Genomic DNA, 144,179 nt, shown 5'->3' with positions numbered 1-144,179 from the left:
AAGAGCGAATACAGAGAAAACATACCTGATGTAAAACAAATAAAAGCAGCCTCTGAGTACAATCACCCTTATTTTGCTCTATAAAACAAATGTGACGTAGATTTAATTACCATGTGCTTTTCATCTCCACATATAGGCCAAAGACACAAATATAACTTAAATTGGGCAAAATGACAAAAATAACCACACAGGTAAGTAAAATAACATAATACACATAATTTGCAATGAAGATATAGACATAAAAGCAATGATTAAAATAAAGATTAATGAGGATTAGCAGGAGCCAAAAATAACCCACCTCTTCCATACATTAACAATGTCAAGAGGAAGAGGCGGCGGCAAAACAGGAAATTATGTAGGCTCATGATGACATCACAGCAATTAAAGGGGAAACGTACTCAACTCACTTAGGCAACCACATCAGGTGCATGTAAACGAACAATTTTGTGAGAATTATAACAATCAATACATATGTTTTAAAACACTTTCTGTACCTGTTACACTCACCCCCCAGAATTCACACAAAATTCTTAGAGTATAACAAATAAAACACTGGTCACTTGAATTACATGGTCCACACTTTAAAAACAGTGAAGACACCACATAGAAAGTTACCCAACCAAAAGGGATACAAATATGGAGAAAGTTGGCCAAACTTCTACACATTTTGTAGGCATACACAAAGTGCCCATTACACTTTGAAAAACTCAGACCAGGTACATAAACATTAATATACACAAAATAGGAAAGATTACACTTTGGTTGAGGTATTACCAGAGACCGTGTAATACAATACACAAACCTATACATGAATAACAGGAGATACAGACTCCACACCAAGTAAGGTTTCGAGTTGAACCATTGACTCAATCAGCCTACGAACAGGTCTAAGTACTCTACCAAACCTGGTAGTGTAACGATCATCAGAGTTATGGTCAACCAAAGGATCACGTGAACTGTCAGGAACAGGAACAGTAGAAAAGGCACTAGCTACAGTGTCAAGGTCAACAGAAAACTCATTTTGTGCTTCAGAAACAGTTTGAGAAGAATGGGATGAGACCCAAGAAGCAGTACGATCATCATCACAAACAGCAATGTGAGAAATGACAGACATGGACTCAGCATGTGACAAATCATCAGTGACAGGTAAGGTTGACTCAACCACATCACATACAGATTGAGAAGGTGTGGAACAAGGACCACCACTAGCACTTTCACCAACAGAAAAATCAGTTGAAGGCAAAGGAAGAAAGTTAACTGGCAACAATAGATTCCGATGTACCACTTTCTCATGACCAGATTTGTCACGGATCTTGTAAATGTGCAGTGAAGGTTTGGAGGCAACAACAGAATACATGGTGGGTTCCCATTTATCGGCAAGCTTCCGTTTACCTCTGCAGCCTTTGTTGGCAATGAGAACATGATCACCAACTGACAGAGGCAATCCTTTGACTCTCTTATTGTACTGATCAGACTGATGTTTTTGTTCTGCAGTAGAGTTCTTTTGGGCCAGCGCCATAGCAGACTTTAGATCACTGACAAGAGATTGAACATAGTCATTGTAATCACAGATTGACTCATCACGAAGCACGCTTTGAAACATAAGGTCAACAGGTAATCTCGGCACCCTCCCGAACATCAGGTAAAAAGGGGCAAACCCAGTTGTTTCATGGGCAGTGCAGTTATACATGAATGTCATTGTTTGTACCAACTGTGGCCACTTTTGCTTGGATCTGGGTGGAAGCGATCTCAGCATGTTACCTAACGTTCTGTTAAACCTTTCAGTTCCACCATTCCCCATTGGGTGGTACGGGGAAGTCCGTGACTTGTCAACACCGGCAATATCAAGAAGCTCTGCTATCAGCTCACTCTCAAAATTTGCTCCCTGGTCCGAATGGATACGCTGGGGAAATCCATAGATACAAAAGAAGCCATCCCACAGTTTCTTAGCAACACTTTTAGCACATTGATTTCGGCAAGGAAAAGCGTGAGCTAACTTGGTGAAATGATCCGTAATTACCAAGACATCCACAGATTTATTGTTCCTATCTTCAGCAGACCAGAAATCAATACAGATGAGCTCCAATGGGGCAGTGGTCTTGATGCTCTCCAAGGGCGCTCTTGCTGCTGGCTCTGGAGTTTTACTCAGGACACAACGGACACAAGTCTTGACGTAATCACGCACATCACGTTCCATCCCAGGCCAATAGAACCTCTGGCGGGCTAAAGACAGGGTACGTGGCTGACCTTGGTGACCGGCCAGATCATGAACACCAGAGAGTGCTTGCTGTTTCATAGAGGCAGGCAGGACGAATTGAAACTTTTTATGCTTAGAGAGTGGATCTTTGACAGCTCTATACAGGATGCCATGAAGCAAACAGAGTTTTTCCCACTGCCTCAAAATCCTCAAAACTAGCAAATCCTCATTCGCACGCTCACGCCTGGTAGGTCTGCGCTTCCTGCTGACATAGAAAGCCACCCTCGAAATAACTGCGTCTTTGTGCTGCTGACACTGCAGTTCAGACAATGGATAGGCATGGGGTACATCTTGACAGTCGGGAATCAAAGAAGTCAAATGATCACCCACGGATGTTGCTCTGGATGCAGCTCCTGAATCCCAATCATCACAGACAGACAAGATAGACGACACATCCTCAGAAGTCATGGAAGAGTTTATCTCAGAGCTTAGATTGAGGCCATTTTCAAGTGTCTGTGGCTGGCACGTGAGATGGAATGTTTTCTGAACAGAATCATCTTCCACACTCTGAACATACTTCAAAAGTTCAGAGTAAGGCTCGGATAGAAGTCGCTGACTCACTGGATAGACGAACGGGTCACGACTGAGTGCATCCGCCACGACATTCAACCTTCCAGGAACGTACTTGATCTTAAAGTTGTACGGGGCAAGTTTTGAAACCCAGCGCTGCTCACATGCATCCAGTTTAGGTTTCGTCAAGATGTAGGTAAGGGGATTATTATCCGTCCACACGGTAAACTCATGACCTTTAAGCCAGTGACTGAACTTATCGCACACTGCCCACTTGAGGGCCAAGAATTCTAGTCTGTGTGCAGGGTAATTGGCTTGGCTGCGGCTCAAAGACTTGCTGGCGAAGGCTATGGGACGTGCTTTGTCCTCACCACTGGGAACTTGAGAAAGTACTGCACCTAGGCCGTCCAGCGACGCATCAGTGCAGAGAACAAAGGGGCGCTCAAAGTCAGGGTGTGCCAGGACCACGCTCTCGACAAGGGCTCTCTTTAACTCCTCGAAGGCGACATCACAATCAGGAGTCCAGTCCTGGGGAGACAACTCCCGATAAGTGCCAGATCGATTACGGCTACTTGTGCCTTTCGCCAAACGTTTTTGACCAGCCGTCAAATTGAACAATGGTTTTGCGACACGTGTACAGCCAGGGATGAAGCTCTGGTAATATAAAACCATGCCCAGAAATGATCTTAGTTTCTTTGGCGAAGGTGTGACATTATCTTCCTTCATCAGGTCATTCTTTTGAAAGGCTGAAATGACTGCTACCTTTTCTTCATCCACGGAAACTCCAGATCTGCTGATCACATGGCCCAGAAATTTGATGGAGCGCCTCAGAAAGTGACACTTTTTCGGAGCCAACTTCAAATTACTAGCTCTCAACCGTGAAAACACTACTTCCAAGCGTTTCAAAGCCTCCTCTTCAGAGCGGGCGAAAACCAGCAAATCATCTAGATAGCAAAGGAGGCTGGAAAAATTTAGATCTCCAAACACACTGAGCATCATGCGCATAAAGGATGCTGGGCTGTTACACAGGCCTTGGGGAAGACGGTTGTATTCGTACAAGCCCATTGGTGTTGTAAATGCTGTGTAATGACGATCGGAAACATGGAGCGGGACGTTGTAAAATCCTGACGTCAAATCAACAGAGCTGAAGAGAAGATTGCCTCCTAGAGCAGCCAGGCAGTCTGCCTGATGAGGCAAAGGATGAGCATCCTTCATGGTCTTTGCATTAAGCCAGCGAAAGTCCGTACAGACTCTGAGAGATCCATCCTTCTTCCATACCATTACCAAAGGAGATGCATACTCGCTGACGGATTTGCTAATGATGCCTTTCTCTTCCATTTCAGAAAGTACCTCTCTCAACTTCTGGTAGTGGGCAGGAGGGGTTCGGCGATATGGCAGGCGAAACGGACGCTCATCGCTCAGATGAATTCGGTGGACAAAGTCTTTCACCTCTCCACAATCGAGTCTGTCTCTGGAGAAAACATCTTGATAGGACACGATAAGACTCGTCAACTGCTCCTTCCATGACTTTGAGACCTCACACTTTTCGATATCAATGTCCTCCAAACCATACTCATGCAGTGACCGCACAGGGTCAACAGGTGGAATAGACTTGGGGAAAGCTGCATCAGAAACTTGAGGTTTGCACACATCTTGTGACACTGTAACATCCTCCACTGCTAAACAAGGAGACACATCAGCCAGCTTAGCGTTACGTCGAAGAGTGATTGGAGACTGGGTGGGATTTAAGATCTTCATCGGCACCCATCGATCACCCCACATAGGAGTCACTACACGTCCAACAAGAACATGACGTGGCGCTGAACGTGACGTAGTGGGCTCAACGATGACGGAGCTTCCTGGGGAGACATTAGTGTTAGCTGGTAGTTTTCCCCAGACAAGGTGCTCACACCTGGGAAGCAAGGTAACGGCCTGACGAAGCCTAACTGTGCCGAGCTTAGCGGGCTGTTGGGGACCAGACCAACGAGAAACACCGCTCAAGAGCTCAAGAAATTCTTCACACTCAGGGTTGCTGTTTTGGCAGGAAATTAGTTCCCAGTATCTCTTTTCGGCTTTCATCTTCTGAAGCACACATTTGATTACATTACTGCCGATAATGAACTCATCCTTCTGTCCAGGCACTACTAAGGTTGGTACGATAAACTTGAACCCGTAGACTTCGATTTCCAGGTCATATGTGCACTTAGGCTGAGTAGTCAGACCACCGCAGCCCACCAGGACCACATTACCAGGAATCACTGAGGGTTGAGGGAGAACTCCATCGGCACGCAACTTGGATTCACTTTCCATACTCAGTGTGCAAGCCATACTGCCAGAATCTAACATACCGTTCAGCACGGACTGGCCACCGACAGTCACAGGAGCATAAAAGAGTTCACTAGCTCCATCAATTTTCTGAGATCCCACATATAGCACTGTTTTGTCGGGTGGCAACAATTTGCAACTATTTACAAAAATCTCATGTGGGTCTGACTCATCTTTTAGGGGAAATACGCCACTGCCCATGTTATCCCCCTCCGCACATGGGCTATTTAGTTTAACTGAATGGCTGAAGGCGGCAGCTCAAGGCCTGTCGTCCTAGGACAATTGCTCTTAAAGTGTCCAGGTTTGAAGCAGTTACGACAAAGCCTCTGGCGCATACAATGAGTATGTGTAGTGTGCTCTTTAGATTGACATACTCTACATGCTGAGCTCAGACTGGGCTTGGGGTCTGAAGTTCTGACAGGACAGTTTGGGGTGGACGAGGACAGTGAAGCAGTGCAGAGAGATAAAACTTTGTCCATCATGCCAACCAACTGCTGCATACTAGCATCAGGAGTAAAAGGAGCAGCGTTGGGGTTCAACTGACCAGCTAAACTTGGTATCTGACTTGAGAGTTCAGGCTGTTTGGGAGAACTCGACACAGAATCGTCACAGACAGTTACAGTGTTCTGATGGCAAGCAGACATAGGCAATGAGCGTGAAGTTCTAGCAAAAGCTCTCTTCAGAGTCCTGCGATGACTATCCAGTCGCTCTTGAACTTCAGCAGCACTCCACTGTTCAGCAGGCTTGAACTGAAAAGACAAAGCAAGGCCAGGATCTGGACAGTGTGAGATAAACATCATAACAGCTTCAGTAGCAGGGTCCTCAACACACTTGTTCCGTCTACGCAAACACTCATCAGCCACATCAATTGCCTTATTGAGCCGTATCCAGTAGTCCATTGGGCTCTCGTCCGCCCTAGGCAGGGTGTTATAAAAGTCAGACATAGGCATATTTGAATACATCAACTCACTGAAATTGCGCTTCAGTATATCGAACACGGTGGTGGGGAGCACTGCAGCAGTCGGCCCAGGGAAGCTGCGCAAGGACACTTTGACTACATCTCTCGCTTTTCCAGCTAACCTGCTCAAAATGAGATCAGAGGCAGTTTCATCAGTGCATTTCTTTCTGTTCAAATAACTGTACATCAAATCTTCCCATTCATGTACAGTAAATGAATCACTTTGATCACCTCTAAAGAACGGTGGAGGCGCAACATCATGTTGGACAATGACTTTCAAATTAGAAGCATCAAAACATTCGCCTGAATGCTGTACATTTGACTTTGATTGCACTGGGCTGGGCTGTTGCGTTAAGTTGAGACTGGCTGAAATGCTTTCACCAATTTTCTGTGCCAAATCAGAAATAATACTCCCCAAAGACTCAGGGGTAACTGCACGATCAGTGTTAGGGCGTGCAAAAGGGGTAGAACAAGCAGCGGGGCTCACAGAGGCACCAATTGCTGAATCAGATGCAAGTACATGGTCAATTTCTGCATTAAAGAATGTCCTCCCTCTTCCAAAACATCGAGGTGAAACTCCAGACATATTGTCAGGACGATTAAGAACAGCCCCACTACCCCTGCCTACTGGGAACATGGCACTAGGCCGTTGCACAGGGCTATAATTATCCTGACTAACAGTGTCCTCAAACATGACTTAGTTTGAATAGAAAACTTAAAGAGAATTGTAAAAAAACAGTTTCAGAAAATGGAAACAAAAACACTGAAATCACTTAATATGCAGATAAGTGTAGTTTTCAGAAATACTCATTTAGACTCTCAAAACAGTTCAGTGTGACGTTTCACGGAGGAAAACAAAGTGATCACGATCACAAAAACTCAGTCGAGTGTGCAGCTGCGCAAAAAAAAAAAACAGTTCAATACAGCTTTGCACGGAGAAGAGGAGAAAGAGAAAAAAAAAATCCAGTTTTGATCACAAAAACACTGTCATTGAGGAGCGTGCAGCAGCAATGCAAAAAAAGTTTTTTTTTTCTCTAACACATCAAAGCTCATACGGCGATCGTCATTAATAAAAATCAAACCAGTTTTTCATCACACCTCGTAAAAGGCACCCGTTCAACCTTTACCGTCTGTGATATGAGCAACAGAAGATAGAACACTGATGACGAGATCGGACGAGATGAAATGAGCTGCGGCCTCCGCGATCAGCGAAACACTCTCACATCCAGCGATCTTTCACGGCACACCGTCGTCTGTTGAAGCAGCAGCTCCAGCGATCGGTAATCAGCCGATCATGCGAAATCCAAAGGGTTATGGCACCACGTGTAACCGGTGGCTCGCGACACCAGTTATAAAATCACTTTTCTGCGTTGTGAAGACAGACACGGGACAACAGGCGGCGGTTTCACTGGGTTTTACTCTCTGAGATCTGATGTAAAACAAATAAAAGCAGCCTCTGAGTACAATCACCCTTATTTTGCTCTCTTCCATACATTAACAATGTCAAGAGCGAATACAGAGAAAACATACCTGATGTAAAACAAATAAAAGCAGCCTCTGAGTACAATCACCCTTATTTTGCTCTATAAAACAAATGTGACGTAGATTTAATTACCATGTGCTTTTCATCTCCACATATAGGCCAAAGACACAAATATAACTTAAATTGGGCAAAATGACAAAAATAACCACACAGGTAAGTAAAATAACATAATACACATAATTTGCAATGAAGATATAGACATAAAAGCAATGATTAAAATAAAGATTAATGAGGATTAGCAGGAGCCAAAAATAACCCACCTCTTCCATACATTAACAATGTCAAGAGGAAGAGGCGGCGGCAAAACAGGAAATTATGTAGGCTCATGATGACATCACAGCAATTAAAGGGGAAACGTACTCAACTCACTTAGGCAACCACATCAGGTGCATGTAAACGAACAATTTTGTGAGAATTATAACAATCAATACATATGTTTTAAAAGACTTTCTGTACCTGTTACATATACTCTCTCAACATTACCTGATGTAAACTGACAATCATTGAAAATGCACACAACAGGACTTTATCTATATGGATTATATCAATTTTAACTTCACAAATTGAAACATTGAGTGGAATAAGTACTTAAACACAAGAGATCTTATTTTTTTGTGTACACACACACACACACACAAAGCTGGTGCTATGAACAAATAATTTTTTTAATCAGTATGACAAGTACAGACTGAAAAAGGATTAAACCAACACAAATGGATAAAAAATAACATGGCCACAACAGATCCGAGAACTTGGATATAAGTGGAATATGATTTCTTTTGATGAATAAATCACTCTTTTATGTAAAACATTAAACAAGTTCCAGTAGTTAAAACTCTTTTTGCAACACAGACAGGCAATATCAAACAAATAATGTCAACTACATTACCGCAACAAAAACTCCAGTGTTCATTGAACTCTCCTGGGAGTTTATATGGCTCCAGACTCAAGAGTGTTAAAGTGTTAAAATATGAGTGTTAAATTAACACTCAAGAGTGTTAAAGTTAATGAGATAATTAACCTGTTAAGCTGCAACCCCACTTTTGAAAAATCCCCAGAAATGACATACCCAAACTGAAACAGATACAGTTCATGAACCCTTTGCACTAAAAGCACATGTATGATCTCATTTGAAAGCTGACACCTGGCAGTTTATTGTAAATGTAGAATTAATTATTGTCATAATGACAAAAATTGTTATAAATAGCTTCAAAGTTTTGTAAAGTTATTAGAAATTAATTTTTATGAAACATCCTCATGAAAATAAAATTGAAGTTGGCACTGTAGCAATCTAGAAATGCACTACATACACTAAATACAGCTAAAGCCATATGTCTAAACATTCTATGTTTAAAATCTGAAGATAATAAGTCCAAAACTCTGTATTTAGTTAAATGTTTTTCAAGACCATGTCAAATGACTTTATTTTGATTTGACGCTAAAATGCTACTGATGTTTATTGTCATCTTCTAACCATCTATCCAGTATATTGTCTCTATTGTTTTGTGGTGCAAACGATCCCCATTCAGTCTGTCTCTCCTGCACACATTCACACCTCTCCAGCCTGGCTCGAAATATGCATTTCTTTTGTCTGCATTATAACTAACGACTGGCTATTCACAGGCTATTCATAGGGTTTCAGTCCCTAATTTCTTTTCTCAAAGTTCACCTCACATTTTAAACTGTATCAGATGCATTTCTTGAATAAAGACACATTTCAGGTAGCATTCAAAAAATAATAAAAGTATAACTTCTAGGTAGCAGGTGCACCTAGGGCTAGCTAGCATGTTAGCTTAGCACACCATCAATACACGACAATTTATGAGATTAAAACCATGTTTGTGCTCTAAACTTACTTTTTAACGCACGTTGAGTATTTTAAATAATCTTCTGTGATCTAATTTGGCTTCAGATAAAAAAATCAGACAGAAAATATACTATTGGATAGTGTTCTGCACAATGATAGTCTATATAGATTAGCATTACATTATAAATATAATCTATTATTATGAAAATACCTGGCATGGCTTGAAAAACACAGGTAACTCAAATATCAGTGCAATCATCTTTATTGTCTTCAAACCATCTGTATCTGCATGTTACAGCACAATCTCTTGTTAGCTTTGTGTGTATCAGTGACGTCCTGGAATGTCACATGATCATGGCTCTTCTTCATGTTCCATATATGGACTATTATTGTGCATGTAGCGCCCTCAGGCTATTGGTATGAATTAAAAAACACAGTATCAGAGTACCAAATGCTCATAAAGATTACATCGACGCATTTGGGTATAAATTCAATAAATATTATTCCTGTCTATAGAAATATGATGTAAATCTATGAGAATCTATCAATATTTCTCAAAATCTGCACATTTTTGAGCTAAAGCCCTGAAGGACGTTGTTTTGTGTATCGCTGTCATGACGACAGCACAGAGTTTTTTATGAATGAAAGCGGCTGACGCGCATAATTCATATTAAAGGTATCGACTAATTTTTTCATTTCATAACTCCTGACACAAATTAAGACATAACTGTCACTATGAGTTTCTCAGAATACAATAGTGGTCAAATACTGAAACTTGAGTATTATATCTTTTTAATTATGTATAGTTTGTCAAGGTATAACATTAAATCTGATAGTAATTTTGAATTAAATAAATAAATAACGCTTCAGTGCGCGGGCGCACTGGCAACGGTTAACAGGTTAAGTGATTAATTGAGTGATGATTGAGCATTATTGAAGACACCTGATGTTAACAAGCAGAATCACTGAAGGAGAAAAAGCACAATTTTAAGTCACCATTATGGGGATCGGCGTTTGCTTAACCCTCTGGGGACCAAAAATGCGCCCGCGCGTTTTGCTCGTTTTTTTTTTTTTTAGCAATGAAAATAAACACTAAATGCTCTGTTAATTTTGATCTTTCATTTTCGTGTAATACATCAATCGATCCTGTTCAGTTTCTATTTTTTTTCTGTATACTCACAATAAAAATAAAGTATTTTGCTTTTTGACAAATAAAGAAAAATTAACATGATGCGATTTCTGCCTTCTCTCTGTCAGTAAACTCCCATTTGAAAAGCGTTCGAAAATGATCTATAACTCCGCGAAAATTCAGTCAAACAGGCAAACAGACCCACGGGCATAAAGCTTGAGATCGCAGCTTTTAAATGAAGTAATTTATATAAAAAACAAATATTATCAACTTCTGTAGTCTGTATAAAAAGAGAGCGACTCCAGTCGAGCTCATTACGAGCCATTCAAAAGTAATTTGACCACTCCCCGGAGAGCGCGTGCTATTCAAACGCAAATTCTGAGAACCATTTCAGTCTGTGAAACGCCCACATCAGCTGTAAACAAAGCGCGTCGCAAATTCGCAATCGAGTGAGGCATAATATAGCCTACCTTATGGAGAAAAGTTTCCTCAGAACAGTGCTGATATGAGGAGCAATATCTCCTGATATGAGGAGCAGATCCCGCTGAGGAGTGAGGTAGGCTGTTTTCTTTTCTCAAGTGTTGATGTGGAATAACGTTATGGAATAACGTTAGTGTAGGCCTATGCAAACCACAAAAAGATGAATCGCATTTATATAATATGACTCGCCTTTCTGTGAGATGAATGAAGGGTACATATTTGTAAAGACTGTTTAGCCTAAAAATGAATCGCGCGTCTGTGTGTGAAAGAATAAACTGCTTTGCTATAGCCTACTGAGATGAGTAAAAATCGACTGGAATATGTTGAAATAAAATGTATTTGTATAAGCAACGTATTAAACTGCAAATTAGCATTTATATGCCCTAATATTTCATAAAAACAACGTTACAGTCAGTCACTTGTTGACTAGATTTGGGTACAGTTTTTAGGCTACTGTAGAATATACTGCCACATCAAATAAGCTTTTGTTTAGCAATTTCTGCTCATAGGCTATCTAACGTTATATATATATATATATATATATATATATATATATAAAACTATATTATTTATATATATTATATATATATATATATATATATATATATATATATATATATATATATATATATTTGCTATATTCAAACTAATGAATACATATGATAAAATGTAGGCCTATAATCTTTTTTCTTTTTCTTTTTTACAAAGAAAGAGTACACTTGAAATATTGTTGAAATTGTAATTATTGTTGTAATTGTAACATTTTTAATAAAATAGCAAAACATATTTACAAGATAGATGTAAGCGAAATCTTAAATGGTCAATATAAGTCTTCTTCTAAATACATCTTTTGTCCTTGCATTGTGGCTCAGTCAGTGTCGCACCTGAATGAATGGCTAATTATGCAGAGTCATTATGCAGAGTGGGTGGGACATTGTAATCTAAGGTGTAAACTACTCCTCCCCCTCGCATATTGGCTTTCCAAGCAAAACCTGTTTTACACCATTTAAATCAATGTTTTTTTTTTGTGTACGATAAAGCAAGACTATTTTCACATAATTTTGAAGCTAGAACTCAAAGGGACAACATCAATTAGTCAAAAGTCTTGTGGACACATATTTAATATGTGTTTTGTGGTCTTAATTCAGCAACTTTCATAAAAAAATTTTCCAATAACCACGCATAAACATTATTCTCTTAAAAATACAAACATCTACATACACGTTGCTCGCATATTATGGTAGCCCTGTTTGTGCTATATAGAGTGAATTTACACCTTTGCCATTAACATGTTTATAAATAACTGAAAAAAGCACAAATGTCAGAGCATGTCAGAACATCTCAAGGGCCCCAAAAACAGCTTGGTCCCCAGAGGGTTAAAGCCTGGTTCACATGGCAGGATAATTAGGACGATTTTAGCCCCGATTCACCCCTTCCGACAATCTTAAGGATGCTCCAATTATCGTAAAATAATCTGATCAGATATTCCTGCCGTGTGTGGTGTGTTAAGACTGCTCTCGTCTGCTCGGAAGGACGTTGGGACCGCTCCGATCTCAAATCGGGGATATCCAACATGTTGGATTTTTTTGGCCCGATTTCTCCTCGTGTGTGGTGTCCCCCAGGGACAAATGAGCACGCAGCCTGTGGACTGTGGCGTGTAGCCAATCAGAAAGCGAGGTGACGAGGCGGCAAGGAAGCACCGGGAAACAAAATCAAAACAGCCGGCAGCAGTCCATGCTCGCGTTGTCTCCACTTCTTTGACCATCGCCTTTTCTTTTGATAACATTTTTTTTTCCGGTTAAAAACAAACTACAAACTATCGCCACTGCATCCTCTTTGTCCGCCATGATTGTTTACTCTGAAGTCACGTTTGATCTCGAGGGATTTTGCGAGATTTCCCATCTGACCTGGGAATGCTCGGGAGTCAAATCGGTTCATTTGTGATGTGTTGATTTTGCCGTGTGGCTGCGCACCACACACTGCACGACCAAAACTGTTAGACCCGTGATTTTTTTTATCGCCGTGTGTGGGGTCTCTCAGGTTTGGAAAATCGGCCGACAATTTTAAAATCATCCCGTGTGAACCAGCCTTTAGTTGGGCAGTTGATCCTTACAGTTTTAACTTTAGATTTTGTTTAACTGTTGTAGTTGATTTATAACAGACAGATGAACAAAAAGAAAAGGTGATCAGATATTTTTTGTTATGTTTTAACTTAATCAACATTTGACCTGAATTGACTGACTTCAGCCACAGTCTAAGATAAAATCAACTGAAGAGAAAAGGAGACATTAAATCTGTGAAGATCTCAGCAGATGAGGATTAAACAACTCCACAAACAGCATCTTAGACTGTGGCTGAAGTCAGTTGTAGTTCTTGTGTTTCTGCTCGTCTCTTTTTCTGTTCTCTTCTTTCCTTCAGTGATTCTGCTTGTTAACAGGCTTATTAAGGCTGAAATGACTCCATATTTAATATACACAGACTTTGTGGCTCAGATAAGGTCCAGTTCTGGTTTATTTCTTTGATCTTGGCTGACATGTGGCATTGCTTTGGCCTGCTTGTGGCCCAGATCTGGCAAACAGGAGTGAGCCGCCCAAGTGCCATCATTCCACGCCGCATGTGGGCCAGATCCGCATTCCACAAGTGCCAGATGTGGGCCGGATCTGGGCTGAAACAATGTTGCTATCTGGGTGAAGTCATATCTGAGACACAAATAACATCCAGGAAAACACAAGACGAAGAGTCCTTCCATGAGTGCACAGAGAGTAAGTATTTACAACATTCAAGCCAGACAAAGACTGATTGTCACTGCAGTATTTTTTAAAGTACACCAAATGCTTTACTAACAAGCATCAGGAGTGGTTATTTAACCCTCTGGGGACCAAGCTGTTTTTGGGGCCCTTGAGATGTTCTGACATGCTCTGACATTTGTGCTTTTTTCAGTTATTTATAAACATGTTAATGGCAAAGGTGTAAATTCACTCTATATAGCACAAACAGGCCTACCATAATATGCGAGCAACATGTATGTAGATGTTTGTATTTTTAAGAGAATAATGTTTATGCGTGGTTATTTAAAAAAATAAAAATGAAAGTTGCTGAAATAAGACCACAAAACTCATACAAAATATGTGCCCACAAGACTTTTGACTAATGGATGTTTTCTCTTCGAGTTCTAGCTTCAAAATTATGTGAAAATAGTATTGCTTTATCGTTCACAAAAAAAATACATTGATTTAAATGGTGTAAAACAGGTTTTGCTTGGAAAGCCAATATGCGAGGGGGAGGAGTAGTTTACACCTTAGATTACAATGTCCCACCCACTCTGCATAATGACTCTGCATAATTAGCCATTCATTCAGGTGTGACACTGACTGAGCCACAATGCAAGGACAAAATATATATTTTGAAGAAGACTTATATTGACCATTTAAGATTTCGCTTACATCTATCTTGTAAATATGTTTTGCTATTTTATTAAAAAGGTTACAATTACAACAATAATTACAATTTCAGCAATATTTCTGCAAAAAAGTACTCTTTCTTTGTAAAAAAAAAAAAAAAAAGATTATAGGCCTACATTTTATCATATGTATTCATTAGTTTGAATATAGCCAACATTGGAACATCTTAGTCTATGACTTTATTTTTGACAAAATTGTATTTTATATATATATGAGCAGAAAAGCTTATTTGATGTGACAGTATATTCTACAGTAAAAACTGTACCCAAATCTAGTCAACAAAATGTTGTCTTTCATACTTCGCCTGACTGTAACGTTGTTTTTATGAAATATTAGGGCATAGCCTATAAATGTTACTTTGCAGTTTAATACGTTGCTTATACAAATACATTTTATTTCAACATATTTCAGTCGATTTTTACTCATCTCAGTAGGCTCTAGCAAAGCAGTTTATTCTTTCACACACAGACGCGCGATTCATATTTAGGCTAAACAGTCTTTACAAATATGTACCCTTCATTCATCTCACAGAAACGCGATTCATATTTAGGCTAAACAGTCTTTACAAATATGTACCCTTCATTCATCTCACAGAAACGCGATTCATATTTAGGCTAAACAGTCTTTACAAATATGTAACCTACCCTTCATTCATCTCACAGAAACGCGATTCATATTTAGGCTAAACAGTCTTTACAAATATGTACCCTTCATTCATCTCACAGAAACGCGATTCATATTATAGAAACGCGATTCATCTTTTTGTTTACATAGGCCTACACTAACGTTATTCCATAACGTTATTCCACATTAACACTTGAGAAAGGATAACTTAGCCTACCTCACTCCTCAGCGGGATCTGCTCCTCATATCAGCACGGAAAATTTTCTCCATAAGGTAGGCTATATTATGCCTCTTTGTTTACAGCTGATGTGGGCGTTTCACAGACTGAAATGGTTCTCAGAATTTGCGTTTGAATAGCACGCGCTCTCCGGGGCGTGGTCAAATTACTGTGAATCATCTTGTAATGAGCTCGACTGGAGTCGCTCTCTTTTTATACAGATTACAGAAGCTGATAATATTTGTTTTTTATATAAATTACTTCATTTAAAAGCTGCGATCTCAAGCTTTATGCCCGTGGGTCTGTTTCCGTTTGACTGAATTTTCGCGGAGTTATAGATCATTTTCGAACGCGTTTCAAATGGGAGTTTACTGACAGAGAGAAGGCAGAAATAGCATCATGTTAGTTTTTCTCTATTTGTCAAAAAGCAAAACACTTTATTTTTATTGTGAGTATACAGAAAAAAAATAGAAACTGAACAGGATTGATTGATGTATTACACGAAAATGAAAGATCAAAATTAACAGAGCATTTTGTGTTTATTTTTCATTGCTAAAAAAAAAAAACGAGCAAAACGCGCAGGCGCGTTTTTGGTCCCCAGAGGGTTAATGCTCTGGGAAGCGCAATCAAGCAAACAAGGTAGATGACAGAGCAAAGTCCTGAGTTCACATGTGACAGGCAATGTCAGTGAAAGAATAAATGTTACCACAGTGGTCTGTCTGGTTTTGTCTGTGCTTGCCTTCCTGTCTTGGTTGCAGTTGACAGCCGATGGCCGTCTTTCAACCAAGAGAGTGTAGCACCGGTATCACACCACTTACTGCGCCACTGGACCAGTTCTAGGTTCTAAGGAGTGGGGAGCAAAAGTAATTGCACCAAAGACCGTTGCTTTAAGTACAAAAGGCCGGCAATTTACTGAATGCAAGACACACAAAATAAACAGAATACAAAACAAACAAAAAAAAATACCCTGCAGGTTCTTAACTGAGGTAAGTATAATAAATGAATAGGTATTTCACTCTATTTTGGTTCTTTAGTTCACTTAAGTTACTTTAGTCAGACTAATCTATGTTAGACCGGTCTCTTTCTATTTTAGAAATCCTATTTTTCTTCCTGAGTTAACTCTTTTTCCTTTCTTTTACAGGTAAGAAAATACCTTCAATTGACACAATCAATCAAAGTGGACCACAAGTATTTCAAGTAACATTCAACATATGAACTCAATATGAAAATAAAAGTGTGAAACCTTAAACTCAAGTTCAAGTCCAAATGTGAGTTCAATTGTTCAGTTCAATGAAAAATCTCAGTTCGATTCAGTTCAGTTCAAAAATAATAGTTCAATCAGTTTCCAATTCAATGAAAGGTCTCAGTTCGATTCAGTCCAAAAATAATAGTTCAATCGGTTTCCAGTTCAGTTCAAAAACAATTTCTGATACTCCTACCACTCTGGCAGCGAGTCACCATACGCAGAAGATTTCCTCACTGATGCGATGGAGAAGATGAGTTGAAAGTCTGGGTCTGGCTCGCCATCTTGAATCCCGTCTGTGCATGCCATGTGCACACCCGCACACTGCAGGCCAATCCTCGCTCCGACCGAGCTTCAAACCAAGCAAAAAAACCTTGACCTGTGTAACAGGTCATAAGCACAATAAATCAGTTTTTAAATCCTCAAATCACACAAATAAATGTTTCACAGTCTCTGAGTTGTAACGTTACTGCTACAGTGCTTTTTCACCTCTAAAATGGCGGCGGAGCGGTCTCTTTTAACCAGGGGGGAAGTAAGTCGACCGGAAGTTGAAGTCGGCCGCGTTCCGCCATCTTGTAGCAGAACTTCACCTGCTGTTAGCATCCCATTGACTCCCATTCATTTTGGCGTCACTTTGACAGCGAATAACTTTACATCTGAGGCGTTTAAAGACTCCATTTGTCCATTATTTATTTCTAAAGAAACACGACAATGTATAAAATGCTCCATTACCTTGTAGCTTATGTTAAGGCCCCGTAGAAGCAATTTTTGTAAAAGTAGGCTAACGATTGCGTCATAACCACGCGACTCTCTGTCGCACAGTAGAGAGATTACCGTATGGACAGGAGGAGAAGCTCACGAGCAATCGGAGGGACGTGGAGGAAAAATGACAATATAATTAATCAGAATACCTAACAAAAGTTGCTCCTGCTCCAAGCTTATGGACAGCTCCTACTCACACTCTCCGTCTCTGCAAGATTCGGAAGGGAATGATTCAGATTTCTCTTGGCACAGCTACTAGAAGACAGACGGGTTGCTCACGTGGTCCGTGTAAAGCTTTGCTCGGTTTGAGTCTGCGCGTCAGGAAAGGAAGTGCTAAGAAATCGCTAAAAATGGGCTTCACTTGTCTCAATTGAGTTCCAATGGGGTCGGTGTGTCCATTTCTTTTACTGTCTATGCTTTTAACTCACGGCTCTGTTTCCACACAACTACCGCACACATCTTTCATTTACAAAGCATACATTCACTTTTATAACATTCACAGTTTTCATAAACCCAAAATATTAACTGGTAAACAGTTTATGGCGAAGCATTTCCTTGTAAACAGCTATGTTTTTAATGTTAGCTCTCCGCCAGAAAAAGAAAAAAATACAACATGGAAAAATGCAAGAAAACAACTCAAAACTCACCAAAACCGGGGTGGCTTAGTTCTCATAAAATCCCCGTCAGTTCCCAACCAGGTAAGTTATGTTTTTCAACTGCAAAATCAACTTTATCACTCTTTTCTCTGCTAATTAAACACAGTTCGTTCTCTCTGATCTATCCTCTGCTCTCTCCTTCAGGCCTCCGCGCTGCAGCGTCACTGAAGTACTGCGTCTAACGTCACTAGTCCCTTAAAGGGGCAGTGACATGAATTTTCTGTCAGCATACTTTTAATCTTAAACATTAAATTGTTGTATTAACATTTTTAACATTTTTAACTCTGATGAATAAACTTACATTAAATGAATCACTTAACTTTCAAACTTATTTATGCAGCTTTTAAACTATTTATTCTTATTTATTTCATATTTTAACATGGGTTACATCAGCACAAACGATTTTGGGTCAAACTGCTCCACTGGTGGGCCATTGACACCTAGAAACAGGACAGGAGAAAGGCTTTTGGCCCTCAGGCAATTTCTCCTCTTGTTAGCGGTATCACTCATGGCTGAAAATCCACGTTCACATTCAGCTGAGGTGGCCAGGTAGGTTTGTCTAGCTGTAATCAGCCTCTTGATCGTCTTCCCAGGACTGTCACCTTCATGTTTCCAAAACCTATACTCTTCAACAGCAGCTCTGGTGGTTACTCCTAGATGCTTAGTGAGGTCATGAATTTCCTTTTCACCATACAGGACAAGGGAATTACGGTCTTTGGGCCAATAGGATGGTTCGAGTGGAGTCAGAAGCTCAGTAAGCTCTGAGTCAGGGAGACGTACAGAGAGATTATCAATGACAGCTTGTAGGAACTGCCCCTTGTTGATTTTCTCTTTGGAGGCTTCTAGTGTGATGCCTTTGAACATGCATGCTGTTATCCTCCCTTCTGCCTTTGTGAGTGACTTTCCTGGTGTTGTTTTCATGGCCTCCAGGACCTCCATAGTCAAAAGAGTCCACCGACTGGCATCAGTGAGAGATGTGTTTCGATTCTGCAGTTTCAGAGAGAGGCTTTGTAACTCACGCAGCACATCTTTCATCAGTGCAAGGTCTTTAACAAAACCTGTGCTGCTGAGTTTCCTCAATAGTCCACTGCATTTTCGTCGATCCAAATTAGTGCGGGAAACATCCACAGAAGCTTTCCGCATTTGTGTGGCAAGTGCTGGAAAGTCCCGCCAAACAGCTCTAACAGTGCTGAAACTGCTGGCAACCCAGCGAATGGAGAAAATCTGCTCAATCCTCAGCAGTGAGATGTTAACATGAGTGGCAGCATCATAGAGCAGTCTGGCATTTTTTGGAGATTGGTGGTAAAATGTATACAACTTTGAAATAAAGATTTCAAAGTGGTTACATCCAGTTACAGCCTTGCCTGTATCATGCACTGCCAACTCTAGCTTGTGTGCAAGACAATGAATGCTCTTCAATGAAGGGAAGTCTTTTCTCAACTTTGCAATCAGTCCACTCTCTCTTCCTGTCATGACTGATGCTCCATCTGTGGCAATGCTGATCAGGTGTGATTTTAAATATTCATCATCCAAACCTGCTGTCAAAAGGGTCTTCTTAAGAGCTTGATACAATGCTTCTGCTGTTGTTCCCTTATCTAGCTCTACAAGATCAAGGAAAATGTTTTCGATGTCATCTCTGCCTGTCACATCTGCTATCAAGTAAATTATTAAATAGCTTTTGCCAAAGTTACTGCTTTCATCAACTGTCAAACTCACAAAAGAATCATTGGACTTCAATGCGGATATCATTGACTTTTTCATTTTAGTGGCAATGTGTTCAATCATAGCGATACACGTATGATCCGATTGGTGTGAAGGGCCCATTTTTCCACCACTGACCTCTTGTAGCATTATCAGTCTGCTCATTTTACTGAATGCTAATCTCTCTTTTGCCACAAAGTAGGCTGTTCTTATACTGTTGGCTGTTTCTCTGACAAGCTCATTGTTAACCTTTTCTGTTAGTGTGGGGAGGATCGCTTTTTCTTTCTGGGCTTCAATTTCTAAAGCCCTCTGATGAGCCTGACTGTCCCGGTGTTTGTATATTTTTTTCCTCATGGCACGTACATTCATTGCTTGGACCCTCCCTAAAGCCCACTCTTCTGCCACTTGAACACCTTTTTTGTTTGAACACATTCGTTTAACCCTCTGCGGTCTGAGGTGTTTTCTGGGCCTGGAGGTGTTCCGACATGCTCTGACATTTGTGCTTATTTCTGTTACTTGTGACATTTTCATGGCTAAAGTCTGATTACACTGTATTCAGCACAAACTGTGCTACAATAATATGTCAGCAGCATGTGTGTAAAAGTTTGTAGTTTTGAGATAATGACGTTTATGCGTGGTTTGTGAAAATACAAAAAACAATTGTCTCTGAAATAAGGTCATGAAACCCCTACTGATTATTTCTTCACAAGACTTTTGAAAATTGTATCACGTAGCCTAGAATATTTGCTCCAAAACTATGTGAAAATCACCCTGACTGCTCATTCAGATAAGACAATATATTGATTTAAAAACTATAAGACGTGTTTTGTGTAAGAGAGCTTTATGCGGGAGGCGTGATCACATCATTAATATGTATGGTTTTCACACCTGAGAAAGACAAAGACCCTCCCCTAATGGCTCTATTAGGAGCTATCAGGCCCTATCATTCTGAGCAACCTTGCACAAAGAATGAGGAGATTTAAAAAAGAATGGCTTTTTGATTGTTTGGATTTATTTACAGCACAACATAATCCAAAGATACACAACAAATGACAAAAAGCACACTATTGAAAACAATGATCCAAAGACAGAGACCTTTGTGCCATTCCTAAAAACATTGTACATACCTTTCATTTCCAAGTTGTTTGATTTTCACTTTACCATGTTCATGTACAGAGACTCGTGTGAATGCTGAAGTCAGCAGGACTCAGTGGCATCTGGGCCCTGTAAAAAAAAAAAAAAAAAAAAAACTGTGAACATACTGATATCAAGAGAATAGATTTTAGATTTTTAAAATTCACAGAATACACACACACACACAAATGTTTCCAACAATAATGAACACCAGGTTTGTTGTGCCTTGTAGGCATGGGCGTAGATTATGTGGGGGACGCGGGGGACGTGTCCCCCCCATTTTTTATAAAATGTAAATTCGTCCCCCGCACTTTTTCATAGGGCACGTGTGTTATCAAAGCCCTTCAAATTAGAATAAACATGGTGATTGTTAATGCTGAATTTGTATTTTCATGCATTAACAGCCTGCTTGAATCAGGCAGCATTGTAACGTGTACATGATGACAAACTGTAAGTTCTCTTGAAAAAGCCTAACCAGAAATTTTGACGTAGTTTTAAAAGCTTGAAGTTTGAAGGTTTTCAATTGGAAAGTTTTAGTTCAGGCAGGCAGGCAGGCAGGTATTACCAAAAACTGGTATTACACTTGATATTCTGTCCCCCTCACTTTTGAAATGATGGCTACGCCCCTGCTTGTAGGCATAGGCTACGTGCAGTGCTGCATAAAATAATAATAATCAATCAATAAATCAAGTCTTCCAAAAGATTTCAGTAACAACTACGCTAGAGAAAAATATATTGATTACAATATAAAAACATGAAGCCTATTGTTTGGTGCGTTTTGCTTTTCAAACGCAGAGCGCGCTCCAAAATATGAAACATTCAAACGCACGGCGCGCTCCAAAATATGATGCATTCAAAAGCAGAGCTCGCTCCAAAATATGATACATTATGGTTACCATATTATACATATCTACGTTTGAGCAGATATCCACAAACACAGTAACGGTTCAACTGCAATGTAAAGTTTATGCAACAATAACATGAACTAAAAATTAAGAATTTCTTACCTTACATCTTTCTTGTCTTCAAATCGCGTTCTTCTTTTTCTGAGGTAAATCCAATGTAAGCTCACGGCGTGTCTTCCAAACTCGACGAAAAGCAGAGACTTTGGTGAAGTTTGGTGCTTTGTTTTTGAGGTAACGAGCGCATTCGTGTGAGGCGTGGGCGATTTGCATGTCAATCTTTTTTTGCACATGTGGGCGCGGTCAAATAAAAAATAATGAGCAAGCGCGTGAGAAGCTGGACATCTTGTTGGTTTTTTTATACACATTACAGTTACATTACATTACATTATAGTGTGAATCCGATCATTTAAAAGTACACACTTAAATGTTTATAAAGGTATATGGCTCATAAATGTGTGACAAGTATTCGCTGAGTTTTGTTTCAGTTTATCGACGTGCTCAAAAAAAAAAAAGTTCACCGCGACGGAGAGGCAGAAAGCACACCCTGTTTATTTTCTTTATTTTACAAAAGCACAATTTCTTTATTTTACAAAGTTTATTGTGCTACAATGTGAAGAAAATCCAGCAAAAAGCGCGGCGCGTTTGTCGACCCCAGGGGGTTAAATGATGTGAAGTTTTTTAATTACAGTGCCCGATGTGAAGGTGGGTGGGGGCGCGATGCCGAAGGCGCCTGTGACACACCATATAACCAGACACACAGTCATATATCTCCAACCTGACACCGGCTTCAAACACCCGTCAAAATCACATGATCGAGGGCTAAAAAGGTTAAAAAGGGCAAAACTACCCGTCAAAACTAAGCCGGAAGGACACCGGAAGGTCAACCTGTCAAAACCACATGATCAATGGGTAGGAAGGGTCAATAGGTCAATCCATAACAATACAGGCCGGAAGGACAACCGGAAGGTCAAGGTCAACCGGAAGCCATCAATCAAATTTTGACACATGGTATAGGATATTAACTACTTATTTATATATACAGTGAGGAAAATAAGTATTTGAACACCCTGCTATTTTGCAAGTTCTCCCAGTTGGAAATCATGGAGGGGTCTGAAATTGTCATCGTAGGTGCATGTCCACTGTGAGAGACATAATCTAAAAAAGAAAAATCCAGAAATCACAATATATGATTTTTTAATTATTTATTTGTATGATACAGCTGCAAATAAGTATTTGAACACCTGTCTATCAGCTAGAATTCTGACCCTCAAACACCTGTTAGTCTGCCTTTAAAATGTCCACCTCCACTCCATTTATTATCCTAAACTAGATGCACCTGTTTGAGGTCGTTAGCTGCATAAAGACACCTGTCCACCCCATACAATCAGTAAGAATCCAACTACTAACATGGCCAAGACCAAAGAGCTGTCCAAAGACACTAGAGACAAAATTGTACACCTCCACAAGACTGGAAAGGGCTACGGGGAAATTGCCAAGCAGCTTGGTGAAAAAAGGTCCACTGTTGGAGCAATCATTAGAAAATGGAAGAAGCTAAACATGACTGTCAATCTCCCTTGGACTGGGGCTCCATGCAAGATCTCACCTCGTGGGGTCTCAATGATCCTAAGAAAGGTGAGAAATCAGCCTAGAACTACACGGGAGGAGCTGGTCAATGACCTGAAAAGAGCTGGGACCACCGTTTCCAAGGTTACTGTTGGTAATACACTAAGACGTCATGGTTTGAAATCATGCATGGCACGGAAGGTTCCCCTGCTTAAACCAGCACATGTCAAGGCCCGTCTTAAGTTTGCCAATGACCATTTGAATGACCCAGAGGAGTCATGGGAGAAAGTCATGTGGTCAGATGAGACCAAAATAGAACTTTTTGGTCATAATTCCACTAAATGTGTTTGGAGGAAGAAGAATGATGAGTACCATCCCAAGAACACCATCCCTACTGTGAAGCATGGGGGTTGTAGCATCATGCTTTGGGGGTGTTTTTCTGCACATGGGACAGGGCGACTGCACTGTATTAAGGAGAGGATGAACGGGGCCATGTATTGTGAGATTTTGGGGAACAACCTCCTTCCCTCAGTTAGAGCATTGAAGATGGGTCGAGGCTGGGTCTTCCAACATGACAATGACCCGAAGCACACAGGCAGGATAACCAAGGAGTAACTCTGTAAGAAGCATATCAAGGTTCTGGCGTGGCCTAGCCAGTCTCCAGACCTAAACCCAATAGAGAATCTTTGGAGGGAGCTCAAACTCCGTGTTTCTCAGCGACAGCCCAGAAACCTGACTGATCTAGAGGAGATCTGTGTGGAGGAGTGGGCCAAAATCCCTCCTGCAGTGTGTGCAAACCTGGTGAAAAACTACAGGAAACGTTTGACCTCTGTAATTGCAAACAAAGGCTACTGTACCAAATATTAACATTGATTTTCTCAGGTGCTCAAATACTTATTTTCAGCTGTATCATACAAATAAATAGTTAAAAAATCATACATTGTGATTTCTGGATTTTTTTTTTTAGATTATGTCTCTCACAGTGGACATGCACCTACGATGACAATTTCAGACCACTCCATGATTTCTAAGTGGGAGAACTTGCAAAATAGCAGGGTGTTCAAATACTTAATTTCCTCACTGTATATGTGTGTGTGTGTGTGTATTCTGTACATTTTAAAAAGCAATTTTAACCAGAAAAATCTAAAATGTATTCCCAAAATCGTGCAGCCCTATAGTTTCATTTGATATCAGCATGGTCACTTTTTTTTTTTTTTACAGGGACCAGAAGCCCCACTAATGATTCCTGCTGACTTCAACATTCACACGAGTCTCTGTACTGTAATAAGAGGTCCACTGGAGGCAAGTTGAAAGATGAAAACCCAAATGCAGTTTATTATAACTAAAACAAAACATGAAACAAAAACATGGCGTGGCATGAAAACAAAAACCAAAGCATGAACATGAACTATGCACAACAGCAGACTTACAGGAAACAATACTTGACAAAGACACATGGCAAACATGAGGGCTTAAATACACAGACTAATGACAAGACAAGGGACACCTGTGAACAATGATCAGACAATTAACCAATGACAAGACATGGCCGGATCACATGACAAACCGGGAATCACATGACAGACATGGAAACAAGGCATGAACAAACCCAAAACGTGACAGAATCCCCCCCTCTAAGGTCGTCTCCCGACGCCCAACAAAACCAAAACACAACATAATACCAGGAGGGTGGTGGAGTGGAGGAGGTCATGGGGGAGGGATGGTGGGCCAGGCCCGTGCAGGGGGACAGGACATGGGACGTGGCATGGCGTGGATGGGCCTGGGTCGTGGCATGGCGTGGGCAGACCTGGGCCGTGGCAAGGCGTGGGAGGACCTGGGCCGTGGCAAGGCGTGGGCGGACCTGGGCCGTGGCAAGGCGTGGGCGGATCTGGCAGCGCAGGAAGCCAGGGCGGATCCGGCAGCGCAGGAAGCCAGGGTGGATCCGGCAGTGCAGGAAGCCAGGGCGGATCCGGCAGTGCAGGAAGCCAGGGCGGATCCGGCAGTGCAGGAAGCCAGGGCGGATCCGGCAGTGCAGGAAGCCAGGGCGGACCAGACAGTTCAGGTGGCCAGGGTGGACCAGACAGTTCAGGTGGCCAGGGTGGACCAGACAGTTCAGGAGACCATGGCGGCGCGGCCTCCATGGTCCTATCAAGGACCCTACTGCCCCCCCCCCAAAATTTTCTTGGGGACAGCTATGGGGTTATGGGCTGGAACAGACAATGGCTCAAGAACAGAAATGACGTGGAAAGTCTCAGCAGTCGTGACGTGAACAGGCTCTAGCTCGGCAGACGTGACGTGAACAGGCTCTGGCTCGGCAGACGTGACGTGAACAGGCTCTGGCTCGGCAGACGTGACGTGAACAGGCTCTGGCTCGGCAGACGTGACGTGAACAGGCTCTGGCTCGGCAGACGTGACGTGAACTTCAAATGTGTGCACCGACCACACTTACCATATGGCTGTGGCCATAACTGTTAGTGTAGCCATAACTGAGGATTCAAGATTAGTGGCAGCCATCCTTGCTGAGGGCTCAGGTTCAGGTGTGGCGTCGGCCATCTTGTCAGGAGACACAGGCTCGGCGGCGGCCATCTTGTCAGGAGACACAGGCTCGGCGGCGGCCATCTTGTCAGGAGACACTGGCTCGGCGGCGGCCATCTTGTCAGGAGACACCGGCTCGGCGGCGGCCATCTTGTCAGGAGACACAGGCTCGGCGGCGGCCATCTTGTCAGGAGACACAGGCTCGGCGGCGGCCATCTTGTCAGGAGACACTGGCTCGGCGGCAGCCATCTTGTCAGGAGACACCGGCTCGGCGGCCGACGTGGCGTGAATAGACTCAGACTTGGCAGGCATGACGTGAAGAAGCCCAGACATTGCAGACATGACATGAAGAGACACAGGCTTGGCAGACATGACATGAAGAGATTCAGGCTTGGCAGGCATGACATGAAGAGACCCAGACATGGTAGATATGACGTGAAGAGATTCAGGCTTGGCAGACATGACATAAAGAGACTCAGGCTTGGCAGACATGACATGAAGAGATTCAGGCTTGGCAGGCATGACATGAAGAGACCCAGACATGGTAGATATGACGTGAAGAGATTCAGGCTTGGCAGACATGACATGAAGAGACTCAGGCTTGGCAGACATGACATGAAGAGACTCAGGCTTGGCAGACATGACATGAAGAGATTCAGGCTTGGCAGGCATGACATGAAGAGACCCAGACATGGTAGACATGACGTGAAGAGATTCAGGCTTGGCAGGCATGACATGAAGAGATTCAGGCTTGGCAGACATGACGTGAAGTGACTCAGGCTTGGTAGACATGACGTGAAGTGGCTCAGGCTTGGCAGGCATGACGTGAAATGGCTCAGGCTTGGCAGATACTGTGGGTTTGTGGGGCTTCTCCTCAAAACCCACAGTCAATGAGGAACCGCTCAATAATAGGGCATAGTCCATGTATTGTGCCAGAGACCAATTAATTTTTCCCCCAGGTAGCTGGTAGCAAACAGGTGTAGCGTTTTATACGCCCACGTATAAATATTATTAATTATTGTTCATAACGGAATATGACCAATAATTAATATTTTAATTATTTTTAATTATTTTCAGAATTTACTGTAGCAGAATCAATAGTATGATCATTTTATCAGTTCATCCAATGAACAGAAAGCATAAACAAGTATTAACTCTAGGAAATATAATATCTTCCTGGCCAAGAAAGAATTAATCCCCAGCTAACAATAAATTACGAAGTAAATTAAGGGTAAAGCATAGGTAACTTAAATCGAAGTTCAAGACAATAAATCTGATAAGCACATACACAAGCAATCTCTTTTCAAATACAAACAATACTTTATTGATTATATACTAACACATGAAGCTAATATCTAACACAAACACACGCACACACACATACACATTCATACGCGTTGCAGAAAGGGATAGAGTGAGGAAAGAGTGGGTTTAAGAGTGAAAGGATGAAATCTCACGATTCCATATGCACTTAGAATGACCTGAACGAACCATCAATCATTAATTTAACCCTTCTATCGTTTCTTAAGACTGGTTATTACCCTTATCAAAACACCAGTTTCAGCTTAAAAGTCTGGAGGGGGTCTACTTGCGTATTTGCTTTTGGGGATTCCCTTTTTGTTGCGTGAAAGGGGTTTTCCCGGTCCGTTCGGTCTCCTCGTGCCTGATGTCTGGGTCACGTGGTCAGTCACGTGGTGTGCTGGCGGAATGAAAGTCTTTGTTTGAAGCTGGCTTTGCAGAAGAAACGTGGCTCGAAATCTTGTCGCAAAACTTAACTTAGAACCGACACTCACAACGGAAAAGAAATGAAACTAAGAAAAGAAAGGAAATTGAGAATAGATGATGATGGCTTGAATGAAGCTGTTTAACCCATGTTCTTCAGATCTTGATTTGGGTTATTTCGTTTGCGCGTTTACATGGTTCCTATAGAGAGAGCGAGAGCAGCGAGAGAGCAGAGAGAGCTGAGAGCGGTTCGAGAGAGAGAGAGCCGAGAGAGCTTTGTTTTTGGGTCTAAGGTTTTTAAACTAAAAAGTTTGTCCCCCCTCCTGAAGAGAGTGGACCAATTAGACACTGGCTTTGTTTGTCTCATCGTAAATCATGCATTATCTGGGGGGGTGTCTGTTCTCTAGCTCTTAAGCAGAGAGAACAGAGGCCACAGTTTAGACATGATTTCTAATTAAAAGAAGATCAAAACATATTATACAGATATCATTCAAGCCATCTTGCTAGTTGTGTTCGTAAGATAGCATTGATATTAAACAGTACACACTTTCATTCACACACCTAATAGTTATACAATTACATGAATTATATGGGATTAAAGCATATTAAATGGACACATATATCGTAGAAACACATAGAATGATGTCTGATGTCTATAAGTCCATTGAAAATTGTTCTTGAATGAGTTTTATGGATTTTGATAGGTAAAGTCTTTTTGGTGTGTAAAGTTTATGGGCTTAAGACAGCCCTGGGGTCACGGGTATTTCCTGCTGAAATCTGTTTGTCTCTCGTGGGACCTTGGGTCTCACGTCATCTCTTGACCAGTCAGTGTTTCGGCACAAATCTAGCATTGTCCATTCATTATTTAGTTAGTGCTGGGGGCTCCTTTAATTAGTCAGACCGGTGATGCCGGACCCGATGGCAAGATTGATGACGATCATGAGGTGTTCTGAACAAATCTTCCTCTTTGTTCGGCAGGAAGTGGGAAGTTTGAACTAATTTTCTGGAAGAAGATTAGTTGGTGGTTGGTTTCTACTCATAGTCGCTACACAGGCTTATTCAAACCTACCCTAAAAATGTCTTTGAGCACCACATCATTAAAGTCCACAAGGTGAGAGAGTTCACAAAATTCTGCCACATAGGATTCTATGGGAAGATTCCCCTGGCGTAGGTTCAGGAGGGCAACCGCTGGGTTCATCGTAGTAGGTCAAGTATTCTGTAATAAGAGGTCCACTGGAGGCAAGTTGAAAGATGAAAACCCAAATGCAGTTTATTATAACTAAAACAAAACATGAAACAAAAACATGGCGTGGCATGAAAACAAAAACCAAAGCATGAACATGAACTATGCACAACAGCAGACTTACAGGAAACAATACTTGACAAAGACACATGGCAAACATGAGGGCTTAAATACACAGACTAATGACAAGACAAGGGACACCTGTGAACAATGATCAGACAATTAACCAATGACAAGACATGGCAGGATCACATGACAAACCGGGAATCACATGACAGACATGGAAACAAGGCATGAACAAACCCAAAACGTGACATGTACATGAACATGGTAAAGTGAAAATCAAACACATTGGAAATGAAAGGTATGTACAATGTTTTTAGGAATGGCACAAAGGTCTCTGTCTTTGGATCATTGTTTTCAATAATGTGCTTTTTTGTCATTTGTTGTGTATCTTTGGATTATGTTGTGTTGTAAATAAATCCAAACAATCAAAAAGCCATTATTTTTTAAATCTCCTCATTCTTTGTGCAAGGTTGCTCAGAATGACAGGGCCTGATAGCTCCTTATAGGACCATTAGGGGAGGGTCTTTGTCTTTCTCAGGTGTGAAACCCATTAAATATTCAGGATGTGATTTTACGCCTCTTCACATAAAGCTTTCTTACACAAAACACTTCTTGCAAATTTTAAATCAATATATTGTCTTATCTGAATGAGTTGTCAGGATGATTTTGACATAGTTTTGGAGCAAATATTCTAGGCTATGTGATACAATTTTCAAAAGTCTTGTGAAGAAATAATCAGTATGGGTTTCATAACCTTATTTCAGTGACATTTTTTTTTTCACAAACCACGCATAAATGTCATTATCTCAAAACTACAAACTTTTACATACATGCTGCTGATATATTATTGTAGCAGAGTTTGTGCTGAATACAGTGTAATCAGACTTTAGCCATGAAAATGTCAAAAGTAACAGAAATAAGCACAAATGTCAGAGCATGTCGGAACACCTCCAGGACCCAGAAAACACCTCAGACCCCAGAGGGTTAACAACAGATATGTAAAACACGTAAGGCTTTTTTAACAATGTTTTTAAACTAGAATGTGTTTTATGTCAAATGAAACAGTTTTTAATCTGTATTTGACTCCAGAGAAAATTCACAAGTTTAAGCCTGATCTACCTGATGCATGTTTCCGATGTGCTGCAGATGTGGGGTCTTTCCTACACTGTACTTGGTTGTGTGTGAAGGCGAGATATTTCTGGATTGACTTTTGTGATGTCTTGGCTAAGATTACTCAAATTTCATTACCTGTTGACCCAGAATTTTGCTTGCTGGGGAACTTTATGAAAATTGATAAACCACTTCACAAATTTCAAATAAAATTTTTGGAAATAGCCCTGGCAGTGGTCAGAAAGTGTATTGCTGTCACATGGAAGTCTGATTCCCTTCTATTTATAACTAAATGATCTTTAGAAATGAATAACTGTGTCCCTTTAGAAAAAATAACATATAACATTAGAAAGGGATACAACAACTTTATTAAAATTTGGCAGCCCTATCTAGATTATGTGGATAATGTGATATTGGAATGTGACTGACCTCGAAACATTGTACACCTACTTTAAAATAATGGAGCATCCTTTTGGGGAGGGGGGTATGTTTGTTTGTGTTTGTTCTCGTTCTTGTAAAATGAAAACTGAAAATAAAGTATAAAAAAAAAAAAAAAGAAACTAAGCCAATCCTGATTGGTGTTGCGTCATGACGTAACGTGTGACGGCATATGCGGAAGCTACAAAAGGACGCCGGCACACAACAGAGATAGCTTCTGTGATGAAGCAAGTGTTCCCAGGCAGGGGGAGGCGTGGCGAAGGGACGCAGTTCTCGTTCCCGTTCTCAGGGAACAAGGGTTACAGTCGTAACCCGAGATATTCCCTTTCGAGGGAACTCGAACTGCGTCGAATGACACTTTGGGGGAACGAGTACCCACTATGCCACAACGAGCCCCGCCTGTTCTAGTGTGAAGCTGTGCACAGGCACACTTAGGACAAGAGCACAAGGGTGCCAGGTGTCGATGGAATGTCCAGGCTGTAGAATCTAATAAAAGTGTGAGGGGTGGCCCATCCTGCTGAACCGCAGACTTCCTGGATCAGGGCCCTGAAAGGAGGGCTCTGGAGGAGGCCATGTCTCTGGTAGAGTGAGCCCTCACGGCCAAAGGAGAAGGCAAACTGCACACTTGGTAGGCCATAGATATAGCTTGGACAATCCAGTTGCTAATGGTCTGTTTGGAAGCAGGAAGCCCCTTCTTAAATAGATGCATCAATTTCCGGTTTCCGGGTCGAGTACGCTGTGTGCGTTTGTGCTGCCGCTTCGTATCCTGGATTGTTTGTACTGTTTGTCTGGTTCAGATATTTTTTCTTTTTCATCGGAACTCTGTGTTGATTACTCCGTTTCTCACTATTGTTCCCTGACCTGGACTGTTGTCACTGCACTGACCACCTCTGCTGTCTGCAAGACGTTGAGAATACTGTGCGTGTCTGTGCAGCTGTTTCGCGCCTGGTTGGATTACTCCATTTTTTCACTGTTTAAACTCTGAACTGAACTGTTGATAAGTCTGCCATCGGGCTGCTGCCAGCTTTCTTCCCTGTTACATCTCTATCACACTCGGCTCCTCAGATGGGTGAGTTACCGCTCTCTCTGTCGGTTGCGTCGCTTGGCTAACGTGGTTTTGCTTGTGATTGGGCTTTCACTTTCTCTGTATCAACATGCCTTGTGCAAAAACATTTTTTTCTTTTTTCCTCTGCCTTATTTTTTGTCTTACATCTCTGATGGATTTAGAATATTCTCCATCACAACTGAGGGCCTTTAACTGCCGCCCGCGTCTTGATTCGGTGACGTATGAATACTGTCAGAGACTAGGGATTCTCCGTCACCCAAGATACATACACGTTCGCGGTGCACACTCTTGAGTTTGTAATGGATTATTTCACAATTAATATCGTTCCAAGCTATTTTATATCCTATCCAGGACGTAAAATAGCCCCGCGATAACTATAGAGCCTATCCTATAGTTGTGCCATTTAAGAGTTAGATGATCAGTCTTTACAACTTCGTATTCTATTATAAAGATAATAAACTACAATCATAATAGTTGACTTTAAGAATAGTTCATTATAGTGACAATAGATGTCCCTGTTGTAATATAAGTCTATCTTTTTAGGTACTCTTGGACCGTGTTCGCTATACACTAACAACCCTATCGTAAGCTGCCTCTTTGGCTAGGCCATCAAATCAATCAAATATCACAGTGCATATATTTTCTTTTTAGAAAAGAGATGCTCACCTATCCTGTGATGTCTTTCTTCAGTTGTGGGTCTTCCTGATCCCGTGTGAAGAAAGAGACACGTACTCAAAAATCCAAGTTCCAGTCCAATGATTATAATAAATGTTTAACAATATTTATTAAAAGAATCAAAGTAAAAAGAATACTTGTTACAGATTATAATATAAGTACTAGTCTAACAGAGGAATATTTAGCTAAAGCATGTGGCTTCTTGCGCTCGGAAAAGCTGGAGTCCCGAGTTGGAGAGGCAAGGAAGAGCTTCGAATCTTTTTGGTCCCCTTCCTTTATAGTCCGATTTTAAGGTGTCTTCATCATATTTACTGTAAGGCACACATGATCTCAACATTACATGAACAACTGCTGTCTTCAGCTTGCCTTTAACAATTTTCTCGATCTCCGCCTGACTGTCCAGCCAGCGGTACTTTCCCAGAAGATACAATAGCCTCTCTGTATATATAGACAAAGAAACCTTCTCATCGCTCTCTCATGTGTTTTTGAAAGTAGCAGCAATGGGCAAAAACTCTTAATTCAATACAGTAATGTTAAACAGTCATGTGTTTTAGTAACCCAGAAAGCGCATCTGCAGCATTATTAGTTACAGGCTTTTTATTATGACCCTTCCTGCGCTGCCTTCTATTTTGGGGGTTGGGTGAAGTGAATGAAATGCCACTCTCAGATGGAACCTCGTGATTTATCATTACAAGTTCCTTTTGTTCAAAGCCTGACGCTCCTCCTTGCATCTGGACCAACAATAGACTATCTTCCATGCCTAGACAACTGCCTGCCGGTCCCACCATTCAGCGTTCTCTGATCTATCTCACTGATAGCGATCAGCAACATACACCTAATTTGAATCCCTCGCATCATCACTTTGCACTTTTGAACTGTCGATCAATTTCGGACAAAGCCCCTTATCTCAATGAAATGATCACTGACAATAACCTTGACATTTTTCTTCTCACTGAAACTTGGCAAGTTCCTGAAGATTTTCTACAGTTAAATCTACTTACGCCAGATGGATATAATTATCTGTCCAGACCGCGACCCCATGGTAAAGGGGGTTAGTCTCGCTATCATCCATTGTGATAACTTCCGTATCAAGCAACTTGACTTTCATGACACCAATACATTTGAGTACATGGTTCTGAAGGCTGACTCTCTCATAATTATTTTGCTCTATCGACCTCCTAAGGTCCTGTCTAACTTCTTTTCTGAACTCAGTGAACTGTTGACCCTTGCCTGCTCATTGTCATTTCCCATTCTACTGCTTGGTGACTTTAATATTCATGTTGATGCTGTTTGCTCTAACACGAACCAGTTACTTTCTATCTTTGAATGTTTTAATCTAATTCAGCATGTTAATTTTCCTACTCATACGCGTGGTCATACCCTTGATTTGATTTGTACATCAAGGGCCAATATCTCTTCCATCACTTCTACTGACACTGGTATTTCTGATCATAAGTTTCTTGATTTTAGCTTCAGCCTGCCTATGCTTAAGAATTGTTCTACAACTGTCATATCTTACCACAATCTCAAAGCTGTTGATACTGCATTATTTTGTACCTCCGTTTCCTCTTCTAATCTCTTTGATGTCTTTGATATCTCTTCACCCTCACTGATACTATCTAACTATTACTCCATAATCTCGGATATCTTAGATAAGCATGCTCCTGTCAAGACCAGATTGTCCCTTCCACACATTCGTCTCCTTGGTACACTCCTGAGCTCCGTATCTTAAAGGCCACTGGTAGACGGCTTGAGCGTTACTACAGGAAAACTGGCCTGAGTGTTCACCATTTGGCATTTATTGAACATATCAAAAAGTACAAATCGGCCCTGAACCTGGCTCGTTCCAGTTTTGTATCTGCTACAATTAATAAATCAAGTAACAGGCCAAAAGCATTATTTAACACAATAAATAAACTTACCAAACCCCCATCTCATGTTGCTCTAGCTTCTGATGAACTTTGCACTTCATTCTTGACTTACTTGCTAGAAAAGACAGATGCCGTAAACCAGTACCTCTTTAATGATGCTACTAACATTAGTTATCTGCCGAATCAACCTGGTCAATCCCTGCCTCTCTTTTCTCTGTCTACTCCTTCTTCTGTCTCTGAGTTAATCTTGAAATCCAACCCTTCATCTTGTCATCTTGACCCTGCTCCTACTACTCTTCTGAAACTTTGCAATTCAGTTATTTCTGCACCTATCTCTCACTTCATCAATGCATCTCTTACCTCTGCTTCATTTCCTCTGTCACTCAAAACTGCTGCTGTTACCCCTGTTCTCAAGAAACCCAACCTTGATCCCTCAGTTTTATCTAATTATCGTCCCATTTCAAATCTCCCCTTCATAGCTAAATTACTGGAAAGTACTGTTGCCTCCCAGCTTCAGTCTTTTCTAGTTGAAAATAATCTTTTTGATCCTTTTCAATCTGGTTTTCGCCCTTTGCAAGTACTGAAACTGCACTAGTTAAGGTACTGAACAATCTGCTTCTCTCTGGTGATTCTGGTTCTCTGTCTATGCTCCTGCTGCTCGACCTCAGCTCTGCCTTCGATACCGTCTCCCATCAACTACTCATTTCGCGCCTTTCGGATGTGGGTATTTCTGGTGCTGCTCTATCCTGGTTTTCCTCCTATCTCTCTGACAGACTGTTCTACATTTCACTTCAGAATTTTCGCTCACCTACTGTCCCCCTGAAGCAAGGTGTCCCTCAGGGATCCGTTCTTGGGCAAATAGCCTGGCCTGGGATGTAGGATGGCCTTGATGTTGCCTGGAGCAAACTCCAGGCACCTGTTGGATATAGAGAGCACCTGGAGATCTCTTACCCTCCTCAGAGAAGTAATGGCCAACAGAATAGCCACCTTTAGAGAAAGGTTCTTAGCCTCAGCCGACTCCAGCGGTTCGAAGGGGGCCTCAACCAACCCTTTGAGGACCACCGCCAGGTCCCAAGTGGGAACCCTGGTGCGAGCCGCAGGTCTCATCCTCCAAGCACCACGGAGGAAACGTACAACCAACTGCTGTCTCCCCAGAGGCCCATCAGTCAGAGGAGCATGGAAAGCCGAAATGGCAGCCACGTACACCTTGAGAGTGGACGGGGTAAGACCAGCCGAGAAGCGATCATGGAGGAACTCCAGCACTGAAGCCACCGGGCAGTTAACTGGGTCCACCTCACGCTCTCTGCACCATACGGTGAAAACATTCCATTTTAGGCCATACAATTTCCTCGTAGAGGGAGTTCTAGAGCTGAGTATGGTCTCTACTACTCCTGCTGACAGGCCAGCCTCTGATGACCTTTGAGGTCCGGCAGGAAGCTCCTCAGAGCTCGGGACACCGGCAACATTTCCAGGCAGTTTATATGCCAGGAGGAATGATGCTCCTGCCATAGGGCTCTCATAAAGCGGCCGTCCATGACAGCGCCCCAGCCCATGAGGGTGGCATCTGTCAAGACGGCTTTCCGGCGACATGACGCTTGGGACAGAACACCTTGATGCTTGGGACACCTTGGGACAGAAACCAAGATTTCTTCCACATACAGTAGATAGGGAACAAAGGCATCTGCGCGTAACCCTGATCATGCGGAATGGGTTTCCCCTCGGGGAGAACCCCTTGGTTTTCAACCACCACTGCCATAGGCCATCTCATAACCGTTCTCTCACGCCCCCAAGATATTACTGTAGTTTAACACAGGGGGGTTGGACACGCGAGACGAGTGTGGCTTGTTTCATGATTTACACAACTCATTGTGTAAATCGGGAAAGAACGGTAAACCCCAATGATGAGGTTGCTCTCTGTGCTGCAGGAAGCGCTTGTCCAACTTGCTTTTTGTGAGCGCTTTCTGCCTCTCATGTGGCCAACTGATGTTAAGACGGGCCACTGCACGAGAGACAACCTCCATCAGCTCCTCATATGCGGGGACATGGGGTGGCGAGTCATCCCCAAAATCCCCGCCTTCGATGCTGAGCACATCTACTTCCTCGGAAGCAGACAGCTCAAGCATCGGGCTCTCCACTCGTGCGGCAGAGCGGGCTTCCTCGCGAGGAGGGAAAACATCGGAACTGGCGGGTGAATCACTAGAACGTGCCTCAGCAGTCTCGAGATCCTCCGTCAGATCCATCTGTGAGCCCCATGAAGAGCGTTGCCCGCACCACGGGGCTCGCAAGCCTGGCCATCCTCACTGAAAATGGCCAGGCGGGAGTGCAGCACACAGATTGTTAATCTCTCGCAATCCTCGCAAGCAGCCCCCTCGAGAGCTGCCCGCACGTGCTGCCCTCCCAAACAGTGCACGCACATTTGGTATGTGTCCGTGGGCAGGGATGCACACACCTCCTGTAGCTGCTGGAACTCGCCATAATATATATATATATATATAATGCTTGTGACAATACAACACCAAATAATACAGACAAGAGACAGAGAGCGCTTGCTGAAGAACAGAAAGCTATCTCTGTTGTGTTCTGGCGTTCTTTTGTAGCTTCCGCATATGCCGTCACACGTTATGTCATGACACAACACCAATCAGGTTTGGCTTAGTTTCATTCATACTTCAGAGGCGCTACGCTGTTGGCGTTCCCCAAAGTGTCATTCGACGCAGTTCGAGTTCCCCCGAAAGGGAACTTAAATAGTGAGCGGATAACGAGATGATTGATTAGTGCACAGCTGAAACTAATGAGTGTCCATGACAACAAACTAACTAAGGAAGAACGTACTGAATGAAAACAAGAGTCCATGTGGTGTGAGAGTGTGACAGTGTGAAACTGTGTGTGGAAGAAGTAACAGATTTATAAAATAAAACTCGTTTAATTCAATTCAATTAAATTCACGTATATTTGTACAGCGTTTTTCACAATAAACATCATTTCAAAGCAGCTTTACAGAAAATGCATGAGTCCACATTACAATTTAGAGTGATCTGATATCAGAGGAAACTGTCTAAGTTATGTATTTCAGAAATGTACATACAAAATCACACAGTTTGCTAAATATTTATTAATTTAAACAATATAATAATTAAAGGCAGAATACAATGATATCATTAAAGTATTAAATACTTTTTTGTTAACAAATGATTATGAGATTTAGAAAATTGTAGCATTGGTGTGTGTTGATTCACTTTTACAGTGTTTTTTGACCCACATTAATGAAGGACTGTGTGTGTGTGTGTGTGTGTGTGTGTGTGTGTGTGTGTGTGTGTGTGTGTGTGTGTGTGTGTGTGTGTGTGTGTGTGTGTGTGTAATGAACTGAACTGAACTGAGAACAGAACTGAACAGAAGCAGGAGTGTAAATAAACACAGAACAATAATCAGAAACAGAGGAATAAATGAAACTCAAATATGAACAAAAACAGCACAACTAAACACAACCCTGACAACAACTATAATAATAACATGATAAATGCTGTAAATCACATGATAACTGCATACATGACTGAAATAAACACACAGACACACACACACACACACACACACACACACACACACAGGTTTCTATAGAGAATCATGAGATCCTTCATTCACACACTCATTGATCAACAAACTGATATTGATTCATTCTCTTGAATATGTGTCTTAATTCCCTTGACTTTAAAGGGTTAGTCCACTTTGAAATTAAATTTTGGTATGTTTTAGCTTACCTCAAGGGCATCCAAGATGCAGGTGTCTTTTTTTCCGCAGTAGTTTCAATTTTGATATTTTTAGGTCAAACCGTTTTTTTGTCTGTCAGTCAGATAATGCAGGTCTGTGGTCACTATCTCAAAGAGCATGCACAGAGAAGTCCAAATTAATCAATTCCCCATCGTACACATTGATGGCCTAAGACACGAAACGAGCGGTTTGTGTGAGAAAACTAACAGTATTTATATCGTTTTTACCTCTTGTACACAGCCACGTCCAAGTGATCTGAGGGCGCGGGCGCTTCCTGCTGTGTGACGTGTGCGCAGACTGGTGCATAGATATATACACTAGATGTTGCCTTGGCTACGGCAGTTTATTGGAACGAATGCCGTAGCCAAGGCGATATCTAGTGTATATATCTATGCACCCCCCCCCCCCCCCCCCCTCAGTTCAGATAAAACTTCTCTGAATGTGTTAAACTGAGTTTTGAGTTGAAAGTCTAGTTTTGCTCGTATCATCCAGACATGTTTCAGTGAGTCTCATTGTGTCTCATATTTCCTCTCTCTTCTCTGTGTATCGTTGTCTGTTTCTCTTTATTTCACTGACAGAAGTTCAGCTGTGTTATTAATGTAATGAAGAGACAATAAGAGACTCTAGAACATCTCACTAGCCGCATTTCCATTACCATTCAAATTGCGCAAATTGAAATTGAAACAAGTCAATTTCGCAAAAACTCTCATTTATCGCAAAAAAGTTTTTACGCTCGCATGAGGTGGTTTTTCAGGCAATTCGAAAAAGGAATATTTCGCAAAACGGCAATGGAAACAGTTTTTGCGCATTTACAGGTCACCTAACTAGAAGGCGCGGAGTGTTTGGACAGAATACGATAGTAGAGTTTTTCATTAAATTCATAAAAGACAAAAGAATGACAGAAATACTGGATTCTAAACCTCAAAGAAATGCCACAATCAAGAGCTGGGAGCAGAAATGAGTGAGATGAACCCCAGAAACTCCTCATATGTGCCGCTCATAAGGGTCTTTCCTTGCCATTAATGTTTGGATAACACGCCTACATTTCCTTCCATTAATAATAATGTCTAGTGCGGTACGTGGCTGTGATATATATAAACTTACCAACGTCCGATGCCATGATTTTTGGCATGACTTATCGCGAGAGGAAAAAATGACATTTTAGTTGCATAACATCGGTTAATGGAAACGCCGTCATTTCGCAATAGTTTATCAATATTTAGAAAAAAATGCACAAGTTTTGCGCAAATCTTTAATGGAATGTGGAATGCCTACTGTCACTGATTTATCATGCAGCTCAAAGCATTATGGGTAGAGTCTCTCATCAGGCTATTCTCATTCATCAACACAGTTTCACTGATGATCCAGGATAAACCCTAAACCCAGGATAGAGTGTGTGTGTGAATGTGGTCTGGACTGTGTGTATGAGGCTCGGTGTGTCAGAGACGCTGTAGAAGGACAGAGTTCCTGCACTGTGATCCACATACACTCCTATTCTCCTGTAATCCTCATACACTCCTGTTCTCCTGTGATCCACACACACTCCTGTTCTCCTGCTGATGGACTCTACAGGGAGATCAGTCTCTATGTTATTGTGTCTGAATGAGTAAATGGAGGAAGAGCAGAACAAACTCCAGGACTGATCATTATATCCAAACCGACACTCATCACCCTCTCCCTTCCTGCTGATGCTCTTATATGACACTGATATAAACACATACCCACTCCACTCAATCTCCCAGTAACAGCGTCCACACACACTCTCTCTACACAACACCTGAGGATAATGATCAAATCTGTCTGGATGATCAGGATACGACTGGACTGTGCGAGTGTCAGTAATCACTCTGTTCTCCTCAGACAGACGGAGGCCTTTATTCACTGTGTTCAGATCCAGAGTGAGCTGATGAGAATCTGATGGAGAGAAAACACACATCAGTGAATTACAGAAACTTTCTATCTTGAGTCTTCATTTCAGATCTGACTCGTTCATTTAGGATTGTAAGCAACCAATGATAATAAAGCACTATAGAAATATCATTCTGTAACAGCTTTTGTCCTGAATGAGGTTCTGACTGAAATCGCCATGGTTACCAAACAGAAAACATAGGATTCTTATGTTCAAATAATTCTGTAATCAGGAATTATGAAACTGTCTGATCTTTTACTGTTTTTTTTTTATTATTATTGCAAGAATTACATTTTCAAAACTCTTCGTACTAATATCACAACAGATTATCAGAAGTGCACTTTGCCCAAAATATTCCAGCATATGTCTGTGTGTGTGTGTGAGAGAGAGAGAGAGAGAGAGAGAATGTGTTCAACACACACAATCACACAGTAATCCTGTTCACTGTTTTTATATATATACCGTATATATATAGAGAGAGAGAGTGTGTGAGAGAGAGAGGGAGAGAGAGTGTGTGCGTGTGTGTGTGTGTGAGAGAGAGAGTGTGTGTGTTTGTGTTTGTGTGTGTGAGAGAGAGTGTGTTTGTTTGTGTGTGTGTGTGTGTGTTTGTGTGTGTGAGAGAGAGAGAGAGAGCGAGCATGTGTTCAACACACATACAATCACACAGTAATCCTGTTCACTATTTGAGAGAGAGAGAGTGTGTGTGTGTAGACGTACATTTTCGTGGTCCTGCTGTAATCCTGATCTCTCCTCCATGATTCACACTACAAAACACACACAGTGACAGTTAATCAGTAACACACACACACACCTGTTGTCTCTTAGGCTGATGAGAAATGTATTAATATGGTCTGAATAATTTATGATAATCCATCAGCAATTATAGCAACAAACTGTCACGATCACCAGTGAGAGTGGCCCGAGATTACCACCAGAGGGCACTCCACCCGGACAATCACAACACTAATCACAGACTCCATTCCCCATAATCCTTTGCTCAGACTAATCGTCCATTATTACATTCACCTGTATGTCATTACCTTGTTTAGCTCACCCCATATAAGCCTGGTTGTCTCATTCATTCTCTGTGAAGTCTTCTCTAGTGTAACACTGCAATTCTGAGTATTCTCCTGGATTTCTGTGTATCTTGTTTTTTTTTTTTTTGGGATCTTCTGTCTGGTTTTCCTCTGTTTTTGCTTGGACTGATTACCTGGTGTTTATGACCTTAGCCTGTTTTAGACTAAGATTGTAGATTACCCTTTTAATAAAACTGCATTTGGATTCTCATCCTTTATGTCCCGGAGCAGTTTCGTTACAGAAGACTTTGCCATTATGGATCCAGCAGTGCTTCTCATCCGTCTTCATCAGGGAACCTGCTCGCTCGAGAACTACATTCAGGACTTCCTAGGTATTGCCAATTTCACTAACCTCCCAGACTATGCTCTCATTGACTTATTTTGTTATGGACTCAACAACCCATTACAATCCACACTAATCCGTGATGGTCTTCAAGGATCACTGAGTAAGTTCCTAGATTATGTCCTTCATTTGGCTAGTTCCTCCTCCACTGTTGGGGAGGTTGAGGAGGACGAGGAGGACATGTCCCATAAATGTGTTTTTTGGGGAGGGGCACCACACGCCAAGATCAAGTGGCCACAGAGCTTGGCCCACCACAGTCGCTAGGTCTGATGATTGCCTGTCCTTTGTTTTATGTGGTTTATTTGCTTTGGTTCCGACACCAGGGGCCTGTACCATGAAGGTAGCTGAACAAACTTGGAGTTATCGGATTAGTTTTGAGTCGACAAAACCAAACCGATGCAATCAGGCTTTATTGGTACCATGACGCAGCTCATCAACTTTCTCTGTCAACTCAGGCTTTGATCCTTAAGCTATGATCACTCCATGAGCGCGTGCACATACCAAAGAGACGTGGCACCGAACAACCAATCGCGTTCGATATGGATAGAGCGAGAGCGATTATATTTTTCCGCGGAGGAGTTTAAATATTAGTATTCGAGTTTAAATTACGATGAATTTAAATATGCATTTCAAGCATGAAACAATACGGTCTCTGCTGCCAAAGCAAGAGAAGACTGTTGGAGAAAGATTGCTGATTGCGTTAATGTGTAAGTTAATTTAATACATTCTATATTCATTTAAAATTATGTATATATGTATGTGTAGCCTATACGTGTAATCTAGCCTATTTTTATAATATATAAAACATTTGCATGTATATCCTAAGAAAGATTAAAATTCATTGATTTTTAGATGCAACCCCAACTCCAAACGTTCTTGGCAGCAGATAAAGACAAAATATAAAAATATAATTCAAACTGATGAGTATTTACCACAACCTTTTATTATTTTTGTGTATTTTTATTTGATCACAAACACTTGTTTGCAGCAAACAGAAATTCAGAAAACCGGTGGAGGGCCACTCCTCCAGAATACACTGGCGGAGGAGTTGGCTCTGAGTAGGCAATAAGGGACGGACGATTATGGATGGGATTACAGGTGCTATACAATTTGACCCTGCTGCTGGCTCTAAGCAAGTGACACTTGGTACGTGTGTAATACATTACTACTTGTTTAAGTTTTAAATATGGCTGTATGTTCTGCAGTAGAGGGAGATGCAGTGTCCCAGTTATGCTTTTATATTGACCTACTTTTATTTATTAGGGTGGAGAAAATGATGAAGACACTCTGTGTTCTCAGACAGTTGCTGATGTGAATGCACTGGGCTTTTTATTATGGCAAACATTTGAATGTGTGGCATAAAAAAGTGACTTGCCCTTACACATCTCTTTTATTGTAGGATTGTTCACAACCTGCCCCAGAAACTGAAGCCTCTACCTCAATGGGCTTCAGAAGAAATATGAACAAAGTAAGGGTTTAAAACCCTTGACATAAATTACAGTCAGTCCTGTGATTTGATGAGCCTCCAGAAAACTTGTAATGATTGTTTGTGGTGGAATTATGTTTCAGGTGGAAACAGACTCAGTCAGGGCCCTTTACAAAAGGAGTCTCAAACTAGACTGCACACTAAAGGAGTCTCGAACTAGACTGCACGCTGCACGCTACGCTAAAGGAGTCTCGAACTAGACTGCACACTAAAGGAGTCTCAAACTAGACTGCACACTAAAGGAGTCTCGAACTAGACTGCACGCTGCACGCTACGCTAAAGGAGTCTCGAACTAGACTGCACACTAAAGGAGTCTCAAACTAGACTGCACACTAAAGGAGTCTCGAACTAGACTGCACGCTGCACGCTACGCTAAAGGAGTCTCGAACTAGACTGCACACTAAAGGAGTCTCAAACTAGACTGCACACTAAAGGAGTCTCGAACTAGACTGCACGCTGCACGCTACGCTAAAGGAGTCTCGAACTAGACTGCACACTAAAGGAGTCTCAAACTAGACTGCACACTAAAGGAGTCTCGAACTAGACTGCACGCTGCACGCTACGCTAAAGGAGTCTCGAACTAGACTGCACACTAAAGGAGTCTCAAACTAGACTGCACATTAAAGGAGTCTCGAACTAGACTGCACGCTGCACGCTACGCTAAAGGAGTCTCGAACTAGACTGCACACTAAAGGAGTCTCAAACTAGACTGCACACTAAAGGAGTCTCGAACTAGACTGCACGCTGCACGCTACGCTAAAGGAGTCTCGAACTAGACTGCACACTAAAGGAGTCTCAAACTAGACTGCACACTAAAGGAGTCTCGAACTAGACTGCACGCTGCACGCTACGCTAAAGGAGTCTCGAACTAGACTGCACACTAAAGGAGTCTCAAACTAGACTGCACACTAAAGGAGTCTCGAACTAGACTGCACGCTGCACGCTACGCTAAAGGAGTCTCAAACTAGACTGCACACTAAAGGAGTCTCAAACTAGACTGCACACTAAAGGAGTCTCGAACTAGACTGCACACTAAAGGAGTCTCAAACTAGACTGCACACTAAAGGAGTCTCAAACTAGACTGCACACTAAAGGAGTCTCGAACTAGACTGCACGCTGCACGCTACGCTAAAGGAGTCTCAAACTAGACTGCACGCTGCACGCTACGCTAAAGGAGTCTCAAACTAGACTGCACACTAAAGGAGTCTCGAACTAGACTGCACACTAAAGGAGTCTCGAACTAGACTGCACACTAAAGGAGTCTCAAACTAGACTGCACACTAAAGGAGTCTCAAACTAGACTGCACACTAAAGGAGTCTCGAACTAGACTGCACGCTGCACGCTACGCTAAAGGAGTCTCAAACTAGACTGCACACTAAAGGAGTCTCAAACTAGACTGCACACTAAAGGAGTCTCAAACTAGACTGCACACTAAAGGAGTCTCAAACTAGACTGCACGCTGCACGCTACGCTAAAGGAGTCTCGAACTAGACTGCACACTAAAGGAGTCTCAAACTAGACTGCACACTAAAGGAGTCTCGAACTAGACTGCACGCTGCACGCTACGCTAAAGGAGTCTCGAACTAGACTGCACACTAAAGGAGTCTCAAACTAGACTGCACACTAAAGGAGTCTCGAACTAGACTGCACGCTGCACGCTACGCTAAAGGAGTCTCGAACTAGACTGCACACTAAAGGAGTCTCAAACTAGACTGCACACTAAAGGAGTCTCGAACTAGACTGCACGCTGCACGCTACGCTAAAGGAGTCTCGAACTAGACTGCACACTAAAGGAGTCTCAAACTAGACTGCACACTAAAGGAGTCTCGAACTAGACTGCACGCTGCACGCTACGCTAAAGGAGTCTCGAACTAGACTGCACACTAAAGGAGTCTCAAACTAGACTGCACACTAAAGGAGTCTCGAACTAGACTGCACGCTGCACGCTACGCTAAAGGAGTCTCAAACTAGACTGCACACTAAAGGAGTCTCAAACTAGACTGCACACTAAAGGAGTCTCGAACTAGACTGCACGCTGCACGCTACGCTAAAGGAGTCTCGAACTAGACTGCACACTAAAGGTGCTGGACTGTGAGCTGAGGAGGCTCCAAATAAAAATAAATAAATAAAAGGTCAAACAGCTGGATAAAACTGATCTCAGTATGTGAAACTTTCTCTTGCTCTCTTTCTCCCTCCCATCCCACAAAACCAATAAAACAGTTTGAGACCTATCTGCAGTTTCAATGTGCTTTTACCGGTAAGTGTAATATTGTATGGTGATTGCATCTACATCAGACTCACTGAAGTGTGATCTGGTCAGTTTCATCGGGGAGTAGCTGGTTCTCGCTCCTTTCTAATGGTGGCTATATTGTGCAGAATGGTACATGCAGTCACTATCTCTGATGCCCGCTCTGGTGACCCTTTAGGATGCTAAAGGTCATCTCTATCTTCACTCTGGTTTTACTGAGGACCACACTGAAGCGGTTCTGTGGCCCTGTCTGAGGGTCATTATAGGGGGTTATTGTGTAGGTTTTGCTGTCCCAATTCAAATTAACAGTGTTTTGTTCTGTACCAAATTTAACTTGCTTTCCTCAAGCGCTGACACAATACAGGCTTATGGAAAATTGATGGAGTCATGCACTGGAGTACTGGAGTCATGCACTTATATCTGTTAATGTTACTATTAATTTAAAGAATCTTCTCACAGAAAATAATTATCTCACATGTTCACATCATCTCTACCTGAACATTAAGGCTGTGAAAGGACTTCCTATTAACATAATCTGCCTCATGATTGCAACATGTATGCAGTCTATTGCTCCAATGACTCTAGGGAATCCTATCATAAGATTAACAGAATAATAATAAAAATAATAATTCTTAACATGTACTGTATTGTATAGTACATTTGTGAAATTTTCTTTTTGAAAGAAAAAAAATGTTCATGTGATGTCACCCTATCAATATATCTTACTGACAATTTTATAAAAGCCCTCTTTTATGGACATGGTCGATAAATGTCTGGGGAACACTATTAATGAAAATATTCATGTACTCCTGCAGAGCGAGGACCACCTTGCGAATGGTTCGACAAACTGTGTTTTCCCCTAGGCTCTGTGCATCACCGACTGTGCAAGTATGTACCACTTGCAAAAAAACGCAACACAATACCATTTGCGGTACAGTAAGTGCATGAATTCGACGTGTTAAATTCTTTGTGCGGCTTAGACGTGCTGGTATTCGATAATGCCATATATCGTGGTAATGAATATGCAATATTGTTATCGCGGCACTTCAAAATACAGTGAAAAATAATAGATCAGAATTTAGATTTTTAGAACGCACATTCGCTTATTTTCCATCAACTGCTTAAAAAAAACACTGTATATCTGCTGTGCGAAACACGTGCGCACTCTGATGTAAACAATCCCCACATGTAGAAGCACTGTGTGCATGCGGCGTAGTGTGCACTCTAGTCTAATGTAAACAATCGTCACATGGCATGGCGGAAGGAGGAACACTGCCGACTATTTATCCCCCTTCTTAAAGCAGGGCTGCCAACTCTACACATTCAGCGTGAGACTCACGCAACTGCCACTTTTTCACACGCTTTCACACCACACATCCATTTTCTCACGCACAGAAAAATCGCGAAGCAAAGAGGACACTGACACCAAAAGACTAGACAGAGCAGGCTACTTTTGATGTGAAAAAATTCTCACCTCAAGTTCTGTCCATTTTATTACGAAATTCAGACAATAAATACTGTTTTGGTGCTTGTAAAATGTGACGTGACAGATCGCTGTAGTGCCTCAGTTCAAGTAAACCGACCATCTGTTACTTTTTATTTAAAGATACAGTGCAACTTACCGAAAGGTATATATGCCTCATACATAATATCGATCAATCAGTTTTTTTCAACCACAGAAAGAGGTCAATAAAACTGCAGGTGAACAATTATGTCACAGAACGTTACATTTACCTCAGGAAAGCCATTTAATGACCAGCACATTAGTTAACTAGAAAAAATATAGGGAGGAGTATTTTGCTAAATATGTGCACTATATTACATATTTATTATATTTTTACTTGTGTCATTACATGATTGTTGTTATTATAATGAAAACCGCATTATATTTCATTTAATTTAACTTTTAAATTTAACTTAATTTAAGTTAACCTTTAATAATACCAACTGATAGGGCTCTCTGTATGTTTACAGCATATTTTTTCTTGAACAATTAACATCTATTGTAGCCTACCTAATTATCCAAATGAGTCAATACTAAATCAAGATTGAAATCAAATCCCAATAAATTAATTGAAATTGTGCAAGAATAATACAAACAGTAGCCAACCAGTCATTGTACTGTGTAAACATTGTAACATGTTGTCACTAAAATAAATATATAATTCTGTTGTTACCAAATGTTTTGATAATCACAATTACACCTATTGTGATGCAAGTTGTTTTTTTAGTTTTTTTACAGCAGGTTAGCCGTGCAGCGTAAGATACCATGGCGACGAACACCGATTAAAGCCGAGCTACTTTCATAGTACCTAAAACCCAGGGTTGATGGAAACTAAACTGAAACATAGCTGGCTAGCCACCTAAGACCCCGATCACACCTGACACGTTTTTTGCAGTGAGATGCGCCCCAGGTTCCTCGCGTTTTACCGCCTACTGCGCTGTTGTACGAATGTTCAACGGATGTTCCGTTGTCCTGATGAAAGCTACAGTTGCTTTGAACGCCCGGAGAGTGCGATGATGGAGGATAAACTTGTGGTGCTCTCGCGGGTTACCAGGAGCTTAATGACTTTACGAACCAACCATCACAATGTTAACAGAAAGTAAATAAAGTTAATAAAAGGCTGATTTGACGTTTACTTGACTGACAGGACAACTGTTTGGGTGGTTGCCTAACAACATAAAAAAACGCAGCGCATGCGTTTTCGAACCTGAAAAGCGCGTTCGGTGTGATCGGGGCCTTAGAATGAATGAATAAGAGTGGCCCTAAAATGGAGCCTTGGGGGACCCCGAAGATTATGGGCTTACAAGTAGAGTTATGATAATCGACATGGACATACTGTTCCCTCTCATATAGATAACTTCTGAACCATTCAAGTGCTAGACCTCTGATACCATAGTGATGCAATATGTGCAATAAAATATCAGTCAATGGTATCAAAGGTTGGAAAATACCAACACCACATTTTCCCTCTTCAATGCAGTCATTCATTTGTTCTATTAGGTCGAGTATTGACATACAGGTTGTGATCTTTTTTTTTTTTCTAAAACCGTATTGAGAGGGAACAAGAATATCTAGTTTATCAAGTTAGCCACTGAGTCTATTGTATACTACTTTCTCCATTACTTTAGAGAAAGTGGGTAGAATTGACATAATATAAACAGTACAGATTGATCATGGAGTTTTCTGGGATTACATTGAGACATTGACACGGTAGCCACAAACACACTCGGAGCAACCAAACACACGCACATACACACAACACACACACACACAAAGGAGTATTCTAGTACCATTGTGTAAGCAATTTGTACCACGCCGCAGTCATCAGTACCGACTCGCAAAAAATAAAATAAAATGTAGCCTCTTGAAAATGAAAAGCAAAATGTCTCACCTCTCCGTCTTCCTGCCTGGAAACAAGGTTTGAGCCTCCCGTAAAGAGAGAGAGACTGTCGCCCGTAATCAGCAAAAGTAGAGGCAAACAGATCACCGCTGGCAATGGAAAATGGAATAAAATAGGAACTCTACTTCAAACGACAGTAAGCCATAGCCTACTGGCCTGCCATCCTCGTCACATGGATTTGGGCAAACTATGATCTTAGGTGTTCTGCGAGGGCTAGGAGACAATGAAGGCTTCAGCCTCCACTACCGTGGGAAAGTGTTTCCTTCCTCCCGACTCCAGCTTGATGTAAAGCCTGGCCGGGTACAGCAGGACCCGCTTGAACCCTCGCTCGTACAACTCCGACATGACCGCCTTGAACTCATTCTGCTGTTCCACAACCTCTGGAGGATAATCCTCAAACACAAGGATGGGATGGTCCCGGAATTTCAGCCTACCCCTCATGGTCCGGGCATGGCGGATGATCTTGTCCTTTACCTGGAACCTGAGGAGACGAATGATGACCGGTCTTGGCCGCTGGTTGGGTGGAGGTTTAATTGCCAGGGCTCTGTGAGCCCGTTCACATTCCACAGGCGAATCGAGGACCCCTCCAAAGACCTCCTCGAGCATCTTGGTGAAGAAAGCTGTCGGTTGTGGCCCCTCCATGGATTCAGGTACACTGATTACCCTGGTGTTATTGCGCCGGCTCCGTGATTCGAGGTCGACAACTTTAGTTGCTAGTTTAGCATGGTCTCTCTGGAGCTTGGTTATAGCCTGGAGTTTCCTTGGCAGCCTTCAGGCATAGCTCTCGCGCGTCAGCTTCACTCTCAAGAATTTCGAGTTTCTCAGCGTGTTCTGTCACGGTAGTTATGACACCATTCAACTGATACCACATTAGGAGAGCAACTTATGTACGCAATGTCCTCTCGTCCCTCGAGAAACTTCAGTTTCATGATATAGTAATGTTGGAACTGGGGCTGCACGATTTGGGGGAAATGTCATATTGCGATTATTGAGGTCAATATTGCGATATATTAAACAAATGGTTTCATGAGTCAACTTGCTTGGTTCTCAAGTAAAATGCACACACAGATTAGTGATAATGCTGAAATGTGTATTTCTCAACTCAAACTAGCAACAACAACTAAATGCACAATGTTTTCAGATTAAAATAATATTTTTTACAGTATTAAATGTAGCGTATGGATCAAATCACGATGACTCACTCATTCTAAGATTCAGAGAGCTTTTAACCTATTGACTCATTGCATGTAAATCACAGCTTAGCGCCAATGAGTCTGAATCGAATTGCTCCCTTTGACACGTTTCTGGCTTGGTGGAAATTTAACAGGAACACCTCCAAGCTCCGTCGTGAGCTTCAAACAGATCGTAATCATTTCAACTCCCCTTTCTCAGCAAGCAAGAAGTCCAGGTGGCAGGAAGAGCCCACTCCGAGATGCCCAACACACATACACAAACATTCTTTGCATCTAACTCAGAATATAAGTAATTCCAAAATGTATATGATATATTCCTGTATGCATGTATACAGGAACATGCATACAGGAACATCGTATGCATGTTCCCCCCTACTATTAGCTAAGTTATGATTTTCTAGTTGTGTTAGTTGAACTCTAAGTGCTTATTTTAAAGAATAAGAATAAGAATGCATCTCTATGTTTGTATCTTCCGAACATATTGATTTTGGTACTGAATAAAACCTCTCGGTTTGCCTAAGCTAAATATATATACAGTGAGGAAAATAAGTATTTGAACACCCTGCTATTTTGCAAGTTCTCCCACTTGGAAATCATGGAGGGGTCTGAAATTGTCATCGTAGGTGCATGTCCACTGTGAGAGACATAATCTATAAAAAAAAATCCAGAAATCACAATGTATGATTTTTTAACTATTTATTTGTATGATACAGCTGCAAATAAGTATTTGAACACCTGAGAAAATCAATGTTAATATTTGGTACAGTAGCCTTTGTTTGCAATTACAGAGGTCAAACGTTTCCTGTAGTTTTTCACCAGGTTTGCACACACTGCAGGAGGGATTTTGGCCCACTCCTCCACACAGATCTTCTCTAGATCAGTCAGGTTTCTGGGCTGTCGCTGAGAAACACGGAGTTTGAGCTCCCTCCAAAGATTCTCTATTGGGTTTAGGTCTGGAGAGTGGCTAGGCCACGCCAGAACCTTGATATGCTTCTTACAGAGCCACTCCTTGGTTATCCTGGCTGTGTGCTTCGGGTCATTGTCATGTTGGAAGACCCAACCTCGACCCATCTTCAATGCTCTAACTGAGGGAAGGAGGTTGTTCCCCAAAATCTCGCAATACATGGCCCCGGTCATCCTCTCCTTAATACAGTGCAGTCGCCCTCTCCCATGTGCAGAAAAACACCCCCAAAGCATGATGCTACCACCCCCATGCTTCACAGTAGGGATGGTGTTCTTGGGATGGTACTCATCCTTCTTCTTCCTCCAAACACGTTTAGTGGAATTATGACCAAAAAGTTCTATTTTGGTCTCATCTGACCACATGACTTTCTCCCATGACTCCTCTGGATCATCCAAATGGTCATTGGCAAACTTAAGATGGGCCTTGACATGTGCTGGTTTAAGCAGGGGAACCTTCCGTGCCATGCATGATTTCAGTTTACATTAGTGTATTACCAACAGTAACCTTGGAAACGGTGGTCCCAGCTCTTTTCAGGTCATTGACCAGCTCCTCCCGTGTAGTTCTGGGCTGATTTCTCACCTTTCTTAGGATCATTGAGACCCCACGAGGTGAGATCTTGCATGGAGCCCCAGTCCGAGGGAGATTGACAGTCATGTTTAGCTTCTTCCATTTTCTAATGATTGCTCTAACAGTGGACCTTTTTTCACCAAGCTGCTTGGCAATTTCCCCGTAGCCCTTTCCAGCCTTGTGGAGGTGTACAATTTTGTCTCTAGTGTCTTTGGACAGCTCTTTGGTCTTGGCCATGTTAGTAGTTGGATTCTTACTGATTGTCAAGTCAAGTCAAGTCATTTTCATTTATATAGCGCTTTTAACAATGTAGATTGTCTCAAAGCAGCTTTACAGAGATAAATGTATAATTTAACGTAAGATTGTTTTGGCTTTATAGCGGTTCTTTAATAAAGTTATTTTCCAGCTAAAGTTAGTTTTGATTGATTCGCTTCCGTCGCAACGATCATTTGTTTTTAAATTAGGGGCCGCCAAGACGACACCATTCTCTCTACACAGACTTTAAACGCGAACCTGTGAGAAATGCTGATGGCGTTCAGATGTGCATTAAGAACGGGTTCTATAGTTATGTGCGTTTGAATATATGTGTGCAGGTTTGGAATTCCCTACAAACCAAACCTAAACAAATTACTGGTGTTTCCTTATAGTTTTGATTCAGAATTTTATTTTATTTTATCAATTCGGGGTAGATACGCAAATTGAGTTTTCCCGACGACGCTTTATCTGTAGAGTGGGAAAGGGATCCTCCATAGGGAGAGACTAGTTGGCACTTCAGCACTGCGTTGACACCGGGTCCAGGCGAAGGTCCTTCATCAGATCTGGAAACGGCCTGGATCCAGCAGGCTGCGGGAAAACCTTGGGATAAACAAAGACACTAAAATTAGCGTAGATGCCATTCTTCTCATGATGTAACAAGTACATCAGGATTTATGGGAAGTGTTCCCGGTTCCAGCTGACCTAATCTATGTAGCCTAACATTGAATTATAGAAGTCTATAATGTATTATGTGAACGCTATGTCAAAGAGATGTGTCTTTAATCTAGATTTGAACTGACAGAGTGTGTCTGCTTCCCGGACAATGGTAGGAAGGCTGTTCCAAAGTTTTGGTGCTAAATAGGAAAAGGATCTACCGCCAGCAGTTGATTTTGATATTCTAGGTATTATCAACTGGCCGGAATTTTGAGATCGCAATAGAAGTGAAGGAGTATAATGCGTTAAGAGCTCGCTCAAGTACTGCGGAGCTAAACCATTTAGTGCTTTGTAAGTAATCAGCAATATTTAAAAATTGATGCGATGTTTAATAGGGAGCCAGTGCAGTTTTGACAGAACCCGGCTAATATGCTCATACTTCCTGGTTCTGGTAAGAACTCGAGCTGCTGCGTTTTGAACTAGCTGTAGTTTGTTTATTAAGCGTGCAGGGCAACCACCCAGTAGAGCTTTACAATAATCTAGCCTTGAGGTCATGAACGCATGGACTAATTGTTCCGCATTTGTCAATGAGAGCATATGACGTAATTTAGATATATTTTTAAGATGGAAAAATGCGGTTTTACAGATACTAGACACGTGACTTTCAAATGAAAGATTGGTATCAAAGAGCACACCCAGGTTCCTAACCGACGACGAAGACTTAACAGAGCAGCCATCAAGTGTTAGACAGTATTCTAGGTTATTACGTGAGGAAGTTTTTTGTCCAATAATTAGAATCTCTGTTTTTTCAGAATTTAGAAGTAGGAAATTACGAGTCATCCAATTTTTTATATCAGCTATGCATTCTGTTAATTTAGTGAATTGGTAAGTTTCGTTAGGTTTTGAAGAAATATAGAGCTGAGTATCGTCGGCATAACAGTGGAAGCTATTGTATGATTGCTATTGCAATCATACATTGCAATCTTGCTATTGCAAGATTGTATGGGGTGGACAGGTGTCTTTATGCAGCTAACGACCTCAAACAGGTGCATCTAATTTAGGATAATAAATGGAGTGGAGTTGGACATTTTAAAGGCAGACTAAAGGCCAATTTATACTTCTGCGTCGGGTTCGCGTAGAAGGTACGGCGTAGCATACGCATTGACGTGTACCATACGTCGTACCCTTCGCCGTACCCTGACGCGCACCTCCTCAAAAATGTAACTACGCGTCGCGGCGACGCGGACCGCAAGATCTGTGATTGGTCGGCTGGATAGCATCGCGTTTCCTCCTACGCATTTCCGGAATGATCTTCTGCACTCTGCACCGCCCGCCCGCCATTTTTAAATTCCGAAGATCAGTGAAGAGCCATGGAAACAGACCAAGTGACCGAGAGATTGCTTGAAGAAGTGCGGAAATACAGCCATCTGTATGACTCCTTCAGTCGCCATTGCTCGTAGAAACCTAAACTCAAAACAGCCGCGAGGAATGTAAACACAGTGGAACTGGAACATTAAAACCCACCCGCGCCAACTAGCGTTTCGGCGGTGTAACTGCAGAGCAACACAGACATTCGCAGAAGTATAAATGCTCACGACGGCGTCGCCTACGTGCGTACCCTACGACGTACACTACGGCGTACACTCGACGCAGAAGTATAAATTGGCCTTAACAGGTCTTTGAGGGTCAGAATTCTAGTTGATAGACAGGTGTTCAAATACTTATTTGCAGCTGTATCATACAAATAAATAGTTAAAAAAATCATATATTGTGATTTCTGGATTTTTTATTTTAGATTATGTCTCTCACAGTGGACATGCACCTACGAAGACAATTTCAGACCCCTCCATGATTTCCAAGTGGGAGAACTTGCAAAATAGAAAGGTGTTCAAATACTTATTTTCCTCACTGTATATTAGGTTACCATAAAATGTATTATACTATGTTTACCATCTTTTGGAGTAAGAAATGACGAATTCTAACACCGCCATATACCATGCAAATTAGGAACCGAAGAAACTCACTCCCGCTCAAAGTTTCTGAATTCTATTGGTCGGTTCACCCAGTCATGTGTGGACTAAGTTTTCCTTAAAGGATGATGACTCTCTCTTCAAGTTCTCTCTGCAAGCTTTTCGTTTTCTTCAAGTTTGTCCTCTCTAAGTTCGTTTTGTGTTTTTGTTTTCTTAGCTTTTTGTATTAGTCGTATCTCTGGCTTCTCGTCTTGTCTTAGTCTTGTGCTCATTCATTTCTACCTACGAGTGAAATGGAATTAGCCTGAATCTCCGGCAACTCTGCTTACAAGTAAACTGTTTGAACTTCCCGCGAACGACACGCGCTTGGAAGAACCGAAAGAATGCTTTAAACTAACGGACACACCAAGGATGGACACTCACACACACACATTCTGGGTGGTCTATCGGCTCACTTTCGGGTTAAACTTTACGCGACTCCGCAACTGGGTTATACACTCACCTAAACGATTATTAGGAACACCATACTAATACTGTGTTTGACCCCTTTCGCCTTCAGAACTGCCTTAATTCTACGTGGCATTGATTCAACAAGGTGCTGATTCTTTAGAAATGTTGGCCCATATTGATAGGATAGCATCTTGTAGTTGATGGAGATGTGGGATGCACATCCAGGACATGAAGCTCCCGTTCCACCACATCCCAAATATGCTCTATTGGGTTGAGATCTGGTGACTGGGGGCCATTTTAGTACAGTGAACTCATTGTCATATTCAAGAAACCAATTTGAAATGATTCGAGCTTTGTGACATGGTGCATTATCCTGCTGGAAGTAGCCATCAGAGGATGGGTACATGGTGGTCATAAAGGGATGGACATGGTCAAATTGGGCACCAGGTCAGGAAGCAGACAGACTGGCTAAACCGACCGTCTGCTAGCGGCCTCGCGTCACCCAGGTCAGAAAAAATCCCATCACATAGAGCCTCTTTCACCTAGCTATCATCAGGGACGTCACTAGGATTGGAAGACAGGGGGGGCTTAGCCCCCAGGGTATTTGTAACTTGCGTTTATAGAAAATCTTACAGTAAATTTGAGTAAAAAACAACTATGTACTGTATATGTTTAGCTGTATTTGTCTCTTCAACCCCTTTACCATCTTCAACCCTGTTACCCTAGTCTCAACCCTGTCACACCTATATTTTTATTAATTATTTTTTTAAGTTTATGAATAAGTAGCCTAATTTAATGTTTGTTGAACTTAGTCAGAAATGTTCAGAGCAATCATAAGAATACTGATTTTAGTTCAAATTCTGAAGTTAAGCCACATCTTTGATAAAAAATGATAGGGTTGCTGTCACAAAAAGTGCCCATTTCAGGCTTTAGTATAGCATAAGTGTAAAATTATATACATTTTATGGTGCATGGTACAATTTCTGGTAAGCTACGCTTTTTTATTATTTCAGTTCAATTCAATTATTGTATTTTGATTTAATATTGACTTATTTGGATAAATATTAGGTACTCAAGATAGGCATTAATTTTTCTCAAGAAAAAAACAACTCACCTAATGCTGTAAACATCAGCTGGTAGTATTATTTAAGGTTAAAATAACTCAAATTAAATATAATGCGTTTTTTGTTATTATAATAACAACTTTATTTAATGATATAAGTAAAAAGATAGGCTAATAAATATGTAATATAGAACACATATTTAGCAAAATACTCTCTATAGCTCTTTTTTTTTCTTGCCAACTATGTGCTGTAGCCTATATTATGTTCATTAAATGGCTTTCCTGAGGTAAATGTGACAATTGTTCTCCAGCTATGTTATTGACCTCTTCATGCTGATAAAAAAAAAACACTGATTGATCGATATTAGCCTATGTATGAGGAATATACATTTCGGTAAGTTGTAGCCTAATACTGTATCTTTCAACAGTGTTTGCGTTTTTTTACTATTAGCTGGTAGAGATGATCGGTTCACGTGCGCTAGGGATCTGTCACGTAACATTTACAAACGCCAAAACGGTATTTATTGACAATCTGAGGGTTGAGATTCTTTTATATCATAAAGTAATCCGCTCTGTCTTGTCTGTCGGTCTCTGTGTCCTCTTTGCTTCGCGATTTTTCTGTGCGTGAGAGCATGTGAATTGCGTGTGTCTCACGGTGAATGCGTGAGAGTTGGCGACTCTTTGTACTGTCCAACTTCCGACTTTTCGGCTATTTTTTGTAGCTGGATATATACACTCACCTAAAGGATTATTAGGAACACCTGTTCAATTTCTCATTAATGCAATTATCTAATCAACCAATCACATGGCAGTTGCTTCAATGCATTTAGGGGTGTGGTCCTGGTCAAGACAATCTCCTGAACTCCAAACTGAATGTCAGAATGGGAAAGAAAGGTGATTTAAGCAATTTTGAGCGTGGCATGGTTGTTGGTGCCAGACGGGCCGGTCTGAGTATTTCACAATCTGCTCAGTTACTGGGATTTTCACGCACAACCATTTCTAGGGTTTACAAAGAATGGTGTGAAAAGGGAAAAACATCCAGTATGCGGCAGTCCTGTGGGCGAAAATGCCTTGTTGATGCTAGAGGTCAGAGGAGAATGGGCCGACTGATTCAAGCTGATAGAAGAGCAACTTTGACTGAAATAACCACTCGTTACAACCGAGGTATGCAGCAAAGCATTTGTGAAGCCACAACACGCACAACCTTGAGGCGGATGGGCTACAACAGCAGAAGACCCCACCGGGTACCACTCATCTCCACTACAAATAGGAAAAAGAGGCTACAATTTGCACGAGCTCACCAAAATTGGACAGTTGAAGACTGGAAAAATGTTGCCTGGTCTGATGAGTCTCGATTTCTGTTGAGACATTCAGATGGTAGAGTCAGAATTTGGTGTAAACAGAATGAGAACATGGATCCATCATCCCTTGTTACCACTGTGCAGGCTGGTGGTGGTGGTGTAATGGTGTGGGGGATGTTTTCTTGGCACACTTTAGGCCCCTTAGTGCCAATTGGGCATCGTTTAAATGCCACGGCCTACCTGAGCATTGTTACTGACCATGTCCATCCCTTTATGACCACCATGTACCCATCCTCTGATGGCTACTTCCAGCAGGATAATGCACCATGTCACAAAGCTTGAATCATTTCAAATTGGTTTCTTGAACATGACAATGAGTTCACTGTACTAAAATGGCCCCCACAGTCAGCAGATCTCAACCCAATAGAGCATCTTTGGGATGTGGTGGAAAGGGAGCGTGCCCTGGATGTGCATCCCACAAATCTCCATCAACTGCAAGATGCTATCCTATCAATATGGGCCAACATTTCTAAAGAATGCTTTCAGCACCTTGTTGAATCAATGCCACGTAGAATTAAGGAAGTTCTGAAGGCGAAAGGGGGTCAAACACAGTATTAGTATGGTGTTCCTAATAATCCTTTAGGTGAGTGTATATATATGTAACAGGTACAGAAAGTGTACTGTTAAATGTATGTATAGTTTATTAGAATTCTCACAAAATTGTTCGTTTACATGTACCTGATATGTCTGCCTAAGTGAAATGAGTACCTTTCCCTTTAATTAATTGTGATGATGTCATGAGTCAGTATATCTTCCTGTTCTGTCCCCTCCTCTTCCTCTTTGCATTGGTGACGCACTGAAGAGGTGAGGTTATTTTGGGCTCCTGTTAATCTAAATTAATCTTTATTTTAATCATTGCTTTTATGTCTATATTTTCACTCTAATTTATGTATATAATATTATTTTACCTATCTGAGTGGTTATTTTTGTCATTTCACTCCGATTGAGCTATATTTTTGCATCTGTGCCTAAATGTGAAACGAGAGCACATGTGACAACTGTACATCACATTTGTTTTATAGAGCTAAAGAGAGCGAATTTCACTAAGAGGCTGATTACATGTGTTTGTATATCAGGTATGTTTATTGTTCTGTGATTTATTCCTCTTTGCATTGGTGACGCACTGAAGAGAGCTAAAGAGAGCGAATTTCACTAAGAGGCTGATTACATGTGTTTGTATATCAGGAATAAAAGATCGGTGAAACTGCGAATGCTGTCTTGTCCTTCTCATATCAACCAAAACACAACGCAGACAACAGACCAGTTACATATATATATAATTTGTTGCGTCTAAATATGAATGAGGATACGGTTATTGATCAGGCATGAAAACAGGTCAGGGGTAAAAAAGGTGAGAAGGATGCGGCATATATATCCCCCCCCCCCACCCCCCTTAGAAATAAGTACAAAATTCTCACTTATTAATAGAATTGAACCATACTCCACAGTGATGAATCCCCCCCAAAAACCTGTAAGCTGCATTGGCATAGTATTAGGAAACTTTCATAATTAGTTTTGTACTAATTTCTATACTTGGAAGAGTATATTTCTATACTTCACAAGTTCACATTAAAGATGTGATTGGGCTAGCCCAATGTCAATCAAGAAAAGATCCAGTGGGCCGCTGATCTATGTGTTTCATCGGGTGTCAGAGAAAAAAAAAACTATTTACTACTACTATTTATCACGCATTAAAAATTCCCCAAACCAGTCGTCTGTATGATAATCTGAAACAAGGACTGGTGAGCCGTTGTCCTGCCTCACTTCACAGATGCTGAGTGAAAGGAGAATTATAGAATGAAAGGATACTCATTCATTTATATGACACTTTATTCATCAGGAGAACAGCTCGTTCAGCGCGTCATACGTCGTCCTTTCAGTTTCGGTTTTCAATCGATCAAGTTTTTTCACGTTCTCTCGATAAACCACCCCTTTCAATCCGATCGAAAATATTTGTAATAGAGCTGACACTTTGAGTTTTTAATGGGTTATGTTAAAGCTCTATTTGTTATAAATGTTTTTATGAAATATCTCTAGTGAATGCATTATCATATCACCGTATTATTTACCGCCATGCGAGCCACAAATTAAAGCTTGGCGAGCCACATGAGGCTCGCGAGCCGCGCAATGAATAACACTGCTACTTGTTCCTGCTCACTCAGCGCTCACGGCGCCCGCGCCCGCTTGCGATATTATCTCGCCCACTTCTATATCAAAATATAAAAATAATAACATTGGCAACATCGCTGTCTGTATCTGACAGGACAGTTAACATTGTTAGCTAACTTACCTCAGGCTTGCTTTCCGACGTGCGGTTTGTTCGGCAGTGTGTGTCCAGTTGTCAGACTCGCGGTGTAAAAGACTTTGAAAACATTTCTGCCCTAACGTTACTCTGACTCGTATTGGCTGTCATGTTTCGGCATTAGGAATGATGATTGTTTTTTAAAGCTGCGAAGTTTATGGTAACTTTATAGGGGATAAATGCTGGCCTCGACCACGACCCCCCCCCCCCCAATAAATATTTTCTCATCGGATCTGCACAAATCACGTAGGTGACCTTTTTAGGTTTTAAAACGGCGAATTTCGCCGAAAGGTGAGGAGTTTTCATGCCTGATTGATAAATCGAATTGTTATTGTTGTTCTTATTATCATTTGGGGGGCTTAGAAACATTTTGGGGTAGCTTCAGCCCCCCTAAAATAGGCCTAACGACGTCCCTGGCTATCATCATATAGAGACTGTGTCTTAGAGACCTGCACGGGTTCGGGTACCCGCAAATTTTGCTCAAACGGGTGAGAAATATCCAACTGTGTCGGATACGGGTGCGGGTCGGGTCGGGTCGGACACAGAGGAAACACGGGTTTAAACCATAGACTGTAAAAAATAGGTTTAAACACGGGTTTAAAACAATCACGTGCAAACGTAAAAATATATGCATATTTTTAGGAACACACTTACAAAAATATGCCTGTATTTCAAGTTGATAAAATAATTTAAAATCCACATCAGTTTACGATCTGCTTGCAGTCGGCGAGATGGATGCTGAAGAGTCGGAGAAAAGAATAGCTAGGACTAGGAGATTGTAAAGTTGTCGACAATACGTTATCAAAAATCAAGTCCATTGTGTGGGAGAAATTTGGAGATATCTGAAGAAAACAATATTGTGAAAGGATTTGCTGCATGCATTTTCGTGTTGGATTGCCGCAAATGTGGATTCATCGCCGAGGAAGCACGCAGTAAGCAGTTCTATCGAACAGTATTTTTCACATTTACTGTTAAATATGTGTTGTGTGCAGGCAGGGCGTGTTTGAACCCAAAATTGTCAGATGTAAGCTAGAGAAAATTGCGTGGCAGAAAATAGTGTTGTAGCCGCGTCTGTTATTAGGCTACTCGAGTTTTGTGGTAACGTTGGCTTACTTGGCTATGTTCTTCATGTACCGGCCGTTTGACAGATTCGGCTGAAGTTGTCCTTGTGTTAATGGTTGTGTAATAACTTCTGTATGACCGGGCAATAAACATTTTTGTAAGTGTGTCTATAATGTGATAGTCTAAACTGATTTTATTTCGGGTGCGGGTCGGGTGTCGGTTCTATTTTAAGCGGGTCGGGTCGGGTGCGGATTTGAATTAGTGCTGCTGTCGGAAAACGGGTCGGATTCGGTTTTAAGCACTGCGGGTACGGGCGGGTGCGGATTTAAAAAATTGGACCCGTGCAGGACTCTGCTGTGTCTGTTCCCCGAATTTGGAAATCCAAAAAACGTTTAAACCCATCTAAGGTTAAAATTTTTATTGATGTTCAACAAATAAAAAACAGCTATAATACAGATGAGCAAATGCTAAAGCTTGGGTTGCTGAATATTCAATCGCTTACTTCAAAAGCACTCATTGTTAATGATATGATTTCAGATAATAACCTGGATGTGCTGTGTTTGACAGAAACCTGGCTAAAACCAAGCGATTACATTACTTTAAATGAATCAACCCCGCAAGATTACTGTTATAAACATGAGCCTCGTCTGAAACGCAAAGGGGGTGGTGTTGCTGTAATTTATAGTAATAGTTTCAAAACCACTAAGAAATCAAGTTTTAAATATAATTCTTTTGAAGTGTTAGTGCTTAATGTAAAAATATATAGTATAAATGATAAATCACGTTTGAGATTTGTGCTGGCTACTGTATACAGGCCACCAGGGCACCATACAGACTTTATCAAAGAATTTGCAGACTTTCTATCAGAATTAATATTGACTGCAGATAAAGTACTAATTGTTGGTGATTTTAATATACACATCGATAATGAAAAAGATGCATTGGGTTTGGCATCTAAAGACATTGTAAACTCAATTGGAGTTAGACAACACGTGTCAGGACCTACTCATTGTCGTAATCATACTCTAGATCTAATGTTATCACACGGAATAGATGTTGATGCCGTTGAAATTCTGCAGCAGAGCGATGACATCTCAGATCATTATCTAGTCTCGTGTAAACTTAATTTAGCCAAGGCTGCAAAACAGACTCTGTGTTATAAATATGTTAGACCTATCACTTCTGCCACTAAAGATTGCTTTATTAATAATCTTCCTGATCGGTTTCATCATCTCAGCATCCCGGATGGCTTAGAAGAACTTGATATTGCAACAGAAACTTTTAACTCTCTCTTTTCCAGAACTTTAGACACAGTTGCTCCATTGCACTTAAAGAAAATAGTCCAATGCCGTGGTACAACGAGCACACTCAGCCCCTTAAGAGAGCAGCCAGAAAAATGGAGCGCAACTGGAAGATAACAAAACTAGAGGTATTTCGGATTTCATGGAAGGAGAGCTCGATTACTTACAGAGAGGCTTTAAAAGCTGCTAGATCTGCTTATTTTTCAACCCTATTAGAAGAAAATAAACATAATCCTAGGTATTTATTTGAAACGGTGGCTAAACTAACGAAAAAGAAAGCTTCAAGCCCAGAAGTTTCCAAGCAGCACAGCAGTAATGACTTTATGAACTTCTTCACTTATAAGATTGATAATATCAGGGACAAAATTATAACTATGCAATCATCTACTACAGTATCACATCAGGCAGCGCATTGTAGTCTCCCTGAGGAAAATTTTGATTAATTTATTGCTATAGGAGAGGAAGAATTTTGCAAACTCGTTAATTCATCTAAATCGACAACATGTATGTTAGACCCTATACCGACTAAGCTACTGAAAGAGATGCTTCCAGAGGTCATAGATCCTCTTCTTAATATCATTAATTCATCTTTGTCTCTAGGATACGTACCAAAAAACTTTAAGCTGGCTATGATTAAACCGCTTGTTAAAAAAACGCAACTTGATCCTACAGAATTAGTCAATTACAGGCCAATCTCGAATCTACCTTTTCTGTCAAAGATATTAGAAAAAGCAGTATCCTCACAACTGTGTTCCTTTTTAGAAAGAAATGATATCTGCGAGGATTTTCAGTCCGGATTTAGACCGTACCATAGTACAGAGACAGCTCTCATTAGAGTAACAAATGATTTGCTCTAATAAAGAGATACAACCACGATTGGATGATAAGTGTTACTTGATCTTAGTGCTGCATTTGACACCATTGACCACAACATTCTTTTAAATAGACTAGAAAACTATGTTGGCATTAGTGGAATTGCACTAGCATGGTTTAAATCATACTTATCTAACCGTTATCAGTTTGTAGCAGTAAATGAAGAAATGTCTCATCGATCACAAGTTCAGTATGGCGTACCACAAGGCTCAGTACTAGGACCGTTGCCGTTCACTCTGCTACCATTAGGAGATATCATTAGGAAACAAGGAATTAGCTTTCACTGTTATGCCGACGATACTCAGCTGTATATTTCTTCAAAACCTAACGAAACTTACCAATTCGACGGCTTCGTCGTCGGTTAGGAACCTGGGTGTGCTCTTTGAGACCAATCTTTCATTTGAAAGTCACGTGTCTAGTATCTGTAAAACCGCATTTTTCCATCTTAAAAATATATCTAAATTACGCCATATGCTCTCATTGACAAATGCAGAACAATTAGTTAATTCGTTCATGACATCAAGGCTAGATTATTGTAATGCTCTACTGGGTGGTTGCCCTGCACGCTTAATAATCTGATCTGTCTCAGCTGCTGCCTGAACCTAAACAAACAGATGAACTAGAAGAACTAACTAGCACTATGAGCACCATTCTCTCTAGAACATTGGATGTTGTTGCACCTATTAAATTAAAAAAGGTCAGAAAGAAAATTAAAGCACCATGGTACAACAATACTACACATGTTCTAAAGAGAGAAACCCGTATTTTAGAGCGTAAATGGAAACAAACTAATTTAGAGGTCTTTAGAATCGCGTGGAAAGACAGTATGTCACGTTATAAAAAGGCCCTAAAAGCGGCCAGGGCTGAGCACCTGCGCAAACTAATAGAAAAAAAACAAAATAATCCAAGGTTTTTATTTAACTCCGTGGCTAGACTAACAAATAAACAGACGTCACCCGAACAAAATATCCCGTTACAGTTCAGTAGTAATGATTTTATGAAGTTCTTCACTGAGAAAATAGAAAGCATCAGAACCACAATTGTAAACGTTCAATCTTCAATTGCGCCTTATAATTCAGCCTCAATTATCACCCCGCAAGAACAATTACAGTGCTTTACAACTATAGAACAAAGAGAGTTAAATAAACTTATCACTTCATCTAAAACTACAACATGTTTATTAGATCCTATACCAACTAAGCTACTGAAAGAAGTGTTACCTGTAGTGGAAGAGCCTCTCCTCAATATTATTAACTCGTCTTTATCTTTAGGTCATGTTCCAAGAACATTTAATTGGCAGTTATAAAACCTCTCATTAAGAAACCACAATTAGATCATAATAACCTAGCAAATTATAGACCCATTTCAAATCTTCCATTTATGTCTAAAATATTAGAAAAAGTGGTCTCCGCTCAATTGTGTTCTTTCTTGCAAGAAAATGACATCTATGAAAAGTTTCAGTCTGGTTTCCGGCCGCACCATAGCACTGAAACTGCGCTCGTTAAAATCACAAATGATTTACTTTTAGCTTCTGACCAAGGCTGTATCTCAATACTAGTTTTACTTGATCTTAGTGCTGCGTTCGATACTATAGATCACACAATACTCTTAGATCGACTACAAAATTATACTGGTGTTCAAGGACAAGCATTAAGCTGGTTCAGATCATACTTATCTGACCGCTACCATTTTGTCTATTTAAATGGAGAAAAATCGATCATAACTCCAGTAAACTGTGGAGTGCCGCAGGGATCTGTGTTAGGCCCTCTGTTATTCTCAGTATATATGATGCCACTTGGAAATATTATAAGGAAACATGGAATTAGTTTCCATTGTTATACTGATGACACTCAAATATATATTTCATCACGGCCAGATGAAAATGCTAAATTATCCAAATTGACAGAGTGTGTTAAAGATATAAAAGATTGGATGACGTGTAATTTTCTTTTATTAAATCCAGACAAAACAGAGGTACTACTTATCGGTTCAAAAAACCGCCCACAAAACCTCTCACAATACAACTTTAATATAGTAGGACGTACTGTTACTTTATCCTCTACAGTAAAAGACCTGGGTGTTATACTCGATTGCAACCTGTCTTTCGAAAATCATATTTCATATGTTACAAAAACCGCCTTTTTCCACCTTAGAAACATTGCTAAGCTACGTAATATGCTATCAGTTTCTGATGCAGAAAAGTTAGTTCATGCATTCATGACCTCGAGACTAGATTACTGTAATGCTTTATTAGCCGGTTCTCCTGCATCCTCAATTAACAAGCTACAGTTAGTCCAGAATGCCGCCGCTAGAGTTCTTACTAGATCAAGAAAATATGACCATATAACACCGATTTTATCATCACTGCATTGGTTACCTATAAAGTTCCGTATTAATTACAAGGTATTGCTACTGACTTATAAAGCCCTAAACGGCTTAGATCCAGTCTAATTAACGGATCTTCTATCGCCCTATAATCCATTGCGCTCTTTAAGATCACTAAATTCAAGGCTTTTGGTCATACCTAGGATATCCAGAACCACCAAAGGAGGGAGAGCATTTTCACATTTAGCTCCAAAACTCTGGAATAGCCTTCCTGATAGTGTTCGTTGCTCAGACTCGCTCTCCCAGTTTAAAACTAGATTAAAGTCGCATCTCTTCAGCCAGGCATTCATATAATATTTTTAATCTTACAGTTCAAATTACAATCCGGCCTCTAGTTAATAAACGCCAGAGGAGAACTGGCCCCCGACTGAGCCTGGGTTCTCCCAAGGTTTTTTTTTTCTCCATTGGGTCACCTGATGGAGTTTTAGGACACCATTAGGTCAAACCTTGTTGTATTATTTTAATTTAATACTGTGAAGCTGATTTGATACAATCTGTATTGTGAAAAGCGCTATACAAATATACTTGACTTGACTTAATAAACAAATTGCAGCTGGTTCAAAATGCAGCAGCTCGAGTTCTTACCAGAACCAGGAAGTATAACCATATTAGCCCGGTTCTGTCAACACTGCATTGGCTGCCTATTAAACATCATATACATTTTTTTTTTTAAATATTGCAGATTACTTACAAAGCACTAAATGGTTTAGCTCCGCAGTACTTGAGCGAGCTCTTAACGCATTATAGCCCCTCACGTCTATTGCAATCTCAAAATTCCTGCCAGTTAATAATACTCAAAATATCAAAATCGACTGCTGGCGGTAGATCCTTTTCCTATTTAGCACCAAAACTTTGGAACAGTCTTCCTAACATTGTCCGGGAAGCAGACACACACTGTCAGTTCAAAGCTAGATTAAAGACAAATCTCTTTGACCTAGCGTTCACATAATACATTATAGACTTCTATAATTCAATGTTAGGCTGCATAGATTAGGTCAGACGGAACCGGGAACACTTCCCATAAATCCTGATGTACTCGTTACATCATAAGAAGAATGGCATCTACGTTAATTTTAGTGTCTTTGTTTATCCCGCAGCCTGCAGGATCCAGGCCGTATCCAGATCTGACGAAGGACCTTCGCCTGGACCCGATGACAACGCAGTGCTGAAGTGCCAACGCAGTGCTGAAGCGGCATCAGCGTTTATCACACGTTCGCGTTTAAAGTCTATGTAGAGAGAATGGTGTCATCTTGGCGGCCCCTAATTTAATAACAAATGATCGTTGCGACTGAAGCGAATCAATCAAAACTAACTTTATCTGGAAAATAACTTTATTAAAGAACCGCTATAAAGCCAAAACAATCTGTCACCTTAAATTATACGTTTATCTCTGTAAAGCTGTATAAATGAAAAGCGCTATATAAATGAAGATGACTTGACTTGACCAAGGAGCAGGACCGGAGCACACGATGCTTTAAGTGAATTTTATTGGTGCAAAACGACTAAAGTTTCAACGCCCATGCGTCTTCTTCAGAGTCAGAAGGCGTCGAAATGTTAGTTGTTTTGCACCAATAAAAATCACTTAAAGCGTTGTGTGCTCCGGTCCTACTTCTTGGTCCTAGTTAGACCTTGGATCTCCTCTTTTGACTTCTGCGTCCTGTTCCGTGAGCACCAACCAGGCTGAAGCACAAGTGGCCCCCATCTATTCTACTCATCTGACAGGGGTCTGGCGACAAAGGGGGACGAGTCAAAGTCAAAGGAGACTTCCACGATCTCATGACCTCTTCATGCACTTCTGGGAAGAAAGGAATTGGGGGCAGGTGCTAACAGGTGTCAGAACACGGTGCCCCCAAAAACCAATCATCAAGCATTGAGCGCTCGGGACATGGCAGAGGGTTCCACACATGCCCGATGCTCGCAGCTTCCCGGGAAAGCATGGCAGTCAGTTCTGGATCAGACTCGGGCAATGCTGGCACCCCTGAAGGAGGCAGCACAGCTGAGTCTTTGACTCAAGTCCACCATGTGATGCGTCGATAGAAATTATGGCATAAGACTAGCCAGCAACCTCATCCGGAAACCTCACGGGTTGCAATGTGCAAGATGGGGGTGTGGCCCGAGGAGAATTTGTCGGGTTGTTCCACACCGGCAGCCTCAGATCACCCTGGCCACCAGCCAAAGTATCCCCTCTCGTGGAGAGAATAGATTGGGGTGTGGCAGAGGGGACTCTACCTCTAAGGAGGTCATTGAGTCTCGATCGCAACATTACAATGGTCCTGTTCCCGCAATGAGAACATGACACATCCACAAATGCTGGCTGAGCGTGATTTAAGCCCAAACACGCCAGGCAGCGTTCATGCCTATCAGCAGAATTAATCTGTCTACCACACCCAGAAACACAAGGGCGAGACATCTTTAAAAAGACGTGCCACGTGCAACTCTTTTAAAGAGGATAAAATTCAACAGCAGTGCTGAAGCGCCCAGGGAGAAAACACACTGTTGGCACAGACCAGCAGCAAGAATGAGATCTCGCTGGAACACCCCGTCACACCAACACCTGCAGAGTCGCTTGTCTCGTATCTAGAACTCGTAGACAGGCACAGACCAGCAGCAAGAATGAGATCTCGCTGGAACACCCCGTCACACCAACACCTGAAGAGTCGCTTGTCTCGTATCTAGGACTTGTAGACAGCTTGCAGTGGAGAGAAGTGAAAAAAACACTCGGCTCGGAAGCAAAAGCATAATGAGAGATTGCCAGCTTCCCTCCTTTAATACCCAGCGGTGGGGCGGAGCTGCGCTATGCAAATTCCGCAGATCCCATGGCATTTTCTTACCATTGGTTCGTTGTAAGAACTCGAAGGTGATAGGTTTTCTAAGCGAAACCCCATTTGTCAGTCACTGACGTAACGTCTCCGTTCCCTCCTCAGGGAACAAGGGTTACATGCGTAACTGAGATGTAATGTGAGTAATAAGGGAAGATTGAAATGCTGTTTTTGGAAATGCTGTACTTGTTTAATCAACTCTTCATGCTCTACATACTTGAGTTTATCCAGTCTGTAGTTTGGATGGTTGAGTTTATCAGTGAGCAGCCTAACTCCTGAATCTCCTGGGTGGTTGTAGCTCAGATCCAGCTCTCCCAGGTGTGAGGGGTTTGAACTCAGAGCTGAAGACACATAACCACAGCCTTCCTCTGTCACCATACAGCCAGACAATCTACAAAGACATACAGCAACAGTCCACATGACATTAGTTTGGCAATCAGACGTTACTATCACACACTGACCTTGGCTGCGTTTCCCAAAAGAATCATAAGCCTACGTTGATCGTAGAGACCATTGGTGGCAATTGTTCTACAATCAACTTGTGATGCTTTTAGTAAACTCAGCCCAGTGCAGTTTATATTTTAGCTGTTATTTTCTATAGATTCAGTCACAAAAGTAAAAGGAAAGTGTGTCTGTAAAAATGTACCTGAGAAAAAAATATTACTTTTCTAAATGTAGTTTAGTTGTCAGACACATTTATGCTTATTTGCATTATAGAAATTGTTACTTGAACATTTATATCTATTTAAGCCTTTCATTAGGTATTACTTATTTTTAACTGTTAGCAGTAATTTCAAGTGACTATTTTTTTATTACATTATGTATTTTTAATTCAAAACTATTTATATTTAGACAAGAAACATTAACAGTTACACAAATTACACAGAGTGAATGTGTGCATATTTTAAAATAAATTATTATTTGCAAGTATTTTAAATGCATTCATTTACTTTATAGTTGCTAATAAATTAATTTCCCTTAAATTTGTTTAAAAACTCTTTTTTTAATCGGTTTATTGAACTTTTACAATAATACCAGGATACAGATACAGGAGAATAGTGAAAAAATATTGTCATTGTACACCCCCTCAAACCAACCTCACTTTTGTCCAGTTAATTCAATGAATACATTTTAATTGGATAAGACTAAGACGAGCACAAATAGAAGAGGTATGAACATGCTCGGGTTCTAAGTCTCATCATCAAATGTGAGGCATAGATCTGACTCCCACTGTTGTCTTATAAAAGAGAGAGAGGAAGTGGAGATGGAGGAAATCAGCCTGTATAGTAGACAATGCACCCCTTTTACCTAAGGCTACTTCAAGAATCTGATCAAGCGAAGATTTTGGTGGAAGATTCGGAAAGTAAGGAAATTAATTTGTAGCGACTGACCGAATCCTGATTGTTTTTCTCATGCTAAAACAAATATGAGCACATACATGTTCAAATTCAGAAAGCTTTAAATGATGTGGCTTGGTGCCATGTCTACAAGTGTCTGCAAGCAGGCCGCTGGTTAACATTTTACGACGCATTGATTAATCAACAAACAGGCCACTGTTGTATCGAACTATCACCGTGTGTGTGCAAGAACAACTCCCTGCTGTGTCTAACGTTTGTGCTTTGTGAACTGAAGGCAAATTACAAAGACTGGCTCCATTCAGTGTCTAGGACTAACTGCTTCCCTCATCAATTTTTACGACTCCTCAGGCTGATAAGTGAATTTGAACACAAAACTACTTTTGTCTCTGAGAGGGCCATTTTCAAATGAAACCCCCAACCCCTCAAGTGGTAGCACCACGGGATGCAACAGATGCCGACCATAAAGATACACACAGACACGCACATTGCCATATATGGACTTCCACGTCGTAAAATTTCATTTTACCAACTATTACAAATCTATAAAGAGTGTTCCGGGTGATTTGCATGTTCCCCAGTGTGATATTAGAATAGTTGTGTTTTTGAATCACAGTAATGTAATTCTAAAGTGCCTTTGTTCAACAAAAGAATGTATCTTTATGTTTCTATCTGTCACTATTCGTTCTTAGTATTGTTTTAATCCCCTCTGCACGACGAAGGAGATTTTTGATAAGAGATTGTGATAAACGTTATGGTTCTATGCGTTTTAATTCCCTGAGTATAATATCACATTTTGCCTCCTCGTGATTCCACCAGAGGGTCGGGCCGCATTAACACACAAAGAGAATCTTCCCGCCTGGTAATCCCTTAGCAGGATTGGTCCACGTACGCGAAGTAGGCGTAAGTTAAGAAACTCCATAAAAGACCGACTCAGGAAATTTCTGAGTGCACTTCGTCATGTGAGAGGTTCCCGGTTCCAGAACTCCTTAATAGGGAGTTTTCTCCGCTTTTCTTTTCTTTTAGTCTTTTGTCTTTGTTTTTCATATTCTCCTTTGTTCATTTCCATCTACGAGGGAAAAAGAACTTAGCCTGAATTATTTCTTTAGTAACTTCGCTTTCAAAGGACCTTTACATTTCCGCGACCGCGCTCGCCCCAGAAGACACGAGAGAACACGCCTAGCTCCAAAAGGCCCATACACGCGCCTGCCTCAGCAACACCGCAGACCATGTGCAAGTATAATCAAGCTTTTAATGCTGCTTAAGGTTGTCTATTCCCTTTTTCAAGGTGATTTGATTCCTTGTGGTCTTTCAAAAGGTTACTGTCCGTGATTTAGTCTACTGTGATCATTCCAGATGATCTCTTTCCTTCCTCTTCCATCCTCTCTCATCCTCACTCCCTCATTCTCTCTCACCTCTCTCATCTTCTGATTTCTCTCTCTCATTCTATTTTAATTCGTGTTAGTTTGGTAGTGTTTTATTTTTTTATGTGTTCTATATTTTGTGTATGCATACTCGTGTAAACTGTATTGTTTTTATACTCGTAGTTCTATGTATTATTAGTTAAATTATTAAAATCCATTATATCCTTGATTGCCTCTGTCTAAAATGCTCATATCACGAAGTCAATGAGATGTTGATCCTAGCTACAAAGCTTTTATTATTTACTACGTTGAGTAGTTTAAATTTATAAACACAGGAAAATGTATATTTCTTGGAGTTTATAAGAAGTGATAACTTTATTGAGAAGTTGATAAGTTAATCTTACGGCCGTTTGCTGGACAAACAACTGTTTGATAATTACATTCATTTCCATTAAGGGTTATCTCATAGACTCGATCTGAAATAAGACTATTGATATGAATGAGGAATTATAATTCGTTGTGATTGATTATTCATATATACAATCAAGATATTTTCAACTTCGATAATTTAATGTAACTGTAATATGCAATATATTAATCATATTCATGATTAAGTATTAAAATTCCCTATAGATCATTTGAGCTAATGTTCAATACTCAATGCGGTTACAAATTTTTAACAAAATTTCTGAGCTCCAAATATCTAAAAAAAATTCACAAAAGAAAGAGAATGTTTGTTTCAATTTAAAAAGCTGGGAAAAGCATTATCAATGAGTAAAATATCATTGACAACCGAAATTCCTGCTCTCTGCCCGAATATTAAAGCTGCAGTTGGTAAGAGTTTTTTTTTTTTTTAATCATATTCACTGAAACTGACACTATGCTCCGGCAGAACAACATAAATCAGCTGGTTTTAGAAAAAGGGCTATGTGAGATCTGACTGTCAATCACAGTTCGTGCACACGCCACAGATCCCCCATCCCCCGCGCATGTTACAATATCACATGCACACACCTGAAGTCCGCAGGTGTGTTGGATTGTACGACGCGTGATGGCGGAGAGAAAATCTACTATCAAGCTTCAAATTCCTCGGGTTATTGCTATCTATGGGTAGATTAGCCAGGGCAGCCTACCTCCGAGTCCATTGTGTTGATCGATGCTGAAGAGACGGACACGTTCACAGAAAATCTGGTGCACACGCACTGACGAGCACGAACTCGATGGGAGGGTGCTCACTGGTAGTGGGGGAGGGGCATGAGAGTTGTAAACATTCAAAATTTTGGCTAAGTCAACCCAATCTGCAGCTTTAAAGGTCCCGTTCTACGTGATCCCATGTTTCAAACTTTAGTTAGTGTGTAATGTTGTTGTTAGAGTATAAATAATATCTGTAAAATTATAAAGCTCAAAGTTCAATGCCAAGCGAGATATTTTATTTAACAGAAGTTGACTACAAAAAACGGCTCGATTGGACTACACCCCTCTACTTCCGTCATTAGTGTCATCACCAGAACCGTGTTTAGACTAACCTCCGCCCACAGGAACACAGGCGTATTGATGGCGAAATGTCAACAGACGGTTGATGTTTATCTATAATCGGATACCGCAAAAGTTTAATTCGAAGTTAGTTTGCTCTGTCCATTTCACCACGGACTGTTTTTCTAACCTGGGATAATATCAAGCAGGCTTCTCTCAGCGTTTCATACTGACGAAGGGGACAATTTCAACTATATTCCAGCAAGCGGTAAGTACAAGTAGTGATTTAATATGGAAGTAGCGATCAACTTCACATCGTTTCTCTTAGTAGGATGAAAATAATCTAACTTAAACTGTGATTAATATACAGAAAGCGATCAAAGAACAATCCCTTTCCAATCGTCCAAGCTGTCAATCACACAGCGCGAGTTTATATGGACACTTGCCAACACTCGTTATGAAATCAATGACGCTGTTACACTGCACAACGAAGCTCTTACTGTATTTATATGCCTCATGTTTGCATTGGTGAAATCATTAGTGAGTGCAGAAACTGCGTTGCAATGATAAGATCTTTTTTCACGCGATCAACAGGCTGTCATCTGCTCAATGCTCGTCACTGCAATTTTTTATGTGATTGAAAGAGATCTAAATACTTAAAAAACTTCTCACGATTCGTTAATCCCGATAGCTGTAATAGTAAAAACGTATAATAGCTGTAATAGTAAAAGTTTTCCAGATAGTTCCACATGTAATGCCAGATATTTCATATGCAAGCATTTCAGCCAATCACAGCAGAGGGCGTTTACACTGAAGTCTCTCAGCAGACACGCCCCTTCAAACAGAGTGTTCAAACCAGGGAATGAAATCAGGCTAGGAAATATGCCTTTTATTTCTAAATTATAACAATTTTTGATCTAAAAAACATACTAACATTATAAGGGCACCCCTGGAAACATGATAAAATAATAAAAATAATCCATGGAATGGGACCTTTAAATATTAAAGGGTTACGGTTTATAGGTGAAATCAAACGCTGAAGGGCGAAATGAGTTCGGAATTGGGACCAAATCCATAATTATTGTCGGACAATGAAATTTCCGTAAGGACAGCGCGAGATGGCAGTAAGAGGGAGAGGGGGAGCAGGAACCCTCTACAATACCGACCCAAGCCGGGACCCAGTCACTGAGCCCGAAATGACTCTGAAACCAGAATAATGTAGAGTATATTTTCTGCCCAGTAGTAAAATAAGAAATACGGAAGGGCAAGTCCACCCTAAAGCTTTGGTTTCTGAAATATTTCTCTATGGCAGGGCTATTCAATTAGCTTCATTCGAGGGCCAGATTATTAAATCGAAATGTTGAGGAGGGCCGGTGGGTTTAACTTATTTATTGAAACATTATTTATTACTTATTGAAACATAACAGTATCAATAAATAAGCTAAAGTTAACCTAAAAAAGTATTGTATTTACTTGGAAATGTGGTACCCAACAATATGTAGACTTATGCGTTTTTAACTAGATGTCATCATCATCATCATCACTTTATTTATAAAGCGCTTTCACATCAGCAGCAGCTGAACAAAGTGCTGTACATAAGGGTACAAAAACGTCAACCAAGACATAAATAACAGTCACAATATCATAAAAAAATAATAAACTAGGGGTGAAAGATCTAACCCAATAAAACTATATCAAAATAAGACAGTTAAGAGCAAATACTAGCAGATAAGATCAAGTCTCAGTTTGGGTTGAAAGCCAAAGTATAGAAGTGAGTTTTAAGAAGAGTTTTAAAAATCGATGATGAGGAAGCCTGACGAATGGTTAAAGGTAAGGCATTCCATAACTTGGGAGCACAAACAGAGAAGGCCCTATCCCCTCTGAGCTTCCGCTTGGATCCGAGGACGACCAGGAGCAGCTGGTCAGCCGACCGGAGGGACCGGGAGGGAGTGTAACGGTTGAGTAGCTGAGTTAAATAAGGCGGAGCAAGACCATTTAAAGCTTTAAAAGTAAACAAGAGAATTTTAAAATGGATTCTAAAATGCACAGGCAGCCAGTGGAGTGAAGCCAGGACGGGAGTAATGTGTTCTCTCTTCCGGGTTCCGGTTAAAACCCGTGCAGCGGCGTTCTGAACCAGCTGCAGACGTGCAAGTAAGGATTGACTGAGTCCAAAATAAATGGAGTTACAGTAATCCAGCCGTAAGGAAATAAAGGCATGGATTACGGTTTCTAACTGCTGCCTGGAAAGGAAAGGTTTCACCTTTACCAGTTTCCTTAGGTGATAAAAACTTGATTTGACTGTGGCGTTGATTTGGCTGTCGAGTTTAAAATCACTGTCCAGTCTAAAACCAAGATTTGATACTGTGGGTTTAAGATACGAGGCTAGAGGACCCAGCTCAACAGGGGAGGTCTCACATGAGGCACCAGATCCAAACATTATCACCTCTGTTTTCTTTTCATTAAAATTTAAAAAGTTTAAGGCCATCCATGCTTTAATATCCTCCAGACATGCTAAAAGAGGTGTAATTGAACAGGTATCATGTCGCTTTAAGGGTACATAAATCTGGCAATCGTCTGCATAACAATGGAAAGAGATACCATGTTTTCTAAGAATAGACCCAAAAGGAAGCAGGTACAATGAAAAAAGCAAGGGACCTAAAATTGAACCCTGGGGAACGCCACATGACAGCGGAGCAGGGCAGGATTCAAACTCAGCCATTTTAACATGAAATGTTCTGTCAGACAGGTAGGATCTAAACCACTCCAGGACAGTGCCACAGAGGCCTACTTGGTGCTGTAACCGTGAGATTAAAATGCTGTGGTCTACAGTATCAAAGGCAGCGCTAAGATCCAACAGGACCAGGATTACGTTGTTACTGGAGTTGCATGCCAAGAGGATGTCATTGCAAACCTTCAGCAGTGCTGACTCCGTGCTATGTAGGGATTTAAATCCAGACTGGAAGATCTTTAATAAACCCTGCTCATCAAGAAAAGACTTTAGTTGTAAATACACAATTTTCTCCAAGATTTTAGATACAAATGGGAGCTTGGATATTGGCCTAAAATTATTCAGCACAGTAGGATCTAAACCAGGTTTCTTTATCAGGGGTGTCACTACAGCATGCTTGAAACCTGTAGGAACCACACCGGATGACAGGCTACCATTTACAATAGCAAGCACCCAGTACCAAATAGTGAGAAAAACTTCTCTGAACAATCGTGTTGAGAGAGCATCACAGGGGGAGCCAGAAGGCTTAATATGAGCAACCACATCCTTCAAGTGTGATAGCGTCACAGGCTCAAATTGATTAAAAGCAACAGGGCAAGCAACACAAACAGAGGGATCAGAAACAGGATGAGAGGTGAGAGCCCTCGCAGAGGCGACCTTATCAATAAAAAACTGCATAAAATTGTTACACAGTTCAGTAGAGGATTCTAAACCAGCAGTTTGTGGAGCGTTACAAAGAGAGTCAATGGTACTAAAAAGCATTCGTGGATTCTGGGCGTGAGATGAAATAATATTAGAGAAATACTCTTTTTTAGCCTCTTTAACAGCATTCTGGTAGTTTCGCCAACAGTCTTTAAAAATCTGAAAGGACACTTGTAGTTTATCTGTTTTCCACTTACGCTCAGCTCTACGACATTCCTGTCTGACAGCTCGAGTCCCGGCATTAAACCAGAGTTCAGGTTTAGTTCTGGTTTGCATGACCTTTAATGGAGCCACAGAGTCCAGGACAGCTTTACAGGAAGAGTGGAGCCAGGTACTGAGCTCCTGGACATCAGTCATGTCAGGGGGGCAGAGCTGGTCAAAAGCCATGGAGAACTGAGTGGCAGTAGAGGGGTTAATAATCCGACAGCTCCGTGCAGGCATGGGAGTTTTAATCACAGCACGGGCAAATACAGTCTCAAATGTCACAGGCATATGATCAGAAAATACAGCGTTGTGTGTCTCTAGGTTTAACACAGGCAAACCGTAAGACAGAACTAGATCTAAAGTGTGTCCTTTCTCATGTGTCATTGTACGTAGAGACTGTGTCAGATTAAAAGCATCAATCAGGGATAAAAACTCAGTTACCAATGGTTTACCAGGGCAACATACGTGTATGTTAAAATCACCAACGATAAGAACATGTCCATAATTAGTCAGGATATCGGCCATGAATTCAGAGAAATCAACAATAAAATCCTTATTGTATTTAGGCGGGCGGTAAATAACGGCACATAGTACCGGATCAGAACAACCCACCTCAAAAGAAGTTAGCTCAAAGGTGGTGAAAGAATATTGCTGAATGTACGGTTTACATTTAAACATTTTTTTGAACACCGCTGCCGTTCCTCCTCCGCGACCTGATGTTCGTGGTGTATTAAAGAAGCAGCAATCCGCTGGTAAAAGTTCCAACAGAGCGCACGACTCACCCACGTTCAGCCACGTCTCTGTAATACAGAGAAAGTCCAGATCATAGGAGCAAAAGAAATCCTTAAGAATAAAGGATTTATTGGTCAGCGATCGAGCGTTAACTAGGCCAACCCTGGCCGGAACAGGAGCGGGGGCTTTAGCCGATGGGGGAGCACGACACAACGGGCGAAGGTTTCCCGGATTCACACCGCGACGGTTGAGCCTGGAAGGACATGGGTGGGACTGGACCACCGCATCCACGCTGACAGGTACCAGGCAGGCATCCATCGGATCCAGCAGGCGTAGTGGTATGAACATGCCGGGAAATAATCCACGCACTGGCCGGAAAGTATACGAATTCTTAAGGCGGATCTTCAGCTTTACCAGCCGTCCGCTTCGGGTGCCACGGCGGCGACGTCTCCTCCTGGAAGCAAGCACCGGGACCCGGCTCAGGTCAGTTGGGATTTCAGAGAGAAACGGGGGCCATATTTTTTCTCCTCCATTATCAAAGGTAAGCACATCTTTGACATGGAACCTTAGATTCAAAAGAGTTTGGCGATCATACACCAACGTTGACTTGATCTCAAAAATATCAAGGCCAAAAATCAATAAAACTAAACAAAGCAAAGAGAGTGACAGACGGCCAGCCAAACACACCGGCGCCATCTTGTCTTTCCTCTGGAGTACCGCATGGCGGTACAAAATATGACCGCCGCTCAGGCCTGCACTGGCTTTCCACAAAAATAAATGACGTGGGGCAATTCGGCTGTATTGCGTGTTTATGTATATACCTAAAAAAAGTAGTAGTATGTGCATGTCTGTCTGTGTGTGTGTGTATGTGTGTGTGTTTGTGTGTGCGCATGTGTGTTTGTGTGTGTGTGTGTCTGTGCATGTGGATTTGTATGTGTGTGTATGGGTGTGTGTCTGTGCGTGTGGATGTCAGTGTGTGTGCATGCTTGCGTTTGTTTGTATTCCTGCATGTGTGTGTGTGACAGTATCATCCTAAACCAGCAACTCTTCGCTCAACAGCACCATCTACAGGCCGATGAGTGTACAGTCACTAAATGTGCACATAAATTTATTTATTTTATACCCCCCCCATGGATGAAATTCTACGAAACTTAGCATACCCCCAGAGGATGTCAAGTTAATCATACACATGAAATATGGTGCAGTTCTGAACATCTCCACTGAAGATAGGGGTGATTAAAGCAGAATAATATTGCATTTTCATTTTTTATGGGAGGGGCGTAAATCACAAATGAGTGATTATGGGCTAGGTTGATGTGGGCCCTTAAGACCAACATACCATAAAAATGTCTTCATCCTCGGTTCAAGTAGTTATTTAGGAAAAACTGCATTTTTGGGGTTTGGGGGGGGCCCCGGGGACCAAACGAAATTTTTCCGTAAAAGTCTAGTGGGGCTACATGCCCACCAAATTTCATGTTCCCCGGTGTTTCAGTGTCCCTGGTATCGTTGACGGAAAATTCATTAGATTGACGGGAAAAAAAAACTAAAAAACTTTGACAATCGATTATGGGCTAGGTTGATGTGGGGCCTTAAGACCAACATACTTTGCAAATTTCTTCATAATTAATAACTTATTTACAGCTATGTAAAAAAAAAAAAGAATTATACAAGATCATAGCTATTGGTAAGAATTATTTTATTTATAATTATTATAGGCTTAAATGAAAATATTCTGACAGTGAGACTTGATAACCACAGGTAAAACCATGCATGGCTACTCACTCACTACCACTGTATAACAAAATGCCTAATAGAGATGCGCGGTTGGCGGTTACAGCCGCGGACTCCGCGGATAAACCGCGGATCGGGCGGATGACGTGACAAAAAAAAAATATTTTAATTAAATTCGGGCGGGTGGCGGGCGGTTGAACCAATCAAATTAAAAATATATATACATTGTTAAATATTGTTATCTGACTATACCTACATCCCAAAAAAATCGAGCACACTTTAAAATAGTCAAATTTTCATCAGGCAGTAATATGGCTAGTCGAGTCTATGCAGATCGACTGCTTGTTATTATCAGAGATGGCAACGCCGGCGAAGGAGGTACGTGACAAACTCAAAAAAGGAGAACTAAAAACAAAGGAAATAGAAGGTCAGAAAAGTGTTGCCTGGAATAAGTTTTACAAAGTGGTAAATCAGGATGACACCAGTGCAGGCTATGTAATTTGCAAAACCTGCGAAGCAGTTTATGTTCATGACAGCCACAAGACGGGTACGTCTAACATGGTGCATCACAAGTGTGCTGCTAAACCTCAAACCTCCACGAACACCTTGACAAGTTTTGTCCGTCGAGATCCCAATAGAGTACCACAGGATGTAAAATCAAAGCTGACGGATGCATGTGTGAACCTGTGCTCTCTTGATATGCGCCCGTTCGATATTGTTTCTGGTAAAGGATTCCACCAAGTGGCCCAGACGTTGATTGACATAGGAGCTAAATTCGGTGCTGTTGACGCTGGTGCCATCTTACCCCATCGGCAAACAGTGTGCGATCGGGCAAAGAAGCAGGCTTCCATTGATAAGCAGAAACTTTCGGAGGCCATCCAGAAAGCTTTAACCAGCAACGGTGGTATTGCCATAACCACAGATATGTGGACAGATTAATTTAAAAAGAGGGCATACACAGTCCTGACGTGTCACTACATCAGTCAGTGGAAGTTGGAAAATCGTATTTTGGCAACAGTGGAATTTGACCCTACCCTGAAAAAAACCAGTGAAAACCTTAATGAGCAGATAACCAGTGTGTTAACGTCCTACGGAATACAGACAGACAAAATAGTTTTTGTCAGTGACCAGGGCGCGAACATAAAGGCTGCACTCCGGTCATACCACTGGATTCCGTGCTCCGCGCACATCCTTAACACGGTGCTAAGACATACATTCAGTACAAAGGGTGACTCCGAGTCCGATGGCATTGAAGATATAGTCGACATGATCGATTACTGCAAAGAGCTCGTTGCATACCTAAAGAGAACCGGTGCTATCGCCAGCCTAAAGCACACCGTGAATCAAGAATGTGATGTGCGATGGAACAGCAAAGTCACTATGTTGGAATCGATACAGAAACAATATCAAGACATAAGAGAGCTTCTAAAGAACAGAGACCAAGAACATCGCCTTGGTGGCATCCACCAGGATCAACTCGCACACTTGATCGACTTTCTCACCCTTTTCAAGTTAGCAATCAGCGAGCTTGAAGGAGAACATTACCCAACCATTCACATGGTGTTGCTATGGTTTTTTAAACTCAAAAAACACTGTGAGCCCAAGTTTGGAGACCCACCTTACATGAAAAGTCTCCGCTCTCACGCGTCTGCCCTTCTTGATGAGAAGATGTGCCCTAATGCTACTCATAAAATCGCCACTTTTCTCCACCCGAAATTTAAGTCCCTGAAAATACTGGTAGAAGAGGACAGACGAGAGGTGATTAAGCAAGTTCGCGAACTTCTACCAGAGGAAGGCGTCCGTCTAAGTCATGATGGAGAAGGCAGCAGCAACCCTGTCACCGAGCCCATGCCAGCAACCGAGCAAGGTGGGTCGATACTTTGCCTATCAGGGGTCGGCAACCTTTTCGTTATAAAGTGCCATTTTAAGTTTCCAAATTCATCACTGTGCCATAATCCATACGTAGTATAACTTGTTTGATTAATTGTATTGTAGTTTATTAATAATAATTTATAATTGAGGAGCTCTTTTCCAAAACGCGATAAATCCATTTCAATAGGTTTCAGGAAAATGAATTTTTTTTTACCTATACCCAGACATTTTGTGAATAATACATTTTTCCTGTTAAAAAGCTTTTTTTTTTTTTTTTTTTGGCTCAGTCTGAACATGTTGAACAATGCTTATTAAATCAAACAACAATATTGTTGATGATAAATTCAAAGTTTTTTTTTTTTTTTTTAAAAACGCTTTTTAAAAAAGTCTTTTGTCATTTATTTTTCGTGTTTGCATTTATGAGGAAAAAACAATGTTACGTGACAGTTTTCCATTACGGACGCGACAACTCTGAAAGTGGCACTAAAAGACTTTCAAACTTTCACAGAGACCTCAAACAGAAAGCACAAAGCCTTTTTTTAAAGCGAATTTCGTTTTGTATTAATTTTATCTTAATTTTAATCCATGTTTCATTAACTAATTTAGGTTAATGGCTATCTTGATTGTGTAGGCTATTTTTTCATTAAGTGTAAAATATTAGGCTGTGTATACCAACGTGGATCAATTATTAATGTTAGATTTCATCTGTCTTTTGTAGGCATAGCTGATGGCGCACCAACGAAAAAGCCTAGGACTGACTTCACAGAATGGGAGGAGGAATCTGATACAATAATTCTGGATGAAGTACAAGAGTATTCCTCTACAAACTTCTGTATAGAAGGATCAGCAGAGGAAAATCTACTTTCCTTTTGGGAGAAACAAGGCCAGTCATTCCCACGACTACAGCGCCTTGCCAAGAGAATTCTATGCATTCCAGCAACAAGTGCTGCGAGCGAGCGCTCCTTCAGTGCAGCAGGGCGTGTTATAGAGGCCAGGCGCTCTTGTCTGAATCCTGACACTGTAGATGCTATTTTATTCCTGCATAGTGCCAAGAAATATTCAAACTAGACCTAAGGTCAGGCATATTAAAACAATTAGCCTAGGTTATCTAGGCTACACATAGCCCATGTTTAACATAAACTTTTGAGTTCGGTCAGCTGATAATTTTATGTTTATATTGGTTTAGCTTATTCTATTCTAGACATTTTGTCTGTTAGTTAGTTATTTGGCCTCGCTTTTACGTTCCGAGGCTTAAAGGGATAGTTCACCCAGAAATGAAAATTCTGTCAGTAATTACTCACCCTCATGTTGTTCCAACCGCGTAAGACCTTCGTTCATCTTCGGAACACAAATTAAGATATTTTTTATTAAATCTGAGCCTTGTCTCACTCCTCCATAGGCTGCTAGGTGGCCCAAACTTGCTGGCCCAGAAAAGTTATTAAAGAGATCGTTAATATAGTCCAAGTGGCTACAGTGGCTCAATCTTAAGTATATCAAGCGACGAGAATACTTTTTGTGCACAAAAACAAACAAAAATAACGACTTTATTCGACTATTCATTTCCTTCTCTCTCGACCTCTAGTTGGTTCGCGTAGTGTTTTTGCGCAGCGCGTCAGTGTTACACGTCACCACGTAGGCTCACAATTGGCCGACGCTGGTCATGTGTGTGTTGCGTGATGACGTGCAACACAGACGCGCAGCGCAAAAACACTACGAAGCCCAGAGAGAAGGAAATGAATAGTGGAATAAAGTCGTTATTTTTGTTTGTTTTTGCACACAAAAAGTATTCTCGTCGCTTGATATACTTAAGATTGAGCCACTGTAGTCACTTGGACTATATTAACGATCTCTTTAATAACTTTTCTGGGCCAGCAAGTTTGGGCCACCTAGCAGCCTATGGAGGAGTGAGACAAGGCTCAGATTTCATCAAAAATATCTTAATTTGTGTTCCGAAGATGAACGAAGGTCTTACGCGATTGGAACAACATGAGGGTGAGTTATTACTGACAGAATTTTCATTTTTGGGTGAACTATCCTTTTAAGGCTATTTTGCCAGAATTTCTTTGTTGCAACTGTGATGGCGTAGTATTTCATTAGCCTATACTTCAAGTTTGTGGGGATGATCCTAAGTCCATGGTCATACAGGCAATTTAGCCTGGTCAGACTTTATGTTCGTTCAAAGAGGGATGGCATATTTATTTTTCTAATTTAAGTTTGTGGGGGTGACTGACCCTATAAGGCTTAGCTACGATAAGCCGTTTTTTTTTTTTTTTTTTTCAACTGTTTGCCAAATATGCGACTATAGCCTATGCCTACATTAAGATATTTATTTGAATAATTTTTTACTGCCTGTTGTTTCTTTTGGCATATAAAATAGGCATTGTCTGATAGAGATATCAATAAAGGTTAATCTATGTAGCAGAATTGGTGTTGTTTCCGATTTCTACAAGCTCAATAACATCCACAGCAAAATAAAAAAATAATAAAAAAAAAGTCGAAAAACTGTGCCCATTAATTAGATGTGCAAGGCAAGCAGGTACGTTTTTGGGGTTGTTATGGACAACTACAAATGTGAACATTATTAGCCTATAATGTAAATGACTTGTTATTTTATTCAAGCTTTCAATCTATTTGCTAAAAAATAAAGTGAAATAGGCATTAAGAAGTAGGCTAAATAGCAGCATGTTGAAATGATGTGCCAAAATGCGTTTTCTAGGCTACAATGAAAATATTGTACAGTACAGTGCGTTTAATTTAGGCTATTTATTTATTTTTGTCCCTGTGCGCCGATCGGTGAGGGAGATCACTGCTGATATTCTGAGAGCTTCCTAGTCTCGTGGCTGTCATCAGCAGCGCCTTGCATCCCCAATCAGCGGATGGTGGGCGGGTGCGGTTTTGAAAATTGGTCAAAAACGTTGGTGCGGATGGATGGCGGACGGATGATGAGTTTTGTGATGCGGTTGCGGATGAAATAATAGCCCATCCGCGCATCTCTAATGCCTAAACACAGGTAAAAACTATACACAAAATGAATTGTATATTCCTCTACCCACCTAATTAATCTACTGCAAGCAATATAAATTACTATAAGATAGTATTCAGTATAAATATTCCACATTTCTACCCAAACCATAGTAAATTACTACAGTACATTCATGGTAAATGTTTGTAAAGGTGGTGATTAGGGGATTTAAAGTCTTCTAACTTCGTTCATGGCACAATGTTTCATGGCACAGTGATTTGTGGTTTGTAACAGAGGTGTGTCGAATTGAACAACTTCTCACTGGATGTCGCATTGCTCTTTAATAATAGTGTCCAGAACCGGGAGTAAATGCAACTCCTTTAACCCTCTGGGGACCAAGGTGTTTTTGGAGCCCTTGAGATGTTCTGACATGCCTTGAAATTTGTGCTTTTTTCAGTTATTTATAAACATGTTAATGGCAAAGGTGTAAAATCACTCTATATAGCACAAACAGGGCTACCAAAATATGCGGGCAACGTGTATGTAGATGTTTGTATTTTTAAGAGAATAATGTTTATGCGTGGTTATTGGAAAAAATTAAAATGAAAGTGGCTGAATTAAGACCACAAAACACATATTAAATATGTGTCCACAAGACTTTTGTCTAATTGATGTTGTACCTTTGAGTACTGGCTTCAAAATTATGTGAAAATAGTCTTGCTTTATCGTTCACAAAAAAAAAAAACATTGATTTAAATGGTGTAAAACAGGTTTTGCTTGGAAAGCCAATATGCGAGGGGGAGGAGTAGTTTACACCTTAGATTACAATGTCCCACCCACTCTGCATAATGACTCTGCATAGCCTAATTAGTCATTCATTCAGGTGTGACACTGACTGAGCCACAATGCAAGGACAATGTATTTAGAAGAATACTTATATTGACCATTTAAGATTTCGCTTACATCTATCTTGTAAATATGTTTAGCTATTTTATTAAAAATGTTACAATTACAACAATAATTACAATTTCAACAATATTTCAAGTGTACTCTTTCTTTGTAAAAAAAAAAGAAAGAAAAAAAATATTATAGGCCTACATTTTATCATATGTATTCATTAGTTTGAATATAGCCAACATTGGAACATCTAACATCTTAGTCTATGACTTTATTTTTGACAAAAATAGTGTGACTAACGCCTGACTAACGTTGTTTTATTGAAATATCAGGGCATATAAATGTTAATTTACGTTGCTTATACAAATACATTTTATTTCAACATATTCCAGTCGATTTTTACTCATCTCAGTAGGCTATAGCAAAGCAGTTTATTCTTTCACACACAGACACGCGATTCAAATTTAGGCTAAACACTCTTTACAAATATGTACCCTTCATTCATCTCACAGAAACGCGAGTCATATTATAGAAATGCGATTCATCTTTTTGCGGTTTATAGGCCTACACTAACGTTATTCCATAACGTTATTCCACACTTGAGAAAAGAAAACAGCCTACCTCACTCCTCAGCGCGATCTGCTGCTCATATCAGGAGATATTTCTCCTCATCAGCACTGTGGAAACTTTTCTCCATAAAGGCTATAATGTCTCACTCGCGACGCGCTTTGTTTACAGCTGATGTGGGCGTTTCACAGATCTGAAATGGTTCTCAGAATTTGCATTTGAATAGCGCGCGCTCTCCGGGGAGTGGTCAAATTACTGTGAATCATCTATGAGCTCGACTGGAGTCGCTCTCTTTGTATACAGATTACAGAAACTAAGAATATTTGTTTTTTATATAAATGACTTCAATTAAAAGCTGCGATCTCAAGCTTTATGCCCGTGGGTCTGTTTGCCTGTTTGACTGAATTTTCGCGGAGTTATAGATCATTTTCGAACGCGTTTCAAACGGGAGTTTACTGACAGAGAGAAGGCAGAAATCGCATCATCTTAATTTTTCTTTATTTGTCAAAAAGCAAAACACTTTATTTTTATTGTGAGTATACAGAAAAAAAATAGAAACTGAACAGGATCGATTGATGTATTACACGAAAATGAAAGATCAAAATTAACAGAACATTTAGTGTTTATTTTCATTGCTAAAAAAAAAAAACGAGCAAAACGCGCAGGCGCGTTTTTGGTCCCCAGAGGGTTAAGCTTGCGGTCCGTTATCCACTGGGCGGTGCTGCGCAGTTCAAAGTAAACTAAACTGCGAGTTGAACTGAAACTAAACTGAAAACAGCACTATTTGTTCTATATCTGTTGTTACTGACCAAGAAACAGCTTCAGATGGTTCAGTGACAGAGCAGTCCGAACGAATCTGAATCATTTCAGACCATTATGCAAGCGCATTTGGCCAATTCATGGAAAGGAAATAATTGAACCAAAGATCGAACAAAAGATTCGCACCATTCACGAATGATTGGTATCGCTGGTTCAGTCGACAGAAATACAGGACACACATAATAACCGCTGAAACAGCTGCACGCGCCACTACGGCCACTCGCATATCTAACCAAATGTAGCCACACCGCCAGGAAAAGAGGCGAAGGGCCAGATTGAGATGATTGGTGGGCCATATGTGGCCCGCGGGCCGCCAATTAAATAGCTCAGCTCTACGGATTCTGGCTGGTCCTTTGTTCCAAATAAAAGATGAGATGTGTTGTGTCGTAGATTTTTCCCTAAACCTAACTAAGTCCTATCTCATCTGACCTAAGTCTACCGGGGACGTCTCCAATCAACGTTCTCCCTGGGCCGTCTCCAAACGATGATCCCTAACATCTCCAATCGACGTTTAACCCTCTGGGGACCAAAAACGCGCCTGCGCGTTTTGCTCGTTTTTTTTTTTTAGCAATGAAAATAAACACTAAATGCTCTGTTAATTTTGATCTTTCATTTTCGTGTAATACATCAATCGATCCTGTTCAGTTTCTATTTTTTTTTCCTGTATACTCACAATAAAAATAAAGTGTTTTGCTTTTTGACAAATAAAGAAAAATTAACATGATGCGATTTCTGCCTTCTCTCTGTCAGTAAACTTGATCTATAACTCCGCGAAAATTCAGTCAAACCGGCAAACAGACCCACGGGCATAAAGCTTGAGATCGCAGCTTTTAAATGAAGTAATTTATATAAAAAACAAATATTCTCAGCTTCTGTAATCTGTATAAAAAGAGAGCGACTCCAGTCAAGCTCATTACGAGCCATTCAAAAGTAATTTGACCACTCCCCGGAGAGCGCGTGCTATTCAAATGCAAATTCTGAGAACCATTTCAGTCTGTGAAACACCCCCACATCAGCTGTAAACAAAGCGTCGCGAGTGAGGCATAATATAGCCTACCTTATGGAGAAAAGATTCCTCAGAACAGTGCTGATATGAGGAGCAATATCTCCTGATATGAGGAGCAGATCCCGCTGAGGAGTGAGGTAGGCTGTTTTCTTTTCTCAAGTGTTGATGTGGAATAACGTTAGTGTAGGCCTATGCAAACCGCAAAAAGATGAATCGCATTTCTATAATATGACTCGCGTTTCTGTGAGATGAATGAAGGGTACATATTTGTAAAGACTGTTTAGCCTAAATATGAATCGCGCATCTGTGTGTGAAAGAATAAACTGCTTTGCTATAACCTACTGAGATGAGTAAAAATCGACTGGAATATGTTGAAATAAAATGTATTTGTATAAGCAACGTATTAAACTGCAAATTAGCATTTATATGCCCTAATATTTCATAAAAACAACGTTACAGTCAGTCACTTGTTGACTAGATTTGGGTACAGTTTTTAGGCTACTGTAGAATATACTGCCACATCAAATAAGCTTTTGTTTAGCAATTTCTGCTCATATCTAACTTTATATATATATATATAACTATATATAACTATATATATATATATATATATATACACTCACCTAAAGGATTATTAGGAACACCTGTTCAATTTCTCATTAATGCAATTATCTAATCAACCAATCACATGGCAGTTGCTTCAATGCATTTAGGGGTGTGGTCCTGGTCAAGACAATCTCCTGAACTCCAAACTGAACGTCAGAATGGGAAAGAAAGGTGATTTAAGCAATTTTGAGCGTGGCATGGTTGTTGGTGCCAGACGGGCCGGTCTGAGTATTTCACAATCTGCTCAGTTACTGGGATTTTCACGCACAACCATTTCTAGGGTTTACAAAGAATGGTGTGAAAAGGGAAAAACATCCAGTATGCGGCAGTCCTGTGGGCGAAAATGCCTTGTTGATGCTAGAGGTCAGAGGAGAATGGGCCGACTGATTCAAGCTGATAGAAGAGCAACTTTGACTGAAATAACCACTCGTTACAACCGAGGTATGCAGCAAAGCATTTGTGAAGCCACAACACGCACAACCTTGAGGCGGATGGGCTACAACAGCAGAAGACTCCACAGGGTACCACTCATCTCCACTACAAATAGGAAAAAGAGGCTACAATTTGCACGAGCTCACCGAAATTGGACAGTTGAAGACTGGAAAAATGTTGCCTGGTCTGATGAGTCTCGATTTCTGTTGAGACATTCAGATGGTAGAGTCAGAATTTGGCGTAAACAGAATGAGAACATGGATCCATCATGCCTTGTTACCACTGTGCAGGCTGGTGGTGGTGGTGTAATGGTGTGGGGAATGTTTTCTTGGCACACTTTAGGCCCCTTAGTGCAAATTGGGCATCGTTTAAATGCCACGGCCTACCTGAGCATTGTTTCTGACCATGTCCATCCCTTTATGACCACCATGTACCCATCCTCTGATGGCTACTTCCAGCAGGATAATGCACCATGTCACAAAGCTCGAATCATTTCAAATTGGTTTCTTGAACATGACAGTGAGTTCACTGTACTATAATGGCCCCCACAGTCACCAGATCTCAACCCAATAGAGCATCTTTGGGATGTGGTGGAACGGGAGCTTCGTGCCCTGGATGTGCATCCCACAAATCTCCATCAACTGGAAGATGCTATCCTATCAATATGGGCCAACATTTCTAAAGAATGCTTTCAGCACCTTGTTGAATCAATGCCACGTAGAATTAAGGCAGTTCTGAAGGCGAAAGGGGGTCAAACACAGTATTAGTATGGTGTTCCTAATAATCCTTTAGGTGAGTGTATATATATATATATATATATATATATATATAACTATATATATATATAAATATATATATATATATATATATATAACTATATATATATATATATATATATATATTTGCTATATTCAAACTAATGAATACATATGATAAAATGTAGGCCTATAATCTTTTTTCTTTTTTACAAAGAAAGAGTACACTTGAAATATTGTTGAAATTGTAATTATTGTTGTAATTGTAACATTTTTAATAAAATAGCAAAACATATTTACAAGATAGATGTAAGCGAAATCTTAAATGGTCAATATAAGTCTTCTTCTAAATACATCTTTTGTCCTTGCATTGTGGCTCAGTCAGTGTCACACCTGAATGAATGGCTAATTATGCAGAGTCATTATGCAGAGTGGGTGGGACATTGTAATCTAAGGTGTAAACTACTCCTCCCCCTCGCATATTGGCTTTCCAAGCAAAACCTGTTTTACACCATTTAAATCAATGTTTTTTTTTTTTTGTGAACGATAAAGCAAGACTATTTTCACATAATTTTGAAGCTAGAATTCAAAGGGACAACATCCATTAGTCAAAAGTCTTGTGGACACATATTTAATATGTGTTTTGTGGTCTTAATTCAGCAACTTTCATTTACATTTTTTCCAATAACCACGCATAAACATTATTCTCTTAAAAATACAAACATCTACATACACGTTGCTCGCATATTATGGTAGGCCTGTTTGTGCTATATAGAGTGAATTTACACCTTTGCCATTAACATGTTTATAAATAACTGAAAAAAGCACAAATGTCAGAGCATGTCAGAACATCTCAAGGACCCCAAAAACAGCTTGGTCCCCAGAGGGTTAATATATAGTCTACCTAACTAACTTGCTTCCCTAACTAGCTTTCTTCTTGCACTGAAACAATCGACAAACAGAATTTAGCAAATGTCCTTTAAATGCTTTAATCACGGCCGGGAGATCTTCCCGAGCAGTTCTCAGGGAATCTCTCCCAAGAAGCAAGGCCGGAGGATCTCAGACAAATTCCATTGAATCCCACCAGCTAACTCGAATACAACAGTTCTTATAGAGTAGGGAGGTATGGCAAAAATGTCATGCTGCATTACATAATTTCCCCACAATTTGATTGGTTTTCATAGACAAACCCTTCTGTCACCAGGTAAAGCAAACTTTCTTTTAATGATTACTTCATTGTTAATCACAAGGTTCAAATGTAGTCATCTGTCTAGTTTCAATTCCCATATTTGTTATTTTTACACTCACACAACCAAAGTAAAATGGGTATGGCAACACAACATACAACATTCAAAAACACAGGACAGAACATTTTAGTACATTGTGTTTTAAAGTGTTATCATGTTAGCCCTAAAAAGAGAAGTAAGGTTAGATGTTAATTTTTTTTTTAATATACTGTTTACTATTTTGTCTAATAAAAATCCACCACAGTTGATTTAGAGTCTTAAAAAAAAGATTTTGGTATAAAAATTGGGACAGAAAAGGTAAAAATACAGACTAGAACAATATAGCCTATATTGTAGGCCTAGACGTCAGTGGACGGCATAAGCCTATTCCCCGGGGGAGCAGTGCGATAAGCAAAAAAACTAAAATAAATTAGGTGCAATGAAGCTGATCATTTTTACTATTCTATTGAGGAATGAGACAAATGAAGAGCACTTCTCGCTCATGTGAGCGAACACACACTGGAGAAACGAACGTTTGGGCAATTCTCAGAGAGTAAATTCATGGCTGAGTGGTAGAACTCAAGTTACGATCATTTAGATGACACGGCTTCAAATCCGAACAAACATGGACTACTGTAATTTTATATTAGCTTATTAATGCATTTGATAGCTTATTGTTAATGCTGAGAGATTTGTCTAGTTCTAAAACTCTGTAACACCATATCGTTTTTTGCTTATATTTATAAAATAAAATTATCATGCATTTCTATTTAACCGCTTGCAGGACAATAGGTGTTAATGTTCCGTCTTTCATATGGAGAGTGTTGGATAGCCAGTCTGATGAGCAGGAAAACGCAAAATTATTTTAAAGATAGTTGTTTCAACTGGTTTTGTAGAGTTTTAGAATGTTTGAGCAGTGTGTATGATTGTCAACAATCTGGCATTATCTAAACATGAACTGTTAGGGAGGGAGACAAAATAAACTTGCTAAAAAGAGATCCAGCGACTGAGGCAAAGAAAAACTTCTGTTCTTAACCCTCTAAGCGGCAAAGTTGCAAAATTGCGACAAGACGCATACTTAATAAAACAGGCTGTAGATCCTAATATGGTGTAATATCTCATTTGTATTCCCTACCACTAGATGGCAGACATGTAATACCTCGATTCAAGACCAAAATGACGTCATGTTCCTATTCAAAGTGTTGGAGGAAACAGCAGAGCAAGTGAGCGATCCTGTCATTGATGCGGAAGCAGTTCAGTTCAGAGTGTCGGAGTAAATTGTGAGATTTGTGAGAAAAAATCGTCAAATGGCTAATACAAACTTGCACCATGAGGATGTGTTGCAAATGTTATCCGCCGATTCTGACTCTGAAGGGGAATATTTGCCTTTTGGAAATGACGATCGGCCGTCTAATGATCGCGCTTCTCCTGGTACATCTTTGCCGCGCAATGGTGCCGCCCGCGCTTCTCCTGGTACAGCTTTGCCGCGCAATGCGCGAGTGAGCACAAACAGATCATTTTGACCATGTGCCCAACGGGGATGGGGGTGGCAGGGGTGGACGTGGTCTTAGTGTACATAGGAGAGCTGTTGCTAGAGGTAAAGGCAGCAGGGGTAGAAGAAATAATAATAATTTAGTACTTTCTCCTATTTTATTGTTGGTTTCCTCTTTTCCGATCATTTGGAATGAGGATAAAAAGACAAAAAAAAAAAAGCATGTAAATAAATTCCAACATCAATTCAATATGTACTGTTTCCTGAATATTACTGATCAAAAAGGAGGCTACTGTTCACATGCATTTTACTACTATATAGTATAGTAATAATTTAGTACTTTCTCCTGTTATTGTTGGTTCACTTAGTGCAGAGTAGGTTGGTGTTCAGTGAGAGTGGTCGTGATTCAGTGTGTTTTCGGTGGTTATTGTATTTCAATTAATCATTGTCGTGGTAAATTATTGTGCATTATGGCCTGTCAGGACTTACGAGTCCACAGGTTTCCGGATGATTGCAATGATGATTGCAATTCAGGATGGTGCGATCTTCCGTGCCTGGCTGCGTTATGTGCAGGTGAAAAGACGGGACTTCACTTCTGCATCTGCTTCGAAAAACATGGTAGTGTGTAGCGTTCACTATAGACTGGATGATTATAATCCCTGCGATATGATGGAGTTATATGATGACAGCGATATGTGCACACTGTCACAGCATCTTCATATTCATCGGGTCGCCGGGTCCGTTGTCAGAATGTGGTTCAGGCGCCGGTAGGAAACATCATGTTTACGGATCCGTCAGAGATCACTCATTGTACATCTGTTTTACAAAATGTGCCTTGTCTTAATTTAATTCATGAACATATCCTACATAAATGCATTACATTACAAGTTTATTATGTGTTTGTTATTAGTCTGCAGCCGACACTTATTATTATTATAAATAGTTCTATAATTAATTTTCAATCTGTACAAAACTGCTTTTATGTTTGTCTTGGCTGTTTCTACTTATAAAGTTTTTATACAGTAAGACAGTTGTGATTGTGATTATTTTTTATTCACTGTCACCAAAATGGGGCCATTCAAAGCCTTTATAAAGTCCCTCTTTCTCTGGAAACTTTCTCCTAATGGCTGACATACACAACACATGCAGATATTAATGGTCCAATACTTTGCTATTGCCTGATACATGATAATAATCTGTACAATATTGTGATCGGAGTATAGTGTTATACATATCGTCGGCTAACGTGGATATATCTATAAGCTAACGCTGGTCTTTCATCAAGACACCTGCCCTGTTCTCCTCACACCACGACTCAATTTCTCGTTCTGCCTAATCCTGGCCTGTCCTGCTCTCTTGGCTGCATAGCAAGCTCATAATTAACTTATATGGCTGAGGTCCGTCATACGAGTGAACATTTACAATTTCCACAGTGTCCAAACTGTCATTGCGATCTATTACTTTGACCGTACTCCCTCCTGTTACGTCACTTCCGGCGGTTTTCAGATGCGGAAGTAAAATTTTCTCACAAAAACGACTCTAGAAGCCTTAATAGCGTATATATTTATATTTATATAAGTAGATATTTATATTTAAATCTAGTTCCTACATTATTTTTCTATACATTGACTCACTGGGTAGTCTAACCTGCAAGATGCCCTCTGAGCCCTTTCAAGCCACAAGCTTTTTAAATTTTGATGTCAAAATCCAGCATTTTTTCAAAAAAAACTTGGCGCCTAAAGGGTTAATTTATGTTGGTTTGAACTGTATTAGTTTTTTACCATTTTAATTGTTTAATTTAGCTGCAATTTCTTTGGCGATAAAAATGTAAAATGTTGCAAGAATAAGATTCTGTGTTTCTTATTTTGCTTTGGAAAGGGAATAAACTCTAAACTCGATGCAACCCTGTTTTAAATAAATAAACTGCCGACACTTTATTTAAACCTTGAAATGTGCAATGGGGTTTCAAACTTAAATAATTATTTAATTTTTATTGAAAGCAATAATGTATTGAAAGTTTTTTTCTGATTTGTTCGATCTGTTTTCTTCCGTTGCTATGGCCGGGTATCACTGTCAGTCATCTCAATTTCGTGAATGATTCACAAAACAATAATTTAGCAGATTAAAGACGAGTTTAATCATTTTCATTTTCTGGTGCGATCGGCCGACAATCTTCCTTCATCAGTTTTGTCGTCTGTGCAGCGGCTCAACTGGAATGTAGCAAATTTATGTTATAATGTGCAATTGATAATTAAACAAAATTATTGACTTTAATAAACAGTTATATATTTAAGCATCAAGAACGGTAAAACATAAACACTGTCGGCTACACTGAGATTCGATCTCAGATCGCTTGAAGCTCCGAGAGGCTCATGTTGTTGCATTGACCACAGAGCTATCGTCTGAATACTCTTAAACAAATGACTTATGCTCTTACAGAGCCCCATTGATGTGGCCTAAAATTTTTCTATTGCAATGTTTTATGTTGAAATGTTTTCATTATTAAATTTATTCAATTTCATTTCAGTAATTTCAGTATTGTGATTATGAATTCGTTAAATGTTTCATTTGAATTGATCTGCTACCAGCTTTCAATCGCTCTCAATGAGCCGCGACGCAGCGGCATATTACGCAATAGAGAGAATAAACTGACACTTTTCAAAGTCTGTGATTGTAGCGCCTCTTAGCGGTAAAAGGCTGCAAATACACACCCGCGGGAACGGCGGCAGTAAAAGTATTATTCTAGTTGAGTACCAACTGTAAGCCAGAGTCACGGTTAAACCATAAAGAAGGCCTGAAATGATAACATATCTTCCACCGGAATCAACTAAGGTTTGTGAAGGAGAAAACAGAAAGCACTTGCTGATAATAATTGGTATAACTGATTTACTGACAAATTTAGAATGATAACCTTGTCCAGTCCATTTCTTACAAAGTCTGGCATGATCTTTAAGTGGGTCTCTTGCAAAAAAACAATATGAGTATTTAAATGTTCTAAATGTGACATCACCTTTCTGTGTTTGATTACATTGACTACGTTTACATGCAGCCAATAACCCGTTCAAAACCGGGATATTAGCAATAACCCGGTTGCGCACGGCCATGTAAACACCGGCAAAAACCCGGATATGCTCATATCCCGGTTTTTAAAAACCCGGATATTACCCCTGGGGTACCCCTTTTCTAACCCGAATATTTGGTCATGTAAACGCGTATCAGCATATCCCCATCAAAATGAACATTGATTTGTGTTCTGCGCATGTTCTATTCGCAAGGAATCTTGGTCTTTTGAGTAGAGACGGCGCATACAAAAACCCGCGAGTAAACAAGAAGTAGAGGTTAACATGGCGAGACGCAGCACAGCAACACACTTTTTGAGCGAGAAGGAAAGCGCAAACAAAGGCGATCGCTATCTGCCCCGAACTATTCATTATCCGGGTGCTGCTGCTGTTGTTGTTGTCTTTGGATACAGGAAGAAGAATTGGAAATGACGCATATTGCGTCTTAAGGTTGTCCGTACGTCCTGACGCTAACTGTGCGTTGCCGTTTACATCGGGATATTCCCAACTGATTACAAATTCCATGTATACAGGAGTAACTCTCTCTGCTCACGCATGTAAACGGGTTATTCCGAATGTTTCAGAAACCCAAATAGTGACCCTAACCCGACCATAACCCGGATATTGGCTGCATGTAAACGTAGTCAATGTTTAAACCTTTGATATTCCAACTGGTAAAATGAACACATGAACCACCTGACTGAGCACTGAGTAAGCTAATGGTCATTAGTTACAACAACAACTAAAAGATAAATGATGAAAACATGAATAGTGTGACTTTCTTCTGTCTTGACATATCTGAGATTCTGAGATTAAGTGAAAGGACAAAGAAAACGCAAAAGGAAAGAAAAAAAACAAAAAAACATGTACTACATTAGTACGAGCATGACATGACATGACTAATCAGGGCGCAAAAAGGATGTTACCTATACAACTCCGCTCACGTAGGCCTACTGCCCTGAGTGGAACATTGTCCAAAAATAATCTGTCATTACCTGTAACCACAGCAGCTATACCTCACTTGACTGTTTGGGTTTAACCACGGTGGTATGGAACGTAAAAACGGCGTTGGGAGTGTCAAAACTGTGTGATTCGCCGTTGAATGAAAGGAGAAGTCTGCAGGGATACAGTATCCTGAATTTGACACCGGCTCCGTGTAGTTCAGCCTTAACGGATTTAAACTGATCCCGCTTGTAGCATCTGGACCAATCAGACACACACTAATTATTCATTATATTTAATGAATAATCCAGCAAACTCACTCTCCCAACAAAAGTCTATGAAACTTCCCCCAAAACTAACATCCCAAATGAAGCTAACACACTGGCAGAACCCGGTGTCCTGTCACAGGATCATTCAGGCCTAGTCCACACGGACACAGGTATTTTTTTGTTTTATAGTTTTTCCTCCTGCGTTTAAAAAAAAAATCCCGTCCACACATGCTCGGTTTAAAAGAAATCTCTGCCTACATGAAAACGCAAAAACACGCTATCACGCGCTGTCAAGAGCATGCCACACCAGCAGGCGGCGATATAACCCTAATCGTAAAGCCACGTTGGCCAATCAGAAGCCTGAATCAGAAGCAAAAACTCCGGTTTTACCGTCTACACGACAACACTGCAACCGGCGTTTCTGAAAATCCTCACCCTGGCAGGGGTTTTCAAAAATGTTCGGTTTCAGTGAACCTGATACTGTGTTTCCGTGTGGACGAACGGCCGAACCGCGTAAAAAAAGTCACGATTATAAAAATACCTGTGTCCGTGTGGACAAGGCCTAAGATTGATAAGACCTTTTACGACAACAAAAAGGAATTTGCAGAGGGCAGTGCAAAAATTAGTCACTTAATTCTTACTGAGGAAATAAACCCTGTTAATCCTATATATTCTATATACAGTGAGGAAAGTAAGTATTTGAACACCCTGCTATTTTGCAAGTTCTCTCACTTGGAAATCATGGAGGGGTCTGAAATTGTCATCGTAGGTGCATGTCCACTGTGAGAGACATAATAAAAAAAAAAATCCAGAAATCACAATATATGATTTTTTAACTATTTATTTGTATGATACAGTTGCAAATAAGTATTTGAACACCTGTCTATCAGCTAGAATTATGACCCTCAAAGACCTGTTAGTCTGCCTTTAAAATGTCCACCTCCACTCCATTTATTATCCTAAATTAGATGCACCTGTTTGAGGTCATTAGCTGCATAAAGACACCTGTCCACCTCATACAATCAGTAAGAATCCAACTACTAACATGGCCAAGACCAAAGAGCTGTCCAAAGACACTAGAGACAAAATTGTACACCTCTACAAGGCTGGAAAGGGCTACGAGGAAATTGCCAAGCAGCTTGGTGAAAAAAGGTCCACTGTTGGAGCAATCATTAGAAAATGGAAGAAGCTAAACATGACCGTCAATCTCCCTCGGACTGGGGCTCCATGCAAGATCTCACCTCGTGGGGTCTCAATGATCCTAAGAAAGGTGAGAAATCAGCCCAGAACTACACGGGAGGAGCTGGTCAATGACCTGAAAAGAGCTGGGACCACCGTTTCCAAGGTTACTGTTGGTAATACACTAAGACGTCATGGTTTGATATCATGCATGTCACGGAAGGTTCCCCTGCTTAAACCAGCACATGTCACATGTCTTAAGTTTGCCAATGACCATTTGGATGATCCAGAGGAGTCATGGGAGAGAGTCATGTGGTCAGATGAGACCAAAATAGAACTTTTTGGTCATAATTCCACTAAACGTGTTTGGAGGAAGAAGAATGATGAGTACCATCCCTACTGTGAAGCATGGGGGTGGTAGCATCATGCTTTGGGGGTGTTTTTCTACACATGGGACAGGGCGACTGCACTGTATTAAGGAGAGGATGACCGGGGCCATGTATTGCGAGATTTTGGGGAACAACCTCCTTCCCTCAGTTAGAGCATTGAAGATGGGTCGAGGCTGGGTCTTCCAACATGACAATGACCCGAAGCACACAGCCAGGATAACCAAGGAGTGGCTCTGTAAGAAGCATATCAAGGTTCTGGCGTGGCCTAGCCAGTCTCCAGACCTAAACCCAATAGAGAATCTTTGGAGGGAGCTCAAACTCTGTGTTTCTCAGCGACAGCCCAGAAACCTGACTGATCTAGAGAAGATCTGTGTGGAGGAGTGGGCCAAAATCCCTCCTGCAGTGTGTGCAAACCTGGTGAAAAACTACAGGAAACGTTTGACCTCTGTAATTGCAAACAAAGGCTACTGTACCAAATATTAACATTGATTTTCTCAGGTGTTCAAATACTTATTTGCAGCTGTATCATACAAATAAATAGTTAAAAAATCATACATTGTGATTTCTGGATTTTTTTTTTTTTAGATTATGTCTCTCACAGTGGACATGCACCTACGATGACAATTTCAGACCCCTCCATGATTTCTAAGTGGGAGAACTTGCAAAATAGCAGGGTGTTCAAATACTTATTTTCCTCACTGTATAACCACTTGAGAAATGTGTAAACAGGTATCTAATTTTCCCATCTCATGATTTTCCTTTTATGTGGTTTAGCCTTTGTATTCTTGTAAACTTTTTTGGATTAATGGTTCAGACTTTGCATACTATGGTTTACCAAAATCATTTGTGTGGCATGTTTAGTCTCTAAACTCCAATCTTCGTCCCCCATTTGTAAATTTACATTACATTTTACTAACTCTGTGATGCATTAGTATTATAAGAATCTTGAAGATTCTTTTCTTAAACACCCAATTAAATTACATGTTCAAGGGCCTGCTTGAACAATGGGTCGTAAAATTTCCCTCCAAAGGGAAATCTTCTCATTGGTTCCCACACCTCCAGAGGGTGTGACATCTTCACGCTTTAAAGGGATGGTTCGGAGTAAAATCAACCTAGGGTCCTTTTCACCATGATCTCGAGCCAAACACCAATCTATTTGAATTTACCAGTTTATTTGAATAACACTTGCCTGACGGCTCATGCTAACGCTAACCCGGACACCGATGTCACTTCACTGAGTTGAGAAAAGCACGTAAAAGTCCAGGCAGAAAGCGATGCATAAGGATGTAGTGTTATTTAAATAAACTCCTGATGTACTTTCCAATGCCTCGTTTTATGAGTATACGTTTACATTATAACATTTATTATGTTACGGTGTGAAGTGTTGGTTCGCGTAGGTGTTTGATTCGAGATCGAGATCTACTGTCTTTATACTCTGTCTCTGCGTTGATATCTGACACAAAACGTATACAAGTAGCACGAGGGCCAGTGCATTCATTACTATTTTAGTATTTATGAGGTGAGACAACGCTTTTAAAGGATAAGATCCCAGCACTTCGCCCACACATCGCACCAGAACGATTTTCGCACGGTTCCGGTATTTTTCAAAAACACTAACGGTTCTGGATAAGAACCGATTTTCTGTTACCAACCCTAAGTGGGAGGGCTTGGACATTTCAACATTCTCAGGAATATCTAATATACAGAGATTGTTCCACTGCGAGTGGTTTTCCAGATCATCCGCCTTACTCTTTAACTCATCGTTATCCCTTTCCAGTGACTGACATTTGCGTTCTAAAATGTCGAGCCTTTCATCCACGCTGTTCATCGAAGTTTCAATGTCTTTAATTTTGAAGCCATGACTGGAAAAAGTGTCTTGAAGGGCAGCTGTAGAGGCGCGTATTTCAGCGAGGAACTCAGACCTTAGAGACTTAGAGGCGATTTCCTCATGAATTATTGTGGTAAGCATCATTTTAAAATAGCTGGTGTTAACCCCGAAGCAGCCACAGTCATGTTACCGGCGTCGTCAGTTTCATCAGGAGCAGGAGACACACGTTTAGATTTAGGCATTGCAGCGATAATGACAAGCTCCAGCTATCATTCAAAGGGTCCAGGGCTCGAGACTAACAGGTGTTTAGGACGAACAGAAATATTCTACAGGACGCCTACAGGACGAAATACATTTTTGTATGTGTGTTCATTTATTACTAGCCTATTAGAGTAACTAACTTAGAAAATGCCAAAATTAACCGACCAAGCGCTGGCTACAACGGAGCGTGTCTTCTCATGCTGTTACTATAGTTACTATCACTGGCCGGTACATCTATCACATGGCTTATTTTCACAGACGAAAACGAGACGATAACTAAATAAAAACTAGTTTTGAATGACAAAAACTATGACGAAAATCTATTGACATTTTCGTCAACGAATAAAAACAAAAATGTTAGATAGTGACGATTTGGGAAGCGATCCAGTCAGAACTGATGTCCTGCGTTTGTGGTAGATGCGCACATTTGTACTGTAACGTGCTGATCTACCCAGCAGCACATGGGTTGACATGCGCTGCATGCCTCATAAAACATAAAAAAATGTAAACGTCTGGGAGAATGAGTAGAGCAGACATATAGATCTGAATAAGAGTGACGACGCAAAAAAAAGAGCTCTATTCGGTACAGTTTTCTGTGCGCACACACCCGACCCGAAGCGTGCAGCCATTCACATAGACACCCATACAGTGCGCGAGTACTGAATTGAGCTCTCTTTCGTGTCTGAATGGACAAATACACACAACATTATGTCTAAATGTCCGTTTTGGAGAGTATTCATGTAAACTATGTCGGTTATGTCTTAAACAGTTTTGAGTGTATCGGATGTGCATCAGTGCAATTGGATCCGCATGTCATTGGACATGATCCGATGTCTTAAAGTGACAGTGGGTAATAAACCTAATGCGGTCTGTGTCCTTAATATTGATCAAGCAACAAAAGAAAAAGAGAAAAGCATTCACTGCTTGTTAATAGCTTTAATAAGGATTCATTATATTTAATTTATACAAATAAATATGTCTGCTGCTTGAAAGAATAAAGAATGATGATATTTTTGAGATATGTAGTCACCAGTATTTATTTGTTATTGTTTAATCCAACCAACTCAAAAATGTTTTGAGCTGTATGTATTTTTCTCTTAATTTTCGTATATGTAAAAAAAGAAAAAGGAAGAAAAAAAAAGATTTGTTCTGCATGAATACAAAAAAACATTCAACTCCTGTTATTTTTTATTAAATCTGTTCTTTACCTGTTTACAGATAACTACTTTGAATGGAGCTAAATAAATATAATAATATACATCAAACATTTTAATGGTGTTTTTATTATGTGACTAACATAACAACTATAGATGATAATAACAAAGTACAGAAACAACATGTTTATTTTGGGACGGTTGACATTCACTTTAGGACGGTTCAAATTGTTTTTCAGGACAGTTCCTGGACGGAGGTGAAAAAAGTTAGTCTGGAGCCCTGAAAGGGTCTCTACCGTTGTAGACGTCATCTTAACAACATGTATAGGCTTCAATGTTATTGTCTAAACGCCTATTAATAAAAAGAACAGACAATGAATAACAAAGCTCCAAAAAGTGTTTCGAATCAATAAATGAACATTTCAGATGTTTTATTTTTGACAAATAGACTATTAAACTACAAACAAAATTATGAGGATAATAGAGCTGAGTTTCGAGCTCCGAGCGTTTGAAGCACCGCAACGCTCATGTTGAAGCCTTGACCACACAGATCGCCTGAACTCTGTTTTATGAGCATGTGCTTAACGTCTTATGCTTACGCAAAGCCTCATTGATGTTACATTTTTCTATTGCAATGTTTTATGTTGAAATGTTTTGATTATTTATTAAAGAAAATTATTCTAATCATAACAACCTATAACGCCTATTTAATTCTTAATTAATGCTAAAACACAAATGCTGCCGACTAACATCGGTTAGCAAGTCCTGACAATATTTAAATTTTACCATCATTTAGTTTAATAATAATTTATTAAATTTAAAACTTATAAATTTAATAATTTATTTCACTGTTATGTTTCAGTACATAAATCTAGGCCTACTAACAAATTAAAATAACACAAACTATAAGACACATAACCTTGACATGCATAGCCTTTGTAAATTAGCTGGGCACACAATGTTAACCTTTAGCCTACTTTGCTTAAATTTGCTGCAATTAATTTTGCCTACATATGTTTCAGTTTTAAATTTGTACTGTAATTTCAGTATTGGGTTTATGATTTCGTTTTAACTACAATGTTTCACTTGAATTTATCTGCTACCAGCTCTCAACGAGCCACAGCAGATTACACAATAGAGAGAATAAACTGACACTTTTCAAAGTCTGTGATTGTAGCGCCTCGCCATCACAAATACAAACCCCAAATTTTACCGCCACTGGAACGTTACCAACTGTAGCATAGTTAATTATTTTAAATCAATTCACCTCAGTATCTCCAGCTGACAGTCTGGGCTCTTCAGTCCATCAGAAAGAAGCTTCACTCCAGAATCCTGCAGGTCATTGTTACTCAGGTCCAGCTCTCTCAGAAAGGAGTTTGAGGATTGTAGAGCTGATGATAAAGTCCCACAGGACTGAGCTGTGAGATTACAGCTGTGTAGCCTGTGTAGAGAACAAAACAAAGAGCAGTAGTAATGCTTATTAGCGTTTATAATCTGGAGCTTGAAAAAACCTTTAACTGTAATGAATTAAGCAAAGCTAAAACAATTATCTGTTCATAAAACATCAAACCAGCATTTCACACACATTACTTTTATTCATTTTTCTGAACTGTCTAGGCCAGCAAGTCACCAGAGGTGGGTAGAGTATCCAAAAACTGTACTCAAGTAAAAGTACAAGTACTTATAGAAATATTTACTCAAAGTAAAAGTAAAAGTAATAATCTTAATAGTTACTTGAGTAAGAGTAAAAAAGTATCCAATGAAAAAACTACTCAAGTAGCTAGTTACTAGTTACTTCGGATCATAGGCTTATATATATATAATAAGTATATATATCGGTGGGCGACATAAGCCTATTGCCCGTTGGGAGCAGCGTGATAAAAAAATAAATAATAATAATAACAAAAATAACAAACAAAAATAAATTAGGTGCAATGAAGCTGATTATTTGTTTACTATTCTATTGAGGAATGAGACGAATGATGAGCGCTTCTCTGAGGAAGACTGGAGAAACCGGGCATTTCTCAGTGAGTAAATTCATGGCCGAGTGGTAGAACTTACGTATCGATCATTTGGATGACACCGGTTCAAATCCCGAACATACATAGACTATTGTACATTTTATATTAGCCTATTAATGCATGTCATAAGCCTATTATTAATGCAGACAATCAAACAAACAAAACATTTTTTTATACAGGATAGCCTTTTTTTTTGGTTGTTTTTTTGGTTCCTAGCCTATAAAGAGTTTGTAAAAACATGGTTTTAAGCAAGGTGCGATTTGCCAAGGAGGACGGGGATTTCCTTCTGGTCTAAACATCCCTGCTTCTGATGAATTATTTGAATCCCCCCTCCCTCCACAGTAATCAATGCTATAAATTACTTCACCAATAGACCATATAAAATATATAAAATAAAGATATGCAATAGATAGATATCCGATGACGTCACATTTCTCCCGCAACTCCTTACGGTGCCATCTTGTGTGTCAAGTGGGTCAAGCGTTTGTGTTACGGAGCATGATAATATCCTGAATCGGCATCATTCTGAACATGAAAATCATACGATTATTCTCCGTTTGGCTGGAGTTAATGTTCAGTGCTGCTCTTGTGAACATTTAGAGGTTTTGTGCTCTGGAGATGTGACACTATCTAATAATTTCCAAGATGGGCTAGCTAAATGCGCTAGCTCTCATCGGCTGTCAAATCGCTGTACCCAGGCGGCTACTATCGACACAGCCCTTGAGAGGTGTTGGCTGGGCAGAAGCACACTCTGACGATTGTCCACCTTCATCACTTTCAGAGGCTAACGTACATCTGGAGCACATCGCTCCGTGCCTCTGCTCTCCATCTCTCTCCTACACTAAATTAGTTCGGAGCGTTGTGTTGTTGTTTTTTTATCCAGATGGTGTTGTCTTGACACTGAGTCTAAATGTACCGTATAATAAGGGCTGTGCAGATATCAGCCGCCTGGCTACAGCGATGTGAACCGTCAATGCAGGGCTCCAGACTAACTTTTCCACGAGGGAGAGAGAGCAAGACAGCGCTTAGTTTGGAGACGGTGAAGTGTTGTTTACACTTTCGCCTGGCTCCGAAGAGATAGAGAGTGCGCGCGCGCTCTCTCTCTCTGCTCGTTCTTTCAGTTAAACATGCGCCCAGTTCATCTACATTACTCACCGATCAAATAAGACTTTGTCGGGCGCTAAAACAAGTTCAATGCAGGAAAATTCATGCGTGAATTTAACTGAGTAGTACATGACCATGCACTCGCACAAATGCGAACATATAAAATTTTAACTCGGACATTCTAACAAAATAAGTGTATGCTTCCAGAGACTTTCTTCCTCTTAATTCGTCAGAAGTGTACGCACTAACGGTGTGGATGAGATACTTGGCAATGTCCATTTCCTGAATATCGGGGTACGCCGCAGGATTAGCCTACATAACCAGTCCTCTTTCGACATTGTGTAAGGATCCTTTCCATCGATATAACTCAATTTCTCATCATATCTTGCCTTGCAAACATAGTCTAATGTGTCCCTGTAAATAACCTTCACCTTGTCGCCAGGTTTGGAAGATTTTGTCATCGTTATCTCAACACAAAAGAGTCAAAAATACTTTATATTAACTGGCTTTCTATTAATGCGGCACAGTGGCTTACTGACAGCTTTGACACACAACATGGCGGCGCGCCGCAGAGGATAATGGGTAATTCGCGAAACAGAAACCCATCTATAGGCACGTTTAAACGACAAACAATAAAATCAGAACCAGTTTGAGTTACAGTACGTTCATGGTTCCAGTGGCCTTAATGCATGCACTGCTTTCAAAATGTCACAAAGCGTTTTGAGATTATTTTGAATGAAATATTGAAGTTTATAATTAAGTATTTTGGCACACCACGCCAAGTGGCGCTATCCATTGTTCTAAAGTCGGGTTTTATTCTGGCATGTTTAATTAGTGTTCGACAGACGCGGCGGCTCATTTGAATTTATTTTTCTCATAACAGACAGCTAAAATAATTACCTAATAGGCTACTCCGTAGTTTTTTAGTCATACAGATCAGAGTAGAGTAGCCTACATCGTTCAAAACTGTAAACTTTTATTCATATTAGGCTAACGACAAAAGTTTATCTGTCGTCTCTGTCTCCGGGAACTGCGCGTCACAAAAATGAACCGAAAGCCACTTTCCTCTGCTCAGTCACGATAAGAAATCGGCTATGTCTAAAGACTTTAAATGTCTAAATATTTAATAAATGTTATCTGATTAGGTAATCCGTATGAAACCGAGAGGTGCATAGGATCTACTCAAACTAGCTATGTGAGCGCTTCCCAATGATGAACGGACAAGGGTGATAATTTCGCTATAATTAAATGTAGTCTAGGCTAAATCGCCCTGAATTAAATTGTAAAAACAGATTAGATAATTTATTTGTCGAAATGTTGCGATATTGTTTCATTTAAGTTCATAATTATTCTATAAATGTTATTTAGTTTAGCAGCAGCACGAAGCACTGTGGTTCGGAAAAAATAATAATTCACAAATCGCATGCACCCTGGTTGTAGGGATCCAAAGATCCCCGTGGAATTTAACATTGAGTTGAACATTGTATTCATGACAACAAATGAGCATGCGTTTAAACAAATGAACATGCGTTTGTATTTAGGTTTGCTTGGAAAAAGCTGGCCCAAACCGAGGTAGCGTTTTATTTCTTCAATTATTTGTAATAAACTTTTATGACAGAAATATTAGCCTACTAGCCTACATGTAGCCTAAATAATTAAATTCTTTCATTATCAACACTTTACTAGCCTAATGCTAATGTCTAGAATTAAGTGTGAATTGCGACTTTTCTTTGTTTTAAGTCGGTCTCAAACTCAGATAGCCTGTGGGGGGTTGGGGGGTTCAGGAGGTGTTAAATGTTCTGTCTTTCATATGGAGAGTGAGCCTGATGACCAGGCAAAGGCAAAATACTTTTAAAGATAAATCTCTCGATGTGTCCAAATGTAGGCCCTTAAATTATAAATATTGTAGTTTTATGTATTGTATTTAAAGGGGTTTCACACACACTTTCAGTTGAAGTGTTCAATCCATTTTTTCAACTGGTTTTGTAGAATTTTAACATGTTTGAGCAGTGTGTTTGTCAACAATCTGGCATTATCTAAACATGAAGTATTGACGAAACGCGTTCTTGCCAACTAAACGAATGCAAGTGAGCAGCAGAGAGCTCTTTTATTCGCGATCCGCCTCATTTTATTGAAAGGTGAATTCAACCAGGCATTCTGTTTCTTTGAAGCAAGGCTCAATAATTTGTTACAGTTTTTTTTCGTGATTTGTATGGATGACACACAGCGACATACTACAGTATTATCAGCTGTATGATGGGTTTTTACCCTGAAATGTTTAATTTCGAGAGAGACCCGGCGCGCGCAGTGCAGGGAGACTAAATAAACTAAAATAAAAGAGATCCAGCGCGAGAGAGAAGCAAAGAAAAACGCATGATCTTAATTTATGTTGCTTTGAACTATTTTCGTTTTGTAGACTAGCTAGCCTAGTTTTAATTGTTTATTTAGCTGCAATTTCTTTGGCAATACAAATTTAAAATGTCGCAAGAATAAGATTCTGTTTCTTACTTAGAAAATAAACTCTAACTCGATGCAACCCTGTTTTAAATAAATAAACTGCCCCCGACACTTTATTTAAACCTTGAAATGTCCAGGATCTGTTTTTAAAAATTTCTTCCTTTGCTATGGCGGGTATCAATGTCAGTCATCTCAATTTCGTGAATGATTCACAAAACAATAATTTAGCAGATTAAAGATAGCTTCATCATTTTCATTTTCTGAAGCGATCGGCTGATAATCTTCCTTCATCAGTTTTCTCGTCTCGGCAGCACCGCCACTGGAATGTAGCAAATTTATGTTGTAATGTGCCATTGATAATTAAACAAAACGCTTGACTTCAATAAACAGTTACCTATCTAAGCATCAAGTAAAACATTTAACGCTGTCAGCCAAGGCTAGTGAGATTCGATCTCGCATCGCTTGAAGCTCCGTGAAGCTCGTGCTGTTGCGTTGTCCACAGAGCTATCATCAGACCGCTGTTAACATCACATCTTATGCTCTTGGAAAGCCTCATTGATGTAGCCTAATATTTTTCTATTGCAATGTTTTGTGTTGAAATGTTTTAATTATGTATTAAATGTATTACATTTAATTTCAGTCTTGTGATTATATGAATTCGTTTAACTACATGTTTCACTTGAATTGATCTGCTAGTATCACATTTCAATCACTCTCAATGAGCCGCGGCGCGGCGGCAGATTACGCAAGAGAGAATAAACTGACACTTTTCAAAGTCTGCGATTGTAGCGCCTCTTAGCGATCAAAGGCAGCAAATACACACCCGCAATTTTACCGCTGCGGGAACGGCGGTAAAATTGTCTGTTTCGTCTGTATTAATTCTGTTAATTTTGTTGTTTTAGATGCCAGGGGGAAGAATTGCCAACGGACTAACCCCACAACTGCCAGCGCGTTTGAAGACACACACACACACACACACACACACAAGGAAAGAGCACAACACCTTTACAATTGTTCAAATAAATACTTTGTTCCTTACAACGTGTCTGTTTTCTTTGGTTAGCCAGAAGTAGAATAAAATAAAATGATATTCAGGGGACTAAACGCGAAAGTCCCCTAAACGTTCCGAATGACCGCTGGTGGTCCTGTGAATGTCCTCTTGAACGTACGGAGGACGTCTTTGCGAACGTCCGCGGGACATCAAGCGGACTCCACATGGGGACGTTCGGGCGGACGTTAACACAGGCCATTTAGGGGACGTTCTGGGGACCTTTTTTTGTTAGCTGGGTGTCTGTTCTCCATTCCGGTAATCAAATGTATATTTCTGCAAGCATGTTTAAACTGGTTAACTGTGTCTACGGCAGGCAAAGGCATTCGTTTTCAAGTCGAGTTCCCACGCCACTGCGCAACAATACACACAAACTACCGCGGGATGGCGGGTGTTCATAAACTGTGAACAATGGTAGCTTATTTAATGTATACATTAATGTATATGTCCAAAAAACAGGTAATGTCATACTTTCTAGTAGTGCTATCATGGCGTAATAATCTGTTTGGTTGTAAAATGTATTACCTGAGTGAAATGAAATCGAATATATCGTCCTGTGGAGTCATTCATTCACAGACAGCTTATGAAGATGTTAAACTAATAAAGATCTTCATCGCTGGCAAAAATATGATGCATTTGCAGATTTGCTTTGACTGACTGTACTGTAGGTCCACGGCCACTTCATCCAACGCTCTTGATGTCCTTAAATCTTCCTGTTGCGACTCCGAGTCGAGTGTGAATTGAAATCGCTTCAGATGATTCAGTGCGTGCAGGGAACTGAACAGTTCATTCAAACTGATTCGCGAACCGATTTAGACAGATCTGCCAACTTGTTTAATGAAGTCTTTGAACAGAATCGACTCAAAAGAGTGATTCATTTGTGAATTGAGCATCGCAAGCCCCGAAAAAAGATACATCGCGCTTGGAATAAACTACGCATTTAACAACACATATTGCATTAAAATAAAGTAACGAGAGAAACGTCGCCCAACGTAATGAAGTAAAAGTACAGTTTTTTCATTAGAAATGTACTCGAGTTAAAGTAAAAGTACCCACATTTAAATCTACTCTTAAAAGTAAAATTTTTCCAAAAAAATACTCAAGTAAATGTAAAGAAGTAAATGTTCTTCGTTACTACCCACCTCTGCAAGTCACCCATTTAAAATGAAAGCAATTAAATGACTAACAGTGTTTATAAATGATAGTAAAGAAGCCTCTTACAGTGCTCTTCTGGTGTTTCTGATCACTGGCAGCAGTCTCATCACAGCTTCATCAGATCTTCTGTATTTCTGCAGTTCAAACATCTCTTGAGTCTCTTCTGACATCTGTAGCATAAACACCAGACCAGACCATTGAGCAGAGGAGAGATTCTGTGCTGAGAGATTTCCTGAGCTCAGTTTCTTCTGGATTTCCTCCACAAAGTTATCTTTCAGTTCACTCAGACAGTGGAAGAGATTGATGGTCTTTTCTACTGATTTCTCCTCCTCTATTTTCTTTTTGATATAGTCAACAGTGTCTTTAACACTCTCTGTTTTGATTTCCAGTCCTGGCAGTAGTTCCTTCAGGTCACTCTGATTGGACTCCAGTGAGAGACCCAGGAGGAACCGGAGGAAAAGGTCCAGGTGTCCATTCTCACTCTGTAAAGCCTTGTCGACTGCAGCCTTATGAAGCTGAAACAGTGGCTTTATGGAGAATTTCTGTGTAATTTTTTCTCTCCAGGATTGAAGAAATGGGTTTGCTTTCTCATCTTTGCCCATCATAAACACATAGAGAGCAGCGAGGCATTCCTGTACGCTGAGGTGTACGAAGCTGTAAACGTGTGTGTTTGAAAAACCCATTTCCTCCTGAAACATTCGAGTGCATAACCCAGAGTACACTGACCCTTCACTGACATCTAGTCCACACTTCTCAAGATCTTCTTTGTAGAAAATCAGGTTTCCTTTCTCCAGCTGTTGAAAGGCCAGTTTCCCAAGCTTCAGAATAATCTCATCAAAAGACATTGCATTGTCTTTAGGTTCAGGGCCATCGCGGTAGTATTTTTCTTTCATCTGTTGCTGTTGAGAAATTAAGAAGCTTGTGTACATCCCTGTGAGAGTTGTGGGAGTTTTGTCATTGCTCTCTCGAGTCAGTAGAGGCTGAAGAACAATAAGAGAGTTCCAGCAGAAGACGGGGATGTGGCACATGATGTACAGGCTCCTGGATTTCCTGATGTGACTGATGATGTTTCTAGCAACCTCAGGACTGTTTTTGATGAAGTATTGCTCTTTCTGCTCATCGTTAAATCCTCGCACCTCTGTCACTTGATCAATGTATCTTCGGGGTATCAGACTGGCTGCTGCTGGTCTGGATGTGATCCAGATGAGAGCAGAGGGAACCAGATGTGCCTTGATAAGGCTTGTAACTATCTTACTCACCGTTGTTTTTTTGTGAACATCTGTAAATCTGCCACCCTCTTTAAATCTGCCATCCTCTTTAAAGCTCAAAGGGAAGCGACATTCATCCAGTCCATCAAAGATGAACAAGACCTTACCGTCACCTTTAGGAAGAGAAGGCAGTTCTTTAGGATCAGTAAAGAAGTGTTCGTGAAGCAGTCCCATGAGACTGCAGTTCTCTGTAAAAAGGTTTAGCTCACGGAACGGCAGAGGAAAAATTAATGTTATTTCCTGATTTTCTTTTCCTTCAGCCCAGTCAAGGATGAATTTTTTGACAGAGACAGTTTTTCCCACTCCTGCGATCCCCATCGTCAGTACTTTTTTGTTTTGTTTAAACATGTCATTACACTTGATTGGCTTCTCATTGGCAGTCGGTCGGTTGTGATTTGATTCAATCTGTCTCACCTCATGGTCGTTCACTCTTCCTCCAGTCTCATTCTCCACCACATATAAATCAGTGTAAATATTGTTCAGGTTTTTCAGATCACCCGTCTGTGAATTACCAACCAATATCTGCTCGTATTCCCGTCTTAATATGTTCTTCAGTCTGCGGCTGGCCTCTGTGTAATCATGAAGAGTGTCTGGACTGTCGTTTGCAGGTGAGACTTTAAAAAAAGAGGGGAAAAGACAGCAGAGACTAAGTGATCATGTTTTTCATTCTTTCCTAATAAAACCAATATGTAATTTGTAACATGGTCTGCAGTTCCCATTACAAAAATAACTACAACACATGTGTGATAAAACTGCACTTCTGCTGTATTCAAATTAATCACACTTGCACTGCAATAGTGTTTACATCAACATCTTACACTGATCATGCTGAATTTGACAACATGTATGGTGATTGAAACACCTTTACTAATGCTGACTTGAATGCAGATGGTTTCAGTTTTAAAATGTCTAAATAACTTTATTTTTTCTAATTCCTACCTGAGCATTTATTGGATTTGTACCATTGGACCCAGATCAACTTCAGGCCATGCTGACCAATATTATTAAAAGCTTTTTGATTAAACATTGATATCTAAATGAGACTGTGTTAGGGTTAGTTTAGGGTTATTGAAAAGAGCCTTTGCATGTACAAGTTGCTTTCAGAAGTTTAAATTAAGGGTTTTAATTAAGACCATTGTAAATAATCTAAAGTTATACTTAAGTATATTTGATTGTGTTAAAATGGAACTATTGCTAGTATTTTTTTTAGGTAGACTTTAAATAGCTTACATTTAAATTATACAGTGATCATACTATCCTTACTAATTATTATTTTATTTTTTCAAATTGCACACAATTTCTGAAACTATGGCTCTATTTGTGTAAACTATTTATTGAAATTCTACACACAAAAAACACAAAACACACACAAACACAACATGCAAAACATCAGACATCTCTTGCAAAAGCAAACACTTAATTCAAAGCTATTAACTCTTTCAGAAATGGTGTTTTTGCATAGTAACACTACACATAAACATCAAATGATTAGCCACATAAACACACCAAACTACACAAACATCTTGTGTCTTTTGCTTGTTCAGTGTCCAGTGAGTGTACAGGAGTTTGTCACACGTACATGTATGTGCCAAAAAGACACTGTATATACAGTATGTATGCACATAACAGATGAATTTTACACAGTTATGGAACTGAGTTAAATATTGACACACACACACACACACACACACACACACACACACACACACACACACACACACACACACACACACACACACACACACACACACACACACACATATCATTAAGTCTCAAGCAATATGTCAGTAAATATATTAATGGGTTTGTAGTGACCCTGCATCACCTGCTGTATTTTTGTTTGGATTCAGTAAGTGTAGTTTATATTAGGGTATCTTTGGATACTGAAGATTTTCTTTTCTTATTTTTCTTTTAGTTAGTTAAGTACTGGTTTATGAGTTAGAGAGTTATGTTTTGATAATCTCTTTTATTTGACTACTGACCAATTCCCTTCTTCTTTTCCCCTGGGTATCTTTTTGTTTGTTTCCTTTGTGTAAATATTATTGCAAGTTGTCTTGGTTTATGAATTTTCCCACTGTATTATTGTAAAGAAACACTTGTTGATTGCCTTAAGCGCTTTGGTCTCATTTGCTTGCATTGTCATCGGTCCGAGGTCAAACTCCGACAGTTATTCGCATGTTATTCCCTATACCCCTTAATATGATAGCTGCAGGGGACGTAACAATCACTCACTGGGAAACATAAGTCACACAAACACATTAGTAGAGCAAAGTTTAAGTCAAATCTTTACATTGGTAAACAATCAATCACATTACAGTCACAGTGAATTAAATGTTACCTTGCTTGTGTTTGTTCTCCAGCTGATCAGCCAGATTGTTCTGGTTGATCTTCCTCAGGATCTCCACTGTGATCTTCACAGCTTCTTCTGATCCGAAACACGCCACCATCTTATCCACAGTTTTCAACCTATCTGCTTTCTCCATTTCAGACTTTTTTATACACTCATGATCTTTCACTAGGTGCCACTGAAACATCTTCTGTTCATCTTCTCTCAGGTCCATCAGTGAGTTCAGAAGCAGATCTTCAACAGACGCCATCGTCCTTCACAGATTCACAGCTGCAGGATAAAAAGAAAAAGATCTGAAGTAGTTTCACTCTTAACATGTTGACATAACCGCTCAAATGTTATTTGGATTATGAAATGAAGCTGTGATCGGATCAGGACTCTCATACAAACTCATCTGTAAAGGGGTCCTATAATGCTTCTTTATGCATGGCATCTATCTGAAACATGCTAGTACCCTAGCAACAAAATAGCAAGCAACACCCTAACATCCACCCAGAGTACCCTAGCAACCACCCCAAGTACCCTATAAACAGCATAGCAACCACCCAGAATGCCCTAGCAACCAAATAGCCAACACCTTAGGAACCATCCTAAGTACCCTAGAAACTGCATAGCAACTCCCTAGTAACCACTGCAAGTACCCTAGCAACCACATAGCAACACTCTAGCAACCACCCCAAGTACTCAAGCAACCGCATAGCAACACCCTAAAATCAATCTATCTATCTGTCTTGTCTGTTTTTCTGATAGACTGTATTGCCTTCAAAAACTTCAAACTTTAAGCATTTAAAACATCTTCAAACTTTCTGGTTGAGTTTATTATCTCATCTTGTAAATGCCCCTTTTTGAGTGGAAGCAAAAATTTGCTGTTTTTGTCTCTTTAAATGCAAAATATAAAAACAAATTAAAGAAATTATAATAAAATAATTAAATGACAAAAATAAATAAATGCTATGAATCCAATAATATAAATAAATGATAAATCAAATGACAACTACATAAATACCTAATGATTATAAAAGATCATGAAATCAAGTATAAAAGTAAAGAAAATAAAACAACAATGAAAACACTGGATTACATAGACTGATTAAATGCAAGCAAACTTCCATGATCATGATAAGAGTCTGATGAGAAACACTCCTGGAACTGTAACTAATAAAGCTGCTTTCAAATGATTCACAGTGGCCCCAATATTGATCTGAACCATGTGTCCCACTCAGAGGAGAAAAGACATGATCCGTATTGAGTTTAGCTAAATCGTGCACTGCTCTTCAGTGTTGTCTGGGATATATGAACATGTAACAGTTGCATGTTCCTCCCTGGGAGGCTAACAGAATATCAAGAGCCATTCGATTTAGTAAAACAAGCTTCCTCATTACATGCACTTCTTCTGCAATGTCAGCAACAGAACTAAGTGAGTTTTGTCCTCAAACACCAAAGGTGGCCTCATGTAGTGCCCAGGGTTCTCAAGTCTCACGCATTGGCCGTGAGACACACGCAATTCAACCAGTTCACACGCTCACACCATGTATTTCTCACGCTGAAAAGGCAATGCCAACCAAGTTGTCCTGCAAGCTTTATATATAACGTTGTGTACGAGGCGCACGCACACGCACCATACGTTCGTTACTAGGCAACCAACAACATCGCGCGAACGCGCTGGGTTTGTGCTGGTGTAATGCATTGGTCAAAAAAAGTCAGCGTTAGTTTTTTTTTTTTTTTTGACAGACCAGCCCATGAAACACGTAGATCAGCGGCCCATTGGCTCTTTCCTTGATTGACACTGGGCTGGCCCAATCACAACTTTAAACGAGTGAGCGAGCGTGCAGCAGTGTCAGTGTGTAGGCTATCTGTCAAAATAGTCAGCGAGATGGAGAAGAAACGCAAGGAATGTGCAGAGAAATATCGCGAAACAATAGAAACAGGCCCTTAAAGCAGACGCTGTAAACTGTGTCAAAATATACAGTATGTTTTCTGCCCTTCATCAGCTCCTGTGATGATGATGATAGTGAGGAGGATCTGGATCAGGAGAGAGATGAGAAAGTGTAGAGTCCGCGGTAAGCAGAACTACTTTCAAAACACTTAGGCTATGTCATGAGTGTAGGAACCCATAACCCAGTTACAGATTATTTCCACATCTGCATAGTTGCAATTTAACTATGCAATTACTGCAATTCACTAGAAATTTAATGAGAGGCGTTTGTAAACCATGTTTTCCGCCAAAATAAAAGCTTGATGCAGTTTGCGTCAAAATAAAAGATCATGTGCTTATCTCTTTCAAGTATAGAAATAGGTACAAATCTAATTATGAAAGTTTCCTTTATTTTTTAGTGCATTTGTTTTTACAAAATATGGCTATTACTGTCATTGGATTAATATTATAACATTATTATGTAGTGTAATGTAAATAGACACTGGAACTAAAAGAGGTTTACATTTTTCTTTGTTTAATTTGCACACTGAATATGGTTTGGAGCTTTTAATTTTGAACTCTCAAAGTGCACCAGATTGATGAATTTAACATTAAAATGCACAAAATTTTCTTACGGGGGGAGGGGGGTGGCGGTCAATTTTTTGTCCCAGTCCAGCCCTGCTCTTGTGTACACACACACACACAAACACAAACACACACCTTAATACTCTAATATGTCATTTGTTCACAATGTCCCACCACACAATAAATCATTATACCATTTCGACTAGACACATTCAAAATGCAAAAAGATTTGTTTTTCCAAACTGTTTGGAGCAATTTGTTATATTTTTGTATATTTGTAATTTGAAATATAACATTAAATAGTATATTTGATGTGATGAATTGCTCTGTCATTTATCAGATTTACCAATTGTTATAATTTCAATTTGTGCTGGTTAATTATGAACAATGGGTAAAATTGGGGGGCGGGGACAGGCGGGGGCGGGGCTCCATTAGGGCTCCTCCCCTAACCGCATGTGATCTCACTCCAAGCTTTTGATAAAACTTGAGAACCCTGAGTGCCTGTACTTCATTCTGTACATTGATCATATTTTCAGTTTCAGAGATTCAATTCTCGATCTGTGTCATGATTAAAAGATGTTTGACATAATCCTCTCCTCTGACATTACTCACATTGCCAGTAATAGAAGCAAAATAACATCCTTAAAATCCCTTACAGAGGAATAGATAAGCTTTGTTACCACAAACAAAGTGTGTGTCATTAGAACAACGAGTGTTTTGATTTCTCGTTGTTAGAAGAGTTTCGTCACATCTGGAAAATTCACACATCTGGCTTAGACTTGCTCACTACATTCTTCCCTTCAAGGCACCAGGAAGAATTCACTTATTCCCTCCAGATTTCACATTAAGACAAACTGATATCTATAATCAGTACTGTTATATACAGTCAAATGTCGTGAACTATAATGTTAATGAGAATAATTTCAGTAGTGACATACACTCCTCGTGAACAGCAGTTTGTTGTGCCAGGAATAATCAGTCACATTATAGACACATCTGTAAGCATTTGATTTTGTCAATGGTTCAAAATTGAGCATTTAGCACAAGTTTCACCCTGTAATTTCCAAAAGTCATTGTGAAAATCTGTTTCTTTACCACCTCATATTCTCTGTTTTTAACTTTTCCCTTTTACACTTCTGCCATTTGTTGTCTCAACATTAAGGCAGTCTATGCTCTAGTACTGTTACTCTAAACGAGTTATCTGACAGGTTTATCATTTTGTTACTAGAATTAGTTGATTTCTTCGATGATGCATCATACTACGGTAGTTAAGCAGTGAGTAATGTTGTTGAACAGGAAACATAGTTTAGATTGTTGAATGGCAGGGCTGTCCATCACCAAATTACACAAACATCTCATTAAAATGTCTACAAAACTATAAAACTGATCCGAGATCAGGTAAAAATCATAAACACAGATTCGCTGTTGGGGGCCGATCCCAGTAAACCTAACTCTTAACATAGCATAATTAACATGTTACTACCATGATTAGCATGTTGCTAGCATTATGCTATTGTGATTAGCATGTTACTAGCATTAATTTAACAAGATGCTAGCATTATGCTAGCACGATTAGCATGCTTATAGCATAATGCTAACATGATTAGCATGTTGATAAGCATGCATGATTAGAATGCTACACTCATATTAAATTTAGAGCAATCAGGGGCACTCTAGAGATGGGTGTTGGCTCTTTTGACTAATCCTGATAATTCATGGTAAATTATGCTAGAATCAAAGTAAATCATGCTAGAACGTGGTAAATTATGGTAAACTATGGGAATTCATCGTAAACTATGGTAAACCGTGTTAGCATGTTGCTAGCATGATGCTAACAAGATTATCATAGTTTACCATGATTTCATTTTGCAGAGATGCAGAGATATAGGTCTTGCTAAATGGTTGCTAGGGTACTCTGTTTGGTTGCTATGCAGTTGCTTGGGAGCTGCCAATGATGAAACTCCAAAGGCTGCTTGTCAGTATGAATGATATAAACCAACTCCCATGCCTCTGTGACATTCAGAATGGAAGATGTCCCTCTTTGGAATTTGGTTGCTAAGGTGCTCGACAATGGTTGCTAGGGTGGGGCTGGAAGTGTTGAGGTGATTCATGATTGGCTGTTTGCTGTCCCGAGTCAAACGAGACCACCCTCATTTTTCTAAGACACGTATACAAAGATATCCCTTTGATTTCTTTCAATGGAAGTCTATGGACCTTGTTGCTAAGGTGCTCTAAATGGTTTCTAGGGCGTGGCTTGATAGCTTCACAATGATCCTGAGAGACTGATTGGTCGTCTGAGTAAAATGAGCCCGCCCCCTTGTCTCTATGACACTGTGATCCAGAGTTATGATCAATACAAAATCCCTATGCAGTTTACCATAGTAGGAGAAACATATGCGATTCATGAGCTGACCTTCGCCATAGTATGTCTATGGGGCAACTTTTGGGCAGCTCCTGCCCCCCAGGTGTGCAACTTTTACCCCATTGTGAGGTATGTTCTTACAGAGCCTGCCAGCCTCTACAAATGTGGTAAATCACATGTTTCTGCGAAATCTTCGCTCTGATTCGTCAAAGTTTGTCGAAATGCAAAGTCTATGGGACTTTCAGTCCATCTATCTATTAAACTTTGACAAAATCATATATAATATACCCGGAGAGAGTCGTCATGAAACAGCTTCACAAACAGTCTTTTCAGCCTCATAATATCCAGAGGTGTAAAAAGTACTCAAAAGTTACTCAAGTGAAAGTACAAGTACTGAGGGAAAATTTTACTCAGTTAAAGGGTTAGTTCACCCAAAAATGAAAATTCTGTCAGTAATCACTCTCCCTCATGTTGTTCCAACCCCGTAAGACCTTTGTTCGACTTCAGAACACAAATTAAGATATTTTTGATTAAATCTGAGAGCTGGATCATAGGCTTCTAAGGGATTGAATCTTGCTGGCCCATACTACGAGAACTAACTCGAGGCCCAGCGAGAAGGAAATGAATAGTGGAAAAGTCGTTATTTTTGTTTTGTTTTTGCGCACAAAAAGTATTCTCGTCGCTTTATAAACGATTGAGTTTATAAAGATTGAGCCACTGTAGTCACTTGGACTATATTAACGATGTCTTTAATAACTTTTCTGGGCCAGCATGTTCAAATCACTTAGAAGCCTATGTAGGAGTGATCCAGCTCTCAGATTTAATCTAAAGGTCTTTAATTTAAAGGTCTTACGGGGTTGGAACAACATGAAGGCGAGTAATTACTGACAGAATTTTAATTTTTTGGGTGAACTAACCCTTTATAAGTAAAAGTATCTGGCCAGAATCGTACTTGAGTAAAAGTAAAAAAGTACCACATTAAAATTGTACTTGAGTATTAAAGAAGTAAAAGGAAAAGGAAAAAAAATTAAACTAGAGATTCTTGTTTTAGATTTTAATCTCTAAAATCATGGAGTTAATGAACCACATACAAGGTTTTATCCTGCTTTACAACTGTTTGTATTTAATTGTATTTAATTATCAAACTATAAGACTATTATCTAATGCCAGTATCCAACATGCTTTAAACAATCCACTAAACATACTTTTACCACTAAAAGAAAATAATTTGCTATGGTACGGCCACGGGTTCGCAGCTGAATCACGTTCTTCCTCCATTTTCTTCCACTGATTGACTGTTATAATTTCTCTAATTTCCAGGTCAAGGTGCTGTGCATAGAGAGCCTAAGTCCCTCCCCTCCGCTTCCGGCTCATGGGACCTTATTTTGAAAAAAATATGTATGGTAGTCAATGGCGAGAGACAACTTATCTTTTTATTCCGTCTGAACTGTGCCCTGAATTACACACATGATGTTTGTCAATTTAAAAGATAATTATGCAAGTCAAGAAAGTCCCAGTTTGTCATAAAACAGAAGAGTAACGTTTAGTTTTATGTGAAAATCGCTCAATGAACTACATCTCTCATCTCACACTATGTACCTCACAAGATCTATTGCTCGTATGTGTGTATTCTGGCTCAAAACACTCAGGGCATGACGGTGTTACGTTACGATTATAATGTAAGACTATAGGAAAAATGACAGACGTTAGCTTCAGTAAAGTTAGCTTCATTCATTGAGAGAAAAGGTATGACGTCACATGTGCGCCTTTTGGGTTTGTAGTCTTTGTAATTACGTATTTTCACAGTCTTATACCTCAGCAGTTTTACATCAAACTGCGACTTTCTTGACTTTCATAATTATCTTTTAAATTGACAAACATCTTATGTGTAATTCAGGGCACAGTTCAGACGGAATAAAAAGATAAGTTGTCTCTCGCCATTGACTACCATACATATTTTTTTCAAAATAAGTTTTTTTAAATTTATCTTTTAAATTGACAAACATCATATGTGTAATTTTTAATTGTACTCAAGTAAAGTAAAAATCCCCAAAAATAATACTTAAAGGAACACTTCGACTTTTTGGGACTTTAGCTTATTCACCGTATCCCCCAGAGTTAGATAAGTCCATACATATCCTTCTCATCTCCGTGCGTGCCGTAACTCTGTCTGACGCACCCACCGCTAGCCTAGCTTAGCACAAAGACTGGAGGTAAACGGCTACAGCTAGCATACTGCCTAGAGCCCTGCACGGGGAAAAACATCCAGCCCTAACCGAGACCTGGCCCGTGGTGTTCAAGCCCTAATCCGGCCCCAGCCCGAAAACGTCTGCAATTTTTCAGCCCGAACCCGACCCGAGACCAACATCAATATCACTTTGAGCTCTCTCTGACGCGCGCTGTCTCTGCTAGACGCACACACAAGATGCACTAACATACACACACACGCTACTAGGTACAATTTTATTAAAGGCCTCAAACATAACTACCACCACCGACAATTATGCCCACAAATATTAATACAGACTGTCCATTACAGAGAAGCATAAGCATGCAGTAGAGAATATTATATAACCAAATGTGATCCAGCAGTAAATAAAGATTTACGGCCTACCTTTTTTTGATGTCAAGTAACTTTACTGAAGAACAACGTTTCAAAGAACTCTTCGCCAACTGGCTAACGTTAAATAATAATAAAAATATAATAAAGATATAACGTCTTATGATGTTGTGTGCCTGCTTGGAATAATCTGTTATGTCTCATTTAACAGACGCTTTTATCCAAAAGCAACAAGTAGGAGAGCATTCAACACACACTCGGCACAATCTGGCGCGACGTGACGAGGTCCATTCGGGTTCTGTTGTCTTGCACGTCTTACTGCTTTACAGTTGGTTAAATCATAACAAGGAAACTTTACGCGTGATTCATGTCATCGCGACATACTGTAATACATTATACTTACAGTGTGTGTTTGAAAAAAGGATGTAATCGTCCTCTGCTTATATATATATGATATTTGGTTAGATATTTAGTTAGATATTTGGTTAAATTCCGGTTGCGACGTCGGGTGACCAAAATTCTATGTAAATTCAACATATAATGTCAATGTTAAAATTATGTCCAATACCGACGTCAACTGACGTTGAGATTTTGTTGTTTTTGCGTAACCAAAATCCAACGTTAAGTCAACGTCAAATTGACTTGACTTCAACCCAATTTTCATTTAAGGTTTTATTGATATATTTTTATCAAATGTCTGTTGTATAAAATTACTGTAGATGTAATCTGTATACCCATTTAAAGGTAGGGTAGGTAATCCTGTTCAGAAACACTTTTTTTTATACTGGGTGAAATGGTCCTTCCATCCTGATAGTAGTCAATACATTATGTGTTCAGAAAAAGGAATGAAAAAAATCTGACCTCTGTAGCAGCTGCAGGACAGTCAAAACTCTGACCAATCACTGCCATTCGGTGCGAATGTAAAGAACCAATCAGATGCCTTCATGTCTCGTGCCCGAGCCCCACTGCGTGCACTCATCACATGTCACCGTTCCCGGAAATATTCAGCTCAAAGCACCTGCATATGCAGTCAGCGAAGGCAAACAAGGCAAAAACTACTTCCTCGGACCCTGCCCGCACTCTTGAACGACCTCCTCTGCTTCGCCCTCAACCCCGGACCTGTCCTCGAACCGACGACGCGGTACTTGTCTCCGGACTCTGAGTCTACGTTAGTCTTCATTAGAGTCAACAATGTTTTCATCATGGAAACTCTTACATGCAAAACACCGTATATGTTATGAATCTTACACGAAATTCACCTTCATCACAGCGTAACTGATGGTAATGGAAAAATGTGTATCAATGCAACCTGTTTTTAGTTTTGCCTTATAAATATAGCTCGTTACCAAATGAAACTTTACCATTATCGATATGCTAGCTTGATAGTGAGTACTAAAAGAAGTCTTATTTGTTTATATTCATAGTGATAAAGTTAGGTATTTTATTACATGTGATTCTGACATGATGTCACTGTATGTCACTGCGCTCCTTCCTCTCCACTCGTCTCAGGTAATAAATGCGTCTTCCAGCTGAGCCTGAGCGTTTGGCGTCGCGCGTTCATGTGTTTTGGGGGCGTGGCTTTGGAAGGAGCTCAGAAGGGAGGGGGTGGGAGTGAATGGAAATAATGAGCTGTTTATTGCAGATTAAAAGGTCTACAGTCACTCGATTTTTATACTCTCTTTTTCAGAGTACTTACATTTTAATTATGTATTGGTATATAAAGACAGTTTAAACAAATTTGGAATGTTTTTTTTTTTAGAAAAATCCTACCTACCCTACCTTTAAGGTTAGGTATAAATTATTATTATCAGAGTTTTTTAGCAAAAGACTCTGGTCAGTCCTGATTTACTGAAACTCTTGGAGTTTGTGTTTTAGCAAGAGAGTCCTGTCAGTCCTGTTCTCAGGTCTCAGCATTTGAATGGATATGCTGAGTGAATTAGGGTGGGCAGCACTCTCAGTCCTGAACAGGTTCCGAAACCTGTCTCATCACAAAGTTTTGGTTCCTGCCCCTAAATGTATATAAACTGTAAGAGAACATCTCACTGATTCAGGCTTGGTGACTGCAGCTACCGACAGCTCGTGTTCTCAATAAAGAAACCTGCTGAAGAAACAACCAAGTCTCCTGGTCTTTCGATTCTAAGTTCACAACAATATGCATCATGTAAGTGTATGATTTCACTTTTCCCCATGGTCTAGTGTTAAAAAAAATTGTAATACATATCGTATCTGCACCCAAGTATCGTGATAGTATCGAATCGGGAGATAGGTGTATCGTCCCAGCTCTAGAAATTAGAGATCTCTTGGCAAAATAACTTGTTTGCTTCCATGATTCGGGGAGAAAAGCTTACTTACAAGTCTAGACTAGTGCCAGTGCTGCCAACTCTCAGACATTCAGTGCGAGACTCACGCTATTGATACTGTTCTCACATTTACTCACGTTACACAACCATATTCTCACGCAGTGAAAACTCACAGCGCAAAGACACTGAGCATTTCCCTTTGTATGCAATTGTGTGATTCATTAATCAAAATAACCCAAATAAAGGCTCTTTGACTGAAAGCATTATATTTCTTCAAGATTTCTATAGATATTGCAATATATTTTTATTATTAATTATTTTGGCCATGACAATCGTGTAGTGAGAAATCTGATATCGTAACAGTGCTAATCTAAATGAGTTGAAATAAAGGTTCTGAGATGAATAAGGTTATTTATGAAGAGAAACAGAGAAACAGAGACATATGAGGCTTCAGGAAGCTGTTGTTTAAATCTGCAAAGCAAAGAATTGCTTTAAGTTTTGTACACAATAAAAAGCTGTATAAACAATGTGTCAATGCTGTTTACTAAGTCTAGATCAATGTGACACTGTTAAACATATTTGTCAGTATTTTATGAAGTAGTATTTACTAACCATGAATAATGAAGGTGTGGTGTTGCCTGTTCCTCCACTGAACTTGATGTGTTCTTGAGCAGAAGTTACTTTGAAACTCCTTTAAACGTGCATTTCATAAAGGACTGATGAGTTGTTTTCTCCTGAACTCAAACCTGTTAAACCAGAACTCTTTCAGGAAACATTCTTTACACGCCTGGACTTGTGGCACTGCCTTCTAAGCTTTTTCCGTATTTTATTTATTTATTTCAGTCAGGGTGGCATTGCTGTAACCAGCGGCAGATTTCATGATTTCACTGATTCCTGTTTAATCAGTGTTTCAGCAGTTAATGATGGAGCGGTTCATGGAGTTTTATTTTGAACTTGGACTTAAGTATAAAGAAATACGGACAGTGCTTAGTTCAAGGAGTTCAGTAAAGTTATTCACAGATCCGAACTTCCCAGATCAAAAAATCATGAGCTAAATGTTGTTAAAACTCAAATGACACCCATTTCCAATCCATAGATGACGAGCTACAACCTCATTATCCTCAAAACGAGCCTTATAATATAAATCGATCTCCGTGAGACCGTCTGCAAAGTGCAAAACCCAAAAAGCGCTACTACAAATATTAGTCATTAACTTCAATGTTACACACTGTAGTGTCACCAAATTCAGTTTACACATCAGTGGTTTGTGGCAAGATCCATTTCCATTTGTTGAGACGTCCTTCAACTTTTTCTAAAACATTGTCCCAATTTTTACACACAAAAGTATCATCTCCAAGATAAACACCAAGATATTTAAACCCACCCTTGTTCCAAATTAACCCGGCAGGTAAAACAAGTTTTCTACTCATCACTGATTGTTACAGCTTCACTTTCCCCCAGTTAATTTTAGCAGAGGACAATACACCAAAAACTTGTTCTTGTTTTTTGACAATGACAACAACATCATCGGCATAAGCAGATCATTTAAAAACTCTAGGAAGGTTTACACCAATAAGAGATTGCCTTAATTTGAGCAGAAGAGGCTCTATGGCCAAGGAGTACAGCATACCAGATAATGAACATCATTGTCTGACCCCCCTATGAACTTTAAAAGGAGCACTTAAAACACCGTTGATCTTTAAAATACTCTCAATGTCACTATACAAGACTCAAATCATGTTTATGTAAGGATGGACTTCTACTAAGACTGAATTCAAGAATTCTAACCTGCAAGACATTCAACTCACTCCTCTGTCCACCTCCACCACCACCCTCCTCCACCTTAACTGCCGATGATTTTGCAAACTTCTTCACCAACAAAACAACAACTATCAGCAGTCAATTCTCAGCTCCACACACACAGGAACCCAGACCGACCCCTTCCACAGCCAATACCCCTCTGTCCTCCTTTTCGCCGCTAACAGAGGAAGAAGTATCTACACTTCTCCTCTCCAGTCACCCTACCACCTGCCCTCTAGACCCCATCCCCTCACACCTTCTACAAGCCATCTCTCCCACACTTCTACCAGCACTCACACACATCATCAACTCATCCCTCCATACTGGCACCTTCCCTACAGCATTCAAGCAGGCTCGGGTCACTCCACTGCTTAAAAAACCAACGCTAAACACATCTTTTGTAGAGAATTACAGACCCATCTCTCTCCTACCATTCATTGCAAAAACACTTGAAAGAGCTGTTTTCAACCAAGTAACATCCTTCTTGTCTCTAAACAACCAGCTGGATGTCAACCAATCTGGCTTCAAGAAAGGGCATTCAACTGAGACTGCATTACTGTCGGTCACAGAAGCCCTACGGATTGCAAAAGCTGCTTCCAAATCTTCACTCCTCATTCTCCTTGATCTGTCTGCTGCCTTCGACACCGTGAACCATCAGATCCTTATGTCCAGCCTCTCATCACTGGGCATCACAGGAACTTCACTCGACTGGTTTGAATCCTATCTCACAGGTAGGTCCTTCAAAGTCGCATGGAGAGGCGAGGTATCCAGAGCACATCAACTGACCACAGGGGTTCCCCAGGGTTCAGTTCTCGGTCCCCTCCTCTTCTCCATCTACACTACATCACTGGGACACATCATACAGGCACATGGTTTCTCCTACCACTGCTATGCTGATGACACACAACTCTTCCTCTCATTTCGACCAGATGATCCCACAGTAGCTGCACGGGTCTCGAGCTGTCTGGCAGACATCTCCACATGGATGAAGGAACATCACCTGCAGCTCAACCTGGCAAAGACTGAGCTGCTCGTCCTCCCTGCCAATCCGTCTCTACAGCACGACTTCACCATCCAGCTTGATTCATCATCAATCACACCATCAAGGTCGGTCAGAAATCTGGGAGTAACGTTTGATGACCAGCTGACCTTCACAGATCACATTTCAAAGACAGCTCGATCATGCAGGTTTGCGCTGCACAACATCAGGAAGATCAGGCCTTTCCTAACTGAGCACGCAACACAACTCCTCGTCCAGGCCCTGGTCATTTCTAGGCTTGACTACTGCAATGCTCTTCTGGCCGGACTTCCAGCATGTGCTACCAAACCTCTTCAGATGATCCAGAATGCTGCAGCTCGTCTTGTCTTCAACGAGCCCAAGAGGGCCCACGTCACTCCTCTGTTAATCTCTCTGCACTGGCTACCTCTCGCTGCTCGCATCAAGTTCAAGGCATTGACGCTTGCTTACAGATCTATCACAGGCTCAGCTCCCTCCTACCTTCACTCACTCCTACGAGCCTACATCCCCACCAGACGCCTACGATCAATCAACAAGCGACGTCTCGTGGTTCCATCACAGAAAGCCACAAGATCACTTTCCAGATCATTCTCATTCACAGTTCCATGCTGGTGGAACACTCTCCCCACCCTCATCCGGAATGCTGAATCCCTGACAACATTCAAAAAACAGCTGAAAACCCATCTCTTCCATGAGCACCTAAACTCATAAAAAAAAAAAAAAAAAAAAAAAAAAAAAAAATCCTTTCCCTTAAAATCCCACTTATCATGCTTATGCTACTCTGAATAATGCCTGAACTTCGTATTCTGAACACTTCGTGCGTTGTTGTTGTCTTTTGCCCCTTCATGATGACTCGCTTAATTTAGTCCTGATTTGTAAGTCGCTTTGGATAAAAGCGTCTGCTAAATGACTAAATGTAAAATGTAAATGTAAATGCAATAAAACAATAAAACTCACTAATCTGAAAAAGAGATCTATGGGACAGAGAGCACAACACAACTGCCCCTATCTCATCTCTTCCACCCTGACTTTCCTGACCCCTCACACTATCTTCTCCCCTCCAGGTCTCATTCAGTCATGCAAAACACACACACCTACTGTCTCCAGTTGTTTTATGAGAGGTCAAAATAAATACTTCTGGTGCGAATGGTAAAGTTGTTTCATTCCCGCAGCAGCAGAACAGTCAGAAAAAGAAAACAATGCCTGTTCTTCTGATGTGGGAGATGCCCCAATAAAGATCGTTGAAAACATTTGTCTTTATCCCCCAAACTCAGGCTGACCACTTGGGGCACGAGAAAGGGTCCAGCAAAAGCTGAATAAATATTTGGGTTCTAGATGTTTATTGTTCTTTTATTCCACTTGGGTATTTAAAGGGAATTGGTAAACCACTCAAAGAAGCATCTGTAAACAGAACTTCCCACACTGCTGCTGTGTGTCTCTATTGCCAGGTATGCTGACTCTTTTAAACTATTTTGATATTGCATTTTGAATGATGTCTCTATTATATGCTGATCAGTTGTGTACTATTTATTCTTTTTAATTCTTTTTATTTGGTGTTTAATTCTGCCTGGCAAAAATAAATGTTAACCTTGATTTATTCTGCATTCTTCTGAAATCATTCTTTCCAGTAGATTAAAGTGCAGTCCGGTGTTTCCGCAAATCTCTGTCCAGGGTAGATCAAACTGAAGGCACTATGAATGGAGCATGGAGCACGTCATATGGAGACCTTCCGATTTCTGACTATCACTGACTTAGCAAGTATTAAATAATTACACCTTTGTTATGAGTCTGCAGTGTGCAGCCGCTTAGGGTAAAATAGTTGCACTGCACCCTCTGACTATTTCAGAACTGGCTAGTTTGTGATCGTGAGCGCACATTCACGACGTGACGTCTCAAAGTGACACTAGGTCCTTAATGAACGAATATTTGAAATTATGAGATGCCCAGAATAATCCTTGGTCTAAATTAAATCACAACTAATCCGAGGATCAGCTGTTAAGATAGAAAATTGAAAAAACAAAGAGTCACTTTAAATTAAATTTGGAGTTAGGGCTGCAACAAACGATTATTTTGATAATCGATTAATCTAACGATTATTAGAACGATTAATCGACTAATCGTCGATTATTTCGCCGACTAATCAGTAAGTTTGGAACGATTATTCAGCTTTTTCAATTAGTTAAAACACTGAGTTATACATCAGGGTTTCTGCAGGTTTCAGTAAGTCAAATTTAAGACATTTAAGACTTTTTAAGACATTTTAAGACCATAAAGATTGAAATTTAAGACCTACACGACGCATTATCCAAGTTAGATAGATAGTTACCTCGGGATCATCTATCTATCTATCTATCTATCTATCTATCTATCTATCTTTCTATCTTTCTAGGATTATCTGATGTGTTTGTGTGTGTGAGAGAGGGAGAGGTAGTTTTTTTTTATCGAAAATTGTACTTTTGCATATTATACTGTAAACAGGGGCGTAGCAAACGGGGGGGGGGACACGTCCCCCTCACTTTTAGAAAGAAGTGATTCTGTCCCCCGCATTTTTTTTTTTTTTTTGACCCAGCGCCAATATTTCCGCCCGTGTTCTCTGATTTGTTACTTAGACTTGAGTGAACTAACATTCAGCCAATCACAGCGCGAATCATCTCTTGGACGTGTCTGCCATGAGCTTCAAATCTGTCTTGTTGCTCTTGAGAATTTTCGTTCGTTTAGTCACTTTGCTGTTTGGCCGTCTAAAGTAAAATGAACCCCAGAAAAAAAGCAGAAGACAATTACATCCTTTTTTCAAACACGCACTGTAAGTATGTATGTCGCGATGACATGAATCACGCGTAAAGTTTCCTTGTTGATTTAACCAACTGTAACGCAGTAAGACCGTCTATGAGTAAGACGTGTACGACAACAGAACCCATATGGACCTCGTCACGTCACGCCGGATTGTGCCGAGTGTGTTTTAAATGCTCTCCTACTTCGCTTTGGATAAAAGCATCTGCTAAATGAGACATAACAGATTATTCCCATCAGGCACGCAACGTCATAAGACGTTGATATTTAGTTAAATTTCGGTTGTGACGTCGGGTGACCAAAATAATATTAAAACCTTGTAAATACATTGATTTAGGTTTTATTGATATATTTTTATAAAATGTCTGTTGTATAAAATTACTGTAGATGTAATCTGTATACTCATTGAACACTTTTTTTGTCCAACTGTTAAGAAGAAAGATAAAAGTTATTGTTCAAGTGTAGTGTAACTGAAATATGTAAATATCATAAAATATCTTTTTGAATAAATCAGCCGTTTGAACGAATCGTTTGAATGAATGACTCGCTCATTAAGACGGTCGCCTGCCGCCTCCTACTGGCGGTTTAGTTTCATAAAGTATCATTCTTTTCAACATTCCTTATTTGTATATTCGAAAATATTTAAAATAATCTAATTTAATACAGTTATAATTTTTCAATGTAAATTATTTAATTTGATTGGTAACGTTAACAGCCTAGTGTCTTATTATTTTAATTGAATATATTGATCAAATTTAAGAATTTGAAATGAAAGATGGAGCATACATTTAATAACATTAGGGGGAAAATGCCCTTTATAAAGGTACAAAAAAAATTGTGTTTTCAAACAGTGATGTAATGAAACATTGACAATTTAAGTTTGTAGGGAGTAAAGCCTCTGTTTGCTATTAAGGAAATGTAATTTTGCCAAAAGAAGAACTTTTATTTTAAATAAATGTTAATTTTAAATCAGCCTACTTCAGTGTGATATGTTACCATATTATCATGCCTAACACTAAGAATTTGAATAATTGTAATGTGATGATCAGATGCAGATATCTAAATCAGAGAATATCATAGGTTCTGGCAATTTGCGGGTGGATTATTTATTTTTAACAGTGGATTCGGGTGACTCAAAGTGCACCAGATTAATGAATTTATCTTTAAAATGTACAAAATTTTCTTCCGGGGAGCATGCCCCCGGACCCCACCAGAGGTACCAAGCTCCACCCACAAAAATAATGTGGGAAACACATTAGGGTAACCTATATGATGATCTACATTGAAATTAAAATACATTGTTAGGATTTTACCACCTCCGCCTCATTTTGAGCCAGGAAAAACCCTGTTATGAACATCAACTTTGGGTCACATCCTATGGTCACATACAGCTTTTGTCCCCCCACTTTTATAATGGCTGCTACGCCCCTGACTGTAAAACACAATTATTGTTGATTTTAGTTGATCACAGTTGATCATAACTAGAGAGGAAATGATGAGATGATTAAAGTGACCAAAATTATCACGGTTATCACAGAATCCTGTTCAAAAAGTACTAATACTACAGAATGAAGTCAATTCAACAAGTTTTATGTCGAAAAACAGCAAATAACAAATTGATTAGCATCAATATGCACTTTTTGTTTACGTAAACATTAAAATACCATTAAAAATGATGGCCAGATTTTAAAAGAGCGTCTTGCAACATGTTATCTACTAACATGTACAAGTTCAAATAAAGTTTTGACAAAAAAGGTTTTATACAAAGATAAACCTCATATTTCAGCCTTTAAATAATTTTTTATAAAAAGAATGAGTCAAAAAAGATAAATTACTGACATTTACACATTAGCTTATATTTATCAGTAGTGTTTGGGTGCACCCCCATCCTTCATGTTGACTGAGCTTTCAATGTTGTTATGGAAAGGGGTGATTGGTTGGCTCGCCGGCCCAAAGTTGCCAGGGTGGTTTTTCGTCTCACAGGCGCTCGAGGGGTGCGAGAAGACCACCATTCAACCCGAAAACAGTCATATAACCATTCCAATGACTCCGAAGCTGTTCGGTTAAGATAAAAAAAGTTACTTAGTTCACCTTTAAAACATTTCGGTGCGTTCGTAATACGCACTGGGAACGCCAGAGCGTACATTGTGCTTTTGAACTTCCGCCCGCCTGCCCGCTCTGGTGCTCTCAGAGGCAATTTACGAACGCACTCACAATAGCCTAGTTTTTTTATGTACCTGTTCGTTTTTTTTATAAAAATGACTAAATTCACACACTTTTACGATGTTTTTGGGACTCAAACTGTTGGACAGCTAATTCAGAAAAAATACTTTCAAAATTTAACACTTTATAAAGCCGTGATAAGACTTTTTAATACTTTTTAAGGGTCTTAATTTTCCCAAAATTGATTTATCACCTTTTAATACTTTTCAAGACCCCGCAGATACCCTGTACATATTCTAACTATAATATAAAAAAAAAGAAAATCACTTCAGCTTTTGAAATGGTTGTTTTAATGAACTTTGAGCAACCTATTGGCAACTATTTGAGCAACTTTGAGCAACCTATTGGATATACAATAAGTCTGGTCAACATTGCCAACACCTTTGACAAAAGTTTGTAGTCAGTGCAGAGCAGAGCCACCGGCCGCCAGTTCTTGATCTCTTCCCCTAAATCCCCTTTTCTGGGGAGAAGAGTGAGGATTGCTCTCCTGCAGCTCAATGGTAAGTGTCCTTTACTTAAACTGTCTCTGAGAACAAGCAACAAATCTTAGCCAATCACAGGCCAGAAAACTTTATAAAAGTCCACAGGAAGGCCATCAATGGCTGGAGCTTTACCGCTTTCTAGACTCTCATAATTTTGACCACATTAAGTTTTGTTTTGAATAAAGCCTTTCGTTTTGTACAAATTGCATCTTAATTTTAAACAATGTTTCATCAACCAATTGCCTGTATTTAATAAATAAGAAGCAAAAATATGAGGCACAGATGCCAATGGCACATGTCACTATCTGGTCTTCATTGGCATGTGCCAGTGGATAGTGGCATGTATCATTGACATTATCACGACACCCGACTGACACAGAGTCGCAGAACATGTCACCATATGTTGTGAACTTGTGACACCTCCAGTAGTGACTGACAGATGAATCGACGTCTATACTGACGTAATTGTGACACAAAATCCTAAATAAATAGCCTTATTTTGGGATATTTTATATATCAATTAAATGCATTAAAGTCAGTACTATTTTTTCAAAGGTGTTATTTGTGTCACGTCTGTTTTTGATTGGCATGTGTGACTGAATGTTTTGTAATACCAGTGCTACCTTATGTTGTTTATCTCGCAAAGTCACAAACTGCCCAACATAAGTCCAAGTATATTAATGCTGAGTAGTATGAAAAAGCCTCCAAACATCACATAAATCATTTTAACAAGACAATTCTTACTGGCTCCATGTGTTTCTTGGTGGATTCTGTCTAGAGTTGCATTTACAGTGCAGTTAAAATCACCACCTAGGAACATGTATCCATCATCACTACAGTTACTTATTACAGTATTTAGAGAGTTTAAAAAGACCACCCTTTCAGTGTCTACAGTTGGAGCATAAACACTGATGAAAGTCATCTTTACACTTTCAAATACAGCTTGTATTTTTAACAAGCGACCTTCAATGATTTCTTCAGTAACACAAGCAGGGGCATAGCAACCGGGGGGGACGGGGGGGACGGTGGGGACACGTCCCCCGCACTTTTAGAAACAGCTGATTCTGTCCCCCGCATTTTTTTTGACCCAGCGCCAATATTTCCGCCCGTGTTCTCTGATTTGTTACTTAGAATTGAGTTAACTAATATTCAGCCAATCACAGCGCTTATCATCTCTTGGGCGTGTCTGCCATGAGCTTCAAATCTCTTGTTGCTCTTGCGAATTTTCGCTCGTTTAGTCACTTTGCTGTTTGGCCGTCTAAAGTAAAATGAACCCCAGAAAAAAGCAGAGGACGATTACATCCTTTTTTCAAACACACACTGTAAGTATAATGTATTACAGCATGTCGCGATGACATGAATCACGCGTAAAGTTTCCTTGTTATGATTTAACCAACTGTAAAGCAGTAAGACGTGCAAGACAACAGAACCCGTATGGACCTCGTCACGTCGCGCCAGATTGTGCCGAGTGTGTGTTGAATGCTCTCCTACTTGTTGCTTTTGGATAAAAGCGTCTGTTAAATGAGACATAACAGATTATTCCAAGCAGGCACACAACATCATAAGACGTTGATATTTGGTTAGATATTTAGTTAGATATTTGGTTAAATTCCGGTTGCGACGTCGGGTGACCAAAATTCTATGTAAATTCAACATATAATGTCAATGTTAAAATTATGTCCAATACCGACGTCAACTGACGTTGAGATTTTGTTGTTTTTGCGTAACCAAAATCCAACGTTAAGTCAACGTCAAATTGACTTGACTTCAACCCAATTTTCATTTAAGGTTTTATTGATATATTTTTATCAAATGTCTGTTGTATAAAATTACTGTAGATGTAATCTGTATACCCATTTAAAGGTAGGGTAGGTAATCCTGTTCAGAAACACTTTTTTTTATACTGGGTGAAATGGTCCTTCCATCCTGATAGTAGTCAATACATTATGTGTTCAGAAAAAGGAATGAAAAAAATCTGACCTCTGTAGCAGCTGCAGGACAGTCAAAACTCTGACCAATCACTGCCATTCGGTGCGAATGTAAAGAACCAATCAGATGCCTTCATGTCTCGTGCCCGAGCCCCACTGCGTGCACTCATCACATGTCACCGTTCCCGGAAATATTCAGCTCAAAGCACCTGCATATGCAGTCAGCGAAGGCAAACAAGGCAAAAACTACTTCCTCGGACCCTGCCCGCACTCTTGAACGACCTCCTCTGCTTCGCCCTCAACCCCGGACCTGTCCTCGAACCGACGATGCGGTACTTGTCTCCGGACTCTGAGTCTACGTTAGTCTTCATTAGAGTCAACAATGTTTTCATCATGGAAACTCTTACATGCAAAACACCGTATATGTTATGAATCTTACACGAAATTCACCTTCATCACAGTGTAACTGATGGTAATGGAAAAATGTGTATCAATGCAACCTGTTTTTAGCTTTGCCTTATAAATATAGATTGTTACCGAATGAAACTTTACCATTATCGATATGCTAGCTTGATAGTGAGTACTAAAAGAAGTCTTATTTGTTTATATTCATAGTGATAAAGTTAGGTATTTTATTACATGTGATTCTGACATGATGTCACTGTATGTCACTGCGCTCCTTCCTCTCCACTCGTCTCAGGTAATAAATGCGTCTTCCAGCTGAGCCTGAGCGTTTGGCGTCGCGCGTTCATGTGTTTTGGGGGCGTGGCTTTGGAAGGAGCTCAGAAGGGAGGGGGTGGGAGTGAATGGAAATAATGAGCTGTTTATTGCAGATTAAAAGGTCTACAGTCACTCGATTTTTATATATAAAGACAGTTTAAACAAATTTGGAAAGGTTTTTTTTTTTTAGAAAAATCCTACCTACCCTGCCTTTAACACTTTTTTTGTCCAACTGTTAAGAAGTAAGATAAAAGTTATTGTTCAAGTGAAGTGTAACTGAAATATTGTAAATATCATAAAATATCTTTATTTCATAAAAATAAACTATATATGTCCACAGTGGTCTGAAAGTCCCAAGTCCTGCAGTATTTTTTTATTTTGAGAATGATTTTACACAAATAGGTTGCGGTAAGCTATCATGGCATGTTCCCAAAATTGCCACTAGGGTGCTGTAAAATGCCAATTGCTATTCTATCTAGAATTTATTATTATGATCATCACCTTTGGGTCACATCACCATACAGCTTTAGTCCGGCCCCCGAACTCATCAACTTTAACTGATCTCAAGCCTTTGGTTCTTTGTAAAAAGGACTACATTTTGGTGAAAGAGTAAGCACTCTCCACATCCATCTGTGTGTCTCTGTCATATAATATAAAACTAGTGGAGCAATGTGATTGATGGTTAACCTTACTTTATTTTGGAAATTGTTATTGATTTGATATAGCAATTCTTGCCTAACTTTCATATTTGTTTGTTGTGGATTAACTTTTATATTGTTTGCTGTCGTTTTCCCTTGTTTGCTGTGATGTTGCTGGACCATTGATAGTACTGTTTTTCCTCCTTCATAAACTGCAACAACAAACACTAATTGACACACCTGTAGAACCCAACATCAGCGATCTAATTTGCCAGCTGATCAGATCACTCCCAATAAAAAGGAAGCTAGATCTCTTACCGGGAGAGAGAACACTCTGGACGGATGAACGAGCCGTGTGCTGAAGCGGACGGGTTTGCTGATCTTCTTTTCCCTCTGTGTTGTTGCTGACTGGATTTCCTGCGCCCTGGTGGAGCCGAATCCCAGACTCTGCAGTGTCAACAAACACAAACCTCAGACTGAAGGGAAGTGGTCTTTTTTTCCCACACTGATGTGCATGTGTGTTTTTAGCATCTGAGCTAAAGGAGTCGTTCTTAGTTGTTCATTTCTGCAAAGGTGCCAGATCGGCCGACGGCAGAGCAGCAGACACGATAGTATTGTTGATGAGCCCACTTGAAGTATAGTGATAGGCCCAGAGAGAAGGAAATGAATAGTGGAATAAAGTCGTTATTTTTTTGTTTGTTTTTGCGCACAAAAAGTATTCTCGTCGCTTGATATACTTAAGATTGAGCTACTGTAGTCACTTGGACTATATTAACGATCTCTTTAATAACTTTTCTGGGCCAGCAAGTTTGGGACACCTACTGTAGCAGCCTATGGAGGAGTGAGACAAGGCTCAGATTTCATCAAAAATATCTTAATTTGTGTTCCGAAGATGAACGAAGGTCTTACGGGGTTGGAACAACATGAGGGAGAGTAATTACTGACAGAATTTTCATTTTTGGGTGAACCCTTTAACTTTTAAAATAATAAAATACTATTTTGATTATTCTTGTCTTTCGTGTCTTTTTCTCTCTGTGTTGGTGTGACTGGGAATCTAGATTTATTTAAAATTAACTGACTTCCAATCTGTTACATCTCCACCAACATCACTTTCAGACTCTGTGTTCATCAACCCATCATCTGACTGGGAAGAGCAGCTCATGGGATTGACATGACACTTTTGTAACTTGATCATTTTCTGGATTTTTTTTTTCTCTTGGTTGACAAATGTCAGCGTCCAACAAAACCTCTTCCTCATAAAACAATACTGACTCAGCTACTCTAGTTGCGGTTTGACCAACATTTAATTCCTCTTTTAAAACATCTTGTGCGTTTTGTTCACTCGCTACATTTTCTATCTGCTCATGCGTGGGCTGAATATAACATTAGGAAGGAGGAGGATCCAAAATCAGGAATACTTTGAAGGTCATGTAAAAGCAGTTCAAGAAAATAGGGACATCCAAAATACCTTAGCAAACGCATAGCAACCACCCAGAATTATCTATTATCTATCACACTTTAAACTACTTCAAACTACTTTTAAACTACAAACTACTTTAAACTGCTTTAAACTTTCTGGTCAGACTTTCTCAAGCCAATTAAAAGTTTGTCTCAACGAACTTTTTAATCTAATTTATTATTATTACTATTGAGCATTTTCACATAGGTGAAATAAAAACATTAAATAATTTATAATATTATTTTCTCTGGTTTCTTCCTTTAAATATCACAATCCAGACACTTTAATTGGAGAGTACAGATTTTCTGTAGCCATCAAAAATACATCTGTTTGTCATAATCGATCTTCTCACTAAAGCTGATCGTCTGTGAATCAACACCTGGCCTACAGAAGAGTGGAAGTGTTGAACATTTACATGTTTACTTTCCACCTCTGTATATTTCAGATTGTAAAGAGTCTGTAAACTAAAAGCAGAATCCCTAGAGCTCGGTATCATTATAATCCTGAAGACTTACCGTGATGTGATATTTGTGCCAGTGTAAAATATGTGTTGGCTCTCTGTCACCCTGTTTGAGTTTGCATTCAGTGATCTGTCTACACTTTCTCTTCCTTTCTGTGGTTTTCCTGCCTGCAACTTTGACACAAGCAGAAAACAGGCTAACGCATGTATTAAACTGAGCAGCAATCTGGTCTCTGTGTCTCTTATTTGGTTCTCCAAGTGCACTGTCAGGCTTCACGAGATTTGGAGGGCATTGCAGAAGACTGTAGATAATTGAAGAAAAAAAGTCACGCTGGTTTGGGTTTGGTTTTCACTTTCACGTGTCATGTCTTTAATTTTGTAATTTACCTGTAGTCAAGGTCCCTGTCATGTGATTCCCTTTTTCCTCATGTGTTTTTTTCCCTGAGCGTAAGTCAGACGGGCCGCAAATGAAAGGATCAGACCGTTGAATCTCCAGACGGGCTCTTTTAAAATCAGTATAGACATTGACAGCACATTCACAATGCCACACTGAGAGCTCAAGCCCGTCGCAGTGAGAATAGTGTGTGTGTGTTTATTCTGATCATTACACTAATCTGAAGACAGAGCAAAAAGACAGCTTTCTGAATGTTAATTAATGCATTGATCTCCTTCATTTGTGTAACTATGGTGGCTGACAGTATCATTTATATAATTACTGCACACAGAGCCGTCGCATAGACTGTGCGAACTGTGCAACCGCACAGGGCCTCGTGCCAATAGGGGGCCTCGCAATCCTGCTGTTTTTTTTTTTTTTTTTTTACCACTTTTTAAAACATCATTTTTACATGAATGTAACAATTTTACAAATAAATAAAACATATCCAGTTAACTGGCAGAGCATTCATTTTGTTCGTTTTTTTTAAAAATAAGAGAAGATCTAGCGCTGAAATGTGTTTTTTAAATCAAGTGATCAAAGTGCTCGTTGCCGCTGCGATCAGTGGCGCGGATACAGTGTTTTCTCGTGTGGCTTAATTGCGCACACGCCGCACTGTCTTCATTTGGACGCGCGCTTCAATCCGTTGTGGATACTCTAACATAATGCACACAAATGTGTCCCTGCTTGATATACAACCACTGATTAACATAATAGGTTTTGATGAGAAAAAAAAAACTAACGTTATACGAGAAAAATAAAACCATACGAGAGCGGATTCGAACCCAGAACCTCTGACACGCTTGGCGAAAGTTCTACCACTGGACCATTAAGATACACGTCGAGTTAAATATGCGGATTCTCGATGAAACTTCTCGAGCTGACTTGATGTAAAGCCACTGGTTGCACAGTTGATTTTTTTCCCCTCTGAAATAAATAGCAAAAAGTCATAGCTGAGACTGTGCATAATTATGCTGTATTATTCTACTTGATAAAAACGTATTGCAGCAAGATTATGCGTGCAAAAGAATTAGAACAGCTACGTCCGTGTGACAGTAATCATGCGCAATTGAGCATACACATCAAAGAGCAGGGCCTCGCATTTCATGTTCGCACAGGGCCTCGTACCCCACCAGCGACGGCACTGACTGCACACTGTGTAGAGCTCTTATTATAGGATTGATCTTTGCATTAGTTTCTATTTTTATATTATTTTCATCTCAATTTCAGTCTTTCGAGATTAACTCTAGACAACTAGAGTTACTGAGAAAATGTTTAGCACTTTATAAAAACCTTTTACAGTGCTTGTATATTGTTTTCTTTCAATGCATTTGATAATTCGTAATCATAAAGGATACCTGAAATGACTTGCATTAGAAGATTATTAGTTAAAGGGATACTTCACTTTAAAATGAAAATTCTGTCTTTCTTCTGCTGCACAGAAAGATAGATATTTTGAAGTATCCCTTTAAAACATTTCAAAATGCACCTGCATACTATTTTTCCAGTCACGAATCCTGAGATACGCGTCTCGTCACACCCCTACTCCATACTTGTTTGCGTGTGGATATCATGTAGGAATGGGGTGAGTAGCTAACTTTCTGTTGAACGTCTTCTTTTCTTTCAGTTTTATTTCATTACATTGCTTTATGCTTATTTTACCGTCATCATTCATCATGTTTCTGTTCGTTTCAATGTTACAATAAACCACCTGGATTTGCAGTGGAAATGTGTCATCTTTTACTCCCTCTACTCAGCCTCTTAGCGGTTACTGGCTGCCGCTATTATAAATGTTGTTGAAAAGGTTATTTATAACCCCATTAAGGTCCTATATAGCACTTTAAAGCATGGTTCTTTATGGTACCTCATAGAAAGGGTTCTATTTAGCACTGAAAAGGGTTCTGCTATTGTTACAAGCTGAAGAACCCTACTTTGGTATTTAGAAGCATTTTTCTTAAGAGTGCACCTACGGCTCCACCGGAGACCCTCGGGCGTGCGGCTCCACCGTTTATATATTATTTTTATAACTGAATCCACTGTATGTCAGTTATAGTATGTATGTCAGAGTGATTTCACTGTATTCCTCCTTTTGATTCTAAACTGAACTCAAATGGCACTGAGAATTGGATCATAGACTAACATAAATGACTTAATTGGGGAACTTGAGAGATGAAACCATGCTGATGGCCTGGGTCTGTGTTGGAGTAGTGAGTTTGATGTGATTAAACTCGAGGTTCTGTGGGGTGCTGACTGGACTGACTCCATTCCGAGAGCTTCCCAACAAATCTTTGGGGTTTGGACTGATGTGGCAGTGAACCCGAGGTTACCCCGTAAGTCAGTCCTAGAGCTCCTCCTGTCCCATTTTAGGGGAAAATCGGTCCATCGGAGACGCCCAATAGATTTCTTAGGCGCACCGAAAGAACACCACAGTCACAGTGTCATCACCATGGTAAAATCTCACAGTAAAACTGGGAGTTGTGAAAATTATACACCGGTGTTTTGCCAGATGAGAAGTTTATCTATTGTATGTATCATCTTTTTACTCTTTTAAGTCATTTTATAACTGTATCATATATCTAATTCATATTATAACTGTTTATAACTGTTAATTTTCCTTGCTTTTATTGTGTGATTATTTTAATTCCTTTCTGTGTAAAGCACTTTGAATTGCCATAGTGTATGAAATGTGCTATATAAATAAACTTGCCTTGCCTTCAGTGCCAGCGACTCCGCTCAGTACCGCCGGTCTTCCGTCTTTGGATCCACCAGCTCAGTCTCCCTCACTCGTCACCCAGAAGTCCACAGCCTTGCCTTCAACATCTGGGCTCGTCCCTTAATGGACTCCGCCGTGGGCTGTCGGCGCTGGGATGCTCTGGGTCTGTGCCATCGGCCAACCACCATCTTCACCACCAGGGCATACTACGTACTGCTGAAATTTGTCATGTTGCGCCACGTTATCGACCAGGCAGAACAATCCTTCCAACCACTATAGATAGATTCTCAAATAGCTTACCTGATCTATCTCAGTTGCTCAGTGAACCCAAACAAACAGATGAACTAGAGGAAATGACTAGCACTATGAGCACCATTTTCTCTAGTACATTAGACATCGTTGCACCAATTAGATTAAAAAAGGTTAGAGAGAAAACGAAAGCACCATGGTACAACAGTGCTACGCATGTTATCAAGAGAGAAACTCGTAATTTAGAGCGTAAATGGAAACAAACTAATTTAGAGGTCTTTAGAATCGCGTGGAAAGACAGTATGTCACGTTATAAAAAGGCCCTAAAAGCAGCCAGGGCTGAGCACCTCCACAAACTAATAGAAAACAACCAAAATAATCCAAGGTTTTTATTTAACTCCGTGGCTAGACTAACAAATAAACAGACGTCACCTGAGCAAAATATTCCGTTACAGTTTAGTAGTAATGATTTTATGAATTTCTTCACTGAGAAAATAGAAAGCATCAGAAACACAATTGTAAATGTACAATCTTTAATGGTGTCTTATGATTCAGCCTCAATTATCCCTCAAGAACAACTACACCGCTTTACTACTATAGGACAGGAAGAGCTAAATAAACTTATCACTTCATCTAAAACAACAACATGTTTATTAGACCCAATACCCACTAAACTACTGAAAGAAGTGTTACCTGTAGTGGAAGAGCCTCTTCTCAATATTATTAACTCATCTTTATCTTTAGGTCATGTTCCAAGAATATTCAAGTTGGCAGTTATAAAACCTCCTATTAAGAAACCACAATTAGATCATAATAATCTAGCAAATTACAGACCGATTTCAAATCTTCCATTTATGTCTAAAATACTAGAAAAAGTGGTGTCCGCTCAACTGGGCTCTTTCTTGCAAGAAAATGACATCTATGAAAAATTTCAGTCAGGATTCAGGCCACATCATAACACTGAAACTGCGCTCGTTAAAATTACAAATGATTTACTTCTAGCTTCTGACCAAGGCTGTATCTCAATACTAGTTTTACTCGATCTTAGTGCTGCGTTCGACACTGTAGATCACAAAATACTCTTAGATAGACTACAAAACTACACTGGTGTTCAGGGACAGGCATTAAACTGGTTTAGATCGTACTTATCAGACCGCTATCATTTTGTCTGTTTAAACGGGAAAAAATCGAAGATAACTTCAGTAAACTATGGAGTGCCGCAGGGATCTGTGTTAGGCCCTCTGCTATTCTCAGTATACATGCTGCCACTTGGTAATATTATAAGAAAACATGGAATTAATTTCCACTGTTATGCGGATGACACTCAATTATATATTTCATCACGACCAGATGAAAACAATAAATTATCTAAATTGACAGAATGTGTTAAAGATATAAAATACTGGATGACGTGTAATTTTCTGCTATTAAATTCAGATAAAACGGAGGTATTACTTATTAGTCCAAAAAAACTGCCCACAAAACCTCTTACAATACAACTTTACTTTAGAAGGGTGTCCTGTTACTTTATCCTCTACAGTAAAAGACCTGGGTGTTATATTAGACCGCAACTTGTCTTTTGAAAATCATATTTCATATGTTACAAGAACAGCCTTTTTCCACCTTAGAAACATTGCTAAGCTACGTAAAATGCTATCTGTTTCTGATGCAGAAAAATTAGTTCATGCATTCATGACCTCGAGACTAGATTACTGTAATGCCTTATTAGCTGGTTGTCCTGCATCCTCAATAAACAAGCTACAGTTAGTCCAAAATGCAGCCGCTAGAGTTCTTACTAGATCAAGAAAATATGATCAAATAACACCAATTTTATCATCTCTACACTGGTTCCCTATAAAGTTCCGTATCAATTACAAAGTATTACTACTGACCTATAAAGCCCTAAATGGTTTAGCTCCCCTGTATTTAACGGAACTTCTATCGCCCTACAATCCATCGCGCTCTTTAAGATCACTAAATTCGAGGCTTCTGGTCATTCCTAGGATATCTAAGTCCACTAAAGGAGGGAGGGCGTTTTCACATTTAGCTCCTAAACTCTGGAATAGTCTTCCTGATATTGTTCGAGTCTCAGACTCGCTGTCCCAGTTTAAAACTAGATTAAAGACGCATCTCTTTAGCCAAGCATTCACATAATAATTACCTTTTATACTACAGTTGAATCAGATTGAATGCATTAATATTATGAACAGCAGCTACGCTAATTATTTCCCATCTGCTTTTCTGTTGTTATCTCCCAACACCCGTGAAGAGACGACTCGACGCCCGTGAAGAGACGACTCGACGCTGGCGATATGTTATGCCCTAAATCAATACATGATTAACTAACTGTATTTCTCTATGTACATTTCTGAAATGCACTTTCTGTAAAGCTGCTTTGAAACAATATGTATTGTGAAAAGCGCTATACAAATAAATTTGAATTGAATTGAATTGAATATTGAGGATACAAAATCAGTTGAGTTTGATTCTGTTGCAATTTGTTCACCCATTTTTCCTAAAACGCCTGGACTATTCTGTTAGTTTCTGTTTTCAAGGACCTTCAGTTTGTTTTAATTTGTCATGTGTCTTTGGTTATGGTCATTATTAGATCATTTGTTTTCCATGAATTATCTCGTTTGTGTTCATTAAGTTGTACCCTTGGATTCATTCTCTGTGCGATCACCGTTACGTTTAGTTGTGTTTGTCTTTGCCTGTCTGAGGTATTGTGATTAAACTTTGAGTGTTATGAACTTGATCTGTCTGTCTTCGCCATCTTGCCTGAAACACCACTGTGACATGTAGAGCTCTTATTACAGGATTGATCTTTACATTAGTTTCTATTTTTATATTATTTTCAACTGAATTTCAGTTTTTGGAAATTAACTCTTGACAACTAGAGTTATTGAGAAAATGTTTTGCACTTTATAACAGGTTTTGCAGGTCTTTTATGTGTCCTCTATTGAAGCTTCATCAACCAACAGTTGAAGAGTCTTTGCTCTATTCGACGTGTGCGGATCCTTTTCCTACTTTAGGACTTTTTTGTCTTTTGACTTTTTTTTTTACACAGTAAGCTTTGTGAGGTTGGACTGTATACATTTGGCTCTGCACCACTTTCTTCATTGTATTTGAGTTAACATTTATTTCAAGTAAGGAAAATGATTGATATGAACTGATGACAGTATGAATGATCATGAATGTGACGAGAGATCAGGAGAATGAAACACAGAGACAATCTCCTGATTGTGTGCTTTATTTTTCCACACACTGTCTGACACTAAATTAATTGTGCAGATCAGCGACGGTACACACACTCACAGTATCGCTGTTAAACACAGATGATCACGGTGTAATTCCAGTCTTTCAGGAGCTTCAGAGCTCAATCTGCTGCCTTCATCACCACAACATCTTCTTCTGAAATGATGGTGTTTTATCCTTTATTAGATCTCCACGAGCACAACAGCTTTATATGACAGGAGCGACACACACACACACACACACACACACACACACACACACACACACACACACACACACACACCAGCCTCTGTGCCTCAGGTCACACTGAAATATCTCTATCATGAACATGACAAAGTCAAGATGATGTGTGTTTATAATCAAAGACACACAGAAGGTGTTCTGGGTCAATATGACAGACATAAATGTGTGAAATATTTCTGATCATAACGAATACTCTTTAGATTAGACAGAATCAGCTGGAAGGAAGACATCAGATATCAGCGAGTGTTTGTTTCAATCTCAACAAGCTTTGATTCTCAGTACAGACTGTAGTTTCAGACTCAGCTTTATTCAGTCTTTCTTGGATTATGTGGCATTAGTGTTTTTCATTCTCTCAGTTATTAATGGTGTCTGTGCCTCTCTTTATTTCAGATTAGTGAATGGAGACAAAACCAGCGCTCGCAAAAGGAGTCTGACAGGAGCTTTTCTGAGGGAAACTTTATCACAAACTCTGTGCTTTTACTTCATGACAACTGACTTTCATGACGTTATATACACATGTGAGAGTAATGCCATCATTTTTAGGTGTAGGCGGATAAAAATAAGACTAAAGCTCTGGTATTGTGCCGATTATACACTCACCTAAAGGATTATTAGGAACACCTGTTCAATTTCTCATTAATGCAATTATCTAATCAACCAATCACATGGCAGTTGCTTCAATGCATTTAGGGGTGTGGTCCTGGTCAAGACAATCTCCTGAACTCCAAACTGAATGTCAGAATGGGAAAGAAAGGTGATTTAAGCAATTTTGAGCGTGGCATGGTTGTTGGTGCCAGACGGGCCGGTCTGAGTATTTCACAATCTGCTCAGTTACTGGGATTTTCACGCACAACCATTTCTAGGGTTTACAAAGAATGGTGTGAAAAGGGAAAAACATCCAGTATGCGGCAGTCCTGTGGGCGAAAATGCCTTGTTGATGCTAGAGGTCAGAGGAGAATGGGCCGACTGATTCAAGCTGATAGAAGAGCAACTTTGACTGAAATAACCACTCGTTACAACCGAGGTATGCAGCAAAGCATTTGTGAAGCCACAACACGCACAACCTTGAGGCGGATGGGCTACAACAGCAGAAGACCCCACCGGGTACCACTCATCTCCACTACAAATAGGAAAAAGAGGCTACAATTTGCACGAGCTCACCAAAATTGGACAGTTGAAGACTGGAAAAATGTTGCCTGGTCTGATGAGTCTCGATTTCTGTTGAGACATTCAGATGGTAGAGTCAGAATTTGGCGTAAACAGAATGAGAACATGGATCCATCATGCCTTGTTACCACTGTGCAGGCTGGTGGTGGTGGTGGAATGGTGTGGGGGATGCTTTCTTGGCACACTTTAGGCCCCTTAGTGCCAATTGGGCATCGTTTAAATGCCACGGCCTACCTGAGCATTGTTTCTAACCATGTCCATCCCTTTATGACCGCTGTAATAGCAAATTTCAATTTTCAATGAGAAACACAGCATCAACAGGTGTAAGAAGCATTAAGAGGCAAAATTGTAATAATGAGAAAAGGGTTTATTTTCTGAGGATTCTTTTGACAACCGCAGCCACCCAATTGTGAAATAGAATGCCCACTGGACTCAATAAACATAGACATTTTATACAGGTTTCTGACATTCTTGACTCCGCCTTTCCCAGTTTCTGTAAATTTCCTTAAAGACATCTTATATCTCAAGCTAGTATGGACTGGTTTCTATGTAATATTCTATGTAATAGAATTTTCTATGAAAATATTCATGTAGGCTATAATATCAATACGGCTTAGCAGGAAAAATACTAGCTAACGTTACATTCACAGCCTCAGGTAGTAAACTAAATGCTAAATGGCGCTGCAGCCGCCGACCTTTTTCCCCCTGAGGAGATGTTTGTTGTCCTAAGTAGCTAGCAGCTAGCTTGCTAGTTCAGCATGCAAAAATGGCAAATACCGGTAATACTAAGTGTTAGGGGTGTAAATCGGACAGTTCATCACGATACGATACGATATCGATTCTCTCAGCCAGCGATACAATATTTGCCGATACCTCAAAAAATTCTGCGATACGATTACGATTCGATTCGATTCAGGGCTATATCGATCGATTAATCGATATTTTGATATTATGTTCACACAACCAGTTACGTTTTTATTAACTCACAAATGCAAACAAAATATATAACATGAACGTTTAATTAAACTCTTTGAAAATTGCACACCCTCTCCTCTTGGGACATTTACAATAGAAGAGGTCATTTGCAAGTAGCCTACTCCGTTCTTGTTCATTTTCATAAATCCTGTTTTTTTATTATTATTGTGCATTCCAAGTAATATCAATCAAACTGCAGCTGGGTTGTTTTGATTAATAATAATAATAACTTAAAAAATACAGGTAAATTACTAAATTAAAGTTAATTGAAAGTATGCTTTAATATGTTAAAAGGTTGTTGTTTTTTTTGTTTGTTGTTTTTTAGCAGAGCAGATACTTTCACATTTCATCTTTCTGAGTCAAACAAAACCAAGTAATTGCTATGATAAATAATACAACACTCGGTTAATCTTTATAACGTTAATCTCCTCAGCTGACATAGACGCCTGACAAACTTTGTTATTGTGATTAACGTACACGCAATACAGTGAGCTTTTCCCTCACCACTAAACGAGCTGCTTAGTAAGGTTCCGTGAAAATGTTTCAGCTTTTATTTTCCTTTTACGCCCCAAAGAAGATATCACGGGTTCATCAAGTTCATTGAAATGATCCATCGTCGATCACTTTTAGTCAGCTTTGACGAAACTCCTCTTAGCCAGCGCGTCTTTTCAAAGTAACATCAAAGCAGACCTGAATACTGCGCGCTGAGTCGCTAAAATGGACTTGTCGTGTTTTGTTCACCAACAAGGGTGCGACTGCTTGTCTGTTTCTGCTGTAAAACATGAACTCGCGATGGCTTTGACAGCAGACAATACCGGCTTTTGTGAAAAAAACTTGTTTAGGATTCAGTCAGTATTTCAGATGAGGAGATTAACGTTATAAAGACACACCGGCAGACATTATTGTTGGTGAGTAAACGTAAATGTGCGCTTTGGCGGGAGGATGTTACGTGAGAATGTGGAGAGTGTCAAATTAAAGGTGTATATCGATATTTTACGTGTGGAATCGATGCATCGTATCGTTAGACGTTATATCGATGCATCGATCC

General features: G+C 40.0%; 3 protein-coding genes across 4 annotated transcripts; 1 reads left to right on the top strand and 2 right to left on the bottom strand.

Moving 5' to 3' along the window:
* Window positions 1-18,356: 18,356 nt before the first annotated feature.
* On the bottom strand, window positions 18,357-20,027 carry LOC311289851 (E3 SUMO-protein ligase KIAA1586-like; the record flags this gene model as incomplete). The annotated part of the gene is made up of 1 exon (XM_084408097.1): window positions 18,357-20,027. One exon carries the CDS (start codon window positions 20,025-20,027, stop codon window positions 18,357-18,359), a length of 1,671 nt encoding a protein of 556 aa, XP_084264223.1.
* A 17,246-nt stretch (window positions 20,028-37,273) lies between these two features.
* On the bottom strand, window positions 37,274-134,251 carry LOC311289538 (protein NLRC3-like; the record flags this gene model as incomplete). Of its 2 annotated transcripts, XM_084407616.1 has the most annotated exons (8): window positions 134,152-134,251; window positions 132,496-132,624; window positions 110,848-111,126; window positions 107,308-109,123; window positions 100,724-100,897; window positions 67,670-67,843; window positions 40,393-40,439; window positions 37,274-39,680 (listed from the first exon to the last, which is right to left on the bottom strand). In XM_084407616.1, the coding sequence occupies exons 3-8, from the start codon at window positions 111,104-111,106 to the stop codon at window positions 39,109-39,111; spliced, it is 3,042 nt and encodes a 1,013-aa protein (XP_084263742.1). In that variant the 5' UTR covers window positions 111,107-111,126; window positions 132,496-132,624; window positions 134,152-134,251. The 2 variants fall into 2 exon arrangements, with proteins under 2 accessions (XP_084263742.1, XP_084263743.1); XM_084407617.1 differs by lacking the exons at window positions 37,274-39,680; window positions 40,393-40,439; window positions 67,670-67,843 and having other exon boundaries at window positions 100,720-100,897.
* On the top strand, window positions 121,199-124,435 carry LOC311289849 (uncharacterized protein; the record flags this gene model as incomplete). The annotated part of the gene is made up of 3 exons (XM_084408095.1): window positions 121,199-121,204; window positions 122,329-123,109; window positions 123,308-124,435. The coding sequence occupies 3 exons, from the start codon at window positions 121,199-121,201 to the stop codon at window positions 124,105-124,107; spliced, it is 1,587 nt and encodes a 528-aa protein (XP_084264221.1). The 3' UTR covers window positions 124,108-124,435.
* Window positions 134,252-144,179: the final 9,928 nt, after the last annotated feature.

This window comes from Rutilus rutilus (genome assembly GCF_951802725.1).
Source record: "Rutilus rutilus genome assembly, chromosome: 4".
Classification (NCBI taxonomy): domain Eukaryota; kingdom Metazoa; phylum Chordata; class Actinopteri; order Cypriniformes; family Leuciscidae; genus Rutilus; species Rutilus rutilus.
This window is presented reverse-complemented; position numbering and strand designations above follow the sequence as displayed.